This window comes from Triturus cristatus, chromosome 10 (assembly GCF_964204655.1).
Source record: "Triturus cristatus chromosome 10, aTriCri1.1, whole genome shotgun sequence".
Classification (NCBI taxonomy): Eukaryota; Metazoa; Chordata; class Amphibia; order Caudata; family Salamandridae; genus Triturus; species Triturus cristatus.
In genome coordinates, this window is record NC_140593.1 from 1,248,317,259 (window position 1) to 1,248,461,437 (window position 144,179).

At 46.9% G+C, this 144,179-nt stretch overlaps 1 protein-coding gene across 3 annotated transcripts; it reads right to left on the reverse strand.

Moving 5' to 3' along the window:
- Positions 1–4,047: 4,047 nt before the first annotated feature.
- On the reverse strand, positions 4,048–89,036 carry LOC146797209 (uncharacterized). 3 transcript variants are annotated; one of them, XM_085629924.1, is made up of 4 exons: positions 88,849–89,036; positions 82,147–82,838; positions 47,062–47,751; positions 4,048–6,240 (listed from the first exon to the last, which is right to left on the reverse strand). In XM_085629924.1, the coding sequence occupies exons 2-4, from the start codon at positions 82,622–82,624 to the stop codon at positions 5,264–5,266; spliced, it is 2,145 nt and encodes a 714-aa protein (XP_085486050.1). In that variant the 5' UTR covers positions 82,625–82,838; positions 88,849–89,036; the 3' UTR covers positions 4,048–5,263. The 3 variants fall into 3 exon arrangements, with proteins under 3 accessions (XP_085486050.1, XP_085486049.1, XP_085486052.1); XM_085629923.1 differs by having other exon boundaries at positions 87,867–89,034; XM_085629926.1 differs by having other exon boundaries at positions 88,881–89,023.
- Between the last annotated feature and the right edge of the window lie 55,143 nt (positions 89,037–144,179).

Sequence of the window (144,179 nt, forward strand, 5' to 3'; positions counted from 1 at the left end):
AACCTATGCTTGACTCGGGCACGCACCTTGGCGCTATGGTGCTAAGGTGTGTGCCTGGCACACAGCAGCTAAAATCAGTGCCAGCGCTAGGTAGAGTGGAGGAGAGAGCCATATCCCTGTAGATATGGCACTCTCCTGCTCCCTCCCTGTCGCCCAACGCAGCGCTGCATTTTTGGCTGCTGCGCTGCGTGACTTCTTTGAAAATCTTCCCCAAAATGTTGTCATAGGTTGCCTACTTTCTGAGACTAAATCGTGGGTACAAGCGAAGCGTCACCTGGTTTCCATATTTTTGAAATCTTTTGGTTGGCACTCACAGCAGAACACTGTCTTTTTGGAGAAAAAGATCAGTACTTCTACTAACTAAACAGGAAGAATATCTTATCTTCTTTTTCAGTTGTCCATCCACACTCACTACAGTTTCCTAAACCAATGTTGAACTACATCCCTCAGACCTTGATTTATAAATCATCTTATGTATATCTTTTCTAGTTGGATAGTTTTGTTTTTACTGTTGTTCTAATCAGACACCACATGGAAATATCTCTTGCGTTACGAAAGCATTGTCGTGCCTTATAGTTCCATTGAACGTCTATGAACCTTTTCGGATATATTTATTAACCATATGAAAATAAATTTTTGCATTAACATTTAATATATTTGGATAAAAACAATGTTTAGTTGTAGGATGTATAACTAGTTGTGCATGGCGAAAGCGATTGGAGAGTGCTGTTGTAGTTTGTTATTGTTCTGGGGTTCCATCCAGCCCACATCGCGTGCTCCCAAGATCACAGCGGCTCTTGGGTTGAAAGAGGGGAGTTAAGTCGCCATGCTGTTCCGAGCACCAGCGTGGGTGGAGAGAAATAAATAGTGTCGAGCTCTATTGTGCTGATCGGGGGGCAGCATTGATCCCTCCTCAGCTCTGGAAAGGCTGATGGAGATGTTGCCCGTTAGGAAGATCCATGTGAGCTCAAATGGCCTTCCTTCATAGAAGGGGCCCTGGTGCCTGAGCATGTGCAGCCCTGTCTGGGCCCTGGTGCCTGAGCATGTGCAGCCCTGTCTGGGCCCTGGTGCCTGAGCATGTTCTATCTGGGTAGCTTTCCTAAGTTAGATCCGGGTCTGAGATCAGTGAAAGTTGAGCTGGCCCTAACCTATTAGTGGAAATGGGAATGGATGTACGTGATAAACCCCAGTTGGATTACAGTCTAAGGTGTTCCATCGTACAGTATGAAGACTCTGTGCGGGGCAGGGCACCTCTTGGGATGAACTCTGTATCCTCTGCTTTGAGCCGGTTTCAGGATCTGGAGTTGGGGTGATAATCCTGGCAGTCGTCTGGTGATAACATGGTTTACAATAAAATAAGACCAAGGGCTCAGGTGAGTTTGGCTGGATCAATCAGAGGGGAAGTCTGCGTTCCTACTCACTCCTGTTATTACCTTGGGGTGCCCTTTACTCCTGTCAAGAAGCTTGAGGTTCATCTGGAAGGACAGTACCTTGGTGGTTTTATACTATTGATACAGCAACCATAACAGGGTTTTTTTCCAACCTTGGACCGTACACTGATGGGTCTATAATTTGTGGGTAGAAGAGGGCAACCCTTTTTAAGTATGGGTACTATCTCCGCACCCTTCCAAGTATCTGGGGGATTCATACCCTTCAAAATTGCATTAAATAAGGCACACAGATATGGGACCCAAACAATGGGCTCTTCCCGGAAGAGATCCCCCGGCAGTTTGTCAAGACCCGGGGCTTTATTGGGGAGTAAGCTAGTTAAAGCATTTCGAACCTCCATCAGCGAAATGTCCCCACCTCCCTCCTGACAATACTCCAAGATGTTACTCAAGATTTCTGGGCTTGGGGGACCTTCCGCCTCGCAATCATACAGGGACCCAAAGTATGACTCTCATACTTCGGGCACTATATTAGGCTCTATGGCTGCACATCCCCCCTCCTCACCAGAGCTAACTAACCTCCAAAACAGTTTAAAATCGTTAACCTTCAGGGTAGTCCCCAAGGCCTCCCACCTTTCTGTTTCCCAATCTTTCTTTTCCTGGTGCAAGATTTTCCTATGCTTTATTCTGGCTAACTTAATATTTGGCCTATATTTGGCTTTCACCACATTTACAAGCTCTTGTTTTGCGGCATTTGCTATTATACCAGGAGCATTTAGGTCGATCTATATCCCTCTTAGATGTTTCCGGGTAGAATACTTCTGCCAGCTTTACTACTAGCTCCTCATGGATTGTGTTTAGCTTTGTCTCTGTCCTCTACAGATGTCTCCACCTGTCCCAACTCTCTCATTCTGTCTATTATAGCTATTGCAAGCTGGTACACCTTTGCTAGTTTGGGGGGAGATTGCTGGACACGATTCCATCAACTTTCCTTTGGTTATTAGTGGTTACTAAATCACCGGTGTTAGTCGCCGGGTTGGAACGGATGGCAGATACGCCCGGATTCCCCAGCTTCAATGTTACAATCAGGGCGTTGTGATCACTGTCCTGCCTCTGTTGTACATAGAAATCTTGAACTTTCTCCCAGGTTCTTGTTTCCACCATAATGTAATCAATTAGCGAGGGCTGGCCATCGCGATTGAATGTAAATTTACCAGGGAGGTCAGACTTGGTCCTCCCATTGCATGCCCTCAATGAGTGGGACAGCGTAAATGAGTAGATTTGTAGGGCTAAAGGGGACCAGGCTTTAATTGGGGTGATCTGCAGTTCAGGAATTGACCAATACGGCTCGTCTTCTGATGGATCTTCCTGGAAATTGTTAGTTAAAGGTTCAAATTGACAATTAAAGTCACCTCCTATAATCAACAGAATTGCTGGATCCACGATAGAAATATAGTGGTCAGGCTGGTCTATGGTGGCAGATTCTAGTCGATTGATTACAGGTCTAGAATAGACATTAATTAAGGCAATTTTCATCTTATCGGGGAATGACAACAAGACGCATTGAATGTTATTGTTAGGAGTTATCAACTGCTCTGCCTTGCACCCAAGATGCGTGCCCACCCAGATCGTGAGTCCACCAGAAGGGCGCCCTCTCCCGCCCTTTGTGGCCAAGATATTACATGGGGCAGTCCTACCCTATGGTATTCTTCTCAAGCCCAGGTTTCTTGGAATAGGCAAATGTCTTGATTGTCCACAAAAGACCCCCAGTTAGGACATGGTAGTTTATTTTTCAGCCCTGCTAAATTCCACGAAAGAATTCGTAGCTCACTGCTACTCAATCCTGCCCCTTTAAAATAATGCTAACAGCTCTCCTTATTCTTATTTAATACGTGCTGATCATATTTGATGTTTTTATCATGTTTTATTGTGAGTGTAACCTCTATTTATGAATTTACTTTTTTTTCCTTTTGCCTAATGTATTGTGGGACTCATTTTCAAGGAAGTGACGCAGCGAGGCGCCCAAGCCATTTTGCTGCACCGAGCTGCATCATTTTAAAAGCAGTGATGTGTGCTGTATGTACAGCAATACGGTGCATCCCTGTGCCGGCGCTAAAACAGCCATGCCCAAATGCAGGCACCCTTGCTTACAAGGATGATTGTTGTTGTGCAGGAAGGGACACCTTCCTGCACAAAAACAATCTGATGGCATTTTACTCTTTCTATCTGTGCTGCAGAATGCAGCACAGATAGAAAGAGGAAAAAATTAGGAGAAATAAAAATATTTCCCCTCGTTTCGCCACTCTTAGGCCTCCCCTGAAGAGGCGTAGGATTCTGAGGCATTCCCAGGACGCGTTGTGAAACTGGGAATGCAGCAGAATGCATGGGTGTTGTATGCGAACACCCACAGCAGCACCCATGGCACGCTCCTTTCACGTAAAGTAATGCGTGAAAGGGGCCATATATACAAGACCATAAAAAGCCACGCTGGGTGGCTTTGTGTGGCCTTGGAAATATGGGCCAGCACACTGCGCCGCTGGTGCGTTAAAAATAACGCACCAGTGGTGCAAGAATCTTGTAAATAACCCTCTGTGTTTTTTAATAATGTACCTTTTATGATGTGGCTTCAAAACATCGAATAAAGGATATTTTGATTTGATTTGAAGAGTTTTACTTTTAAAGGTTTGTTTGGTAAGTTAGAGGCTAGAAACACACTAATGAGAAAGTTGATGTGGAAGACTGAATGCAACACTGCATATGGACGGTCTGGTTCAATACTGGATATGTGGCACTGTATGGAATAACAACAATCCATCCCATATTCGGAGACCTCTCTTTTTGGTAGAATGCATACAGGTTTGAAAACGTCCTTCCGTGCATGCTGTAACAAACAATGGCCCTTGTTCTCTGACCATCTGTGCTTACACATGTCATGAAATGTGACAGCCTGGCACACGTGTGTGTGGTGCTGCGGTAGATAGAGGTTCAGTATGGTCGAACAGCTCAGGAGTGTTTTTGTGTTTTGTTTCAGCTCCTCTGAACTGAGACCACCTACCACTGGTATTGGTGATGGTGGAGGAGGAGGGGCTTGTTTTCCTGAATGTTCTGCATTAGATGAAGTTTACTAGTGGTTACCTTTGATCCTAAATCATAGGACCGCCTGCTCAAGAGAGAGGGAATATGTTTTCTTGCCTCTTCATGTTCACTTTCTTCCATGAGGTCATTCTATGCCAGTTGGATTAGGTTTTGTGTACAAGTGATCAACGTCAAGATGACATGTTATTCTAACATTATGCATAGCTGAGTGCTTGTCCACCTTCACTTCACTCCCACTTTCCATCCCTTTACTTTTTCTTCGCCGTGTTGCAGCATCAGTATGGGTCGCCATGGAGAAACCTGACCGGATGTGCTCAATAAAGTACCATTACCAATGCACGGAGCTGCTCATGCCCGGGGGTGAGAATGAGGTGCAGCTAGTGTGTGATTATAGATCCCATCAGAGTATCATTTGGAACACCTTATACATAGTTTTTGTTCCAGGGTAGCATGGCCAAATTCTCGTCACTTGTATTTATTTGCAGTACAAGAGTGTGATCCAGTTGCAATGTATTTGTAATTCTCAAAATGCTGGCACGTTCTCTTCTTTGTGACTGCTGTGTGTGGAAGGTAGTTTGAGAGCAGGCATTTGCAGTAACCTTTATTGCCTTAATGCAATGTCTGCTTTTGACTCCCTTGAAAACCTTAATTCTATGAACATAGTAATAGATAAGTGTTTCATTGAGCGCTATGTTTGGTTACTAGACAATTATCTTTCAATGAATTAATATTCAAATGTTCTGTAATCAGGAATCCTTTTTTTAGTAGTTTAATTTACATTATTGCCCTAGTTGCTTTCTTACATGTATTCTTTGATGTTGGGTAAGACTTGAGCTGCAGCCAAAGCATTTTCCACACTCGCTGCATGCATAAGGTTTCTCTCCTGTGTGTATCCTTTTGTGTGTGATTAAATTGGAGATACGGCTAAAGAATTTTCCACATTCGGTGCATCTGTACGGCTTCTCTCCAGTGTGTATTCTTTTATGTTTGGTAAGACTTGAATTATGACTAAAACTTGTGCCACATTCATTACATGCATACGGCTTCTCCCCAGTGTGCACTCTGTGATGGGTGATATAGCTTGAGCGGTGGGTGAAACCTTTCCCACATTCAGTACAGGTGTACGGTTTCACTTCCATATGAATTCTCTGATGGTGGCGAAGGTTTGAGATTTGACTGAATGTTTTCCTACAGTCTTTGCATACAAATGGTTTCTCTCCAGTATGTGATCGAAGGTGGTTGATAAGTTTATACTGATAATTAAAACTTTTATCGCATTCTGTGCATGTGAAAGGTTTCTTTTTCTTGAGGTTTGTGCCTGCACACTGTAGTACTTTGTCCCCAGTGCGTATCCACTGTTGTCTATATTGGGCACAGGCCTGCGTGAAATGTCTGCTACTTTCAGGACGAGCACCTCTTGATCGCTTTCCACGTTGAACCAAATAGTTGCTTTCAAGCGCAGGGTTATTTCTGAATTGTTTGCCATGTTCACCACTCGTGGTAGCTCTTTTCTCTATGTATTTCTGGATGTGTTTATTGCTGTCTTTGATGCGTCTTTCATATTTAGTGATTTCGTTGAGTTTCTTTGGTTCAGGGATTTTCTTCTTCCTTTTAGATTCATTTTGTTTCTTGAAGGTTTTAATCTCCTTCAGACTTGGAGGAGCCTCATTTTTCACTTTTTCTGAAACCACCCGTGGATCCAGATTTTCAGAATATTCTTTGTGATTCTTCTCATATAGGTTCACAAAATCATCATCTGGTAAAAAAAAAGAAAAACACAGTTAATCAAGGATATTTTCAGACAAGCATCGAAAACTTGGAGTTTTTGCAGCACACCCTGTGATTTCTTACATTTTCCAGGAATGTTGTGTTTGCGTGGTAAAGGCTCAACCTGCTGGAGATGTTCTGCAATCTACACCCACGTCATGAACGGTGGTGGCCTCTACCAATGAGCAGAGCTCAAAGAGCTATCAAGGATGACACATCGGATTTGTATAGGAAACCTGGCAGCATCCGAAGTCCTTTTTAGGCATGCTGTATGGAAGCTGCCAATTGAGTTCTGGAGCCTTGCTTTTATCTGAAATTTACAGAAACAAGAACTGGCAACGCCAGTAGGGCTCGTGTTTAGTATTTATCAGCTTTGCCAACTGTTTATATCCAAGCTGCAGAGCATTTCCGATGCTGTGTAGCATGGCTAAAGAATCCAAAAAAAGCCTTTGACACAACTAGCTGCGTTATTTTAGAAGTACGTGCACCACGTGTCACTTTTTTCTTCTTTTTAGTTACTGATGCAAGTTTGATCAGTAGCTACAAATGGAAACAAACACAGGAAAGCAGGTGTAGGGGAAGCAACAGCAGGGATTGGAAGCAATGGGGGAGGAAAAAACTGAGGGTTGAGGGTGAAGGGCAAAAGCAACACAAGAGGGTATGGATAAGGGAAGCCACACAGAAGGCCGGGGCCGAAGCAACACCGGGGTTTAGCATGGGGGTGAAAGTAACATGGAGGGAGCAGGGGGGAAGAAACACAGAAGGCAGGGCGGAAGCAACACTGGTGTGCAGGGTGGGGGTGGAAGCAACATGGAGGGTGCAGGTCAGTGCGGAAGCAACATGGAGAGAGCAGGGGGGAACCAACATTGGGGTGCAGCATGCGGTAGAAGCCACATGGAGGAAGCAGGTCAGAGCGGAAGCAACAAGGAGGGTGCATGTCAGAGCGGAAGCAACACAGAAGGCGGGGGTGGAAGCAACATGGTGGGTGGTTGTGGGAGAAAAGCAAAAAGATGAGAGCGCAGTGTGGAGCTGGCAGTGAAAAGCACCTAGGCAAGAGAGGAAAGTGGTGGAGGGGAGAGAAGTACACAAGGAAGATGCTGGAGCAGACATGCACACTTGGAAGGTGCTTCAACAAAAACTAAATAATAAGACTTGGAAAGCAAGCAGTGGAAGGACACAAGTAATGAGTTCATGCTCCAAGGCAGAAACAAATTCAAGAAGAGGAACAAAATCTCACACAAGCTGACAAAAAAGAAGCAAGCAAATTAGGGGCATATTCTAATGGATTTATCGCCACTTTAGCGCAGCAAAAGGGGCGAAAGAATTATCGCCCCATTCTCAAGCTGGTGCAAACTGCCGATATCGTCAGTTTTCCAGCGATAGCTTCCGCAAAAAACATCGCCACGGATGAGAGCGACAACTAACGCTAATGATATGCACAGTAGGCGTTCCCATGCAAAAACACACGAAAACACCACTTCGCGATATTCTCAACGACCAGCCAGACCTGCGATGCGATCCAAAAACAGGCGATAAGGCGCATTAGCAGCCGGGATTCAACACCTGCCTTTTACTGGTGTAAAGCAGGACGACTACCTGCAGTATGAAAGGAAGCCCAGCCCAGAGCCACATCTGAGGACTAACCCATGTCATGGAGCTACTGATCATGCAGCTCGGAGACCCAAGAGGTCCACAACACACACTGCCACCACCCCCATGCCCCCTCCCCCCAGACTACCACCAAGGCAGTGCAGAACAGGGCAGCGGACGTTCCGAAAATGGCATGGCCCCTCAGCCACACAATAGCAGAATGTGGGGAGAGGTGGGAACCAAGTATGTGTGAAGGAGGCAAGTCACCCATGAATAAGAATGCACATAATGCCAAGTGTGGCGGTGATGTGCTGGACAGACCTCAGTATGCAGAGCACAGACCTGTCCATGTGGACATATACTGCTGGTGTTTGTAGTGTTGTGGACAGTGGACGCAACCATGTTAACTCAGGCAGTGGGGAAGACCTCGATCATGTAGCTGTGTTGTCCGCCCCCTTTAAGCGGAGTGGGCTGGTTTGGCGTATGCCAGTCCAGCGTAGTAGTGTGAATAAATATGCGAGGGCTCTGGGCGTGGTTCACTTCCAGGATGGCCAACGCATCTGCCAGGGTGGCGCCCCTCACCCTGCCATGAGGCCGCCGCCGTGACCGCTGGCCTCCTCAGCCGATCGCTGGCATCTGCGACACAGGCCCCCAGCGCACCCAGTGGCACAGCACCACGGAGTTATGTCTGTGCTGACTACTGCCTTCGACCTACACTGCGGTCAGCAGGGCTCACAATTCAGATCGAGTCGCGATTGCAGATGACGCAGTCCAGTAGGCAACAGACATTGCTACCAGTGAGGCCCGCCTGGACCATGCATCATCGCAGGCTGCGCACACACTAAGCGCCACTGGTGCCACTAACTCTGTGCACCACAAGTCAACACCACGTGGCCTTATTGAGGCAGAATTAAGTAGGCAAAAGACATTGCTCCCAGTGCGGCCCGCCCGGATGACGCATCATTGCTAGCTGCGCACCCCCTGAGTGCTTCAGGTGACACTGCCACGTGGCTGTGGGCCCCTGCTGACCTCTGCCTCCGGCCTACACTGCGGTCAGCAGGGCTCACACACATCAAATACATTCCTGACCTTCACGGATGACGCATCATCGCAGGCTTCGCACCCGCTGAGCACCACAGGTGCCACTAACTCTGTGAACCACAACTCATGAACCCTTTATGATTGAGTTACGTGCTGTGGACTGCGGACGCAACAATGTCACCTCAGGCAGTGTGGAAGACCTGGGACGATGATGATAAAGATGAGGCAGGTGTCACACACCCCACTGCAGCAGGAATATCCCGAAGGGTCACAATCATTGACAATTTCTTCACATGAGCACGCTCAGATCTGGTGCCCCTACCTCAGTGCACTACAAGTTATGTCCCCTTCTGATTGAATATTGGGTGACCGCTGTACTTGCTCCGGCTACCTCCATGATGCTTCGCAGTTGTTTATGTTATGTTGATGTTTTCTGTTTCTGCTTTAATAGTGATCACTGTTCAAGTTGTTGCCAGCACCAACCACTCCCTAAGGGCTGGCTCACACTTACACCACACCCATCCAGCACAGGCGTCACTGGATATGTGATCCTGGTAATAAAGAGGGTCTGGGCGCACGTGCCTGTAGCCAGTTCCACTATCTATCCAAGTGTGTTCGTGTGGATATTATGTTTGAATGATGGCCGGGCCCTGCCACATTACATTGTGCGGTGGACAGCGGACGCAACCATGTCACCTCAGGCAGTAGGTAAGAACTTGGACATGTAGCTAAGTCGTCCCCCCTGTAAGCGACAATGTTGCAATGTAGCATGCACCCGGAGGGCGGGCTCGCACGAACTGAGTAATGAAGGAGCGCAAGACCGCTCGGGGTCCAGGATCATACATGCCAAGTGTTGCGTGTATCTATTGCCGCAGCATGAGCCAAATGCCTAGCCACATTAGCAGTGCCAGTTCAGCCAGGCATGTACTCTACATCTGTGTCCGCCCTATCCTTACCATAGGCCTACACTCACGTGGCCCACCACCTTCAATGGCCAACATCACAGTGTCGTTGTCAGGCTTCTGGACATGCGCAGACAGGCTTGACAATACTGTGCCGTAGGAGTGCAAGTGATGCAATTGCGCAGCGCACACAAGTAAATGGGTTCAGGGGGAGGGAGGAGGAGCTGTGAGGCAACGTAACACACAGTGATGCCGCTCATTTGCCACATGCAAGACATGTCAAAAATGAATCCCAAAGTTGCACTCATCCCACTCCCAACAAGCCACTTCACATTTCATGAATGCAAGCAGATTACAAACTTACATTCGGGGTAAATGCTCCTTTGTCTGAACTATCAGGCGGAAGCACATCTGCACATCTGACCTCGAAATTGCATGTGCCCGGCACCCCCTGACAGATACGATAGCAGCTGAGGATGACTCCCACAGTACACACAGCCCGACGACAGATCAACGTATACACACCCCACACACAAAGGTTCTTGCTAGGAGTCATCTTGCATGGAATGGCCTTCACACTTACACCCACACCATCCCAGACGTACAACCGTTGCACACTTAAACAACTCATTGATCCGAGCTGAGGCATTTCATCCACTGAACTGGCGTAGGTCAGAACAGTGCTGCTTCAACTAGAGCCACGAATGCAAGTGCAGAACATCCCGGCCAAATGCACAGCCCCGGTCGCGTGGAACTGTACCGTGCACGTATGCTGCATTTACTGGGGGCACTGCCATTGGCAGTGCTGCGGATCAGTTACCGGCTAAGCTTCTGCCTTGCCAACTTCACCTGGGTTCAGCCTGTGTTGCATTGTCGATCATGCATATTCGAGTGGTCCATGGATGTCTGCCTATCCAACAGGACGGGAGCTGAACTGGATTTTGACGTGTGTGCGCCCCCTGTTGGCCCACGACCAGGAGTGTCACCGTGATACCCGTTTACGGGATGCCTTGATACTTGGCATACATGCTGACAGCTGGACCTGGAAGATTGCACAAATCCTCGGATGCAGTGACCACATTGAACCGCTCCCCTATTGGGCTGTAGTGCTAATTGGTGTTAGGAGGGTGGACGCAGCACATCTGTCTGGACCTGCTAATGGATCGCCTCGCCATCCTGTTTGATGAAGTCGACAACGATCTCATGTTGGAAATGTTAGCCTACAAAGCTGCAATCGCTTTCATGGACGAGTAACTACGTACCAGCAGCCACAACAGATTGGAACACATTGCACATGTCCTGAGACCTTGTTGCATCTTGGAGATCCGGTCACATATCCCACGACAACAGTGGACATGGCTGCATTCGCCTGGACTCCGAATACATAAGCGGACAACAACGCAGCTTAACACACACCTTTGAAAGGTGAGGCACTCCCCCGGAGTGGACAGCGGCACTTGGCAACGTTCCTCATTCTGACGTACTGCTGCATTTGTTTGCAGGTTGTGGCACTTATCCTGCCCGTACTGACACACATATGCCTATCTGGATCTCGGCTATACATGCCCATTGATAGCATTACCCAGGGAGTACCTTTTTGTGGGATCACTGTCCCTACATTCATCCATACTTTCATTATTGATTGATCATGGCCATGACACATCTGTGTGAATTGCAATGTTTTATTCACATTCAGTGGAGTGTTGAAGCTGGACCAGTACAGGGCCATGCAAAGCTCACTTTACATTGTTGGCCCATGGAGGGCCAGCTAGAGTCCTTTCGGGATTGACAAGTTCATAGGGAGTGGAAGACTACAGTCCGCAGTGTGATTGCTGTGTCATTGGTAACCAAAACAAATTTGGCAGTCCATTTCGAGGTCCAAGGTGAGTGTCGCTCAGTGTATAGGGGGACAGTGGGAGGTGTTATTCCAGGGCATGATGCAGAGGGCAGAACCAAGCTGAACCCGGCCATATGGCAGAGATGAATGCTACCACTTCATTTTAGGCACAAAGCCGGATTCATCATCATCTTCGTCCTCTGATGAGTCAGGTGCCTCACATGAGGGTGGTGGTGTTTTGTCTGCATCACTGTGTTGCAGTGACACAGCAGGGGATGGAGGTGGAAAATCTGCCGCACTATGTGGCACTGACACTTCAGGGGGAGGAGATGTGGATGTAGTAGTAGCACCAGCATTCATCCGCGCCAGGCCTTGTGGTGGGAATGCCATGAAGAGGATCTGCAGAGCATGGAAGATCACAGCTACATCTCGCTGGTGTGCAGCCGTGGCAAGCATTCTTTCCGCCTGCATCGGCTCCAAGCTCTCCATCATTCTCCTTATGTGTCCCAACTCACGGATGACATCACTGGGGCCACTCTGACTAGATAGTTGTTCTTGGCTCAGAGTCATGACTCCAGCGATGTCAACCATGGCTTGTTGTAGAGCAAGGAGCGGACAGTGGGTGTCCGTTAGGGACTGTGAGTGATCCCTGATGGGACTTAGACACCCATGTATGGCATCTAGTTTGGCTGCCATGAGGTGAAACCCCACCCGCAGCTGGTCAGACATCTCCTCCTGGCACCCTAAAACACGGCGTTGGAAGGCCATGTGTTGGTCGTGGGGGGTCCTAGGAGACAGCCAGGGTGGTGGGTGCTTCCTGCTGTGTGGTCTGTGCAGGGGGTGGGTTCTCATGGACTCTCATGGATGCAGCTGGGCTGCCCTGCTCCTGGAGGTGGGGTGCCGGAGCTGTCCCTAAGCTGTTGCAGTGCGTTGGTGTAGATGTTGGGGAGGTCCTCTTCATTATCAGTGCTGTGTTGTTGGGTCTGCTCTGCAGGAGGTGTTGATTCTCCCTCTGCAATGTGAAGGGGAAATGCAGATTGACATTGTGTTCACATGTATGTTCACGCATTGTACAAGTTTACTGTCAGACTGCCTGGCAATGTACATTGTGACTCTTTATGAGGAGATGCCTATTTGAAGCGGGACACTTGGCATTTCTACACCGTCAGGGATGTGAGGTTGTTCTTGTACATTGTCATCTCACAGTTTCCTGCTATGCCAAATGCGAATGGCCATTTTCTACACACAAGTGGCAGCAGTTGTGTCCTCTGTTCTGTTGTGACAGTGTTGCAGTTTGTACCACAATGTTGGGGTGCTCTGCATCTTATGTGTGTGTGCTGCATTGTGGGTGAGTTGCCCCTTCGGCTCTGATTTGGCTGGCCCTTATCCCTTTCAGGAGGTGTGCCTTTCACTTCTGTGCATATACAGTGCTGAGATGTTGCAGACTTGTGTAAATTGGGCTCTTGGTCGGAGTTGTGACTCTTGGGCATGGTTTGTCCGCAGATGTGCTATACTTACTTGTGCATGTGTGCCATTGCGCCCATCTCCCCCCACCTCCCCCAGTCCCTGGTCGTTACTCACCCTGTTGCTCAGGTCATGTTGTGCAGTGTCCGGTTCCCCAACTTCTGCCACCGTCTCCCCAATGATGGTCCCAGGTTGGTCCTCCATGGGGCTTGTGGGGTTCGGGTTGTCCTCTGTACTTGCTCCGGCTACCTCCATGGTGCGTCGCAGTTTGGGTCTTGTTTGTGTTTTTGGTTACCGCTTTTATAGTGATTTTGGCTGCCTGACTTGTGGGACTTGCAGGCTAGCGCTACTTCTTGCTGGATTTTTTTATTACAGTTGTGCCCATCGCACATTTTTTCACGTTGGGGTTTAAATTTTTATCGCCGTCCAGGGACTTTTATCGGGGACATTTGACGTGGTGTCGGGAAACTATCGCATGGTACCGCCGTGTTGAGAATACGACGTTGACACAGAGTTATTTTCCCACGATAGACGGGCAATATGAAAGATTGCGTTAACCGATTTTGGCGATGATTATCGAACGTTCTTGAGAATATCCCCCATAGAGTGACAAAGCAAAACATTGGTAAGCAATAGGTGGGATCTAAGCCCTCTGTAAGCACATGCGCTGTCCAGGAGGAGGTGTGACCTAAAAAGTGTTTATACTGGTTTCTAGCACACTTGTGGAAATGTTTTTCCTTTTCTGCTCTTTACTCAAGAGATGTGTGAAGAGGTGTGTGCAGGCCATAGAGTAAAATCTAAATAACAAAAATCAGCTGGTTATGTGAGTGTGACATATTGGTTACCATCATAAAGTAATAGAGCAGTAGGTTAATGGACTTACTTCGGAGATAGGTGCGTTGCTGGAGTGAGGTTTTCCCTAAGAATCGTAAACCTCTTCCATTTTATCATTTTGAATTAAAACGAATAACTGATTAATATTAATAGTATTAACCCCTTGTGTGCCCATGACGAGCTGGACTCGTCATGGGCCGCGGTTGCACTGTGCCCATGACGAGTCCAGCTCGTCATGAACCCCGCCCGCTAATGCAACGGCCGGCACAGGGCGGGGAAAGGGCGTGGCACACAAGGGGTTAATGGTTTGCTGTGTTTGAATAATCAACATTACTAATTAGAAAATACACGTGGGAATCGCATTTGCATGGCCTGATTGATACGTAAACTAATTTTCGTACGCATACTAATGTGAGATATTTAGAATTAGCATGTTATATGTTGCTTTTGTGATGTGATTTGTGAATTGTGCTTTTAAATGTGAGTATAAACCGCAATGCGTGTTGCTTTTGCTAGATAAATACACACACATAAAGGGTTTAGGGAGGGAATAACATTTTAATAGTCATTTCCATGTATTAATTGCGTTTTGTGTTTCTTTGCTTAAGTTGACCTTTCTGGAGTGGCCACAAAATGGCTGCCATCCCTATTATGACGGACAGACGAGATACAGAAGTCACTGAGTGAAGTGCGCCTGCGCTAAAAGATGAGCAACAATAACCTCGTCCTGACCCCAGGCAGACTGTACTCGTGAAGGTCGCACCGGGAGGAGTGCCAATCCTCAGACAATGGACTTCCTTAAACTGAGAACTGTTATAATTGATGACACCATGGACACAAACCCGTATGGGAATCAACATGCCCTGAATGGACTAGTAACTGTTGCAAATTATTAATACATTGAGAATTACATCTAATGAAACATTGAACGCATGAGAATCAGGAAGAATGATCCTGGTTCCACCAATCAGAATTTGTTTAAAACATGTATTGTAACATTTTGTTGTTGATTTTACTATAAAAGAAGTAGACTAGAGAGGGTATTTACGGCTATTCGCTTAAGATTGTTTTCCTGACGTTATGCTGACGGAGAGGACGGTGACACCGCTGGACAGCTGCTTGCCAGAGACTCTGACGGACTGATCAGATGCCCAATTAATTTACGAACTGATTGATCGATTTATGGGCATAGAGACGAAAGAGCTGAATTTAACATAGAGGACGCCATTTAACCAGATTAGGTAAATATGCGAATCAAAATATTGAATGCTTTATGATTTCTTATGCTTTATTTAGATAAACATTTCAATTAATTTAAGAACTGTGTTGAGTTATTATTTGAAGTGTATTGATGTATATTGTTTAGAAGAATTAAGGGTCGCTTTTCCCAGCAACTCAGCTGATCCATGGCCTATCCATGGGAGGAATTGCTAGGTTAGAAAGTATTGAGACTCTGGTGAGGTAGGGAAGAATAGGTGAACTTGTTACTCATCAGAGGGAATTTGTGCCATTTCCTCCCATATTTCCAGCGCATGGAATAAGAGAAAGGTTTTCCCCCTCTCTCGAGGACCATTGATCTAAAGTAGAATGAATGATTGGTGTTATGGGCCCCACCAGTGAATGAGTGAATTAATGTGGTTGTTGAAGAAGATCTGTGGTCTGTGACGTAGTGAGGGGATTTTGGTATTCAGCGCCGGAGCAGTTTTTCTGGTAGCAGAATGATGGTTAGCTATTGTTTTGGGTTTAGTGACGATTGCTTGTAAATAGCTTATTGATTATTGATTAGTATTGGTTTATGTACTAACACTCTATGTTGAGTTGCGTCGAGTTATATGTTGTTTGCATGGCTTCTGGGATGTAGGAAGTCGGAAGTTTGTAACAGTTCCGTAGTAGAGCAGAGGTAGGTGCTGCTCTCGGGAAAGACGGAATTGTTTTAGCCCTGTAGGTACACGTGTGACAAGTGAAGTTGTACGGCGCATTGTCTGGGTTCGATTCGGCGGCATCGTCGTGTGTTGCCATTAGAAATATTCTCGGTATGAGAGAAGTATGTATGATAGCGAAGGTTACCTGTGAAATTTTGGTCTTCATAGTACCAGGAAACCAATTGGCATACCGATAACGCTTATCACTGAAAAGGTTGCAGGTGTTCTCTGAGCTTGTTAGAAGGACAAAGTAGAGGGAAGCGCTACTTTGTTAACGAATGGTATATTCTGTAGTAGGGCAGAGGTAAGCGCTGCTCTCGAGAAAGACAGAAGTCTGCGTGAATGATCTACATTTTCCCTGTATGACAGTGTGTGTATGAAAAAGGCATTCTAATTAATGGCAAGACTCTAGTGTTATTTACTTCTAGAGAAGCGGTTAGTTGATGCTTGCTAGAAGGGTGAAGTAGAGGGATGTGCTACTTTATCAACGGAAGTAACGATTCCGTAGTAGGGCAGAGGTAAGCGCTGCTCTGGGGAAAGACGGAATTCTCGTGAGAAAGGTCTTTTGCTATTCTTTGGTTAGCGGAGCAGACAATGGAAATGTTTTAGTGTTGTTACTAACAGAATCGTAAAAGTTGCAGTCAAAGTTCACGGAGCGGTCTTGTAAAGGAGGGGTAGACGAGAGCAGAGCAGAGCTGCTGCAGCGGCTGCTGACGTCAGAACGACCGCGCTGGGATTGGACAGTAGAATGGAGGCGTAAAACGCTCCGGATTGGTGCGTTAGTGTAAAGCCGCGCTAAGAGTGGAGGAATACAGAGTGACGTAAACGCTCCCTGATTGGAGTGTTAGTGTGAGTCGCGCTGAGATTGGAGGATTGTGATAGTGACGTAGACGCTCCTGATTGGTGCGTTAGTAAGAGTCGTGCTGTGAGTGGACAGAATAGCGGTACCATTGTAAGAAGACTAAACGGTACACGGAAATCGAGAAAATGTATTACCAACCACCAGAAAAGAAGAAATCGTGGTTTGGAAAAATTAAAAGGTGGTTCAAGAAAGATAAAATAGTTGAGACTAGGGAAGGACAGTTACTTCCTCCACCGAAAACACCTGCATCTACAATGATTGCAAAATATGGGTATCATACTTGTATTTGTTTAGATAATTGGGTAAAATACACCAAGGACGATGGAGTCCTGGTGTTTCCAGAACATGGTTCCTTTAATTTGGCTGTTTTGAGAAATCTCCGAGACAAAATGATGGACTTAGAACCAAGACCTAGACCAACGCAGTTTGAGGCATTGACGGAATGGGAAGACGAAATGCATGAATGAGAAAAGCAGAGAAGTGGTAGGGGTTACTGATACATGTTCGGTAGATCATACAGACATGAGACACATGACGACCGGATGAAAAGGTGGCGGAATGCAAGTATGACTGAGGGTATGTATCCTGTGAGAATGGTAGGAGAGAATGAAGGGAGAATATGCACAGAGAAAAGGCGTAATGTGGATTTAAGTGGGTATGAAGTGAATGAATCAGAAGATGATGTTCTTGATGAGGTGTTTTACAAAAACCCACCACCGTATCGACCCGAACCAGAAGCATTGTCACCAAGTGCCCCAATGAGAGAAACATTACGAATAATTAAAACAGAGACTATGTCACCAGAATTAGGGAAAAGTAACTCTGCAAGAGAGATAGAAAAACAGACAGAAAGTAGGGTAAATGGTGAGAACTCAGTAGAACTGGCAAAAACTACCCTAGAATTGACTGAGAAAATAAGAGAATTGACCAAAAATCTAGAAGCTGTAACAGTTCCAGTAACGATAGGTCCAGTAATGCCCATATTTGAGAAACAAAAAGATACTGAACATTGTTTGACAGTGCTGTACAGAAGCCAAAATCTGATTGAAAATCCTGAACGGAGTCAAATTGAGAATCCGTGGGGACCGACAATAAATATGTTTGAACCAAACGTTTCAAATAATCCATTTGTAAATCAAATTTATGCTGAGAAGAGTAGAATGACAGGGGAAACATTATTAGAACCACAAAAGGCCCCAGAACAAAATAATGTAGACAACCCAGTAGGGCCTTCCGTAGATGAATTAAGCGAATGGCTCAGAGAGCTACAGAAAAAGGATCAAGAATCCCAGTCAATAGATGTAGCTAAATTACGAATGGTATTAGAAGAATTAATAGTAGGATCTATCCCTACTGAAAAATTGAAAAACTATCAGAATGAGGAATTGTTATTTCTCTGCAAGAGTGCAACGTGGAGAGCGAAAAACTTGCATGAAAGATTAGAGGAAATTGCAAACGAAATGGGAATAGATTTTGACAAAGTAAAAGCACTGCAAAAATCGTATCGAGTTGATTTCACAGAGAAGGATATAGAGAACATGAATACTACAGGAAGGATAGGTCAAATTAAGGACATAATTGGTTTGTTGAGAAAATGGGGAGATGTGGACAGATGGAGAAGTAAGTGGTGTAGAAGACGCGTTAATTTTACAGAAAAGACAGTTTCAGCATTTCCCGTTAGAGAGAAAGAAAATGTAACAACAGAATACCCCATGAGAGAGATTCCAGGGGGAGGGTATGTACATGTTCCATGGACAAGACAGGACATTTTGTCTTTCACAAATGATTTCCCTCGACTACGCGAAAAGCCCGTCGAGTGGTACCGGCAGGTAGACAGATTTGTAAAATTGTCAAAGGTATTATGGATAGATTTGAATAGTCTATTCGATATATTAGTACCAGCAGATTTGTGTACAGAATGCAAGCTGATGATTAATTGGCCTACTCAGGAGTATCCTAGGGACCCTAAGACGGGAGCTGCCGACCCAGCAGTAATGAAGAAATATGAGCAGGTTATGGCATTTCTGAAAAATAAGGTACCCCCTAAAGAGACCGATTGGGTAAAAATTGACAGAACCCAACAGGAAAGCAAGGAGTCAGTACATGCATATTATGATAGGCTAATTCAGGCTTTTAAACAGTTCAGTGGAGATGAGAACCTGAGTGATAAAGATTTGAGTCATTTCGTATACAGATTTGTATATGGTTTACGCCCAAAAATTGGTGATATGATCAAGCAGCATACAGTTGATTGGCAAAATAAGAAAATAGATGAAGTTTTGAGACATGCAAAATATTTCAGCGATGAGATTGAGGCAAAACAGCGAAAACTGAAAGAAAAGGCAATGTGGGCACAGGTAAAAGTAGCCGAACGACAGGAAGCTCAGTTGGTAGAACAAGCAAACAATCCAGGAGTAAGACCATGATTTGGTTCAGGGAAAGGGAAAGGTAATATAGAAGAAGCTAAAAAGAAATTCCCATGTCACAATTGTGGTGAGTTAGGGCATTGGAAATCCGAGTGTAAAAACCCTCCAAATACTAATAATGAAAATCGATCGTTGAATCCACAGGTGCAGAAAGAGGTGGGTGGTCAACTGCAGCAACAGCAGCAGGTGGTTACCTCCCAGAATCGGGTGCCAAAACCACCTTTTCCACAGAACAGAAACTCACAGAAGTATAGTAAGGAATCGGGATTCTACAATGAAGAACAGGTAAATAAACCATCACGCGCTCGCACTGTTTCGCAGTATTGGCTGCAACATGATGAGAGTGATTCAGAAATGGATTATTTATGGTGCCGAAGGGAGGAAGAAGAGTGCGTACTTGGCGCAACTCTAGAAGTAGACCAGACAGGACCATTTGTAGATGGGAAGATTAATGATGATAACATTACTTTCCTAGTGGACACTGACGCTACTCGATCTACTGTTAGATCAGCAGATGTTAAGAATCTTCCTCTTTCGGATGAAACGATCCAAGTAGTTGGTGTATCTAACCAACAGTTAAAAACATACCTTAGAGAACCCGTAAAGGTTAGTTTAGGGAAATTTTCTGAAATGCACCGTTTTGTAGTATGTGACACTAGTCCTTTGAACTTGCTAGGAAGGGACCTGTTGTGCAAGATGGATTGCACTATATTTTGTACTCCAGATGGAATAGCTTTTGAAACACCAGATGAGGATGTATTGTATAAAATGACCATAGCTAACAGAGAATGTGAGACTATTGGAACATATGCAGTATTTAATCCAGATGAACTGCCCAAAGAATTGAAACTGTCTGTAAAAGCAGAGGTTTGGGATTTCACCGGAGAAGATGTAGGGCTAATGAGAAACGTAGACCCAGTAAAAATTACTGTAAAAGAAGGAGTAAGTTATATGAACATTCCTCAGTATAGATTGACACCTGAAATAATTGAAGGAGTAACTCCAATAATTGAGAACATGATCAAGCAAGGAATTCTGAGAGAAATAATGAGCAGTCCATGTAACTCACCCATAATGGGCCTGAAAAAGCCAAATGGGAAATTCAGAATAGTGCAAGACCTGAGAAAGGTGAACAAAATCGTTGTGCCATGTTGTCCCATTGTACCAAATCCATCAGTGATTTTGTATCAGATTCCCCATGATGCAGAATGGTATAAAGTGATTGATTTGTGCCATGCGTTCTTTTCCATCCCAGTGCATCACGACAGTCAGCAAATATTTGCATTTCGGTTTGGAGACCGTATTTTGGCATGGTGCCAAATCCCACCGGGGTATACAGAAAGCCCCTCAATATTTAATGAATTGTTGAAAAAGTCATTGGAAAGTCTGCGAATGCCCGAGAGTTCAGTATTAGTACAGTATATCGACGACCTCCTTGTGGCGTCGCAAACTCGTGAAGCTTGCGAAGTAGACACTATAGCCTTACTAAATCACCTGGCAGATTTAGGACTAAAAGTGTCCCCAGCCAAACTGCAGTATTGTAAGAAGGAAGTACAGTATTTGGGACATAACATTGAAAAAGGATTGAGGAAAATAACAATAGACAGAATCAGAATCATAAAAGGAATGACAGCCCCCATGACTCAAAGAGAAGTGAGAATGTTTCTGGGAATGGTAGGGTACTGCCGCCAGTGGATCAGCAACTTTTCGCTGATTGCAAAACCTCTGGTACGGCTAACAAGGAGTGATGTAAAAGATCCCCTTGAATTGAATAAGGAAGAATTAGCAGCATTCAAACGATTGAAAGATGGATTGTGTGAAGTCCCAGCATTGGGTATGCCTGATTATGAAAAAGAATTTGAGTTATATTGCAGTGAAAGCAATGGATGTGCACTTTCTGTGTTAATCCAGAAGCATGGAAGATTGAGGAGACCTATTGCATATTATTCATCGATGCTTGATCCAGTAGCCGTAGGCTTACCTGGTTGTCTGAAAGCAGTAGCTGCAACATGTCGAAGTTTGGAGCAGAGTGAAGGAATCGTGATGGGATATCCTTTGAAAGTGTTTGTACCTCATGATGTGGCGATTCTTTTAACAAGGAGTCGTACTCAGTATATGACACATAGTCGGCTGACTAAGTATGAAAAAGTCATATTAGGTGCAACGAATGTGAGCATTGCAAGATGTGTGAATGTGAATCCAGCAACGTTGTTACCAGATGCTGAGAATGTGGAAGTGAGAGATGAAGCAGATCATGATTGTTTGGATGTGCTTGAGTATTGTACGAAACCGCGACCAGACATAAAAGATGTACCTTTGGCAGAAAATGATTATGTAATGTTTGTTGATGGGTCATGTTTGAGAACAGAAGAAGGGTTGTTGAGTGCAGCATATGCAGTGTGCACGGTTGCAGCAGTGATGGAAGCATCCTATCTAAAAGGAGTAAAATCTGCTCAAGTAGCAGAATTAGTGGCTCTGACTCGAGCATGCAAAATTGGGAAAGGTGTGAGAGTGACTGTGATAACTGACAGCCAGTATGGCTTCGGAGTTGTCCAAGATTTTGGCCAGTTGTGGCTACAAAGATGTTTCCTAACCTCAAGTGGAACTCCTATAAAGAATGCTGAAGTGGTTGGAAAGTTGATTGAGGCGATACAGCTGCCTAAACAATTGGCTGTGGTGAAATGTGCTGCCCATAACCAAGGGGAGGATTACGTTACTGTCGGCAACAGATATGCCAATGACATGGCACAGTACTGTGCCAGAAATCAGTATTCAGTCAATCGGGCAAAGGAGAAAGAAATGACTTCCTATTCCTTAATGTTTACTAACGTTGTAGGGACATGGGAAGAAGTGAGACAATTGCAGGAAAAAGCAGGAGATGAGGAAACAAGGCAGTGGGTAAAAGCAGGATGTGCACCAAGGGAAAAGGATCAGGTGTGGGTTTATCGAGATGGAAGACCAGTCATGCCTGATAGCATGTTGTCTACCATGGCACGGATGTATCATGGCCAGGGACACATAGGGAGAGATGCTATGATCAGGTCGTTTAAACAGACCTGGTATAACCCAAAATTCAGAATTATATCAGAGAGTCTATGTCAGAGATGTCTAATTTGTCAGCAATACAATCCTGGAAGAAAGACAGTGGAGAGGCTAGGAACTATAGGCCGAGAAGGAGGGCCTTTTACCAGAATGCAGATAGATTTCATTGAGATGCCAACATGTAACAGATTGAGGTACGTTCTGGTCATAGTCTGCCTATTCTCCAGGTGGGTAGAAGCATACCCGACAAGGAGAAATGATGGATTGACAGTAACAAAGCTGCTTTTGAGAGAATTCATCCCTAGGTTCGGGTTCCCAGTGACCCTTGAATCAGACAGAGGAGGGCATTTCTATAATGAGATTGTAAAATTGGTCAGTGAAGCATTGAATGTACAACAGAAACTGCACTGTGCCTACCGACCAGAAGCTTCTGGTGTGGTTGAGCAAATGAATGGTACAATCAAAAACAGAATTGGAAAAATGTGTTTAGTCACAGGAATGAAATGGCCTGATGTCTTGCCTCTAGTTTTGATGACCATACGTGCAACCCCAGATAGAACTACAGGGTTAAGTCCTCATGAAATAATCATGGGACGTGCAATGAGGCATGCTTACATACCAGTCAACAAACTGATGACGATTTCTGATGACATGGTGTTGGAGTACTGTAAAGGCCTGGCTGACGCAGTTCATTCTGTGTTTCATCAGGTTGGAGCGGATGCCACCACCCTTGAAAAGAAGCCAGCCCATGATCTAAGCCCAGGAGATTGGGTGAGGATAAAGGTCCACAGAAGAAGAAACTGTTTGGTTCCCAGGTGGGGAAAACCAAGACAAGTCATTCTGACCACGACAACAGCTGTGAAGTGTGCTGGACTGAAAAACTGGATCCATGCCAGCCATACCCTGAGAATACCAAATCCAGTGGATTGCAAAGAGAAAGAGTACTATGACGAATCAGAGTCAAGTACTGAATCAGACAACGAAGAACAAAAAACACGAGAAAATCCTGAAAGAGGGGAAAACGAACCAAAACAGATTCTAGTCCCCAGAAGTGTCTCTCTGAGAAGAAGATTGCATATTTCTGACAGTTCAGATTCTGAAGACGAGCAAAGAAAGAAAGGTCCTAGAAGAGAACCTAAAAAGAAGGAAGGAAAAGACAAAGAAGAAGCAGAAAAAGAAAGTCAAAGAAAACAAATCCCAGATGAAAAATTGAGAGAAATTCCACCTGAAATAATAGATTTGAATGAAGAAGGGACAGTTACAGAGAGAGAAGGACAGATCGCGGAAGACCCCCGAGGAGGTGTAGGGAACTGCAACATCCAGCTAGTTGAAGGGACAAGTAGTCAGCAGGAAGATTGCGTGTCGGAGATCCGAGGAGGGAAAGAAGTAGGGAAACCAGAACAAGTGGTGGATAAAGAGACTGGTGAAAAGGAAAAGCAAGTTGGGACAGAATCAGAAGAGAGTGAGAACGAAATACCTGAAGGTCGAGTTCTGAGAAAGAGAGCTTGGAGAGAAGAAAAGAATGAAAAGAATGTCAAAGAAAGTAAATTGAAAAGAACTGTAAAACCAGACGTTTGGCCAAACAAAATAAAGAGACTAAGATATCGATTGTCTCGAGTCAAATCACCAAGAGCTGAACAAGTGAATGAAGTCACGAGTCAGGAAAAACCAAAGGAGGAAGAAACAGTTGTGACCAAAGAGTCCAGAAGAACAAGAAAACCTAACCAGAAGTATAAGTCGCCGGAATGGACGTATGTGGCCCTGCCTGAAGAACCACAAGAGGCAGACAGTCAAGGAAATCCAGAGGAGGCTTTACTGCAAGTGGTTAAAGAAGAAGAAGAATCAGAAATCCTGAGAATTATCTTGTCCGACATTGGAGAAGAAGAAGCGGAGATTCAGGAAATTCTGTATCCTGATTGGGAGAAGGAGGCAAAAGACGATGAGATGCCAAACTGAATAAACAAAGAAGCTGTTGATGTGGAAAACGATAATAGAAGAGAAGAAGCAGAAAATTAGTGGAACCAAGTAGAAGCTTAGAAGCTTTGGGTTAGACACTGGTCACAAAGTAGAAGAGGCTAAGTCAAAAGACACGGTCTATTTGAGTAAAATGGCTAACACAGATGGTAGTAAAAGTAGATGTACATTCATGAAAAGATGGTGTAAAACATGTTGCTGTTGTACAGGATTATTAATGCTTTTATGAAGCATCCTAGCTCTTGTAATATCATTTAAAGTCACAATAGATACAATAGAAGGAAATGGTCAAAACAAAACTAACATAGGTAAAATTCCGAAGGTAGTACCGACTGTAGAAACAAACATTCATTTGCATAAAGATAGGTCTATTAACGATTTCTCTAATAATGTATTTTCAAAATTATTGTATGAATATGTAAAGACTATGGATGTAAGGGACTGCTACGTCTGCATGCAGTTACCTGCTTCTGTGGCAGAGAGAGTGACTTATCATCACCTTCCAGCTACTTATGGAATAACATGTAGTGTAATAGCTAGCTTATTTTATGAGTTAGGGAAATTAGAGTATTATTTTTCAGATGTAGATAACATTTTTGCATTAGTGCCTGTTAATAATAAGCTAAATAAGGTAAGACCTGCTAAAGATTTAGGTGAATTTTTTCTAGAGACTAGTGAACTAACATTAGAAGTTGTGTTTAAATATAATTTGACATGCAGTTTGCAGAAAGAAGAAAATACATTTTTGAATATGGTTGAGAAAAGAAGGCATAAGATGCACAAAAAGGCATCAGAAGGGAAGGTTGAGAAAACAGCTTGGGACATAGAAATGGAGAAACACCTGACAAAAGGATAGTCAACACCAACAATAGCTTTAGATAGGCCTCAGAAAGGAACATTTTGTATAAGAAGGAATCAAACTGAATATGATTATCTTTTTGTAGGTAATAGTGAGTGCCATGATACATACCGAATCATGGGTGGATGGGGATTCAAAGGTGGAAGAGATCCAGTATTTCCTGGAATATATTTTATCTGTGGGAACAGGGCATATTATCGTTTGCCAGACCATTGGTATGGCACATGTTATGTAGGCCTGGTATTTCCAAAAATCTTTCACATGGACAGAGAAGAGGGTTTAAATAGTTTAAATAGTCATTTAGTGCGTAGAAAGAGAGAATCTTGGGCAGAAATTGTGGGTGACATCTTTTGTGCATTGATACCGGCAGTGGGAATAACTCTGAATGCAAATAAAATTAGAAGATTATCTATAGTAGTGGATCGCTTGTCAACAAGAATTGCTCATGGATTCTTATTGGTTAATACTGAAATGGTTGCCATGCGTGCTATGGTAATGCAAAATCGACTTGCCCTTGACATTCTTTTGGCAAAAGAGGGTGGAGCCTGTGGAATGCTGAAAATTCAACATTGTTGCACTTACATTCCAGACGAGAGTAAAGATCTAAAGGTTTACATTAAAAATATTACGGAATTGCATGATGAACTTGCACCACTGGAGGTTGAAGATGTATGGACAAGAATGGGAATGAAAATAGCTATTAAAAATTTCTTAGCTAAAATAGGTAGTACTGTTATAGGTAAAATTTTGTTTCCATTAACATGCGTGATAGTTGCATTATTAGTGATAAGATTAGGGTGTATGTGTTGCAGGAAAAAGAAAACAAATAATAAAATAAAAAGAGATAAACTTAAGAGAAAAGGAAAAGATCCAGAAAAGGATTTAGAAGAAATAGCCTTAGATGAGTGGAAAGAAAGTATGTATAAGAAAGCAAAAAGAGATGAATATGAAGAAACTGAATTTTGAGCTATGAGTAAGAAGTCATTTCAAACTTCCGTAAAAAGGGTACTAAATTTGGGTGTTTTGTGGTGATAAAATCACCAAAGGGGGGATTGCTGGAGTGAGGTTTTCCCTAAGAATCGTATACCTCCTCCATTTTATCATTTTGAATTAAAACGAATAACTGATTAATATTAATAGTATTAATGGTTTGCTGTGTTTGAATAATCAACATTACTAATTAGAAAATACACGTGGGAATCGCATTTGCATGGCCTGATTGATACGTAAACTAATTTTCGTACGCATACTAATGTGAGATATTTAGAATTAGCATGTTATATGTTGCTTTTGTGATGTGATTTTGAATTGTGCTTTTAAATGTGAGTATAAACCGCAATGCGTGTTGCTTTTGCTAGATAAATACACACACATAAAGGGTTTAGCGAGGGAATAACATTTTAATAGTCATTTCCATGTATTAATTACGTTTTGTGTTTCTTTGCTTAAGTTGACTTTTCTGGAGTGGCCACAAAATGGCTGCCATCCCTATTATGACGGACGGACGAGATACAGAAGTCACTGAGTGAAGTGCGCCTGCGCTAAAAGATGAGCAACAATAACCTTGTCCTGACCCCAGGCAGACTGTACTCGTGAAGGTCGCACCGGGAGGAGTGCCAATCCTTAGACAATGGACTTCCTTAAACTGAGAACTGTTATAATTGATGACACCATGGACACAAACCCGTATGGGAATCAACATGCCCTGAATGGACTAGTAACTGTTGCAAATTATTAATAAATTGAGAATTACATCTAATGAAACATTGAACGCATGAGAATCAGGAAGAATGATCCTGGTTCCACCAATCAGAATTTGTTTAAAACATGTATTGTAACATTTTGTTGTTGATTTTACTATAAAAGAAGTAGACTAGAGAGGGTATTTACGGCTATTCGCTTAAGATTGTTTTCCTCACGTTATGCTGATGAAGAGGACGGTGACACTGCTGGACAGCTGCTTGCTAGAGACTCTGACGGACTGATCAGATGCCCAATTAATTTACGAACTGATTGATCGATTTATGGGCATAGAGACGAAAGATCTGAATTTGACATAGAGGACGCCATTTAGCCAGATTAGGTAAATATGCAAATCAAAATATTGAATGCTTTATGATTTCCTATGCTTTATTTAGATAAACATTTCAATTCATTTAAGAACTGTGTTGAGTTATTATTTGAAGTGTATTGATGTATATTGTTTAGAAGAATTAAGGGTCGCTTTTCCCAGCAACTCAGCTGATCCATGGCCTATCCATGGGAGGAATTGCTAGGTTAGAAAGTATTGAGACTCTGGTGAGGTAGGGAAGAATAGTTGAACTTGTTACTCATCAGAGGAAATTTGTGCCATTTCCTCCCATATTTCCAGCGCATGGAATAAGAGAAAGGTTTTGCCCCTCTCTCGAGGACCATTGATCTAAAGTAGAATGACTGATTGGTGTTATGGGCCCCACCAGTGAATGAGTGAATGAATGTGCTTGTTGAAGAAGATCTGTGGTCTGTGACGTAGTGAGGGGATTTTGGACAGAATAGCGGTACCATTGTAAGAAGGCTACAACAATTCCGTCTTTCCCGAGAGCAGCACCTACCTCTGCTCTACTACGGAACTGTTACAAACTTCCGACTTCCTAAACCCCAGAAGCCGTGCAAACAACATATAACTCGACGCAACTCAACATAGAGTGTTAGTACATAAACCAATACTAATCAATAATCAATAAGCTATTTACAAGCAATCGTCACTAAACCCAAAACAATAGCTAACCATCATTCTGCTACCAGAAAAACTAAATTGGAAGTGTATTGATGTATATTGTTTAGAAGAATTAAGGGTGGCTTTTCCCAGCAACTCAGCTGATACATGCATCGTCGTGTGTTGCCATTAGAAATATTCTCGGTATGAGAGAAGTATGTATGATAGCGAAGGTTACCTGTGAAATTTTGGTCTTTAAGTACCAGGAAACCAATTGGCATACCGATAACGCTTATCACTGAAAAGGTAGCAGGTGTTCTCCATATATGCATATATGTAACCTATTTGTCATAGGTGCCTACTTTACTAACATAGCTCCTTCCTAGCAATGCACGGACAGCGAGGCACCTTCTCTTGCTTTATTAAAACGGCAAGATTATCACATTTTGCGAAATTATTTAAATGCAAAATCTATCCTTAGGAAATCCATTCAAATATGTTTAATATAAGGTAATTTTGAAGCTGGATCAAATTACGTATATGTTTGTTACCTGTAGGTGAAAGGTCTACAAAGTAGTTGTACAATACTTTGTCCTTTAGCCACCACACCTTTGACCCCGACTCCACCCTTTGCACTCAGAATTCTTATTTGTGCTATTTAAAGATTTCTAAGTCAAACAGCGGGGGTAGCTTATAATGTGATAGAGATGTGTCCAGTGTAAAGTATTTTGAGGTAAATTAATTTATTGATTAAAATCCCTGTGTATCCAGGAAGCTGAACATTGGCTCTCATTTTCGGTTGAGTCTGGCTCTTCATCTGTTTCTTGCCCTCCAGGAGCCTTTGGTTACTCCCCAGTAGAGTCCTCAACTATGCTAGATTGGAGGTTATACCCGAAATGTAACTCACCCCCCATTCAAGGGTTGTACTTCATCTTTGCCAGGATATGAGAGACAGATGATTGGTAGCAGTCGTTCAGTAGAAAAGCGAGAGCGCAAGCGTTCTCCAGGAAATATCCTGAGCGTAATAATTCATCATTTTGAGACTATTCATGTATGATTCATTTTGGAGGGAATAACCTAAGTCTTCATTACTTTCAATAATTTTTTTTAAATAGCTAAAGTGTTGGAAGGCGTTCCCCGGGGAGGCTGCGGAGTGTGCTCCCGACCACCCTGAGGCCCACCTTTCCCAGAATTAGGCCGAGCAAAAGCCGAGAAGCCCTTCCTGGAAGGGTCTCGCACCTAGGATCGCACGCGCTGCGCTTACTCTCTCTTCGGATAGAGGGACACCACACAGTAGGTCGTTTATAAGGCAATAAGTCTTTATCGGTAGTTGTCAGGGATCTTTATGATCCGGTAAGCAGGTGCAAAAGTAATGCCACAAGCGGCAGCGATCTTGTGATGAGGGAAAAGGGGTAGCGGGACAGTCTTTGAATCAGTGTCTCTGCGAGTTATCCGGCGCACAGCTCTCAATCCTCGAGCTGAGGGGATGTTGCTTCTCTCGGCGATCTCTGCCGATTCTCTTGGAGGAACGGGCCGCGAGTCACTCAGCAGGCACCGGAGGGTCTTAGTTCAGGGAGCCGCGACGGCGTCAGCAGGGCTCAGATGGATCAGAGTTCGGGGAGCCGCGACGGCGTCAGCAGGGCTCAGATGGTTTCAGAGGTTCGGGGAGCCGCGACAGCGTCCGCAGGGCTCAGGTGGTTTCAGGGTTCGGATAGCGATCTTCTGTTCGGTGAGCGATCGAGCCGCGACCAGGTCAGCAGGCTCTCGTCAGTCCAGGTCTTCTCTGCCTCTCGTCCCTTCAGCACCCCTTGTTATACCCCCCTTCCTCTTTGAAGTCCGGAGTCCTCGCGGAGAGGGGTCTGGTGCCTGGGGGGCGGTGTGTCGGGGTTTCCTGTCGCTCAGCCCCTTGATCTGTTCAGATGTGTCCGGGAGGGACTCCAGACGCCCAGCAGGAGAGGCGCCCGCTCACCGGGGGCCTGGTGGCCGATCGAAACCTCCCTCGGGGAAGAGACCAGAGGTGTGACAGAGTCGGCGCCTCTCGGTCTGGTTTGGGGGGGTGTCGTTCTCCCTCGGCCGGGCATGCGTGTTGGGGATCTGGTCGGCCCTCGGGATGCTGGTCCACGGAAGCCGAAAGGCCGTGCCCACGAGGTTCGGCGTGTTTGTAGTGTGACTTGCTGGTCGGGAGGGCCCACGCCACGAGGCCGGTCTCACACGTGCCCCCCCCAGCTGAAAGGCGGGGAGAACTACCCATCCACTTGGGAGTTCTCCTCGCTGAAGCGGAAGAATCGGGACAGGCCGTCCGCGTTGGCGTGGTCAGTCCCGGGGCGATGTTCCACAGTGAAATCCTTCCCCTGGAGAGAGATGGACCAGCGTAGCAGCTTTGGGTTTTCCCCTCGCATCTGCATCAACCACCGCAGGGGTCGATGATCCGTTTGCACTCGGAAGTGTGTTCCGAACAGGTAGGGCCGTAGCTTTTTGAGGGCCCAGACTACGGCGAACGTCTCTCGTTCAATTGTGCTCCACCGCTGTTCCCGGGGCAGCAACCTTCGGCTGATGAAGGCGATGGGCTGATCTATGCCCTTGTCGTCATATTGCGAGAGGACTGCCCCGATGCCGTGTTCCGAGGCGTCCGTCTGGACCACAAACTCCTGGGCGTAGTCGGGTGCTTTGAGTACCGGAGCCGCGCACATTGCGGCCTTTAGGGTGTCGAACGCCTTCTGGCAGGCGGGAGTCCAGTGTATTTTCTTGGGGTGTTTTTTGGAGGTTAGTTCTGTGAGAGGGCCGGCGATGCTGCCATAGTTTTTAATGAACCTACGGTAGTAGCCGGTGAGGCCCAGGAAGGCTCGGACTTCCGTTTGGGTTGCAGGGGGTTCCCAAGACAAGATGGCGTCGATCTTCGGCTGGAGGGGGGCGACCTGCCCACTCCCCACCTGGTGCCCCAGAAAAGTTACGGAGCCGTGCCCAATCTGACATTTGCTAGCTTTGATGGTGAGGCCGGCCCGGCGTAGAGCCAGCAGGACTTGACGGAGGTGCTGGAGGTGCTCGGTCCATTGGGAACTGAAGACTGCTATGTCGTCAAGGTATGCCGCGCTGAACCCCTCTAGTCTGGCCAGGGCCCTGTTCACCAGCCGCTGGAAGGTGGCCGGGGCATTTTTCATTCCGATTGGCATCACTCTAAAGCGGTAGTGCCCATCTGGAGTGGAGAAGGCGGAGCGCTCCTTGGCTCCCTCGGTGAGGGCAATCTGCCAGTACCCACTGGTCAGGTCGAAGGTGCTGAGGTAGCAGGCGGCCCCAAGGCGGTCAATGAGTTCGTCGGCACGGGGGATAGGATGAGCGTCTGCTCGGGTGACCGCATTGAGGCCTCGGTAGTCCACGCAGAATCTCAGCTCGGGGGCAACACCCGGGGTAGTCGCTTTCGGAACCAGGACTACCGGGCTGGCCCAGGGGCTGTCGGAGGGTTCAATCACCCCGAGGTCTAACATCTTTGCCACCTCGGTCTGGATGCAGGTCCGGACCCGATCAGGGACCCGGTAGGCCCGATGTCTCACGGGCGGGCTGTCTCCGGTGTCCACGTCGTGGACACACCAGCTGGTGACCCCAGGGGTCAGGGAGAAGAGATCCGCGAACTGCCCTAGTAGCTGGCGGCAGTCGTCGGTCTGTTGGGCTGTGAGGGCGGTCGACAGTCTCACTCCTTCCACGGATCCATCGGTTTCCTTCGCCCCCAGGGGGTCTGGGAGGGGCTCGATGTCTTCTTCGGCCCCATCGTCGGTGGCTAGGAGTAGACTTAATTCGGTCCGTACAAAGTGGGGCTTGAGGCGGTTCATGTGGAGAACCCGGAGGGGGTTCCGCGGGGACTGCACATCGATGAGGTAGGTGACTTGGCTCTTCCGCTCGATCACCTTGTAGGGCCCAGTCCATTTATCTTGGAGAGCGCAGGGTCTCACCGGGGCCATGACCCAGACTTGTTGGCCCAACTGAAACTCGACCAGCGTAGCATTCTGGTCATACCAGCGCTTCATCTCTTCCTGGCTAGCCTCAAGGTTTGCTTCTGCGAGTTCCCTGAATTTCCGGGTCTGGTTGCGGAGCGCCAAGATGTAACGGAACACGTCCGGAGGGGTCCCCCGGGGGGTCGCTTCCCACCCTTCTTTGACCAGGCTCAGGGGTCCTCGGACGGGGTGTCCGTATAACAGTTCGAATGGGCTGAATCCCAGGGATTTTTGGGGAACCTCCCGGTAGGCGAACAGGAGACATGGGAGGAGGACGTCCCACCTCCGGCGTAGGGGTTCCTCGAGGCCCAGGATCATCCCTTTCAATGTCTTGTTAATGCGCTCGACTAGGCCGTTTCCTTGGGGGTGGTACGGGGTGGTGAATTTGTACGATACTCCGCACTGCTGCCAGAGGGACTTCATATAGCGTGAGATAAAGTTTGTGCCCCGGTCACTCACGACTTCGCGGGGGAACCCCATGCGGGAGAAGATCCCCATCAAGGCCCGGCCCACCACGGGGGCCGTCACGGTGCGGAGAGGGATGGCTTCGGGGTAACGGGTGGCATGGTCCACCAGGACCAGGATGAATCGGTGGCCCTGGGCGGTCTTGGGGTCCAGGGGTCCGACAATGTCGATTCCTACCCGCTCAAAAGGGGTACTGACAACGGGGAAGGGTTGGAGCGGAGCCTTGCGCTTGCCCCCACTCTTTCCGCTGGCCTGGCACGTGGGGCAGGACTTGCAGTGGGCCTCCACATTTGCTCGCATCTTGGGCCAATAGAAGTGGGTGACGAGTCGCTGGTAGGTCTTATCCTGGCCTAAGTGTCCGGCCAGGGGTACATCATGGGCCAGGCCCAGGAGAAGATTTCGGAAGCGTAGGGGTACGACTAGTACTCGGGCCGATCCCAACTCGTCCGACTTCTGTTCGCTGTAAAGCAGTCCGTTCTCCCAGTATACCCAGTGGGTGCCAGTCCGGTCGCCAGCTGCTTGGGCCTCGGCCTGTTGTCGGGGCCCAATGAGGGACGGGCAGGTGGATTGTTCTTGGCAGAACTCTTCACGGGAGGGGCCCCCTTCGCAGGGCCACGGGGCCAGTTCTGTCAAGTCCCCGAGTTTGGTCAGGGCTTCGGGGTTGGAAGGCCCGGATTCTTCGCCGGGAGCGGTTGGTTCGTCCAGAAGGGGGTCGTTGGCCTCTGGTGGTGTAGTCTGGCTCTCGGGGATAGTGGCGGTGCTCAGGGGCCTGGCCTCTCCTCCCTCGGAGGGAGGCGCCCGGAGAGTCATCGAGCGCGTGGTGGCGCATACCCACTCGGGTAGGCCCATCATCTCGAGGTGGGCCCTTCGTTCCACTTGTCCCCACGGGGAGTTCTCCAGGTCGTTGCCCAGGAGGCAGTCCACGGGCTGGGAGGTTCGGACCGCTACTTTTAACTTGCCGGTGACTCCCCCCCATTCGAAGGGGACTAGGGCCATCCGGCAGAGGCTCTCGGAATTGTCTGATGATATGACGGGGCAAAAGGCGTCAGGTAGGATCTGATCCTCGGAAATCAGGTGGCAATGGACCGCCGTGACACTCGCCCCCGTGTCCCGGAGCCCCTCGATTCGGTGACCGTTGACCGTTACCTGCTGTCGGTACTTCTTCGTGTTGGCGGGCAGGGGCGTTCCGGGGACCATCTCCCGGTCCCCTAGGGAGACCAAGGCCATGGCGGCTGGTTCCCATTCTTCGGAGTCGTCCACCTCTTCTCCCAGGGCTACAGAGGCCATCTGTCGAGCCGGCGGGGTTGTGGTGGCGGTCCGCTGGTACAGGGGACACTGAGGGTCACTGGCATAGTGTCCGGTCTGCTGGCAGCGGAAACAGGTGATCCTCACTCGGGGCCCCGGCCTCCCGGGTGGCCCGGTGCTGGCCGGAGGTGGAGCTGGAAAGGGTGGAGATTGCCCTCTGGGAGGGCTGAGCGGGGATCCCCCCGGGAGCTCCCTTGGCCGGCCTTGGTTCCCTCCGCCCCTCTGGCGGGGGGGTCCCTGACTGTGGCGACCGTAGTCTCCCACGGGCCCCCGGGAGGTCCGGGTGTTCACCCACCGGTCAGCCTCGACGGCCAGTTTCCGAGGGTCTGTGAGTTTGCTGTCCAGGAGGTGCTGGCGCAGCTCTACGAAGCAATTAGCGGCCAAGTGTTCCCATGCGATTAGGTCGAACAGCTCCTCAAAGGTGGAGACCTTGCTGCCCTTGATCCATCCGTCCAAGGCCCGGCTGTAAAAGTTCACGTACTCCACCCAGGTGGTACCGGGTATCTTTTTGCAGTCTCTAAACCGTTGCCGGTACATTTCAGGGGTGAGCCCATATCTGGCTACCAGGGCCTCTTTCATGTGACTGTAGGAGTTCATTACCGTGGAGGGCAGGTCCAGCAGGGTATCTCTCCCCTCACTCAGGAACCGGCCCCACAGCCCAGCCCCTCAGTCTTTCTGCGGGACTCGGTGGGAGGTCATGGCGACTTCGTAGGCCTTGAACCACTGCTGAATGTCGTCGTTCTTATAATATTCTCTCACCACATCCTTGGGGATGTGGACCTTCTGTTCCACGGTGGAGGAGATGGGTTGGGTTTCCAAGGGTCGGGCCTCCGCCCTCTTGGCCTGGAGCTCGATTTCTTTTAGGCTACGTTCGTGCTCTAGTTGGAGTTTCTTTTCTTCGTGTTCTCTCTGTCGTTTCTTTTCCTCTAGTTCTCCTTGTAGGCGTAACTGTTCCACCGCCAGTTTTTTCTCAGCCAGTTTTATCTCTCCTTCGATTTTTAGTTTTGCTAGTTCCAGTTCGTGGTTGCGACCTCTTTCTCGGTCCGCTAGTTCCTCTGGGGATAGGCCCCCCTCGGGGGCGCCGTTCCTCCCCGGGCTGCTTCGTGGTTCGTTGGGGGTTTCTCCTTCTGTTTGTGTCCGGGGAGCTTCCGCCTCGACCCAGGTTTTTAATGCCCCCTGGAAGTCCTCTTTCGTGCTCAGTCCGGTGGTAGCGATTCCAAAGTCTTTGCAAAATTGTTTCAGTTCTCGGTGCGTATAAGATTCTAACTGGTCTTTTTGAAATGCCGTGCTTGGGTTGGTGCCTGCGGCACCTAGGGAAGTTTCTCCTTCCATTCTTCTCGGTAGTGCGTCAGCCGTCTACTGCACGATCTCTAGGTGTTGGCTCGGATCCCGTCGTCTGCCACCAAATGTTGGAAGGCGTTCCCCGGGGAGGCTGCGGAGTGTGCTCCCGACCACCCTGAGGCCCACCTTTCCCAGAATTAGGCCGAGCAAGAGCCGAGAAGCCCTTCCTGGAAGGGTCTCGCACCTAGGATCGCACGCGCTGCGCTTACTCTCTCTTCGGATAGAGGGACACCACACAGTAGGTCGTTTATAAGTCAATAAGTCTTTATCGGTAGTTGTCAGGGATCTTTATGATCCGGTAAGCAGGTGCAAAAGTAATGCCACAAGCGGCAGCAATCTTGTGATGAGGGAAAAGGGGTAGCGGGACAGTCTTTGAATCAGTGTCTCTGCGAGTTATCCGGCGCACAGCTCTCAATCCTCGAGCTGAGGGGATGTTGCTTCTCTCGGCGATCTCTGCCGATTCTCTTGGAGGAACGGGCCACGAGTCACTCAGCAGGCACCGGAGGGTCTTAGTTCAGGGAGCCGCGACGGCGTCAGCAGGGCTCAGATGGATCAGAGTTCGGGGAGCCGCGACGGCGTCAGCAGGGCTCAGATGGTTTCAGAGGTTCGGGGAGCCGCGACAGCGTCCGCAGGGCTCAGGTGGTTTCAGGGTTCGGATAGCGATCTTCTGTTCGGTGAGCGATCGAGCTGCGACCAGGTCAGCAGGCTCTCGTCAGTCCAGGTCTTCTCTGCCTCTCGTCCCTTCAGCACCCCTTGTTATACCCTGTTAGAATGGGGAACCCCTAGTTGGCACAGGTAGGTACTTGTGACAAGCAGTGGTCCCTTCTTCTATTCAGGGCGAGAGAGTTACCCCCTCAGAACAACCCCTGCTCACCCTATAGGTAGTGTGGCGCGAGCAGTCAGGGCTAAACTTCAGGGCGCTAGTCAGTTAAGCATTTATGATCACACACAGTAAACCACAATGATCCCCCACAAACGGACACCAGGCGTAAGTTGTATCAAAAATACGGATGCTTTATATAAAAGATTCTTTGTTACGCAGGCATGTACAAGACCATCAATAACGGTTGCGAAATGGAAGCCACAAGATGATAATTAGGCACTGTTCTTGTCTTTGGTAACTTATTCGATCACGAGCGCTTCACAGGGCTCGGTTGAGTCGGTCCAGTCACGATGATGCGCAGTGCACCCAGGGTACAGTGATACGGGGAAATCAGAACGTTGCGGACCCCGAGTCCGATAGAGAGTTCACTGTACCTGGGAACGTGCGGTGTGCTTGGACGAGTCTTCAGGAGAGATGCAGGTTCTGCACCTCGTGGGTCTTCCGGGTCAAGAATTCAGCGGGCGGCTTTCGGTAGACAGGTGCGGCCCAGGGCCTCCGACACGGACTGTGCGGGAGGTCACTGCGGAGGGCGGCACGGTCAGACTCAGGCTGGGAGGTGAAGCGGGGCGGCCGGATACGTTACGACGTACGGGCGGCCGTCCGAGGCTGGATTTCACTTCCCCACTAGAAATCCGGCGGGAGGGCGAAAGGGCACCAAGCGCGCTCCAGTAGCAGGCAGGTGACAGGGAAGCGGGACGGCCAGACTCGTGGGTCCAGAGCGACTCAGGTAGAGCGGGGCTCTCGGCGAGTGGAGGCGGCCAGGCTTCTGGGTGTCACGGCCCTAGGAGGGATGCGAAGGTGCGCAGGGCACTCCGGCGGGAGAAAGCACACGGCTCGAATTCTCAGACGAGCGGAGACACGGTGAACCCACTGGTCCTGGGGTTCAGTTCAGGGGGCAAGCTCTTCTTCCAAGCCCTTGGAGATAGTTGAAGAACAAAGTGCAAAAGTCTCTTTCAGTCTTTTTCCTCTCCTTCCTTAGCAAGGCACCTACTGCAGGCCAGTCCCTTAGGTCAGGGAAAGTTACTCCTCCTTCAGCTTCTTCCAGGTCCTTCTAGTCAGGCAGAGTTCCTTCGTGGTTCAATCTGGATCTGATTTCTTAGGAGCCAGGCTCCTACTTTTATACAGGGATTCTTTTGTTCTTTAGCGCCAGGGGGCCTGGGCCTGGCTCAGTCCAGTTTTGGAGCACTCTGTGGTGGTGACTCGGCTTGTTCCTTTCAGCAGCAGGGCAGAGACATCAGCCGCTCCACAGGGGGCGGCGCCGGCTTTGTGGTGGCAGAGCACAGGTCTATTCAAGAGTCAGGGTGCACTCCTCCCACCCATCCTGGTGTAATCTCTCTACCCACCACCTGGCAGCCAACCTGTCTCCTGGAATCCCCCAGCCCTGCTCCTGTACTGTTGCTAGGCAGAACACACACACACAGCAGAGGCGGACTGAGATGGTTAGGCACGCAAAGGCTAACTTTCTAAAAGTAGCATTTGCAAACCCAGGATATTAAAATAACCTTTACTGAAAGATGTACTTTATTATCCCGAGTTCAGGCATACTAAACATGACCTTCTACCATGCTCTCTGAGTCCACTGGGGTCACAGCGTGTAGCGATCCCAGCAGCCCATTCTGGCCTTTGGAGAGCAGGTAGCCTTCAATAGTGAAAAACGAAAATGGCTGTAATTCACTATTAAGACATGCCACACACATCAGGGCATGTCCTACCTTATACCTACAATGCACCCTGCGCTCAGGCCTACCAGAGGGGTGACTAACATGTAGTTAAGGGAAGGTTTAGGGACTGGTAAGTGGGGACACTTGCTCAGTCAGCGCGACGGTACCAGACCGCGCGCAGGTTCTGCAGTGGCAGACCCTAGACACATTTTACCCCGCTGCTTCGGTGGGTGGCACAACCCGTGCTGCAAGCCCACTCGCAGCATTTGGATATACAAGCCCTTGGCACCCCTGGTGCACTCTACTAGGGGCTGATAGTAAACCAAATAAACCAAACGTGGAAGTCAATTCACATAATACATTTTACCATAGGGAGCACTTGCACTGTGGCACTGGATGGCAGTGGCACAGTGCCCTGAGCAGCTAACACCAACACAAAAACACATTGAGGCACAGACAAAAATGGAAGGGTGACCCACGCCAATGGTGCCAGGTCTAACACGTGTCCCCTCCAGCTGAAAAGTGGGGAGAACTACCCTACCCCAGGGAGTTCTGCATCACTAAGGCGGAAAAACCTGGACAGACCGTCAGCATTGGCGTGATCTGTGCCAGGGCGATGCTCCACCGTAAAGTCCATACCCTGTAGGGAGATGGACCACCTCAACAGTTTTGGGTTCTCACCCCTCATTTGCATCAACCATCTGAGGGGCCTGTGGTCGGTCTGAACCCGGAAGTGAGACCCAAACAAGTAGGGTCTTAGCTGCTTCAGCGCCCAGACCACAGCAAATGCTTCTCGTTCTATCGCACTCCACCTTTGTTCCCGGGGAAGTAGCCTCCTGCTAATAAAGGCTACGGGTTGGTCAAAGCCCTCCTCAGTGATCTGTGAGAGAACAGCCCCTACACCATGCTCTGATGCATCCGTCTGCACCAGGAACTCTTTGGAGAAGTCAGGAGCCAAGAGCACGGGCGCCGTGCACATGGCAGTTTTCAGGGTGTCGAAGGCTTTCTGACAGGTGTCAGTCCATATCACTTTCCTGGGCTGCTTCTTCGAAGTCAGCTCTGTCAAGGGGGCAACGATGCTGCCATACCCCTTGACAAACCTCCTGTAGTACCCGGTGAGTCCTAAGAAGGCCCTCACCTCCGTCTGGGTCTTTGGGGGCTCCCAAGCCAGGATGGTTTCAACTTTGGGTTGGAGGGGCGCCACCTGGCCGCTCCCCACTTGGTGTCCCAAGTACACCACTGAACCCTGCCCGATCTGACACTTGCTTGCCTTGATCGTGAGGCCTGCCTTGCGCAGCGCCATCAACACTTCCCAGAGATGTTGCAGGTGTCCTTCCCATGTGCCGCTGAACACTGCGATGTCATCCAGGTAGGCGGCGCTGAACTCGGCCAGCCCAGCCAACACCTGGTTGACCAACCTCTGGAAGGTGGCAGGGGCATTCTTCATCCCAAAGGGCATCACCCGGAACTGGTAATGCCCATCTGGCGTAGAGAATGCGGACCTCTCTTTGGCCCCATCAGTCAAGGCGATCTGCCAGTACCCAGACGTTAAGTCAAACGTGCTGAGGTACCGTGCAGCCCCTAACCGATCGATGAGCTCATCAGCTCTGGGGATGGGGTGCGCGTCAGACTTCGTGACTGAGTTGAGTCCTCGGTAGTCCACACAGAACCGGAGTTCGGGCGTGGCACCCGGCGCTGCAGCCTTTGGGACCAAGACCACTGGGCTGGCCCAAGGACTGCTGGAGGACTCAACCACCCCTAGAGCAAGCATCTTCGAGACCTCCTCTTTGATGCAGGCCCTGACCCTGTCAGTTACCCGGTAGGCCTTGTGCTTCACAGGTAAGCTGTCTCCCGTATCCACATCATGGACGCACCAATTTGTGATACCGGGAACCAGGGAGAACAGGTCGGGAAACTGCCCCAGCAGCTGGCGGCAGTCCCCCTGTTGCTCAGGGGTCAGGGTGGGTGAGAGGTTAACTCCATCCACTGACCCGTCTCGCTCCGAGGCTACCAAGAGGTCAGGAAGAGGCTCGGACTCCTCTTCCATCCCATCATCGGTGGCCAAGAGCATGCCCACTTCGGACCTCTCCAAGTGGGGCTTCAGTCGATTGACATGTAGGACCCTTAAGGGGTTCCTAGGAGACCGCAAGTCCACCAAGTAGGTGACAGAACTCTTGCGCTCCACAATCTCAAAGGGTCCTGTCCACTTGTCCTGGAGTGCACAAGGCTCCACAGGGGCCAGGACCCACACTTTTTGGCCAGGTTGAAGCTCAACCAGAGTGGCATTCTGGTCGTACCACCGCTTCATTTCCTCCTGGCTGGCTTCCAGGTTTGCCTCAGCAAGTTGCCTGAAACGCCTAGTCTGGTTCCGGAAGGCCAGCATGTAACTGTATACATTCTGGGGAGGTTTCCTGGGAGATTGCTCCCAGCCTTCCTTGACCAGACTAAGAGGTCCTCGTACTGGGTGGCCGTACAAAAGCTCAAAGGGACTGAACCCTAGAGACTTCTGTGGCACCTCGCGGTACGCAAAGAGAAGGCATGGTAAGAGGACGTCCCACTTACGCCTCATGGGTTCCTCGAGACCCATAATCATGCCCTTCAGGGTTCGGTTGAAGCGCTCAACCAACCCGTTTCCTTGGGGATGGTAAGGTGTGGTGAACTTGTAGGTTACACCACACTCTTGCCAAAGGGACTTCATATATTTCGATATGAAGTTGGTCCCCCTGTCAGACACCACCTCTAGAGGGAATCCTACTCGTGAGAAAATTCCCATCAGTGCCCGTCCCACCACGGGGGCCGTCACTGTCCTCAGAGGGATGGCTTCAGGGTACCGGGTGGCATGGTCCACCAAGACCAGGATAAACCTGTTGCCCATGGCTGTCTTGGGGTCCAGTGGCCCCACAATGTCAATCCCCACCCGCTGGAATGGGGTACTGACCACAGGGAAAGGTTGGAGTGGAGCTCTCAGCTTCCTTCCACTCTTGCCACTTGCCTGGCAAGTCTGGCATGTCCTGCAGTGAGTGTCAGAACTCCTGCGCATTTGGGGCCAATAAAAGTGGGTGACAAGCCTTTCAAAGGTCTTGTCCTGCCCCAAATGTCCTGCTAACGGTACGTCGTGAGCCAGCCCCAGTAGGAAGGCTCTGAACTTCTGGGGTACCACCAGCGCACGGGCTGACCCAGGTTCAGCAACCTTAGGCTCGGAGTATAGGAGGTCGTTCTCCCAGTAGATCAAGTGAGTTCCGGACTGATCACCATTGGCCTGGGCTGCAGCCTGCTGCCGCATACCCTCTAGAGAGGGGCACTCTTTCTGCTCCCTGCAGAATTCCTCCCTGGTGGGGCCTCCTTCTTGCTGCCAATGGGTCAGCTCAGGCAGGTCCCCCAGTTCGGCTATCTGTTCCCCGGTAGGCTCCAGGGCGTCCCCCTCAAGGTCTGCTTCCTCCTGGGCCGTGGGAACGTCAGGAGCCGGATTCCCGTGCCTCCCTTGCCCTCTCTCTAAGGCCGGTTCCTGGGCCTCTCCCTCAGGCTCCAGGGTTCCTTCAACACCCCTACCGGCTGCCATCGACCGGGTGGTCACACACGCCCAATCAGGCAAGCCCACCATCCGCAGGTGAGTCGTCTTCTCCACCTTTTCCCAAGGGGAGCTCTCCAAATCGTTACCTAGGAGACAATCAACAGGCATGGCCTCTCTCACAGCCACTTGCAGAGTACCAGAGACCCCCCCCCACTCAAAGGGAACCTGAGCCATCGGACACTGACTCTCTGTGTTGTCAGCGTTGACAACACGGCAGAATGCGTGCGGGACAACCTGCTCTTGAGATACCAGGTGCTGCTTGACAGCAGTCACACTGGCTCCTGTATCTCTAAGAGCCCCCACCCTCTTGCCATTTATGGTCACCCACTGCCCATACTTTTGAGTATTGGGGGGCAGCTGGGCCTCAGCGACCATCTCACTGTCTCCTAATGAGACTAGGGTCATCTGTACGGGATCCCCCGCCCCTTGGACATCTATCTCCCTCCCCAAGGCTACACTATTCACCTGCTTGGGGGGTGGAGCACCAGAGGGTGCTGGTTTGCCATACAGGGGGCACTTGGGATCCACGGAAATGTGCCCCAGGTTGTTACACTTGTAACATCGGAGGGGCCCTCTTTGAACAGGGTTACCTGTCGGGGCCCCGGTCTGCTTCGGGGGTGGGGGTGGCTGAGAACCTTTCCCTTGGTTCCCTTGGGAATTACTTTGGGGCCCTCTGTAGAACTCCCTCTGTTTACCCTTGTCCCCCCCACTCTTCTGCTGGGGACCCTGAACACCCTTGGCGGGGCCTCCTACGGGACCCTTGTGGACCCTGGTGCTGATCCAGCGGTCCGCCTCCTCAGCAAGCTTCCTCGGGTTGGACAGCTTGCTATCGATCAGGTGTTGGCGTAGCTCAGGAAAACAATTATCCGACAAGTGCTCCCATGCAATTAAATCAAACAGCCCTTGGTAATCATTCACTTTGCTACCCTTCACCCAACCATCCAGCGCTCTGCAAAAAAAGGTCACATATTCTACATAAGTGGTACCAGGTTTCTTGGTGCAATCCCTAAATCTCTGTCTGTACAGTTCAGGAGTTAACCCATACCTTGTCATAAGAGCCTCCTTCATGTGTGGATAGGATGTGTGGACATCAGAGGGGAGGTCTAGCAGAGTGTCCCGCCCCTCACTTAGGAACCTTCCCCACAACCCCGCTCCCCAATCCTTCTCAGGGACCCGGTGGGAGGACATGGCTACTTCATAGGCCCTAAACCACTGCCCAATATCATCCTGCTTATAATATTCTTTGACTACATCTTTAGGAATGTGCACCCTTGACTCTGTTGAATTGCTGCCACCAGAGGGTGAGTTGTCTAAACTCCTGGCCTTGAGATCCAACTCCCTCATTTTTACCTCATGCTCCATGGCCAGTTTCTGCCTTTCTCTCTCCATTTGCAGTTTTGCCATCTCCACCTCGTGTGCTCGGGCGGCACTCCTGTCGGCCAACTCCTCTGGCGACAGGCCTCTGCTAGGCTCAAACACACCTTCGGGGGGTATCACCTCCCGGGCATTCTCTGGGAACTTTGATTCGTGCCAGGCTCTCAGTGCTGTCACGTACTGATCCTTGTTGCTTAGTCCACTTTGCTTGATTCTGTACTTGGAGAGATATCCCTTCAGGACATCATTTGTGCACTTCCTCAGTGCCTCGGGCTCCCAATCGATGTCATCCACTCCAGAGAATACAGAGGGCGCTCCGCCTCCGTTGACTGAGCTAGGCATGGTTTCTTAAGGTGGAGATTTTTCTTTAGCAACAACTGTCAATCAATCTGTGGCTGCGTTATAGGTCTGCTCTACGTGGTGATCAATAATTCACTGTATGTAAATCATAAATGCAAATTCGACATCCCACCGCTGCCACCAATGTTAGAATGGGGAACCCCTAGTTGGCACAGGTAGGTACTTGTGACAAGCAGTGGTCCCTTCTTCTATTCAGGGCGAGAGAGTTACCCCCTCAGAACAACCCCTGCTCACCCTATAGGTAGTGTGGCGCGAGCAGTCAGGGCTAAACTTCAGGGCGCTAGTCAGTTAAGCATTTATGATCACACACAGTAAACCACAATGATCCCCCACAAACGGACACCAGGCGTAAGTTGTATCAAAAATACGGATGCTTTATATAAAAGATTCTTTGTTACGCAGGCATGTACAAGACCATCAATAACGGTTGCGAAATGGAAGCCACAAGATGATAATTAGGCACTGTTCTTGTCTTTGGTAACTTATTCGATCACGAGCGCTTCACAGGGCTCGGTTGAGTCGGTCCAGTCACGATGATGCGCAGTGCACCCAGGGTACAGTGATACGGGGAAATCAGAACGTTGCGGACCCCGAGTCCGATAGAGAGTTCACTGTACCTGGGAACGTGCGGTGTGCTTGGACGAGTCTTCAGGAGAGATGCAGGTTCTGCACCTCGTGGGTCTTCCGGGTCAAGAATTCAGCGGGCGGCTTTCGGTAGACAGGTGCGGCCCAGGGCCTCCGACACGGACTGTGCGGGAGGTCACTGCGGAGGGCGGCACGGTCAGACTCAGGCTGGGAGGTGAAGCGGGGCGGCCGGATACGTTACGACGTACGGGCGGCCGTCCGAGGCTGGATTTCACTTCCCCACTAGAAATCCGGCGGGAGGGCGAAAGGGCACCAAGCGCGCTCCAGTAGCAGGCAGGTGACAGGGAAGCGGGACGGCCAGACTCGTGGGTCCAGAGCGACTCAGGTAGAGCGGGGCTCTCGGCGAGTGGAGGCGGCCAGGCTTCTGGGTGTCACGGCCCTAGGAGGGATGCGAAGGTGCGCAGGGCACTCCGGCGGGAGAAAGCACACGGCTCGAATTCTCAGACGAGCGGAGACACGGTGAACCCACTGGTCCTGGGGTTCAGTTCAGGGGGCAAGCTCTTCTTCCAAGCCCTTGGAGATAGTTGAAGAACAAAGTGCAAAAGTCTCTTTCAGTCTTTTTCCTCTCCTTCCTTAGCAAGGCACCTACTGCAGGCCAGTCCCTTAGGTCAGGGAAAGTTACTCCTCCTTCAGCTTCTTCCAGGTCCTTCTAGTCAGGCAGAGTTCCTTCGTGGTTCAATATGGATCTGATTTCTTAGGAGCCAGGCTCCTACTTTTATACAGGGATTCTTTTGTTCTTTAGCGCCAGGGGGCCTGGGCCTGGCTCAGTCCAGTTTTGGAGCACTCTGTGGTGGTGACTCGGCTTGTTCCTTTCAGCAGCAGGGCAGAGACATCAGCCGCTCCACAGGGGGCGGCGCCGGCTTTGTGGTGGCAGAGCACAGGTCTATTCAAGAGTCAGGGTGCACTCCTCCCACCCATCCTGGTGTAATCTCTCTACCCACCACCTGGCAGCCAACCTGTCTCCTGGAATCCCCCAGCCCTGCTCCTGTACTGTTGCTAGGCAGAACACACACACACAGCAGAGGCGGACTGAGATGGTTAGGCACGCAAAGGCTAACTTTCTAAAAGTAGCATTTGCAAACCCAGGATATTAAAATAACCTTTACTGAAAGATGTACTTTATTATCCCGAGTTCAGGCATACTAAACATGACCTTCTACCATGCTCTCTGAGTCCACTGGGGTCACAGCGTGTAGCGATCCCAGCAGCCCATTCTGGCCTTTGGAGAGCAGGTAGCCTTCAATAGTGAAAAACGAAAATGGCTGTAATTCACTATTAAGACATGCCACACACATCAGGGCATGTCCTACCTTATACCTACAATGCACCCTGCGCTCAGGCCTACCAGAGGGGTGACTAACATGTAGTTAAGGGAAGGTTTAGGGACTGGTAAGTGGGGACACTTGCTCAGTCAGCGCGACGGTACCAGACCGCGCGCAGGTTCTGCAGTGGCAGACCCTAGACACATTTTACCCCGCTGCTTCGGTGGGTGGCACAACCCGTGCTGCAAGCCCACTCGCAGCATTTGGATATACAAGCCCTTGGCACCCCTGGTGCACTCTACTAGGGGCTGATAGTAAACCAAATAAACCAAACGTGGAAGTCAATTCACATAATACATTTTACCATAGGGAGCACTTGCACTGTGGCACTGGATGGCAGTGGCACAGTGCCCTGAGCAGCTAACACCAACACAAAAACACATTGAGGCACAGACAAAAATGGAAGGGTGACCCACGCCAATGGTGCCAGGTCTAACATACCCCCCTTCCTCTTTGAAGTCCGGAGTCCTCGCGGAGAGGGGTCTGGTGCCTGGGGGGCGGTGTGTCGGGGTTTCCTGTCGCTCAGCCCCTTGATCTGTTCAGATGTGTCCGGGAGGGACTCCAGACGCCCAGCAGGAGAGGCGCCCGCTCACCGGGGGCCTGGTGGCCGATCGAAACCTCCCTCGGGGAAGAGACCAGAAGTGTGACAGAGTCGGCGCCTCTCGGTCTGGTTTGGGGGGGTGTCGTTCTCCCTCGGCCGGGCATGCGTGTTGGGGATCTGGTCGGCCCTCGGGATGCTGGTCCACGGAAGCCGAAAGGCCGTGCCCACGAGGTTCGGCGTGTTTGTAGTGTGACTTGCTGGTCGGGAGGGCCCACGCCACGAGGCCGGTCTCACATAAAGGCTTTTAATTCAGAAATTCTAAAGATAGCCTTGAAAGTACCAATTTATAAATTCATTACAGGGGGAGACTGACCTTCCTTACCATAAACTTACTCTGTACATGTTTTTCTTTTTGCCCCCCCCCTCCAAGTATTTACGTTTTTATGATTATTTACGGGTGGTGTACACCCATAACACCACTTTACTTAACCTAACTCTTAATTTTCTTTCACCCTCGAAAGCTTCCATACTCTTAGGTTTGTATACTTAGGGCCCGATTCCGATCTCGCTCGCCAGGGCTCCTGACTGCATTAGTCAGGATTGAGTCCGGGTCGCAAGTGCGATTTCCAACTGACTCATCCGGCCGTATGAGCGAGCGAGTATGTTGTAAATATTGCCACGTGCTCCGAGTGGGTCGTCAGCGAAGCCCTCCAGACGACTCGTGCAGCGCAATGGGTCCGATTTCCGAGCGACCAAGTATGATGCACTTGTCGAGCAGCCGGATCGACTTGGAGCCTCCGACTTGAAAAAGCTTCAGGAAGCAGACCCCCACTTCACCCGTAGCTCTACGACTCGGTAACAGGGGAAACCAAGGGTCCCCCCTACACATGCATGTACGGTGCAGGGGGTACCAATGCATCCCCATGACAGGGGGGTGCCCTTTGCCACAACGTACTTTATTTCTCAATGGGAGCCTATGTACGCAATGTACAACAGGCTCCCATTGACTTCAATGGGGCTCCGAGCAACCCGAGTCCGTCAGTGCGTATTGCATCGTACTCTGGCGTTCGGAGCCCAGGAGCAGGAGTCGTTCAGAAAGCTCTACAGGACCGAGTTGGCCGTGGGGCTTTCCGGGCGAGATCGGAATCGGGCCCTTAGTACTTACCGGTATCCTACCAGAATGCTTTCATCCAATGTTTTTTAGGTTGAAATTAAATACCCTGAGAATTCTGCACCATGTGGCCTTAAAATAGAGTTAATGAATCTTCACTCTCTTTATATGCACCACCCAAGATGAGTTATAGAGCCTCTTATAATATTTAATGGGTGCCCTATAGCCAAAGCTTTTGGCTTTATGGCATGTGTTTTGTATGCTGTGGGATTTATGTTACCTGTGTGGCATGTGTGTTGTTGAAAAGTGTCCCTCATAAGGACCAAGTGACAGCAGTAGAAGTGGTGGTGCCCCACATGGGCTTGTTGGTGTAGAGGTGAGAGTCAGAATGTGGCTGACATTCAGGTCTCCCACTCGATGCTACCAGTGTATTGTCCACCGTGATGAAGATGGGCTGACAGACATATCTGCAGTTTCAAGCAAACAATGTAAACTATATGGATCACATTCAAATGTGCTCCAAATATTTCTAAAGAGTATTCTAATCAATTAGTCAGACATGTAGTAGAAAAATGCATAACAAATCATGCGGAATACTGTGGTGTGGCTAATTACACTGCGCCCTGACTCTGCACCAAGCTGTACCTCTGTGCTGTGCACAACAATCACAGCTCACAACAGGTTGGATGTTCCAACCAACATGTTTGCTAAGTACATGCAACACCATCTGCAAAAGGTCAAAGCAGCATACACAATTCAAAACTATTTCAATATCTCATGAGGAGAAGTTTGAGTACCTGAACCTACTGACGCACTGCCATATCGCGCACAAGGAGACAGGGTTTGACGCTGCCCTTCGTTTTCAAGCTTCTGACAATTCCCAGCGTTGGTCTCCTCCTGAGAGATCGGTATGATTTCATTCTTCACAACCACAAAATACTGTTTTTCCATTTGTGGTCTCTGTGGTCGTGTGGAGGCTGCAGCAGGGAATGAATGTTCGATAAGGATGTTGGTCGATGGATTTCTGATTGGTACAACCGCACTCGTTTTATCAACATGGCCCACTGTGTGGGAGAGAGAAACCCGGGCTTTTCTTTGGTACTTTAAAATTCCAACTCCTGGTGACCAGTGTTCTCTCCTCTCTCTGCCATCAGCGGGCGGATAATTCACAGTCTGGTTTCTCCGGTGGTCTCCAAACTGTGGTATAATCTCAGGTTTTGAATCCAGGTAGCCTGCTTTGGGGGTTGCAGGGATCTCTCTTATTGAGGCACAATCAACCAGAACACCAAAAGGTGCATGTTCTGTTACCTCAGGGTTTCCAGCTGCCACCCATTGTTCAACTTTGGGTAAAACCTCAGAGTTCACCTCAACAACTTGTGATGCACAATTGTCCACTCTCTGGCTCACTTCCACGTTTAAGAGGATTTGAGCAGAAGGCTCCTCCCATTTCTCAAATCCTGTAATTCCCGGTGTCGGAATCTCAAATCCTGAAAAACAGAAGTGAAAAGCTTAAAGGCAACATTCAGTAGCTTCTGTGATCGTAAACAGCATGAATGACACCCGCTGACCCCATATGTGGTGTGCAACAATGGTACGTGTTCTATTCGGTGCACGCCTTTTAGCGGCCTAATACGTCAACAGGGACAATTCCTTCTCAATGTATACCTGATTTATTTCCTCAGGATCTTAAAAGTGCTTCACTCACTGTTGGACCCGGCCTCGTAGAATGGCCCTCCGTGCCCCCGCACCACCGAAACCTGGTGCCTGCAGCCCAAGCACGCGGCCCAGCCGACCTTTCCCACCAGGACACCTGCACCAACCCCGGGCATCCCCGTCCATGGCCTCTCTGTCCATGGCCTCTCTCCTTTCGGCCACCCCGGGCCCGCGTGCCCACTCCCTGCAACAAGATGGCCGCCCGGCCCCAGCGCGACCCGGGCCTCGAGGCGCCACTCCGGCTGGAGGACATCACGCTTCCAGGGGATGAGAGAGGGAGGAGCAGTTTCTATCGCACCTCTGAACTCCCCTGGGACGATGGGTTTCGATCGGCCCTCCGGCCTCCCTGCGGGCTGGCTCCGTGCCTGCTGGGTGTCTGGGACTCCTCCCGACCCGGCCCTGAAAGGATCAAAAGACAATAGCAGGAAACCCCGACAAGCGGCCCCCAGGTGACAAGACCCCTGCCTGCGCAGACTCCGGACATCAAAGTGGGGTCGACCTATAACAAGGGGTGCTCTGAGACTGTCCGGCAGATTCGACGCTGGAACAACGAGAGCCTGCTGACGTGGTCGCGGCTCCTGGAACTGGAACCCACCTGAGCCCTGCTGAGTGACTCGCGGCTCCCTGAAGATCGTAAGACCTCCGAACTCGTACCTGAGCCCTGCTGAGTGACTCGCGGCTCCCTGAAGATCGTAAGACCTCCGAACTTGTACCTGAGCCCTGCTGAGTGACTCGCGGCTCCCTGAAGATCGTAAGACCTCTGAACTTGTACCTGAGCCCTGCTGAGTGACTCGCGGCTCCCCCAGACTCTCACGGTCCCGCCGGACCCTGACTCCGACCACGTATCCCCCAGCTCGAGGATTGTGAGCTGTGCGCCGGATACGTCCCTGCTTGAACCGTTACCAGAGACTGTCCCGCTACCCCCTACCTTTCCGAGACTCTTGAGCCCGTGCTCATCTTGTACATATTTGCAGTGATGCCTATTTGATAAAGCTTGTTTCTGAGAATACCCAGTGTGGTCTCTCTGTGTCGTGTGGTGCCAGAAGTACGATCCTAGTTGCGAGATTCCTCCCCCTGGGGAATCTCTCGCCAGTGCCCGGCTACAATACAACACGGGTGGGACTCAGGGAAGTCAGGACCCCTTTCCGGGCTCCTCTGAGGTCGCCGTCTAACATTGGTGGCAAGCGACGGGATTCGGGCCCATCACCTAGAGATCGTACAGTGAACAACGGACGCACGACCAACAGAGATGGCAGAAGGAAGCGCCATGAGCTCCGCAGAAACCAACGCCAACAGAGTGTTCCAGGTGGAGCATCTGGAAGAATACACACACAAAGAGCTAAAACAATTTTGCAAAGAACTTAAAATAGCTACCACTGGCCTCAACACTAAGGAAGACTTGCAGAAAGCACTGAAAACTTGGGTGGAGACCGGGGCATCCCGCCCGGAAGGCACGGGGGAGCGCCCCGACGAGGCCGAACCCCCTCCAAGTGAAAGCAGCGACAATGAGGTGCAAGGCATTGTACCAGACGGGGGCCTATCCCCGGGAGAACTCGCGGACAGAGAGAGAAGCCGCAGTCATGAACTCGAGTTAGCCAAACTCAAAATCGAGGGCGAATTGAAGTTAGCGGAGAAAAAGCTAGCGGTAGAGCAAATGCGCGTACAAGGCGAACTGGAAGAAAAGAAGCTCCAACGGGAGCACGAAGGAAGAAAGCTCCAACTAGAGCACGAACGCAGCTTAAAAGAACTCGAGCTCAAGGCCCGAAATGAGGACGGGAGGCCCTCGGGGAACCGAGAGACGGCCCCCCCAGCGGAACAGAAGGTCCACATCCCCAAGGATGTGGTCAAAGAATATTATAAGAACGATGACATTCAGCAATGGTTTCGGGCCTACGAGGTCGCCATGACCTCCCATCGGATTCCACAGAAGGACTGGGGGGCGGGGTTGTGGGGGCGGTTTCTGAGCGAAGGAAGGGACACCCTGCTCGACCTACCCCTCTCCCTGCAGACCTCCTACAGCCACATGAAAGAGGCTCTCCTCACAAGATACGGCCTCACCCCAGAAATGTACCGCCAACGGTTCCGGGACTGCAGGAAGATCCCGGGCACCACCTGGGTGGAGTATGTAAACTTTTTTAGTCGGGCCTTCGATGGGTGGGTCAAGGGCAGCAAGGTCACCACCCTTGCCGAACTCACTGACCTCATGTTATGGGAACATCTGGCTGCGAACTGCTTCGTGGAGCTTCGTCAACATCTGCTGGATAGCAAGCTCACAGATCCCCGGAAGCTGGCTGTGGAGGCCGACCGCTGGACCAACACCCGGGTCTCCCGGGGCATGGTAGGAGAGTACCCCCGAACCAGTCAGGGACCACCCCGCCAGAGAGGGGGAGGGAACCAGGGAGGGCCGAGAGAGTCCCAGCCTAGCCCCCCGAAGACACCACCTCCACCTTTCCCGGCGCCCGCCCCACCAGTAACGGGGCCCCCTGGGAGACGAGGACACCGGGTGACCGTGACATGTTTTCGTTGCCAGAAACCCGGGCACTACGCCAATGACCCAGAGTGCCCCATGGCCACCCAAGTCACCCCTGCGAGACAGATAGCCAACGTAGCCCTGGGGGAGGAGGTTGAGGAAGCCGAGGAGTGGGAACCCGCCGCTATGGCCCTAGTATCCCTGGGAGATAGGGAAATGATCCCTGGTAGCCTCCTACCGTCCAACACACAGAAATATGGGCAGCTCGTCAAGATCAATGGCCACCAGGTAGAGGCCCTGCGGGACACCGGGGCCAGTATCACCGGTGTCCTCAGGCACCTAGTTCCCGAGGAGCAGATCCTCCCCAATGTCTTTTGCCCCGTAATCTCTGCAGACAATAGGGAAAGTATGTGTCAGGTAGCCCTGGTGCCATTTGAGTGGGGAGGGGTGATAGGTAAACTCAAGGTGGCCGTAAGAACCTCCCAGCCGGTCGACTGCCTCTTAGGGAACGACCTGGAGAGTTCTCCCTGGAAGCACGTAGAGCGCAAGGCCCACCTAGGAATGATGGGACTCCCCGAGTGGGTGTGTGCCACCACCCGATCTATGACAGCCCGACTCACTCCCCGGAGAGGAGTCGAGAGCCCCCCGGTCGAAGAAGCCCGTACCGTCCCCGCCGAGGGTCCTCCCGTTCCCCCATCGGAAGGGTCCGTCGCCAGCGACGAACCCGCACCATCCGACCCCGCCCCGGTCCCCGAGTTGGGGGATCTACCCGAGTTGGCCCATTGGCGCCACGAGGGCGGGCCCACCCGGGAAGAATTTTGCCGGGAGCAAGCCACCTGTCCTTCCCTGGTCGGGCTGCGGCGCCAGGCCGAGGGCCAAGCCGCAGGTGACCAGACCGGAACGCACCGAATCTATTGGGAAAATAACATCCTGTATAGTGAGCAGAAATCAGTGGAGCTGGGATCCGGACGGGTACTGGTGGTACCCCTCCGCTTCCGGGATTTCCTCCTGGGCTTAGCCCACGATGTCCCCCTCGCCGGTCACCTGGGTCAGGACAAGACCTACAGCCGTCTCGTGACCCATTTTTATTGGCCTAAGATGAAAGCAGCGGTAGAGGCACACTGCAAATCCTGCCCCACGTGCCAAGCCAGTGGGAAGAGTGGGGGGAAGCGCAAGGCTCCCCTCCAACCCTTCCCGGTCGTCAGTACCCCCTTCGAACGAGTCGGAATCGACATCGTGGGGCCACTGGACCCCCCCACCTCCCAAGGTCACCGTTTCATCTTGGTCCTAGTAGACCACGCCACCCGCTACCCAGAGGCTATTCCCCTGCGCACCATTACGGCCCCCGTGGTGGGCCGGGCCCTGATGGGGATCTTTTCCAGGGTGGGTTTCCCCCGCGAGGTCGTGAGCGATCGCGGAACTAATTTTATATCGAGGTATATGACGTCCCTGTGGCAACAATGTGGGGTGTCCTATAAGTTCACCACCCCGTACCATCCCCAAGGGAACGGCCTAGTAGAGAGGTTTAATAGGACTTTGAAAGGGATGATCGCTGGCCTAGAAGAGCCCCTCCGGCGTAAGTGGGACGTCCTGCTCCCCTGCCTCCTGTTCGCTTACCGGGAGGTCCCCCAGAAGTCCTTAGGGTTCAGCCCGTTTGAATTACTCTATGGTCACCCCGTCCGAGGTCCCCTCAGTTTGGTTAAGGAAGGGTGGGAGGCAGCACCCCAGACCACCCCCCGAGATGTGTTCCAATATGTCCTGGCCCTCCGGAACCAGACCAGGAGGTTCCGAGAACTGGCCGAAGCCAACCTGGAGGCGAGTCAAGAAGAAATGAAGCGCTGGTACGACCAGAATGCTACTCTGGTCGAGTTCCAGCCGGGCCAGCAGGTGTGGGTCATGGCCCCCGTGAAGCCTGGCGCTCTCCAGGACCGCTGGACTGGGCCCTACAAAGTGGTTGAGAGGAAGAGCCAAGTCACCTACTTGGTGGACGTCCAGTCGCCTCGGGATTCCCTCCGGGTCCTGCACGTGAACCGCCTCAAGCCTCACTTCGTGCGGACAGAACTGAGCCTCCTGCTGGCCACCGATGACGGGGCCGAAGATGAGTCGGATCCCCTCCCGGACCTCCTGTGTGTCAAGGAGCAGGATGGCTCCGTGGAGGGAGTGAACCTCTCCCCAGCCCTCACTGCCCAGCAACAAGCGGACTGCCGCCAACTCCTCAGACAATTTTCTGACCTCTTCTCCCTGACCCCCCGGGTCACCAACTGGTGTGTTCACGATGTGGACACCGGGGACAGCCCGCCGGTGAGACACCGAGCCTACCGGGTTCCTGACCGGGTCCGGTCCTGTATTCAAGCCGAAGTCTCGAAGATGTTGACCCTGGGGGTGATCGAGCCCTCTGACAGTCCCTGGGCCAGCCCCGTGGTCCTGGTTCCGAAGGCAGCAGCCCCCGGTGTCGCCCCCGAGCTCCGGTTCTGCGTGGATTACCGGGGGCTCAATGATGTTACCCGAGCCGATGCCCACCCCATTCCACGAGCCGACGAGCTCATTGACCGACTAGGGGCCGCCCGGTTCCTCAGCACTTTCGACCTCACCTGCGGCTACTGGCAGATTGCGCTCACCGAAGGGGCCAAGGAGAGGTCTGCTTTCTCCACCCCCGATGGGCACTACCGCTTCCGCGTGATGCCCTTCGGGATGAAAAATGCCCCGGCCACTTTCCAGAGACTGGTAAATAGGGTCCTGGCCGGGCTAGAACAGTTCAGCGCGGCCTATCTGGACGACATCGCTGTCTTCAGTTCAGAGTGGAGTGAGCACCTCCAGCACCTCCGGAGAGTGCTAACCGCCCTACGCCAGGCAGGCCTCACCATAAAAGCCAGCAAGTGCCAGATCGGGCAAGGATCCGTAGTCTACCTGGGGCACCAAGTCGGGAGTGGCCAGGTCGCTCCTCTACAGCCCAAGATCGACGCCATCCTGGCCTGGAACCCACCCATCACCCAAACGGAAGTCCGAGCCTTTCTGGGACTCACGGGCTACTACCGCCGATTCATTCAGGGGTATGGCAGCCTGGTCGGCCCTCTCACGGAACTCACGTCTAAAAAACAGCCAAAGAAGGTGCAATGGACGGCTGCCTGCCAGGAAGCTTTCGATGCTCTAAAAAAGGCCATGTGCACGGCCCCCGTCCTCCAGGCTCCCGACTACACCAAGGAGTTCATAGTCCAGACCGATGCCTCCGAGCATGGCATTGGGGCCGTCCTGTCCCAAGTGAATGATCAAGGCCTAGACCAGCCCGTCGCCTTCCTCAGTCGGCGGCTGCTACCCCGAGAACAGAAGTGGAGCACCATAGAGCGCGAAGCCTTTGCCGTGGTCTGGGCACTCAAAAAACTACGACCCTACCTGTTCGGCACTCATTTCAGGGTCCAAACTGACCATCGGCCCTTGCGATGGCTCATGCAGATGCGAGGAGAAAACCCCAAGCTACTGCGGTGGTCAATCTCCCTCCAGGGAATGGACTTCACCGTAGAACACCGCCCTGGTACGGACCACGCCAACGCTGACGGCCTCTCCCGGTTCTTCCGCCTCAGCGAAGAGAACCCCCCAAGGTGATGGGCAGTTCTCTCCGGCTTTCAGCTGGGGGGGACGCGTGTTGGACCCGGCCTCGTAGAATGGCCCTCCGTGCCCCCGCACCACCGAAACCTGGTGCCTGCAGCCCAAGCACGCGGCCCAGCCGACCTTTCCCACCAGGACACCTGCACCAACCCCGGGCATCCCCGTCCATGGCCTCTCTCCTTTCGGCCACCCCGGGCCCGCGTGCCCACTCCCTGCAACAAGATGGCCGCCCGGCCCCAGCGCGACCCGGGCCTCGAGGCGCCACTCCGGCTGGAGGACATCACGCTTCCAGGGGATGAGAGAGGGAGGAGCAGTTTCTATCGCACCTCTGAACTCCCCTGGGACGATGGGTTTCGATCGGCCCTCCGGCCTCCCTGCGGGCTGGCTCCGTGCCTGCTGGGTGTCTGGGACTCCTCCCGACCCGGCCCTGAAAGGATCAAAAGACAATAGCAGGAAACCCCGACAAGCGGCCCCCAGGTGACAAGACCCCTGCCTGCGCAGACTCCGGACATCAAAGTGGGGTCGACCTATAACAAGGGGTGCTCTGAGACTGTCCGGCAGATTCGACGCTGGAACAACGAGAGCCTGCTGACGTGGTCGCGGCTCCTGGAACTGGAACCCACCTGAGCCCTGCTGAGTGACTCGCGGCTCCCTGAAGATCGTAAGACCTCCAAACTCGTACCTGAGCCCTGCTGAGTGACTCGCGGCTCCCTGAAGATCGTAAGACCTCCGAACTTGTACCTGAGCCCTGCTGAGTGACTCGCGGCTCCCTGAAGATCGTAAGACCTCCGAACTTGTACCTGAGCCCTGCTGAGTGACTCGCGGCTCCCCCAGACTCTCACGGTCCCGCCGGACCCTGACTCCGACCACGTATCCCCCAGCTCGAGGATTGTGAGCTGTGCGCCGGATACGTCCCTGCTTGAACCGTTACCAGAGACTGTCCCGCTACCCCCTACCTTTCCGAGACTCTTGAGCCCGTGCTCATCTTGTACATATTTGCAGTGATGCCTATTTGATAAAGCTTGTTTCTGAGAATACCCAGTGTGGTCTCTCTGTGTCGTGTGGTGCCAGAAGTACGATCCTAGTTGCGAGATTCCTCCCCCTGGGGAATCTCTCGCCAGTGCCCGGCTACAATACAACACGGGTGGGACTCAGGGAAGTCAGGACCCCTTTCCGGGCTCCTCTGAGGTCGCCGTCTAACACTCACTTCCTAGCGAGAACACTGGGGCAGATTTACTAGTTTCTCACGCAGCGTAGTAGCAGCAAATACTGCGCTACGTGAGAAGGAGAAAACAGGAGAGCTCCATATTTACAGAAATATGGCACTCTCCTACCCTCTCCCTAGCGCCGGTGCTGAAATCAGCTGCCTTGCGCCACAAAGACACCTATGCGCCATACTACTAGGGTGTCTACGTGAGTATAGCATACGTTTTGTACTGAAAGGGAACCCTTCCAGTGCCAAGCTTAGACCAACTTGAAAACTGTTAGTACTTTGTGTGTGTACTATACTATACAGTGCAGCACACATACAAAGTCGGAAAACAAACTCAAAATGAAAGCATTTCTCCTTCATAGCGCCTATTTAAAACGCAAAACCCAGTCTGCTTTTTTAAGTAAATATGGTCTGGCATCAGAAACCTTGGGTAGTTGCATGAGAATGCCCATGCCCCACCCATGGTAGCCCCCCCCACCCATGGTAGCCCCCACCCCGGTGCTTTCAAGTGTTTTCCAGTGTTAAACAACTTTAGGGGCAAATTTACAAGAAAATGGCGCAGTGCCGCAAGCAATTTTGGTGCCCCGAGCTACGTCATTTTTAAAACGCAGGGATGTGCCGCATTCACAAGAATATGGCGCAGCCCTGTACTCACTCTTGAGCCGGCGCTAAAATAGCTACCTAGTGCCAACTCAGGCACCCTTGCACCATGGTGCATTGGTGGCTGCGTTGCAGGGGTGTCTGTGTTTGTGCAGGAAGGGGCCACTTATTGCACCAAAGCAATCACTAACGGCGTTTTGATTGTTCTATGTGTGCTGCAGAAGGCAGCACACATCGGGGCATATGTACAAGGGAAGTGGCGGACCATGTCGTCAGCCTCCTTGGCTTGACGACACTCTCCACCACTTCTAAAACACAGGGCTTCACCATATTTACAGGAATATGGTTCAGCCCAGCGTTTCCCCCTGAGCTGGTACAAAGTTTAGCAGCAGGGCACCAATGCAATACACCATAGTGCAAGGGTTCCTGCAAGAGTTTCTGCACGCAGGGGAAGATTGTTTATGTACAGGAAGGCCCCCCTTCCTGCACATAAACAATCTTAAAATGCCATTTTGTAACTTCTATGTGTGCTGCTTAATGCATTTTTTAAAAATGATTGTTTACGTGCAGGAAGGGGGACCTTCCTGTACATAAACAATCATTGGCCTTTTGCTGTTTTCATGTGTGCTGCACATCGAATCACACATGAAAACAGCAAAAAAGAGGAGAAATGAAACATTTCTCCTCGCTTCGCCAGGTTAAGACCAGGTTTTTCTTGGTCTTAATTCTGGTGCTGCCTCCAGTTTACGCCTCCCTTGTAAATAGGAGGCAGTGTTAGAAACAATGGGTGTTGCGGTGGAACTTCCACCACAACACCCATTGCCCTCCCCTTTCACGCTGAGCATAACGTGAAAGAGGGCCTTATTTACAAGGCAGCGTTAAGCCATGTTAAGTGGCTTAACGCTGCCTTGTAAATAAGGCGAAGCCCCTATTGACACATGAACGTCGAAAAAAGTGACATTCCCGTGGCGATAGGGGCTTGTACATATGCCCCCTTGAAAGAGCAAACAACAAGGAGAAATAAAAGTATTTCTCCTTGATCTGCCACTTTAATGTCTCCCCTTGAAAGGCGTTTTTGGCGCTGCCTCAGATTTACTGATCCTTTTAAATCTGGAGCAGTATCAAAAAGCCATGGGTAATGCTGGGAACGCCCACAATAACGCCTATTGCACGCCCCTTTGCAGCAGAAAACTGAGTTGAAGAGGACCATATTTACAAGGCTGTGTTAGGCCACACAAAGAGGCTAAGCGCAGGTTTATAAATATGGGCTACCACAGAGCGCCGGAGCGACAAAAAAAGCAATGCTCTGGTGATGCTAGGGACCTGTAAATATGCCTCTAAATTGTGCTTATTCCTTAAAAAAAAATACATCCTCTGGTGCAAATTTCAATTCCAAATTGATTCTGCTGTGTTCAATTGTTGGACTAATGAGTTTTTCTTACTACTGAAGTTCCAAAAAGAAAATTACAATGACCTCAATGTCTTCTTGGAAAATATTTTCAAAATGTTATATCTGCGGCTGGTTTATTTAGAATTTTTAGTTGATCGGTTGCCAAGCTGATCACTTTGAAACCATTTTAACTGATCAATTTTAATTTCCACCAGGGGTCCCAAATTTAGAAACATTTTTCTATGCTTTAACCTTTCTGAATTAAGTTCAAACAAAACACCAAGCTTGAGCGTTTTATTCTTTTTTACAGAACTTGAAATTTGGGGTATATTTACAAGGAGATAGCACCCCCAGATCGTCACTTTTAGCCACGTTCTGGTGGCGCTATGTCCATCCCCATCTTTACAAAGTGGTGTTAAGCCACTTTGAGTGGCTTAACTGCATCTTGTAAATATGGCAGCATTAAACGCATCACTTTACTTGAACAGGGCGTGCAATGGGTGTTGCTGTGGGCGTTTCACCGCAACACCCATTGCATTTAGACGCTGCCCCAGATTTACAAGGACTTGTAAATCTGAGGCAGTGCCAAAAAACGAATGCCATGCAATAGCAGGCATTAGAATGGCGAAACGAGGAGAGATACTTTTATTTCACCTCGTTTTTTATTTTTCTTTGTGTGCTGCATTCTGTAGCACACAAAGAAATAGCAACACTCTTATTGAAATACAAAATGAAGATCTGGAGGCACAGAATTTAAAATGGAACACCAGATTGTTCCCAGGGAGGGGATATTTTTTTGCTTTGGTTGATAAACTTTAGATTTCCTCCATTCTTAAAACAGAACAATATAAACCTATGTTTAACTTATATTACACTCCCGCAAAAATTGCACGATGCGGTGGGTTAAACGAGGGCAAATGCACCCGCTATGGGATGGATCAGGCTGACAGTGTTCATATGTTCTGCGCATGCCCAGCTGATAAACAGGATGGGGGTCTTCTTGACGGAGGTTAAAGGAGCACAGATTGTGATTACACCTACAGTTATACTCTTGGGATTTTTGGAAGATGTAATGGCCGCTCAGGAGATGTATGCATTTAGGTATTTAGTATTAATAGCCGTGGCAAGATTGTGCATAGCATCACTTTGGAGGCAGAAAGAACCCCCCACCTTCGAAATGTGGAGAGGAAGACTATATGCAAGCTGGAATTGACCTTATATGCCATTAAAGGGCAACAGAAATGGAGACTGGGCATTGACATCTGGGGGGGGGGGCTCTAGTTTTTCACTAAGCACCTACAACAGCTTAAAGATGATTTCCAGGCTGTTTGTTATGTTGTACCATCTACGTACCCATTCCTTTATGTCTTTGGTATCTATGAAGTAAGATGACCGTTATATTAGTATGATGTTATATAAGCTACTTATGTATGTATTGTTTAATATGTCCTATCCTCTTCTGTATGTGTTTATGTAATTGCTTGTGTTCTGTTATTGGCTTACCAAAAATTAATAAAAAAAGAAAAAGGAAAAAAAAAGAAAGAGCAACATGCCATTGATGATTGTTTATGTGCAGGAAGGTGTCCCTTCCTGCATATAAACAATAATTAAATAATGACGATTTGCTACTTCTATGTGTGCTGTAGACATAGAAGTAACAAATCGCCATTATTGATTGTTTATGTGCAGGAAGGACACCTTCCTGCAAATAAACAATAATTTCCCTGTAATGCAGGCACGCTTGCAGTATGGTGCAAGGATGCCTGCATTAATGTTAGGCATCTATTTTTAGCCGCAGCGCAGGGGAAACGCATCCCTGCGTTTTGGAAATGGCGGAGCTGCCAAATTTGGTGCTCTGTCATTTTCTTGTAAGTATGCCCCTGTGTTTTCTTTGTTTATAAATATGTCTGACCACTTCGTTTCATCAACAAACTATAATATCATATTCTTCTACATGTAGAGGGATATTCTCAAGAACGTGTTATAACTACCGCAAAAGTAGCTTAACGCAACACTTCACATCGCAGTCCATCGCGGGAAAATAACTCTGTGTCAACGTGGTATTCCCAAGCCGGCGGCACCATGCGATAGTCCCACGACAACGCGTCAAACCAACGTGTTAAAATTGACGCGACGCCACAAACATGCAAAAACCAAGGCGAAAAAAGCGGCGATTACGCCACTCGCGATACTAAAATCAGCGAAAACCAGCCACAGGCCTGCAATCCCCACGCGACATGCGGGTATATGCACTACAAAAGGTGAAAAAAAAAACATACAAAAGCCAAACAACAGCGAAGCACAATGGATGCAGCTGGAGCAAGTGCAAAGGCCAATCAGAACCCCACAAGCACCCCAGAGGACCAGCCTGGGACTTTGGGGTCAGGGAAGGGCAAGGAGAAGAGTAGGAAAAAAAGGTTCAGTCCACAGGACAACAGGATCCTGATAACAGAGGTGATAGAACACCATCAACTACTGTTTGTCACCTCCACTGTGTCACTGGGAACCAAAAATGGAATATGGCAGACCATCGTGGACAAGGTGAATGCAGTCGAAGTGCTGAAGAGGACAATGGACGAGTTGAAGAGTCGCTGGAATGATGTCCAGTGCAAAACCAAGCAGGAACTCGCAAACAACAGGAAGGCAGCAATGCAGACTGGAGGTGGCAGTCCAGCACCACAGGAGGGGCTGGACGAGATGGAGGAAATGGTGTCCACAGTCATCAGTGGGGAGACGGTGGCAGGAGTTTGGGGACCGGACACTGCTCAACAGGACCGGACACAACAACAACAGGGTGAGTAATGACCAGGGGCTGGGGAAAAGGGGGGGGATGGGCACATTAGAACCCGCAGAAATTGGCAAAGACTTAACCTGGAGCACCTCAATAATTCCCTTGAAAAGACCATGCCTCCTCTTTTTAATATTTCTACGGACGATGTGGGGACGATTAGCACCTGGCTTACCTCTGCAATTGATCTTTGCCTCCCGGCACGTAAATGTAAGCAAAATTTTCTGCACCCCCCTGCCCCTTGGTTCAATGAACAATTAAAAATGGAGAAGTCCCGCTGCAAAAGACTGGAGCGTATTTGGAGGTCTAACTACTCTCCTGCAGATAAAGAAAACTACAAACTCGCATTACATAAATATCACGCTCTATGTAATACTGCCAGGGCCAATCACGTTAACAGCACGATACTGAAAGCTCAGAATCGCCCCAAAGCTCTTTTTAAGGCAGTTCAGGAATTATCTGGTATGTCATGTGCTCCTAAAGCCCCCTGCCTGGATAGCACTCAATGCAATTCCTTGGCGGACTTCTTTACGGAGAAAATTGACAGCATCTACGCGGGTTTCGGAGTTTTACCATCTGCTTCATCCAGTTCATCCATACAGAACCAACCATCCTTTCAGGACGACCCTGTACGGTCCTCATTTCCCCTATTAGATAAGTGGGAACTCATTTCTATGCCCACATTCCAGAAACTGCTGGCAGAGATCAAATCCGGCTCTCCCTTGGATCCCATGCCCCCTCAGATTCTCTGTACCCTAGCCTCCGTTTCACTTGACTGTATCTTGGCTCTCTTGAATGCTTCTCTCATTGAGGCAATTGTCCCTAACATCTGGAAGCATGCAATGGTGGTCCCGCTCTTGAAGAAAGCCAATGCTGATCCCAGCAACCCAGCCAATTTCCGACCCATTTCCTTGCTTCCCTGCCTCTCGAAGGTGCTGGAGAAGCATGTCAACCGTCACCTAACCACTCACATTGAATCAGCGAACGTTCTTCATCCCTCCCAATCAGGTTTTCGGGTGGGCTTTTCTACGGAGTCCACCCTTTTGGGAGTCACGGAGAAAGTCAGACGTCAGGTAGATAGAGGGGAGACGGTGGCTCTCATCCTTTTGGATTTGAGTGCCGCTTTTGACACCGTCTCCCATACCATCCTTCTTTCTGCCTTGAGGTCTGTTGGGATCTGTGGCTCTGCACTTGCTTGGATTTCCAATTTTCTTTCTGATCGCACTTTCCAGGTTTTCTCCCCCTCTTCGGTGTCTACTGTTCATAACGCCCCGTATGGTGTCCCCCAAGGCTCTATTCTCAGTCCTTTGTTCTTTAACCTTTATGTTAGACCCCTTGCTTTTCTTCCTGAACAGTCTGGACTATCTATTTTTTCGTACGCAGATGACACTCAAATCATTTTCTCTCTCTCTTCTAATCAGCACTTCCCCTCCTCATCTCTTCGTTCTGGGCTTACTGATATCGCCAATTGGATGCTGACTAACAAACTGAAGCTGAATGGCGATAAAACAGAGTTGCTCTTGTTCGGGCCGGACTCCGCTCTCTGGGGCCCGCAACATTGGCCTCAGCAAATGGGACCATTGCCGGTCCCAGCAACAACAGCACGCAATCTCGGGGTCCTCTTTGACAATCAGTTATCCATGAGGCAACATGTGGTTAAAGTCTCAGCCACCTGTACTACCATCATCAGGTGGCTGAGGAAGATCACATGGATGCTTCCCCCCGACACCCAGAAGTCAGTAGTCCAGGCCTTAGTGACATCGCGGCTGGACTACGGTAATGTTCTACTTCTGGGTGCTTGCAAGGAGGTCTCCCGTAAGCTTCAAGTGGTCCAGAACATGGCTGCCCGTCTACTCTGCAATCTGCCTAGAACCACTTCTGTTTCCTCTTCCCTGCGCAGCCTGCATTGGCTACGCATAGAATCTAGGTCTAAATTCAAAGCTTTATGCTTATTGCACTGTATCAAAGCTGGAAAATCCCCTCACTATCTATCCACCTTAGTTCATCAATACTGTCCCACCCGCACTCTCAGATCCTCCACTCAATGCAGATTCTCTGTTCCCCGTTTCAAGCGTGCTAGAGTTGGTGGGCGCTCTTTTTCCTACTTGGCGCCCTCGCTCTGGAACTCGCTTCCCATCCCTTTGCGGTCTGAAACACGCTAGCTTAAGTTCCGCAAAGGAGTGAAAACCTGGCTGTTCTCTTTGTAACTTGTTCCTTGCATTCCTGTTTGCTCTCTTTACTTCTGTGCCTCTAGCGCCGGGAAACCCACGGGTAGCTGCGCGCTTAACAAATTCATATATAATAATAATAATAAGCATAGCACATCTTCAGAGAAACCATGCCCCAGACCACAAACTCCCACTAAGATAACAATGTACCCAAGAATGCAACATCCCAGCACTGTAGAAGCACAGACGTCAAAGGCACACCGCATGTAAGGGATCAGGGGCAGCCAAATCAGAGCTGCAGGGGCGACTCCCCCAAAAAGCGGCACACACATCACATGCAGAGCACACCAACATTGACAACGATGTGGCACAATCCGCAACACGTCCACAACAGAGCAGGGAACGCAACTGGTCCCGCTTGTGTGCATAACTGGCCAATCACATATGGCCTCGCAGGGAAATGTGAGTTGACAATGTACAAGTACAAACACACATCCGTGAAGTTGTCGAAATGTCCACTGTCCCACATCACATAGGCAGCTCACCACAAACAGTAACAATGTACACTGTCATTCAGTCTGCATGTAAACATGTACAATGCGTCAACATACATGTGAACACAATGTTAAAGTGCATCTCCCCTTCACATTGCAGAGGGTAATTCAACTCCTCCTGCAGAGCAGTCGCAACCTCTCTTCTCCGATGACGAAGAGGACAACCAGACCATCAACTCCGATGCCCCCAACAGCTCGTGGAGCCGACGCAGCCCACTTCCAGGAGCAGGGCAGCCCAGCTGCTACGAGGAGAACCCACCCCTCCACAGTTCACACAGCAGGCAGCACCCACCACCGGCATTTGGCATGAGCAGTCGGACGGCAATCATCACGGTCGCCGTCCTCGACAAAAATGGAAGCTTACGTCTGAATATAAGGCCATCGCTTCACCTATCACAGTGAAATCATACCCGTTTACATACGGTCGCTTCCATTTTTACCACAACATCTTATGGATAGGCACTATACCTACTATTTCAGCCAATTTTAACACCACTTAGAAGTTGTTGTGTTACTATTACCTGATACTTTGAAAATACTGCCCTGATGAAGCCCTATTCAGGGTGAAACGCGTTGGCTGCACGAGTTGGTGTTTTACTTCAATAATTTTAAAAGGAAAAAGAAACAACAGAGATACTGAAGACCCCTGATCTCCTTCTGTGGAATCACAATTGTTGTTTATTTACCTGTCATTTGGGTTTGCCTCTCCAAACTTTGTTTATTAGCACCCACCACCACGGCTGCCTCCCAGGACCCCCACGACGAACACATGGCCTTCCAATTCCGTGTGTTGGGGTGCCAAGAGAAGCTGGACGAACAGGTGCAGGTGGGGTTCGATCGCATAGCGGCCAAATTAGACGCCATATGTGGGTGTATAAGTCCCATCAGGGACCACTCACAGTCCCTAACGGACACCGACAGTCCGCTTCACGCTCTCCAACGAACCATGGCTGACATCGCCAGGGTCCTGACTCATAGGCAAGAACGACTGGCTAGTCAGAGTGGCTCCAGCGAGCACGCCGGGGAGTTGGGACTCATGCAGAGGCTCATGGAGGACAGGGAGCATCAGCGTGCGGAAACAGCGTCTGACACGGCTGAACACCAGCGAGAGTTAGCTGGGTCCCTCAATGCCATAAAGATCATCCTCATGGCATTGCTGCCACAAGGCCTGGCGCTGATGCATGCTGATGCTACCACTCCATCCACATCTCCGGCCCCTGATGTGTCAGTGCCACACAGTACGGCGGACATCCCACCTCCGGCCCCTGCGGTGTCACTGCCACGCAGTGCTGGAGACAGAACACCACCACCCACATGTGAGGCACATGCAACAGCTGAGGACAAAGATGCGGATGAATCTGCCCCCGTGGTCAGAAGTAAGCGGTAGCATTCATGTCCGCCATATTGCCTGTTTCTGCCCTCAGCATCATCCCCTTCCACTGTCCCCGATGCGCTCTGCGACACTCACCTTGGACCTCGACGTGGACTGCCATACTCTGTTTTGGCACAAAGGACACAGATGTCAGACTGCGGACTGAACTCCTCCACTGCTGATGTACATGTCATTCCCTGAAGGACTCTGGCTGGCCCTCCACGGGCCAGCGCTGTAAGGTGGGGTTTGCATAGCCCTGTACTGCTCCAGGTGCAGCACTCCACCGAATGTGCATTAAACATTCATTTACACAACGGAGTGTCATGTCTATGATCTTGCAAGTGTGGTGGTATGGATGCATGTAGGGTCAATGATTTCCCCTTACGTTCTTGTTGCTTATGTTGTGGGACTTGGGTCACAGGGTGACACATTGCCGATTGCGTGCCGGATGGTGCTGACACTAGAACGGGGAAACACGCATTCGTTAATTCCTTGTCCAAGCCAGAACGGAAGCACGCCCACAGCCCCGGGGTCATTGTTCACACCCTTACGCTGGACTGGCATACGCCAGGCCAGCCCACTCCGCTCACGGCGGGGGGAGACAACGCTATGTATGACAGGTATATCAGAATAGGAGGAGTTCAGTCTGCAGACTGATAGCTGTGTCATTTGTAACCAAACAGAATATGGCAGTCCATGTCGAGGTCCAAGGTGAGTGTCGCAGAGCGCATCAGGGGACAGTGGAAGGGGATGATGCAGAGAGCAGAACCAAGCAGAAACAGGCCATACGGCGGCGATGAATGCTACCGCTTCCTTCTCACCACCAAGGCAGATTCATCCGCAACTTCGTCCTCTGCTGCTTCATGTGCCTCACATGTGGGTGGTGGTGTTTTGTCTCCAGCACTGTGTGACAGTGACACCTCAGGGGCCGGAGGTGGAATGTGTGCTGCACTGTGTGGCACTGACACATCAGGGCCCGAGGGTGGAATGTGTGCCACCGACACATCAGGGGCCGGAGATGTGGATGGAGTGGTAGCAGCAGCATGCATCAGCGCCAGGCTTTGTGGCAACAATGCCATGAGGAGGGTCTTTATGGCAATGAGGGAACCAGCTACCTCTCGCTGGTTGGCAGCCGTGGCAGCCGCTCTTTCCGCCCGTCTCCGCTCAGTGTTCTCCATGAGCCTCCGCATGAGTCCCAACTCCCGGACAAGATCGCTGGAGGCACTCTGACTAGACAGTCGTTCTTGTCTCAGAGTCAGGACTTTGGCGATGTCAGCCATGGTTCGTTGGAGAGCATGGAGCGGACTGTGGGTGTCCGTTAGGGACTGAGTGGTCCCTGATGGGACTTAGACACCCACGTATGGCGTCTAGTTTGGCTGTCATTTTTTTGTTTGAATATCTTTATTAGTAAATTTTTTCTTGGTACGATACATCTATTGTCAAGCATCAATAAGCATTACTTTCATTATAACATATCTTATTCTATGGCACTGTGCAGAGAAATCAGCGTATTTCCTTTACATAATCTTGGTGTCATTGGTATCTACAGTGTATGGATGCTCATGCAGTTGTTAATCGTCTTGGGCACTTACGGCCCGCACATTCTGTCATCTCAAATCGAGCGCCAGGATAAAAGTGTTCGGTATGCCTATTCCCGACAGTAATCCACAGTGCGACAGAGGCAAGAAAATTAAAGAAAAATAAATAAAAAGTAAGCAGCACTTATATGAGAATGCTATTCATTTTAGATCTCAACTCTTGAATTATACCTTAGAACATATCTAGAATAAACAGATCCATATATATATATATGAATGTCGCATCTCTTCACTAGATATCTCTCCTTTTTTTTTTTTAAACATTTCAACAAAATTCTTTAACAGCCGATAATAAATCTAAGCAAACAAGAGAGATCAATATGCTGAGGGAATATGTATCCAATACCTGGTATGTCTTTTTAGGTGTTGCCATGTCTAGATTAGTGTGTCGTTATTGAGCGTGGGCTGCCACTTCTATTGCCTATGCGGGCGTGTGGTTGCTAGGGTTACTTCTTCTTCCGTTTAACATCTTTAAGGAATGCGAGGCTTTGTCTGATCCAACCACTGTGGTTGGGATAGCATACAGATGCAGCACATCCTCTACTTTCGGGTGATACATCAGGTGCTAGGCCCCACCTGCTGTGCGGGCGGTGGCTGCAGTGGGGCACCGGAGCGCACGAGCGTTCTGAGCATATCATCCCAGGTCTGCGCAATGGGATGTTTCCTCAACCCTGCCGTTTCTTCCCTGTTTAGGGTGGTGCTCTCTGCCTGTGCCCACACCTCTAGGGACCTCTTCCATTGTGTACCTCGGGCGGATCCTTGTGCTTCCATCTTTTAGTTATGAGTCGTTTCGCTGTTATGAGACCCAAGTCTCGAAATCGGAAACTTGCTTTATTTGCCTTATTTCTTTTATAGAACCCCCGGATACAGACTTCCCAATTGGCATGTACCTCCATGTTGGTGCAGGTAGTGAGCGTTTCCGATATCGCACGCCAGTAAGTGTGAAGCTTAAGGTAGGACCACAGCATATATAGCAGGTTAGCACCCAGGAGGTGGCACCTTGGGCATTCGGAGATGTTGATATTAAAATTGTTAATCTTATCTGGTGAAAGATACGCCCTATGTAATATATATGTTTGTATTAGTTTGAATCTTGAATTACGCGGTACATGTGTGGCACTGGCTAAAACTCGTTCCCAGTCCTTATCTGTCCAGGGACAACTCTGTCCTCCATCCAATATGCGCGAAGCCTCTGTAGCGGCTTCAATGTATGACTGAGAAGGCCTTGCACCAGCAAGTGTATTACATGCGACCCCTCCCCCATTACATGCAGGTATTGCAATAATTGATGCGCCTGTGGTTCATTTGTTATGTCCCCCCATGCTAGAGTAAACGTTCGTGTAATAGTTGCATATGTGAGAAATGGGCCCATTGGTAAACCAGTATCTGCTGTTAGTGTCGCAAAAGACAACAAGGTACCATCTACGTACAGATCTCCAAGTGTCTCCACTCCCGCCTCTGTCCAAGGCATCAATGTCGTGTCGGTTATAGAATCTCTGCCCCTAGGCGTCCCTATAAGTGGTAGTGTCGGTGCATATGGGAGTGTGTCTTTTGTGAGGTGGAGGCTTCTCCTGTAGCATCTGTGTGCCAGTTCGATATGTATATTCATCGGTCGGGGAATTTTTGCCAGTGGTTGAAACAATCCGCATATCTGAGTCTGCGTCCAGATTGTTGCCTCCGTCGCCGTGACCGTTCGATTTTTCCCGCTTAGACACTTCGCGACCCACTGTAGTTGTGCGGCTATGTAGTAGAGCTCCAGATTTGGCACCGCCAGCCCTCCACTTTCCGAGGGTGCATACAGTTTCTGTAATGCAATTCGGGGGCGCCCTGTATTCCAGATCAAGCCTCGGATTAACCCCTCAAAGTCTCTAAACAATCTCACTGGGACATATACCGGGAGGTTCGCAAAATAATACAGGAGTCTGGGCAGTACTATCATTTTAGTTAAGGTGATGCGGCTCATCACATTGAGCGGCAGCGTCTTCCTGAATTGCATCTGTGCTCTTATTGAGGAAATGGCTCGAACCCGATTACCCTCCAGTATATCTCCTGGGGACCTGTATATATATATATATATATATATATATCTACCAAGGTATCTGAACGTAGTCGGATACCAGTTTAGCACAGTCTCGTTAATTACTATATCTGCCTCGCCACATTCTCACAGAAAGAGTAGGAGCCTGACTTGGCCCAGTTTACCCTGAGGCCCGACACCGCTTCAAACCTGCGGAACAATGCTGAAATTGCCGGCGGCACAGCAAACTAGTCTCTTATATATAATAACAAATCATCTGCATATAGGGACACTGCATGCAATCCGTCGCTTAAAGGGATGCCCCAATCCGCGCCACCCTCTCGGAGGAGAGCTGCCAAAGGCTCCATAGCCAAGAAAAGAGCAGCGGGGACAAGGGGCATCCCTGCCTAGTACCTCGTCTCACCCTTATTTCGTCCGACAGGAGCATGCCCATGCGGACTCTCACTGTTGGGCATTGGTACAGCATTTGCACCAATTTTAGATATTCATCTCCTAGCTCATACTTGCGCAGAACTGCCGCTAGATAAGGCCATTCCAGCGAGTCAAAGGCCTTCTTCAGGTCTAATATCAGGCAGCCAGATCTGGGCCAGGTCTCCGCTGCATATCTCTGAATTCTGAACAGCCTGCGAATATTTAGAGAAGTGCTTCTGTTAGGGACAAATCCATTCTGATCTGCATGCACCAGAGTCGGCACAAACGGGGCGATACGCTTGGCGAGGGTGGAGGCAAGTATTTTGTAGTCTGTGTTTAACAGAGCTAGCGGGCGATAAGAGCCCACATTCTCAGGTTTTCTGCCAGGCTTCAATAGTGAGACCAACGTGGCCTCATTTTGTGTGGGTGTGAGAGTTGCACGTTCCAGAGCCACCTCATATACCCGCAGCAATTTTGGTATCAGCACATCCGAGTATGCCTTATAAAATTCAGCCGGCAGTCCGTCAGGGCCTGGTGTCTTGCCATTTGAAAGCAAATAAATGCTATCTCTTATTTCCTCCATTAGTAGAGGGGCACCCAAATCCTCCCGCTGATGGTCTGTTAGCTGCGGCAGCATTGTGGTGGATAAAAAGTCTTGTATGTCGGTGTCCGTGGCTACCGAGCAAGATCTGTATACTGTGGTGTAGTGTTCCACGAAAGCGCGATGTATGTCACTCTGGGTATGTACCTCAACCCCCTGTTGCCGTTTGTAGTGTTGTCACGGGCACGGCGGCAACGTCTTGTCGTATCAGCCATACCAGCAACCTGCCAGGTTTGTCCCCCATATGATGTGTGCGCGCAGAGTGCGCTGCATAGTTTAAATTGCGGAGGCAATCTAGCAATCCTGAGTGTTCTTCTCAAGGTTCCCTTCGGATCCAAACAACTTCCGGCCCATTTCCCGTCTGCCTCTTCCAGCTAAACTAGTTGAAAAGGCAATGAATCAACAACTTACTGCCTTTATGAAGAATACCCTTCTGCTTGACGCTTCCCAATACGGATTCCGGGAAGGACATAGTACCGAATCCGCTCTGATCAATGCCACGGAAAAAATTAGGTCGGCAGTGGATCAGGGAGGCAGAGCGGCCTTGATCCTTTTGGACCTATCGGCCGCGTTCGATACGGTCCATCACGGCTTGTTGATGGATCGTCTAAGGAAAGGAGGGATTTGGCGAAAAGCATGGTATTTGCTAAACTCTTTTCTCTCGGACCGCAGCCAAACAGTGTCCTTGGGAAATTTTTCCTCTCAACCCTTCTCCTTACCATGCGGGGTTCCGCACGGGTCTTCATTAAGCCCCACCTTGTTCAACATTTATGTTACCTCCCTTGCTCCCATTATCAGACGCTACGGGTTTAGTGTCACTTCGTATGCGGATGACACGCAAATCATAGTGTCTTTACTTCCTGATCGAGAAAAGGGGCTGGATCTTAATTTTCAGTCCTTTATGTCGGAAGTGGGGCACTGGATGGCTAGTAATTGTCTAAGGTTGAACTCAAATAAGACCGAGGTCATGTTGTTTGGGAATAACCGCAATTTCTGGACACCCTTATGGTGGCCGCAGGAACTAGGGGCCCTTCCCATCCCGGTTGATAAGGTAAAAAATCTCGGGATGGTGGTGGATGCCAAACTTTCTATGGCCATACAGGTTAAAGCGGTAGCCTCTAAAATAGGATACATCCTGAGAATTTTGAAAAAAATCCTGATCCTGCTCCCCCATGAATGCCGAAAAACTGTGGTAACGGCCCTCGTAACATCTAGATTGGATTACTGCAACAGTTTGTACCTTAACATTCAGGAAAATCTGTTGCACAGATTGCAGTTATTACAGAATGCTGCTGCTAGACTTTTAACCGGCATCCCCAAATTTGCTCCCATTTCAAAGGCCATCCGAGATCTGCACTGGCTTCCAGTTAAAAGCAGAGTCCAGTTTAAAGCATTGTGCCTGGTTTTTAAGGCCTTACATGAGGAAGGCTCTGACTTTTTAATAAAATAATTTAAATGGTATGCCCCTCCACGGCGGCTTAGATCATCTGATGCTAATCTGACTACTGTTCCCGTTATAAAAAAGGCCCGCTGGGGTGGACGTAGCTTTTCCTTTGGTGCAGCCAAGTTATGGAATGGGCTGCCTCTCCATCTGAGACGTATGGATAGCCTACTGTGTTTTAGAAAAGCGCTGAAGACCTGGCTGTTGGGTAATTAGTTTTGCCTGTCTGGATTAGGGAGTAGTGGACAGCGCCAGGCACGCGCTTTACAAGTCGCTATAACATAACATAACATAAGGTTCTCTAAAGGTACAGCATTGCCTTTCAGCGCTGTACCCTCCTCTCGGAGCAGTTCAGTTTCTAGGCGTGTCAGATCTGCCTCCAGTTTTCTCCGCATACACGCCTGTGCCCCAAGGCAGTCCCCCCTGATGACAACTTTGAATGCATCCCACTCGCTTATCTGGGGGGTTGTAGCCGTGCCGGTGTTGTCCTCAAAGTATCGTGTGATGTTGGCCGCTAGTAGGTTTCGAAAAGGTGCGTCCAATAGCAAGTCTGGTTGTAATCGCCAGGTCGGAACTGGTCGATGAGGATGTTACCATAACATCTCTATTATATGTGGGTTATGGTCAGAGTGCATCCTGCCCAAATAGTAAACTGTTGATATGTGGGGGAGCAGTGCGTCCAAGAGCATGTAGCGATCCAATCGCACATGCAAGTCGTGAGCCCCTGAGTAATAGGAATATATCCTGTCCTGGGGGTGGCAGTGCCTCCAAACATCCGTCAGACGCCACTGTGTTGCCCAATTGTTCAGCGCCTTCATAGCATGATGTGTGCTTTTGCCCGGGAGGGGCGGAAATGAGCGATCTAGTGAAATGTCAAGTACACTATTGTAATCTCCCCCTAGTAACATTGGAGTGTCATGCCATGGCGCTAGGAGATGTGATATCCTATCGAAGAATACAGCCTGTTCTGTATTTTGGGCGTATAGTGATGCAAGTACTATATCTCGACCATCCAATGTACCCTTAATTATCACATATCTCCCCTCCGGTTCTACCAGCGACTGTGCAACCTGAAGCGGAACCCCTGACCTCACCCATATTAGTGCACCTCGCGCAAAAGCAGAGTATCCCGTGGCAAACAGTTGTCCGCGCCAGCGGCGATGTAATCGCTGTGTCTCCACTTTGGCCATGTGGGTCTCCTGCAATAAGGCTATTTGTATATAATGCCGTTTAAGGTATGAATAAATCTGATATCTGCGTGATGGCGAATGCATACCCCTCACATTCCATGTACCTATCTTAAATGAAGACATGGGCCCAGCGACACCTCCAGTTATCATTTACCTGTAGCAGCCCCACTAATACATGCATAAAATATGACTTAGTTTGGCACGTCCTATCTAGCCCGCTGACTTGCAGCATGAGACATTGCATGATTCCACTCATAACATCTGACATCGCATGAAAAAAACAATAATACGAAAATATGAACATAGCTAATACCATAAGGGCGAAAGTGCAACTAGCAATCGTCCAAATTTCCAATTGGAGATAAGTCAAAATGATCCAGGGGGGTGCACTGCGTGCTGCTCTTCTTGTTACCCACGGTTCGTGCGTCTGGCCCCCCCGAGACTCCCCAACAGCAGGCAAATTTACTACACAAACGAGGCAGATGGTCTACAGTAATTCAGGGACTCTCTCCAATGGGAGTGCGTGTGTTTATGCCCACAACTTCAACTGTATGCAATCAAAACCCCTTGCTCCCTTGTATAGCATTCTGTCAGTTACTTCTGTAAGTGGACCAAGTAAAGTTCTAGTGCCATGCCTCGCAAACATTGACATTGCTGCCATTAGCATGCCCCCACACAGCTACCCCAATACCTCAGTTCGTGTTTCATTCAAATGCAGGATCCTACAGTGGTCATATTAGGAGGTCCGCCGTCTGCGGGGTGACATCTGGGTGTTCATTTGAGTCTTGCGATTCCTGCAGGCCATATATCTGTTCATCATCGCTAGACTGGAGCCAGATGCGCTGCCCGTTGCCAGTGAGCCGCTGATCTCCGCTGCCACCTGCAGGGCGTCTCGCTGTCCGCTCAGTATCAGCTCTGGGCGGGGGCCCACCGGTGGTGAAGGCGGCGCACTCATTCCTGTAGACCTACGCTCTCTCCGGCGGCGACAAAAGGGATCTCTCCGCTTTGGCAGTGCCGCTGTCACAGTGTTATCTTGAGGCCTCGCACCTGTGAATGTGTCCAGCCAGTCCTCCACTCCCTCTGGCGTATCAAAAAAGTGTGTTTTGTCGTTAGCGACCACCCGCAGGCGGGCCGGGAATAACAGAGAGTATTTCAAGTCATTTTGCCGAAGGCGTTTCTTCATTGCCATGAATGAGACTCTCTGTCGCTGTACCTGAATGGTATAATCCGGAAAAAACATTATTTTGTGATTGTCAATTTGGATATCTTGGAGCTTCCTGGTTTCCTGCAGTATAGAGTCGCGGTCTCGATAGTTGAGGATCCGGAGTAGCAGGGGTCGTGGGTTTGATCCCGCAGGGGGGGCCTCGTCGGAACCCTATGAGCGCGTTCTATGACAAAGTGTGGTGAAAGGGATCCCTCCGGCAGTAGATTACTGAGCCAAGTTTCCACGTGTAAAGCAGGCTCTCTCCCTTCCCAGCGTTCCGGAACACCTACCACACGTACCTTGTTGCGTCATGCCCGACCCTCGGAATCCTCAGCTCTGCCTTCCAGAAACTCCACGCGTTTCAGCAAGTCTTGTATATGTTTCTTTGTTTGCACCACCTGCGGTTTGATGTCTGTGAGTGCAGATTCCAAAGCAGTGGTACGGTCCACTAGTTTCCGATGGTCTGCATGTAAGAGAGTGAGGTCGATAGCTACCATGTCGATTTTAGATTCCAAGGAGGTGCGGGTCTGATGCATAGTTTCTTCCAGCCGCTCCACTGCTGCGAGCACTGCATCCAGCTTATTTGCCGTTTGATCCGTATGCCCCTGCTTCGTCATCTTGGGCTCAGTTGGCGGCGGTAGGGTCTGCGCGCCCCCTGCTTCGGTCCGTGTCCGAATGCCCCCGACATCAGATGTAATGACAATGCACCTATGCAGCTATACACCCCGGGTGGTCCCACCGCAATGCCTCCAGGACTCAAGTGGTACTGCAGTCTTTGGTTCATTAACATCAATTTGTGTCCCTCAAACAGCCAACGGGTCCCGTCCGTCTCTCGCCAGGGACCTCGCTTCAGCTCTTACTAAGGGTTCCCGGGCAGTCGTACACAGTCCCGAAAGCTCAGGCAGGGCTCATCATCCTATTCGGCCACAGATACTGCCCATCATATCAACTCAGTCCCCATTGCCACTCACATGGGCCGCCTTGTGACATCCAGGGATAGACGTTTTTACCAGTAGTGTGCAGCAGGTAGTCTCCTGAAAACAGGGGGGACAATGTTGATCAGTCCAGTTAACTTATCTCCGCCTTTGTCGTCTTGAGTAGCAGATGGACCATGGGACCCCCGGGTGCTCACAGCCTGCTAACAATTCAGCTGAGTCCCAGTCACATACCTCATTCCATCAGCGAGAACACGCATGGGCAACAAGGCACAATCAGCCGTCGCCTTCTTGTTTCCTGTGGGAGGGCTCACTATCTTCCAGCGCTTCGTGTGAGCGCAGTTCGCTCAAGCTGTGTCCCGTTACATCCCATCAGCAGGGGAGCCCTCCACCTAAAGCACATCGGGCCCCAGCAGCGCACTCAACACAGGCAGCGCCCGCCCGCTCCGTGCCCCCTCGTTTCCCGCATCAGTAATTGGCACACCAGGGGGGGAATCGGAGCCGCGGTCCACACAAGCAGCACTGCCTAGCCCCGGTCTCACCTCGTCACTTATCCGCAGGCAGTCTCGCGGCAGGGGAGCCGGCACTCACAATGTCGCAGGAGGCAGTATGGACGTCACTGCCATACTCGGCCCACCATGCTCGATATATCTGGTAGCGGGCAGTCCAGGGCCACAGCAACGGAGGCAGGCGGGGCTCAGAATTGGGGTCTCATGCAAGGCACTCAATGGCTAGCGGCGAGGCAGCAGCCGCATCCGAAATCCGTCGCTGTCCGTCTACCTCAGCCGCACCATCTTCTGCGACCCTGTAGGCGGGGCCAGTCCCCGGGCTCGCGTAGCTGCAGTCCGCCCCATCATCATCGCAGAGCGCGTGGCCTCCCCAGTCGTGAACCGCACAGCGGGGCCCAGGCAGGCGAAAACTCACAGCGCCGCTCTGGGACAGCTTCCGGAGGTTAGTCTCCCACGTGGTATCAGCAGGGGGGACCTCCAGCACATGTCACACAGGGAGTCTTCTTGGGTGATTACAGGGGCCCCTCCCCGTGGCTCGTGTGATAAAGTATGAAGCGGAGCCCCGGTGCGCTCAGGCGGCCCCACCCCCGCCACCGCCAGCAGCAAGAAGTCTCACTCACTGGGGGTGTCCAGTGCCCTCGGCGGGGATCCAGACAAGACCAATATTCCGGTTAGTGCAGCAGGGGAGTTAGGAGAGTCGAGGTTGCAATGGACCAGCGGCGCCTCGACACACCAGACGATGTGAAGGCAGTTTTGGTCCGGGTGAGTCACTTTCGCCCGACGATGCCAGGTTCCCCGCCCGGTTGGATAAAGATAGCGGGGAGAAGCGGGCGGCCCCACACCAACCACGTGAAGGTCTCGCAGCTTTCCCGAGTCCACACCAAAGCATCTTTTCTCTTCCTGCGTGGGTTGCTGTTGCCAAGGCTTGTTGGGTCCAATCCCGGCATTGACACCTTAGCACTCGACATCCTTCCTGGGACAGCTCGAATCCAGCTCCTGATCATCGTCAACGCCTCCTGGTCCACATGGCCGCAGAGTCAAGCTTCACCTCTTCACACCTGAAACACCCGACATTGGTGGGCGTTCGTCTATCGTGCCCCTGGTCACTGGCAAGTGACCCAGACTCTGTCCCCTCTGCGTTCAGGTTCTTCTGATCTTTGATCCAGGATTGGATCAAACCGGACACTTTTCTCTTTCCCAGCAGCAGCACTTTGCAGCACATCGCTATTGAAATCAACGACGATTCCCGACACCATTTGACCCGGCTTCCCTGGGCAAGGTAACTCGAGTACTCCGGTGCTCCCATGGTGCTGTCTCTAGAACCTCCTAAGTCTAAAGGGGTTTGCTCAAAGTCCTCTCCTAAGTGTCCTTAACTTCTAAATTTCCAACCGCGACTTTCCCATAGAATAGTACAGGGCTCGCAGCTGTGTTCTCACACTGCACATGTCCCCCGTGGGTCTCCTATGTCACTACCTTGGGTGGTTCCTTGGGGTCCCAGCGATTCTGCGTGCTCTAGACACTGTGTCTAATCAAGTCGTTGTTCTTATACCACTTTCTTAATATATGGTTTGGTCCGCCCCTAGGGCCCATTGTATATTGTGCTATTTACTGTTGTTTTAGAACTGTATTATTGTGTATCTTGGACTCTAATCTCATAAAGAGATTAGTAGTGAGTGTTTAGAAATAAATATTTTATATATACCTTGTGTGGATCTCCTTTCATTTAGTAATTCAAGAGGTTATAATCTGGTAAACCAAGCTGCTTTACACTCCTTCAAGACTTAGCCTGAAGGCCGCTCTCCATAGCTACCACTAGGATAGCTTTCAATAAAGGTTGTCCTAAAACCTATTATCAATAAGGGTTGTTTGGACTGGTGCAAGGTGCCCACTATAACTAGTGGACAGCATATGCCAGGCCAACTTCTCACAATAGCGTGCAGTGGTGCAGCGCTAAGTAGAGTGCCAGAGAGTGTATTGGCATAGAGTGGTGCAGAGGGTAGTTGCATAGAGTTCAGAGGCATAGAGTGGAGTACTGCAGAGTGCAGTGGCGTAGAGTACAGTGATACAGAATAGAGTGGCGTAGAGTGCTGTGTTGTAGAGATCATTAGTATAGAATGCTGTTGTGTAGAATGTGGTGTTGCAGAGTAGAGTGTTATAGAGTGGCATAGAGTGCAGTGGCGTAGAGTGGAATAGAGAGCAGTGGTATAAAGTAGAGTGCAGTGGCATACAGAGCAGTGATGATTGCAGTGGTGTAGGGTGCAGAGGTTTAGAGTAGAGTGGTGTAGAGTGCAGTGGCATAGAGCGGCGTGGCACAGAGTGGCATGGCACAGAGTGGAGTAGAGTGACAGAGTGCAGTGGCGATGAGTGCAGTGGCATAGAGGAGATTGGTACAGAGTAGAGTGCAGGGGTGCAGAGTGACATAGAGTAAAGTGGTGTACAGTGCAGTAGTATAGAGTGCAGTGGTGCAGAGTAGATTAGAGTGGAGTACAGTGGGTTGGCGTAGAGTGCAGGGGGTAGAGTTGAGTGGTACAGAGTAAAGTGCATGGGTGTATAGTGTACTAGTATAGATTGCAGTGGCATAGAATGGAGTGGTGTTGAGTGGAGTTGAGAGCAATGGCGTGTGGGGTGTAAAGTGGAGTGGTGCAGAGTACAGGGCAGTGCAGTGGCATGGAGTGATGCAGAGTAGTGTGGAGTGGCGTAGAGTAGAGTATGCATGGCGTGGTAGCACACTGACTTTACACACAACACATTTCAATTGAAATGATCATTACATTCGCACAGACATAGTTTCCCTAATAAAACGATACGGTTTACAAATATTTGCACAATTCGCTTAAATGTTGCGTGCTAGAAAAACAAGCATTTGCAATGCAATAGGTCTCGCATTTGTTGCGGGGAACAACATTTACAACGCAACTTTTACAACGCACTACACTTACAACGCATTTTTTACAACGCAACATCCATTACAACGCATTCCATTACATAGCATGACACTACAACGCATTTTTAAAAACTACCTTTACAACGCATTCCATTACATCGCATACTACCTTTACAACGCATACCATTACAACGCATAATATTACACTACACTATCCAACACTTACCCTACTGTTGCACCCCCTGGAGTTAGAATAGTAATTTTTACCCCTATACTATCCAACACTTTCCCTACTGTTGCACCCCCTGGAGTTAGAATAGTAATTTTTACCCCTATACTATCCAACACTTACCCTACTGTTGCACCCCCTGGAGTTAGAATAGTAATTTTTACCCCTATACTATCCAACACTTACCCTACTGTTGCACCCCCTGGAGTTAGAATAGTAATTTTTACCCCTATACTATCCAACACTTTCCCTACTGTTGAACCCCCTGGAGTTAGAATAGTAATTTTTACCCCTATACTATCCAACACTTTCCCTACTGTTGCACCCCCTGGAGTTAGAATAGTAATTTTTACCCCTATACTATCCAACACTTACCCTACTGTTGCACCCCCTGGAGTTAGAATAGCAATTTTTACCCCTATACTATCCAACACTTGCCCTACTGTTGCACCCCCTGGAGTTAGAATAGTAATTTTTACCCCTATACTATCCAACACTTACCCTACTGTTGCACCCCCTGGAGTAAGAATAGTAATTTTTACCCCTATACTATCCAACAATTACCCTACTGTTGCACCCCCTGGAGTTAGAATAGTAATTTTTACCCCTATACTATCCAACACTTTCCCTACTGTTGCACCCCCTGGAGTTAGAATTGTAATTTTTACCCCTATACTATCCAACACTTACCCTACTGTTGCACTCCCTGGAGTTAGAAAAGTAATTTTTACCCCTATACTATCTAATACTTACCTTAAATGCAATTTAATATTATGCGTTGTAATGGTATGCGTTGTAAAGGTAGTATGCGATGTAATGGAATGCGTTGTAAAGGTAGTTTTTAAAAATGCGTTGTAGTGTCATGCTATGTAATGGAATGCGTTGTAATGGATGTTGCGTTGTAAAAAATGCGTTGTAAGTGCATGCGTTGTAAAAGTGTGCGTTGTAACGACATACATCCATTTGTTGCAGTTGGAGCTACTGGCATTGTAAATGGCAGTGTTTTTGATCAATTATTTTGTTTGCAGTGGAGTGATTATTTAAAAATTACACACTATACCATATTATAAGCTATTCTAGCAACTGTACAGTAAAGCTATGGCTATTTTAACGTAAAGGAGTGTGTATGGATGAATAAAAATACAAAAAACAGGATCTAAAAATTTACGATGGAATGTATAGCAGGGGACAGGGACTACCGATCACAACAAATGTACTTGAAGTGATTGGGGCATCATCTGCAATAAAAAAATCGGTAGTACGGGGTGTCAGCGACGCTTGTGCAAATGTTGTTCAGCTGGTGAAGTGGTCAGCTCTGTTTGCAGATGCAAAGTGGTTAAAGGTGAAGTGTTCAGCTCTGTTTGCAGGCACAAAGGGATGAATGGTGAAGTGGTCACTCTCTTCAGCGGTGAACATGCTCTTTACTGTTGCTCATGGGCTTCAAGAGACTCTGCCAGGTCTAAGGCATTCCAGAGACCTTATATGATGGCTGGGGTTTGTAAATGAACCTACATTAAACACCACTAAGAGATTAAGCGATTTCTGCAACATCACATGATTTTTCTCCAAAATGTGTTTTTTCAGTTTTACTTTTTGGATTCCTGGGATGCTCTGGCATAAGATTCCCGGTTCCACCATGATTCATTTGGTACAGTAAATAAACACAATAACCAAAAATACTCTCAAACTGCAGTTTAACGGAGACGTGGTTTTCTGTGTAACAGACAAACGCCTGACCATGGTCCCAGCAGGGGCACGTGCCACCTAATCTAGAGACACTTCTCTCACAGGAGTTGTGCCAACTAACCTGCAGCCAAAGCTATGGGAAAATGGGATGGAAAGTAAGGGGGGTACAGGGAGAGAGAGAAAGGGGGCACAGGGAGAGAGAAATGGGGGCATGGAGAGAAATGGCAGACCGAGAGAGAACGGGGGAAGAGAGGCTGGAAGGGTGAAAATGAAAGGGACAGAGGGCACTAGTGAGGGGGGTACCGGAAGGGGAAGGAGGTGGACAGGTGATATACATTTTAAAAAGCAAGTCTTTGGCAGTAGGTGATGACTGCTGGCAAGGACCAACACCCGGAAAGGAGGTTTGACATCCGAGCCCCCACTATTATAATGTGAAACTATCATGCAACTACAATATCACAAAAAGGTGCTAGTTTTCCAAAGACACATGACCCGCCTGATGTACACACTACAAGATTCTTATGTCCCAAGAACATAAAGACAAATTCATCTGGCATATTGGAAAAAAATTATACTTTTCAAATAGCAATCCGTATTAAATTTGCTCCATTTCTACGCTCGGTTAACAGATATAACTACTACCCAATCAATGGTATTCAATTGATCCACCTCGGAAGAATGAAGGCTGAGGCAGACTTGCCGGGAGTGTAACCCCTTACAAGTGTACGTCTCACTGAGCCCTTCTGCCGGTATTGTGTTGGACAGCTGGTTATAATTCGATCAGCTGAGCCCCTTATGTGTAGCCTTTAAACAGAAACACAGCAAGGCCCGCTTTTGTATTCGCAAGATAACTAGGAAAACCAGCTATACACGAGGTGCGAGCAGCAACCGGAGTCACAGAGGTAGAGAGACCAGCCTTGGCTCCGCCGGTTATGAATAACTTAACATCCACGTACCTACCAAACATGAATGTGTCCTTCTATAATGGATGTGGTATACATGTAAAGTGCTCCAATACCTACGGATTGAGTTTGCGCTAAATAAAAAAAACTAAAAAATAAATACAAACACCTAACAGATCTGTTCCAGGTCAGGCAGTCATAGTTCGCCCGACCCTTGTGAAGACAGAGCAGCCGTCCCTGAAAATCAGCAGGGCAAGGGCGAGGATGTGGTCCGTCGGCTAAACTGCCGACTTTGGTGCTGTAAACCAGAGTTTGAGCCCCGAGGTCGCATCAACATCCTGTGATTCTGGGCAAATCACTTAATCTCCCCGTGCCTGAATGTGTAATGTAAATACGGTGCTCGTGTAAAGCGCTCCAATAAACTTCGGGTCGAGTTCGTGCTATATATATATGCAAAAAAAAAACAAGTGCAAAGGCAAGTAACAGTACAAGGACATGTCGCCAGCTAGTCACATGCACTCATAACCACACCTACTGGCGACGCAACAGCACAGTGAACCCATCCGCCCAACACCGGACATTTTGCCACTTGCTTTTATATGGTGTACGCATAATTATACATTTGCCACACTTGCCTCATACCATCATCTCCTGCAAATTTTTCCTCTTCTCGCATAATTTAGCCAACCCTGCCAGTTATACTATAATAAAGTCAACAAACTAAACAGTTCACAGAACTTACCCCAGTAAAACAAGCGTCTTCAAATAGGTCGTGTCTCCAATGAATGTCGCTGATTCGCCTTCTTTGAAAATGTTCAGTGCTGCACGTTTAAATAGAGCATTGGATGCACGAAAGATATCACTAATAGCACTAAGTAAACAAAGTAATTGCTAAAAATGTCCTAAAACATGCTGCCCTAATTATCGCTTGCCATGCAGCTTTTATGACTAATGAAGGCGTGGCGGTGGCGCCAGTAATACGCCTGCTCCCGATCACAACACAGAAAGTGACAATTATCACAGCATGAGACCCAACAGTAATCATTAGCACAGCATGTCGACAGGCGCCCCAGGCTGCTGGAGCACTCAACTATAATTAATGCGCAGCACGTCTTCCGGAGACGAGCACTCAACTGGAATTAACGCGCACAAGCTGTTCCACTGTGAAGCGCGTTCACAGACCAGAATCGGCTCATGCCCAGACCAGAATCGGCGCAGCACATCTTCCGGATACGAGCACTCAACTGGAATTAACGCGCACAAGCTGTTCCACTGTGAAGCGCGTTCACAGACCAGAATCGGCTCGTGCCCAGACCAGAATCGGCTCGTGCCCAGGTCTGTCTCCCTTGGGAGTAAACACGGCAACAATAGTCTCATTGGCGGCAGCGCTTCGCGCTGCAACGCCAGCGAGACCTAAAAACACCCATTCCTAACCTCAATATCCAGCAAGATTGTCAGATAAATCCTCTCACTTTGAAGTCAGAGAAGGAAAAGTAAACACCAAACTCCCTCGGAAGACAGAGCATGACATTTGACCTCTGTCTGTGAATTCACCGCAAATGTGACAAGATAAGAACAAGATTTACGGGCCTGTTTACAGAAAGGAGCACTCGTGGAAGAATACAAAGCGAGGTAGTGTGAGCAGGCTTTGCTCCTTGGGAGGGATGAACTGAAGCTGAACAGCCTAAAATAAATAAAGCCAGGAAACAGAAAGCCAGAATATTTTAGTTACAAACCACAAAGCCAACGGTAAGCAAAGGGCGGAATACATTCCCAGGGAAGCTTTCTAGATGCCCCCACGATGTCTTTATCAAACCAGACAGCTGCACTGTCTGGTAGGCTTCGGCCTAAAAAAATCACTGGGTTGTGCAGAAAAGGCACATGACAAGCATCAGAGACAGACAGATTGTGAAAGATACAGAATAGAAATTGAACTATCAAAATAGAGTAGAAAGTTGACAAAATGCAGATTAGAAGAGCTTTTCACAACCGCTTCTTCTTGCCCATGTACTGCTTTTTACACTCCATATAACTTTGTACTACCTCTGATGAAGTCGAAAGGCTATTGGACGGAAACGTCTGGATGATGCATAAAGACTCGACAACCCTCACCGCCTTCCTATTGCCAATAAAATGATGGCTGTCATTATTATCCTGACATGTTCAATAGTTCACACATACTGCATAGTTTCTGGGCATCTGATTATTAGCTCTTAAAAAGGTATGCATATTACAGGACTTGGATAAATGAAAGGCTGTGTTAGTCCTACCAACATATACATCTGTGACTTTTGGGTCTTGGGTTGGGTGGTCCGCGTACAGACATTTTACTGACTATAAACAAGTTATCCCTTCCATTCATCCTCCTAAAGCCACCACCTACCTTTGGACGTGGTCGCTGGCTCCTGGGCAGTCATCTCAAAACTAGAATTCACATCCTCTGTTCTGAAGCCTCCTTCTGTGAAGTATTCTTCAAGCAGCCTCACGACCATGTCAAGTGTCGACACAGGGTAATGGCTTAACCACTCCCCAGCCTTCTCCGGCAGGGTCTGGATGAACTGTTCAATGATGATGAGCTCCACAATCTGGTCAGGATTCCGGATCTCTGGTTTCAGCCACTTCCTGCCCAAGCCTTCCAACTGAGTGGCCACTGTCCGTGGTCGTGCTCCAGAAGTCAAAGTCAGACTGCGGAACCTCTTGCGGCAACTTTCCTCAGTACACAGGAAGGCATCTGGGTCTTCCTCTGGGTCCATCTTGACAAGCCCAATGTCTCGTCTCGGAGCCAGTAACCTCTCTGCAGATGGTGCACGGCCTGTCTGCATGGTTAGCTGTGCATGTCCTGAACTCCACGCCATGTGCATGTACAGCACTCTTGACCCTTTGCTGTCCACATGCACCGCATGCAGCGGATCCTCTTCCCAGTGGAGTCACACATCAGCTACTCACGCCTCTGTGGCCAGGTGATAACATGCTTTACCAGTTCCACACAATGTGCATTCCCTCTCACGCCCGTGACATAAACACAGCATTATGATTTTACAAAGCTTCGGCTCGACAGCTCATGACTTGGAGCACCTAAAAGAACCAAAGACGAGCGTTAAAAGTCACACAAGTGATTCATATATAACACATTCTCACAGCTTGCTTAAGCTCACAGGCCACACACGTGCAACAAGCTGTTGGAGCCAGGTGTGCTCTAATGCGATAAACTCCCTCACTGGTATAGGAGGAGATAAAAAAAAAAAAATCACACTCTGCAAAGAAAAAGTCATTCAGAATAAAGACAGTGGGAAAATATATTATACTGCAAATGGTAAAGAAAAAAAGCATTGGCATTGCCAACAGGCCTCACCTGTGTGAGAGCTATTGGCTGTTCCAATGGCTGCTGATCAGCATGGCTAAAAGTTATTGGTGTCGCCTAGAAGAGAGAACAGTAGAGTGGCACAGAGTAGAGTGCTGTAGAATGGAGTGCCGTAGAGTTATGTGGAGTAGAGAAGAGTGGCGTGGCGTGGAGGAGGGTGGCGTACCGTGGAGAGGAGGGGTGCTTTTCTGAAACAATAGTTTAATCCTTTCCACAACCAAAAATGTATAAACAATGTGTGGTCTGTGCTGAATGTCTGCTGCCAGTGTCACATTTTGAATTCCTCAGTAGGGTAACTTTCTTCAAGGGACATTATCTTGGCAAATAACACTTTGGTTAGAATACATTGTTGTAGAATGTGATATTAGCACCGATGTGCTACAATGCAAAATTATGTCACATTTTCTCTCCTGCATATATTAAGGTTTCAAAATATAAGGTACAGTGCTACTGGTAAACAACTCACAAACCACCACCATGCATGCAGAATAATGGGTGCAGATACATGTGGCTTAATGGCCAGAGCTGCCAACTTTGGAAGTGAGGAACCAGGTCTGAGTCTCAGCATCGGCTCAACACTCTGTAATTCTGGGCAAAAAAAATTCAAACTCCCCGTGCCTATAAAAAGGACATGAGGCATGAGGATGGGGAACAAGGGATGGCAGGGGAGGTGGCTGAAACGTGGGTGGGTGATAAAAAGGAGAGCGGAAGGAGGAGGAGGTGGTTAAATCTGCAGGGTGCGGTGGTTGGTTAAAAACAACAGAGGCGTTTGGGTTTAAAACAAGGAAAGGGCGGGTTAAAAACAGCTAATGCATTTTGATTATTTTTTTTGAAAGGAGTACCTGCAGGAGCCTGCGGCAAGTGGAACGACACTGCCCACAGGAAGGAGTAATTGGTTGAAGCTCCATCGCAGGACGAGGACTTGAAAAGGAAGCCGGAGGCAAGGAGGAGGCACTGACCAATAGGAAGCACAGATACGAAAGTGACGTGAGAGTCAACCAATTGTAATTATAGGTAAGTAATGGGTGGGCTCTAAGCCCCTTTTAAGATGTTTATTTTTTATTTACAAGAGATTTTGCAGGAAAACCTAAAAAGTGCAGGCCAAACTTAAAAAGTGAAAGCAGGAAGACGTGCTGACCAATCAGAAGCATGGAATTTAGAGCGAGATTGATTTAAGCAAATGGTAAGGACTGGACAGGCTTAAAGCCTCTTTTGAGATTTTGTTTTAAGTACAATAGTTGTCGCGAGGCAGCATGCTGCCTGCAGGCTCGACCTAAAAAGATATGGAGCGGCTCTCTAGAGAAAAACTGAAACTAGAAGTCTCTGGAAGATCAGAAAGAATTTGTTTGCTGTTCATAAGATTTCAAGAAGTTAACAACACGTGATTTATCAGTATCAGGAAAAAAACAGGTACAAGATGAAGGACAACATTGCTTTTGGGTAGGATTCATATTAGGACTCAAGGTGAATGGTTATGAATGCAGAGATGTGGCCTGCAAGCTACACTAGACCTCCTTCCTTGTGTTTGCGCTGCAGAATGCCTCCTTTATAGGTCGAAGCCGACGGCAGCCCAGCTGTCTGGTTTGCTATCAACATCTTGGGGGCATTCTGAAAGCTTCCTTCTGAATGTATTCCGCCCCTTGCTTACCATTGGTTTTGTGTTTTGTAACAAACATTTGATTGCTTTCTGTTTGCTGGCTTTATTTGTTTTAGGCTGTCCAGCTTCATTTTGTCCCTTCCCAGGCCCCTCTATGGTATCTTTCCATCCTGCTCCTTTCTGTAAACAGACCTTAAAATCCTGTTCTTATCTTGTCACATTTGCTGTGCATTCAGGACAGAGGTCAAATGTCAGGCTCTGTCTTCCGAGGGAGCTTGGTGTTTACCTTTCCTTCTCTGTCTTCAGCCGGACGACCTTTCTATCGTCTCTACTGTGCCTCTGACCTACACCTCGTTGTCAATCTTATTATCTCTGGTTCCCTCTCTCGTTTTGTTTCACTCTCACTTTCCTGTCCTTATCTGCCTTCCTGTCCTTTTCTTTCTGTCCCCCCTCCTCCTTCCCCTTAGATAGTTTTTGTATCCTATTTTCTGCCGCTTTTACTGTTATCCCACTGCTTTTCGTTGCCTCACCTAGCGTCTTCGTTTGCCATCCTCGATTATTCTCATGTCCTTAACCCCTGTTTTTACTGTGTAACTTTGTGTAATTTATTGTACCTCTGTGGATACTCTTGTAAAGTGCTCTGATACCTTTGGGTCTAGCCAGCGCTGTATCTAAAACTCATTAAATAAATGAATAATCTTGCTGGCTACTGGGTATGTGCTGGATGGGAAGCTACACCATGTTATTTTTTCTAGCACACAACAAAATGTAAATGTCTGTAAATTAACTGTGCCGATATTTTATAATTTATTTGAATTAGAGAAGCACAAATAGAGCACATTTTTTGGTAATTCTTAAGTGTGGTGAAACAAATATTTTAATATGATAAAAAAAAAACAAGATGTTACATAATGACATTTCCACTATTGTTTGTGAGCTGTATCCTTTTATCAGTACACGGTATGTGTGTGCAAATCTAATAATGGTATTTTCTATTGAAGATCTGTTGTTTGTAATGGCAGTGCGCTACCACACCATAGACACTCCACTTTACGCCACTCCACCCTACTCTACACCACTCCACTCTGCATCACTCCACACTACGCCACTTCACTCTATGCCTCTTTACTCTACTGACCATCATTCTAGTTTATGCAAATTGCTATGCACCTCTGCACTCTACCCCACTCTGCTATGCACCTCTGCACTCTACCCCACTCTGCTATGCACCTCTGCACTCTACCCCACTCTGCTATGCACTCTACCCACACTGCTATGCACCTCTGCACTCTACAACACTCTGCTATGCACCTCTGCACTCTACCCCACTCTGCTATGCACCTCTGCACTCTACCCCACTCTGCTATGCACCACTGCACTCTACACCACTCTGCTATGCACCTCTGCACTCTACACCACTCTGCTATGCACCTCTGCACTCTACACCACTCTGCTATGCACCTCTGCACTCTACACCACTCTGCTATGCACCTCTGCAATCTACACCACTCTGCTATGCACCTCTGCACTCTACCCCACTCTGCTATGCACCTCTGCACTCTACCCCACTCTGCTATGCACCACTGCACTCTACACCACTCTGCTATGCACCTCTGCACTCTACACCACTCTGCTATGCACCTCTGCACTCTACACCACTCTGCTATGCACCTCTGCAATCTACACCACTCTGCTATGCACCTCTGCACTCTACCCCACTCTGCTATGCACCTCTGCAATCTACACCACTCTGCTATGCACCTCTGCACTCTTCCCCACTCTGGTCTAGGCCGCTCCACTCAACTCTGCACCACTGCAGTCAATGCCACTTCACTCTACGCCACTGCACTCTACACTGCACCACTCCACTCTATTGGGCCCTGCACCACTCCACTCTATTGGGTTCAATAATTTGTTACTTATTAAAAATATGACTTATTGGTGTGCTACACTCTGCTTTCAGCATGAAGTTCTCTTTACCAGGGGTTTGTTTGTGGCTAAAGTACTGCAGAGGAATAATCTTTTTTGCATTACATTCCATCATTGCCTTTAGCCTGGAATAAAGAATTATAGGTCTAATGTACACAGCCATTTTGCAGTTGCAAACCCTGGAGTTTGCAAAGTGAGGGTTTATAATCACAAAATGTTTTTGGTATGGATGAATTCCATTTTGCAAATCAGGAATCATTTCCAATTCACAAAATGGATTTACCAATCCCTACTGAATCTCAATTTATAGACGGAGTCAAAGGGGCGGCGTTCCATTCACTATTGTATGTAAGAATAGTTTGGGACTTCAATTGTCGTACAGCCTTCGATGGGTTGCCACTACCTCAAAAGAGGTGGCAACTGATCCGCAAAAGGGAAGGCCCTTCTGCTGCTGGTTGAACCCTTGTCTCGCTGCCGACCAGACATATGCTGACACTAGTAGAAAAATAGAGACCGCGTCTGACCGCTGGCACAGAGCCAAAGCGTCTTAACAACTTGCAACCCTGTGTTGCTTGAGCAGTGGTATCTCACACTAGGGGGCCTTATAGGAGTAATCCTTACCATCAACGGTACCACTCCATATAATCGATCTCACATAAGTACACAGATGGTATACTGAGATGAAGACAACAAAAGGGGGAAAGGGAGAAGAACTACTGTGTTAAGACGAGAACCCTCCCTCCCCCTTGGGTGACATGCTTCATCATTGGGTCCCCTCTTCGCACTGGGACCGCAAGGGACCCCGTGCGGGCTACAACTCCCCCGTAGGAGAGGAGCGGGAGGTGTTTTATGTCATCCAAACCAGGGTTTTGCGAGGGGCAGAGTGCAAAACAAAATTAATATATGTGTGAGGTAAAACTATTTCTTGGTGGGTGAGAATAATCTTTATTAATACCCCCAATGGATAGATTAAAACCAAGCTAAGTGAACTAGGCATATGGATGTTCCCCTATATTAAGATCTGGTCAACATGTTTCTGCCTCTAAAGTCCAAAAGGTTCTTGGCATTCATCAGGACCACGCTATATGTCACTCTGCTTGACATGTGTTGATAATAATCATAAATACCATACTTTCACTGGTGTGGGGTTTGCAGGTGGTACCGACTTCTAATCAGGGCCACATGATGCATTTCGAGACCACTACTCATGCATCACCTTCGTCAGTCCCTTCACGGCAGGTAACAGGACTCGCTATAGTCCCCGCCTCCGCAACACCGAAGAGGAGAGTCACATATAGCATGCTGAGATGCAGGGATGTGCTCTCCCTCTTCTTCCTTGTGTTGAAATGTGGAGCTGTGCTCTCCCTCTTCTTCCTTGTGTTAAAATGCTGAGATGTGCTCCCTCTTCCTTGTGTTGAAATGCAGAGATGTGCTCTCCCTCTTCTTCCTTGTGTTGAAATGCGGAGATGTGCTCTCCCTCTTCTTCCTTGTGTTAAAATGCTGAGATGTGCTCCCTCTTCCTTGTGTTGAAATGCGGAGATGTGCTCTCCCTCTTCTTCCTTGTGTTGAAATGCAGAGATGTGCTCTCCCTCTTCTTCCTTGTGTTGAAATGCAGAGATGTGCTCTCCCTCTTCTTTGTGTTCAAATGCGGAGATGTGCTCACCCTCTTCCTTGTGTTGAAATGCGGAGATCTGCTCACCCTCTTCCTTGTATTGAGATGCAGTTATGTGCTCACCCTCTTCCTTGTGTTGAAATGCAGAGATGTGCTCACCCTCTTTCTTGTGCTGAAATGCGGAGATGTGTTCTCCCTCTTCTTCTTTGTGTTGAAATGCAGAGATATGCTCACCCTCTCCCTTGTGCTGAAATGTGGAGATATGCTCTCCCTCTTCCTTGTGTTGAAATGCAGAGATGTGCTCACCCTCTTCCTTGTGTTGAAATGTGGAGATATGCTCACCCTCTTCCTTATGCTGAAATGCATAGATGTGCTCACCCTCTTGTGCTGCGATGCAGAGATGTGCTCACCCTTTTCCTTGTGTTGAAACGCAGAGATGTGCTCACCCTCTTGTGCTGCGATGCAGAGATGTGCTCACCCTTTTCCTTATGTTGAAATGCAGAGATGTGCTCACCCTCTTCCTTGTGTTGAAATGTGGAGATATGCTCACCCTCTTCCTTATGCTGAAATGCAGAGATGTGCTCACCCTCTTGTGCTGCGATGCAGAGATGTGCTCACCCTCTTCCTTGTGTTGAAATTTGGAGATGTGCTCTCCCTCTTCTTCCTTGTGTTGAAATGCAGAGATGTGCTCACCCTCTTCCTTGTGTTGAAATGCGGAGATGTCTCTCCCAGTCCTTTCCACCCATGCACCATAAACAGCTGAGCCTGTGGCACTTTTGCAAGGTAAGTAGCAACCAATGATCGCGTGGTGCAGCCCACAGCAACCAATCACTGCTCGGAGTGGTGGACATAAACAGCGGAAGACGAGTTCCGTTCCGGGTTAAAGGTGATGTAAAGACGAGCGGTGGGAGGGGTGCACATCACCCTGGAGGAAGGATCTGTGTGCAGAGAAAGGACCGAGGCTGTGTGTGCAGAGAAGGGACAGAGGCTGTGTGTGCAGAGAAGGGACCGAGACTGTGTGCAGAGAAGGGACCGAGACTGTGTGCAGAGAAGGGACCGAGGCGGTGTGTGCAGAGTAGGGACAGAGGCTGTGTGCAGGGATGGGACCGAGGCTGTGTGTGCAGAGTAGGGACAGAGGCTGTGTGCAGGGATGGGACCGAGGCTGTGTGTGCAGAGTAGGGACAGAGGCTGTGTGCAGAGTAGGGACAGAGGCTGTGTGCAGGGATGGGACCGAGGCTGTGTGTGTCGAGAGAAGGGACCGAGGCTGTGTGCATAGAGGGGACCGAGGCTGTGTGCAGAGAAGGGACAGAGGCTGTGTGCATAGAAGGGACCGAGGCTGTGTGCAGAGAAGGGACCGAGGCTGTGTGCAGAGAAGGGTCCGAGGCTGTGTGCAGAAAAGGGACCGAGGCTGTGTGCGGAGAAGGGACGGAGACTGTGTGTGCAGAAAAGGGACGGAGGCTGTGTGTGGAGAGAAGGGACCGAGGCTGTGTGCATAGAAGGGCCGAGGCTGTGTGTGCAGAGAAGGGACCGAGGCTGTGTGCAGAGAAGGGACCGAGGCTGTGTGCAGAGAAGGGACCGAGGCTGTGTGCAGAGAAGGGACCGAGGCTGTGTGCAGAGAAGGGACAAATGCTGTGTGTGCAGAGAAGGGACCGAGGCTCTGTGTACAGAGAAGGGACCGAGGCTGTGTGCATAGAAGGGACCGAGGCTGTGTGCAGAGAAGGGTCCGAGGCTGTGTGCAGAGAAGGGACCGAGGCTGTGTGCAGAAAAGGGACCGAGGCTGTGTGCGGAGAAGGGACGGAGACTGTGTGTGCAGAAAAGGGACGGAGGCTGTGTGTGGAGAGAAGGGACCGAGGCTGTGTGCATAGAAGGGACCGAGGCTGTGTGCAGAGAAGGGACCGAGGCTGTGTGCAGAGAAGGGACCGAGGCTGTGTGCATAGAGGGGACCGAGTCTGTGTGTGTGGAGAGAAGGGACCGAGGCTGTGTGCATAGAAGGGACCGAGGCTGTGTGCAGAGAAGGGACCGAGGCTGTGTGCAGAGAAGGGACCGAGGCTGTGTGCAGAGAAGGGACAAATGCTGTGTGTGCAGAGAAGGGACCGAGGCTCTGTGTACAGAGAAGGGACCGAGGCTGTGTGCGCAGAGAAGGGACCGAGGCTGTGTGTGCGGAGAAGGGACAGAGGCTGTGTGCGCAGAGAAGGGACCGAGGCTGTGTGTGCGGAGAAGGGACCGGGGCTGTGTGTGCATAGAAGGGACCGAGACTGTGTGCAGAGAAGGGACCGAGACTGTGTGCAGAGAAGGGACCGAGGCTGTGTGTGCAGAGTAGGGACCGAGGCGGTGTGTGCAGAGTAGGGACAGAGGCTGTGTGCAGGGATGGGACCGAGGCTGTGTGTGTCGAGAGAAGGGACCGAGGCTGTGTGCATAGAGGGGACCGAGGCTGTGTGTGTGGAGAGAAGGGACCGAGGCTGTGTGCATAGAAGGGACCGAGGCTGTGTGCAGAGAAGGGTCCGAGGCTGTGTGCAGAGAAGGGACCGAGGCTGTGTGCAGAAAAGGGACCGAGGCTGTGTGCGGAGAAGGGACGGAGACTGTGTGTGCAGAAAAGGGACGGAGGCTGTGTGTGGAGAGAAGGGACCGAGGCTGTGTGCATAGAAGGGCCGAGGCTGTGTGTGCAGAGAAGGGACCGAGGCTGTGTGCAGAGAAGGGACCGAGGCTGTGTGCAGAGAAGGGACCGAGGCTGTGTGCAGAGAAGGGACAAATGCTGTGTGTGCAGAGAAGGGACCGAGGCTGTGTGTACAGAGAAGGGACCGAGGCTGTGTGCGCAGAGAAGGGACCGAGGCTGTGTGTGCGGAGAAGGGACAGAGGCTGTGTGCGCAGAGAAGGGACCGAGGCTGTGTGTGCGGAGAAGGGACCGGGGCTGTGTGTGCAGAGAAGGGACCGAGGCTGTGTGCAGAGAAGGGACCGACGCTGTGTGTGTGGTGAAGGGACAGAGACTGTGTGTCGGGAGAAGGGACCGGGGCTGTGTGTGCAGAGAAGGGACAGATGCTGTGTGTACAGAGAAGGGACCGAGGCTGTGTGCAGAGAAGGGACCGAGGCTGTGTGCAGAGAAGGGACAAATGCTGTGTGTGCAGAGAAGGGACCGAGGCTGTGTGCAGAGAAGGGACCGAGGCTGTGTGCAGAGAAGGGACAAATGCTGTGTGTGCAGAGAAGGGACCAAGGCTGTGTGTACAGAGAAGGGACCGAGGCTGTGTGCGCAGAGAAGGGACCGAGGCTGTGTGTGCAGAGAAGGGACCGAGGCTGTGTGTGCAGAGAAGGGACTGAGGCTGTGTGCGGAGAAGGGACAGAGGCTGTGTGTGCAGAGAAGGGACCGAGGCTGTGTGTGCAGAGAAGGGACCGAGGCTGTGTGTGCAGAGAAGGGACTGAGGCTGTGTGCGGAGAAGGGACAGAGGCTGTGTGCAGAAAAGGGACCGAGGCTGTGTGCAGAGAAGGGACAGATGCTGTGTGTGCAGAGAAGTGACAGAGGCTGTGTGCAGAGAAGGGACCGAGGCTGTGTGCAGAGAAGGGACCGAGGCTGTGTGCAGAGAAGGGACCGAGGCTGTGTGCAGAGAAGGGACAGATGCTGTGTGCGCAGAGAAGGGACCGAGGCTGTGTGCGGAGAAGAACCGAGGCTGTGTGTGCAGAGAAGGGACCGAGGCTGTGTGTGCAGAGAAGGGACTGAGGCTGTGTGCAGATATGTGACAGAGGCTGTGTGCGGAGAAGGGACAGAGGCTGTGTGCAGAGAAGGGACCGATGCTGTGTGCAGAGAAGGGACCGAGGCTGTGTGCAGAGAAGGGACCGAGGCTGTGGGTGCAGAGAAGGGACTGAGGCTGTGTGCAGATAAGTGACAGAGGCTGTGTGCGGAGAAGGGACAGAGGCTGTGTGTGCAGAGAAGGGACAGAGGCTGTGTGTGCAGAGAAGGGACCGAGGCTGTGTGCAGAGAAGGGAGCGAGGCTGTGTGTGCGGAGCCAGGCGAGAACAGCTTCTCGGTGCACAGCACCTGGGGGCATATCAACAAGGGCTTTATCTCTGCTTTTTTGGCTTTAAAAGCCAAAAAAGGAGAGATAAAACTAGCGCCCTATCAACAACAGGGTGCTAACATGCAAATTTGCATGTTAGCACCCTTTTACTCTACGCTTCCCCTTGCATCTCTATTGAGATGCAAAGGGGGCGTTCCAGAGTAAAATAATAGGAGAAATGTCGCTAAGCGACATTTCTCCTATTATCAAGAATGTCGCTAACCCTGTTAGAGACAAAAAAAGCAGCGCTAACCGCGGTTAACGCTGCTTTTTTACGTCTGGTATTTTTCAGACTTAGCCATGATATCCTATGGAAGGAGGATATCATGGCTAAATTTGCCTGTCCCTATCAACAAGGTAACGTGAGATTATCGCTGGGTTTCCAGCGATAATCTCACGTTAGCCTGTTAGCGTGAGGATTTTTATCGCTATTGAGATAAGCGTTGCTAATAGCACGCTATCTCAGCGATAATTATCCTAGCGCTAAGTGCGCTTAGAGATAGTTATCGCCGGCTGTTGTTGATATGCCCCTAAGTGCGGAGGTGGCCCCATGGCCAGATCTGCCACTTTGGAGCTGGAGCACACAGGTTGAGTCTCGGCACAGGCTCACCCTCCTGTGATTCTAGGCAAATCATATAATCTGTGCCTGGTGCTCATGGAAAGTGCTCCAGTACACTCGGCTCGAGTTATATACAAAAAACATCTCTATAGAGCCAACAACTAAGATGTGAACGCAGCGCTAGGAGAAAGCAGCTGTGTGCAGAGCGAGGCGCTACGGGACACATAGAAGGAGGAGAAGAGACGCGCAATCATCGGGAAGAAAGCGAGGACTCCTGTCATGCCCTTACAGTACACTTTTAGGGGTAGATTTACAAGGACTGGCGCATCCCTGCATATTAGCAGGGATGCGCCAATAAAGATGCGACACGCAGGAATACCCTGCGCCACCACGGATGCATTGCATTTACAATGCGACGCACCGTGGTGTAAGGATAGTCAGAGGCGTGTCACATCTTGTGTCGCAAGTGCGACGCAACTCCAGCAATGCTCAGGGGCGCCCAATGCCTAACATGCTGCGTCACTCCTTTCACCTGCTTCAAGCAGGCGTAAGGTTTTGACTCCGCTGGGACATAAGGATGACTCCGTGAAATCTTGTAGATTTCACTGCGTTACTTTTACGGGGCTTCCTTGCGACGAAACGCGCACCCTCCATACATTACACCTGACGCAGGTATAATGTAGCGCAGGGCTTTACAACATGACACATCTCACTAGATGCGTCACATTGTAAATCTGTTGCATAGTGGTGCATTGTTTATGACACCGCTGTGTCACAGAAGTGACGCAACTGTGTCGTAAAAATTGTAGGAGAGTAGGATCTGCTTCACATGGGTACCCCCACTTTTTGCTGGTGTTTCACTGTTTTTCTACCTTAGTCTGGCTGTGGCCCTGCTAATCAGGACCCCAGCCTAGCTGCTTCCTCTCTAAAATGGTTTCCATGTACATTAGGTACATTTCTAATTGGATTCTGGAGTGCCTTATAAGCCCCTAGTATATGGTATACTATGTACCTAGGGCATAGGTACCTCAGAGGCCTACCAGGGGCTGAAGCATGTATTATTCCACCCCTGGGAAGCACTCCAAAATGACACCACAGGTCTGCTACTGCAGCCTGGGTAAGGGTGTGCTTGCACCCCTTACAGTGGTATAGGCTACCTATAGCACTACCCTTGCACACACATAAAACCTATAAGTCACTCCTATGGCAGGCCTTAAACCTGAAGGCAGAGTGCTTGGTTTTTATGTGAGCGGGTGCCCCTGCATGAGCAGAGCCTCTCTGCAGCGTTCGGAGTACCTCTTCTGAGGCGGTTTGTGGTGCAGCCTGACCATATACTCTTAAGTGCATTATAACCTTGCGGTAAATGCTAACTTTGGGATGGCTGCACGGAAACATGTCGTGTTTGGTGTCAAACGTTTTAGAATACTACCCCCCCGCCAGTTCTGACGGCGGGGGTAGCATTCCACCCTTCTAGAGGGAGAGACATGTTCACACTGGCATCACAAAATGGATGCCTCTGCCACAGACACAGGTCTGGTCTCCTGCTGCTGACCAAAACTCCGGCAGGGGAGGCCTGGACAATAGGTTTCCTGACCCAGGGAGGTGTAACAACCTCCCCAGACAGGCAGATGTGTATTGGGGCTGGGCGGGAGCACTCTCTGGTGCTCTGAAGTCCTGCACTGGGGGCACACTTGGTGTCCCTGTGCATAGTCCAGTTCAAACAGGTTGCCCCTGCTCTGGTGCGAAACTGGACAAAGGAAATGGGTGTAACCACCCCTCTTTCTAAACCCTCCCATAGGTGGGTCCCTAGAGTATGCCCAACCCCCAAACTTTGTATAAGTATGGGAACCCAGTCCATGCGACTTTAGATTACCCTGGGCGAAACTCTGCAATATATATCCTGGACCTTCGACGTTCTACTTTGCTTAGAAGACTGAAGAAATCTCCCTTGGGGTCAAAGAGTGACTCCCCTGCTTGGCAGGCACCAAAGAAGCAACTGACCTATCTGCATCGCTGAAGCTCCCGCCGGACGCCGAAGTCTTTGTATCACCAGAGGTGGATTTCCAGACTTCCACAAGGCAACCCTGAGTCCACAGCAGAGCTGAGGCCCGTGGCTATCGTGGGTGACGTGGAACCTTGACCCCTGGACACGGTGAACTTTTGCAGCAACATCATCTTCCTGGTCTTCCTCGAAGTTGTGCTTTGGGCTCTGAGTAGCCCCAGCCTTGAGCATCTCCTGCACCAAAGATTTCTGGCCTCCACTCCATGAGTGACCCGTGGGCCAGTTTCCAGTGCGACCGCTCGAGGCTCCTTCACGATCGCTAGCCCGTTGGTTAATAGGTCCCCACGAAGGCAACTCCTCTTCTGATTGGGCTTTCCTGGTTGCTCCAGAAGTGCCCCAACTTACCCTCGCTGGGTGAGTCCCACAGATCTTGCTGGTCTGCACCGCCGTCCTTTCTCTGATTCCAAGTGACTTGCCGTTGCCAAGGCTTGTTAGGTCCAATCTGGTCGCCGACACCGCAGCATTCGACAGACTTCGTGGGACCGCTCGAATCCAGCTCCTGGTTGTCGTCAGCGCCTCCTGGACCTCGTGGCTGAAGAGTCAGGACACCTGTCAACTCACCTGAAGCACCCGACATCTGTGGGCATTGGTCAATTGTGCCCTTGGTCACTGGGAAGTGACCCAGACTCTGTCCCCTCTGCTTTCAGGTTCCTAGATCCAGGCTTGCATTGCTTCGGACACTTCTCCTCTTCATGGCAGCAGCACTTCTTCGCCAGCTTCCATTGAAATCGACGACGCGACCCGACACCTAAGCACCCGGCTTTCCTGGGTGAGGAAACATGAGTACTCTGGTGCTCCCGTGGGTGCTAGCCCTAGAACGGCCTAAGTCCACAAGGGTTTGGTCCTGACTCCTTTCTAAGTGTCCCCAATCTTTAAATTTCCAACCGCGACATTGCCCATAGAAGCTAACAGGAACCCGCGGCTGTGTTCACACACTGCACACGGCCCCCGTGGGTCCCCTGCGTCACTACCTTGGGTGGTTCCTTGGGGTCCTATCGATTCTACAGGCTCTAGGCCTTGTGTCTAGTTCAGTCGTGGTTCTTATACCACTTTATTGGTATATGGTTTGGTACGCCCCCAGGGCCCTAACGTGTATTTGTGCTATTACTGATGATTGCTAACTTGTAACTTAAGTACTTCGAACTCCTGTCTCATAAAGAGACTAGAGGGGTGTGTTTTATCTTAAATACATATATTTTGAATATATACCTGGTGTGGTTGTCCTTTCATTTGGTCATTCAAGAGATTATAGACCGGTAAAAAAGCTGCTTTACATTCCTTCAAGACTTAGCCTGAAGGCTGCTCTCCATAGCTACCACTAGGATAGCTTTCAATAAAGGTTGTCTTTAAACTATCACCATAAGGGGTTGTTTGGACTGATACAGGGTGCCCACTATAACTAGTGGACAGCATATATCAGGCCAACGTCTCACAAAAATATCGCAAGGGGCTTGTAAATCTGCCCCTTGATTTTAATGCAGTCCACATCAGCAGAGCAGCGGTCTGTAGAGAGGTCCTGGCAGGCTCTGCTCAGCTCCCTGAGCACTGGAGGTGGGCGAGCCTGATGCCAGGCTCTAGCTCAGCCCGAGGTCCTGTACAACCTCAAGCTTGTGACGTGCAGAGCTTCCATGTGGCATTGCCTGCCCCTCTCCCCTTACCCTGGATGTGGTGTTATGGCCAGACCTGCTGAAAACTGTGGAACCAGCTTCGAGTCTCGGAGTCGCTCAACATCCTGTGATTATGGACAAATCACCTAATCTTCCTGTGCCAATAAAAAGTGATTGTGACCTTGTGTAATGTAAATGGCGCTCATGTAAAGCACTACAGTACCTACATAAAAGCAGCATAACAATTCACAAAGTAGTAAAAAAAAAAACCTTAACATAAGTAAATACATTTCGGTGCCATTTAGTGGCTGATGTGTACGAAGTGAAACTAGATAACCAGGTGTGGTAAGGAAGTTCAGGTAGCCGAAGTGTAGTTTAAGATTATTTATTTAGTCTTAGTTGAAGGTTGGTAAATCCATGTACACCAGGATAAATCGCGGCTTCCATGCTTAAATTGTGTGATCTTGGGAATAAATATTATTTCACCAAAACTTTTTTTTCATTATTATTGTGTATGAGAGCACCTTCAAATATGTGAGTTCAGAATACCAGTTGTACAAACACCTAATGTGTTTTATTTAGTAGACTTTAATGTTGCTCTAGAACATTCTGGGCCAGGTATAGGGTTAAACATTTTTTTGTAAACAGATTGTATTGGCATTTCTTTTGTTTTTAAATCTTAATTCTACATTAAAGTTGAACATAATTTTCGGATACAAACATGAACCAGTGATACAGATAAGATAGATCAGGTAGGTACAAGACATCATATGAGTCAAAACACCTGAAAAGACAGTGACATCTTAAGAAATAACTCACAATCTATAACACAACCAAGTCACCTAAACAGAGGCGAAGCAAACGAGGTGGCTGAGACTTGAGATATCAATACTGGTATGATTACATCTCTGAAGAAATATGCAAAGGGCCCTACAAAGGGTAACGACCACGCATGGCGTGGGTGCCAAGATAAGTTGCTAGATATCGCAGGTCCCCCGGCCAAACGTTTGGAGCTAACATTAAAAGCTAAAGAGTCTGGGGCGAGCATCGACCCCCATGTGCTAGATGGGTGGTCACAGCGAGCAGTCTGTCACCTCGGAAAGCAAATCCAAAAATGGTACACTTGGCCTCGGTGGATGCTGGTCCAATTGCAGAAGGGCTCCTGATCGGGGAAAAGTTTGTCAAGGATGTGGGAAAGTTTTATAAACACCTTTTCTGCACAGGACAAAGTGAAGATGTCCTTGAACAAAGTTTTTCACTGTGGCCGGGCAAAGTATGGCTTGTTTGCCAGGCCGTCATTACTACCAAGGCCCCCAAAGAGGCTGCAGCCTGCACGGCATAGGATCACGGCAGGGGGGATGTAGAGGTGGAACCTCCACCCCCACTAGATCACGCTTCAATAGAGGCCTCTACTCCAGAGGTGGCTACTAAGGAGCTTGCCAAGCAACCTCAAACACAGGATGAGCATTGCTCCTGCTGTTCAAGTGATAGTGGGTGGAAGAGTGAGCTTTTTCTACACAACTGGGGGGTTCTGACAAAGGACACTTGAGGCTTAGGCGCTGTGCAGGGGTTTCATTAACATTTTTATCAAAGCCCGTTTCCACGTGGTGTTCCAAATCAGCTGAGTTTTTCCCAGCACGAAGCTGATTTTATAGATAAAGAAATTCAGGAGCTCTTATTCAAGTAGGTGATTTCACTGGCATTTCCACTCCTCAGCTGCTTCAGCAGCACAATTTTCTTAGTGCCATAGAGGTGTGGAGGTCACTGACTGGTGTTGAATCTAGAAGAATTGAACCTTTGGCTGCAATCTATACGTTTCAAGATGGCGAGCATCCATCTTTTGTGGGACCGTTTGCAGAAAAAGGTGCATAGTTTGTTTGGACCTTAAGGAATCCTCTCTGACAATCTCCATTCTTACTCTTTACAGGTGTTTTCTACAAGTTTAATGCAGAGGATCCTGTTACGAATTCTTACTGATGCCCTTCGGACTCTCCTCTGCTCCTTGGGTGTTTACCAAGATCATGAGTCTGGTGGTGGAGCGGTTGAGAGTGAAAGGTGTGCAATTGATAGTGTATTTGGATGACCAATTCATTATGGCACAATCTCTGACGCAGCTGATTCAGAATCTAACCTGGACGATTCTGCTGTTGCAGGAGCAGGGATTTGTCATTGACAAGAAGAAGCCAATTCTAACTCCTGCGCAGTCGATGGAGTTTTTGGGCTTTTACGTGGACTTGATCAATGCACAGCAGATGTTGCACAATCGAACGGTAAAAGACATCAAGTTGCTGAGTTCAACCCTGAGCAAGCAGACGGTCTCCTTGAGAGTCATGGCAAGGATAGTAGGCCTCCTGCCGTCCTCCATCCAACCTGCGTTCCCGGGTCAGTTGCACTACAGGGCATTGCAGCTTCTCAAGATCCAACACCTGAGGAAGGGCCTGGCTTACTCAGATCAAACACCGATCTTGCAGGAAGAAAGAGAGGGGTTGCTCTGGTGGATCGAGCACAGGGGAGCATGGAATAGCAGGGCTATTTTCAGCTCCCATCGTATGTGATAATAGAATCCGATGCCAGCAGATGGGGCTGGGACGCGAGATGCCTAGATATCTCCACAGGTGGTAGGTAGTCTCAGGAAGAGCAAGACCTCCACATCAATTGTTTGGCGTTACTAGAGGGATCCTTCGCTACAAAGACTGTCTCCCAAGAGGAACAAACGCTATATTCCGCTGAGGATGGATAATATCTCAGCAGTGAGATACATCAACAAGCTGGGAGTAACCAGATCGAGATTGTTAGTGGGGATTGCCAAAGACTTTTGGTATTTCAGCTTGAAGTACAATATTTCAGTAGTAATGGAGGACATTCCGAGGCAGTCCAATGTAGCAGCAAAGTAGCATTGCCAGCATTGTACTGTAGGAAGCTGGCTCTGTATATATGATACCAAAGTAAGGTATAGTGCGCACTGAGTCCAGGGGGGTCCCCAGGGGCTTTACATCCCACCGCTGATCCACCAATGTAGGAAGCTGGCTCTGTATATACTGTACCAAAGTAAGGTATAGTGCGCACTGAGTCCAGGGGGGTCCCCAGAGGCTTTACATCCCACCGCTGATCCACCAATGTAAGAAGCTGGCTCTGTATATACTATACCAAAGTAAGGTATAGTGTGCACTGAGTTCAGGGGGGTCCCCAGAGGCTTTACATCCCACCGCTGATCCACCAATGTAGGAAGCTGGCTCTGTATATACTGTACCAAAGTAAGGTATAGTGCGCACTGAGTCCAGGGGGGTCCCCAGAGGCTTTACATCCCACCGCTGATCCACCAATGTAGGAAGCTGGCTCTGTATATACTGTACCAAAGTAAGGTATAGTGCGCACTGAGTCCAGGGGGGTCCACAGAGGCTTTACATCCCACCGCTGATCCACCAATGTAGGAAGCTGGCTCTTTATATACTGTACCAAAGTAAGGTATAGTGCGCACTGAGTCCAGGGGGGTCCCCAGAGGCTTTACATCCCACCGCTGATCCACCAATGTAGGAAGCTGGCTCTTTATATACTGTACCAAAGTAAGGTATAGTGCGCACTGAGTCCAGGGGGGTCCCCAGAGGCTTTACATCCCACCGCTGATCCACCAATGTAGGAAGCTGGCTCTTTATATACTGTACCAAAGTAAGGTATAGTGCGCACTGAGTCCAGGGGGGTCCCCAGAGGCTTTACATCCCACCGCTGATCCACCAATGTAGGAAGCTGGCTCTTTATATACTGTACCAAAGTAAGGTATAGTGCGCACTGAGTCCAGGGGGGTCCCCAGAGGCTTTACATCCCACCGCTGATCCACCAATGTAGGAAGCTGGCTCTTTATATACTGTACCAAAGTAAGGTATAGTGTGCACAGAGTTCAGGGAGTCCCCAGAGGTATAGCAGAGGCTACATTAGATAATCACTAACAGCTCTCTTTGTGGTAGTGTGGGCGCCCAGTTAGGCTTATCAGGAGGGTGTGTTAAGCATTTATTGTATTCACTCAATCAAGCCACACACTCAGAGACTGAATCCAGGCAAATTGGGTAAGTATAAAAAGGTATTCTTACGTTTATTTCTAGAAGCAAGCAGGACTTGGCACAGGCAAGTATAATATACTTTCAAATGCAAAACTTTAGAAGGAAATGCAATTGTGAATGGAATTGGAATCATTACACGATCGTAGTTGCTTTTCAAACTGTTTATAATACATAGAAATTACTTTTGATTACTTTTAGATTACTTTTCAGTTACTTTGACTACTTGGAGCTATATGCCGAGATATCACACACTGGGCCTTACAAAATACAGGTAAGTACGACAGTTTTGGGTTTAAAGCAAAGTTACTTTGATTTTCATACAAAAGTCAGTTCAACAGAGAACATTTTTGGAACAAAAATCATAACATTGGTTCCTATGGAAGAAAAGAAGGTTATCGGTTTGTAGGTACGTAAATGACCTGCAGGAATAACTTTTGGGCGTTAAAACTAAGGTTCAGTTAGGCACTCAAATCACACTACCAGCAGCACCAGGGCGGCCGGGTGCAGAGGCCCAATGTTAGCCAATGGGGCCTTTGGTCAGGGGCTGCTTGCGAGCAGGACACTCTGTTGTAGGGTAAAGATCAGCACTGCAGGGGTCAACAATCAGCACAAGAGCCGCACCACCAGCAGCACGGAGGCGTTGGGAGCCCTGTGGTTTTCAATCTCCAGTTTGGAAGAAAAGCTGCAAGCTCGGGCAAGGATGTTTCCTGAAGGCGACCACTGGCAGGAGAAGTAAGTTTGGTTCTTGGGGGATGCCTGGACACCGTCCATTGGGCCACCCTAGGCCGTGGAGCATTGGGTGTAGGGGTGTCTTTAGGTGTCGGATCTTCTTACCAGCTCCAGTTGCGGTTGGGGGGACCCCTCAGATGGAGCCTGCAGGCGTCAGCTTGAAGCTCGAGGTAAGCCAGGGAACACCAGATCCCAGGTCAGAATATCTGGGGAGACCTCGTGGTGTTGGGCCACTCTAACTCGGGCCGCCTGGATCCAGGTTCTGTGTTTGAGTCTTTGGCTGAGCAAATCCATTGCTCACAGGAGACAGAGGGGCATATTTACAAGGCGGCGATATAAAATTATCGCAGCTTTTGCGGCCGTTTTCAGCCGAAAAGTGGCGATAATTTTATCGCCTAATTAGCAAGGTCATGCTAACGCGTGAAACCTTGCATTAGCGCCCAGATTCTAAACGCCCAGCTTTGCATCTCTAATGAGATGCAAAGTGGGCGTTCCTGACCTGACATGACAGGAGAAATGTCGCTAAGCGACATTTCTCCTATCACCAAGCCCCACCCTATGAAGCATAGCGGCAGGAAAAGTAGCGATAACCCCTGTTATCGCTACTTTCACTACGCCTGCTTCAGGACTGACTTAGCCACGATATCCTATGGAAGGTGGATATCATGGCTAAGTTTGTGGGGCCCTATCAACACGCGAACGCCACATTTTGTGAGATTATCGCTGGGTTTCCAGCGACAATCTCACGTTAGGCAGTTAGCGCTTGGATTCTTATCGCTTTTGAGATAAGCGTTGCTAATAGCACGCTATCTCAGCGATAAAAATCCACGCTAGCCGGCGATAATTATCCTAGCGCTAAGTGCGCTTAGCGATAATGATCGCCGGTTGTTGCTGATATGCCCCAGAGTCTTTTATATGAAGGCAGGGCAGGTCCTCTGGGATCTGGAAGGCTGCTAGACACGCCGGGGCAGGCTTAGCTCACAAAGGTGGCAGGCCTTTGAAGCTTTCCCTTCATGGATCCAGCCCATCCTGGGGGAGGAGGCATGACCCTCTGCCCAGGATGGGCTTTGTTTTGAACCCAGAGAGTGGAGGCCCTCTAGCCAGGGGTCCAGAAACCTTTCTGGTGGTGGCAAATGGCGGGCAGCCATTCAGGAACCACACCAGGGCTGGTCGTTTTTCAGGAAGCATCTCTAAGATGCCCTCTGAGTGCATTTTACATTTAACCCCACACTGGCATCAGTGTGGGTTTAATGTGCTGAGATGTCTACTACCAAACTTCCCAGCTTTCAGTAAAGCCATTATGGAGCTGTGGAGTTCGTAGTGACCAACTCCCAGACCATATACTCTTTATGACTTTGCTGCACTTACAATGTCTAAGAATGGACTTAGACACTGTAGGGGTACAGTGCTCATGCGAATGTACCCTCACCTGTGGTCTAGTGCACCCTGCAAGAGGGGTGACTTACCTAGGCCACAGGCAGGGGATTGCAGGCATGGCACACAGGGATGTGTGTCATGTCGCCACTTCACTTTTCTCTGCACCAAAACACGCAGCCTGCAATGGCAGTGTGTGGTGGTTACGGTGCAGGGCCCCTAAGGGTGGCACAATAGGTGCTGCAGCACTTAGAGGCCTTCCCTGGTCACAAGGCCCTTGTTACCTATGGTACCTTTTACAAGGTGCTTACCTTTGGCCAGAGAGGTGCCAATTGTGTCTATAAAGGTACAGTTTTAGGAATTAACACAGGCCCTGGGAACCTGATTGGCAGGGACCCAGAACACATCAAGTCAAAGTGCATCAAGTGTCAGGCAAAAAGTGGGGGGTTACTGATACAGACAACCACTTTCCTACAGGCCCCAATTCTTTCTGAAAGAGAGGTTATTGTACAGAAAGGGAGGGAAAAACCAATCACAAAAGCCATTAATTCACGCTCTCTTTAGTGAGAAAGTGTTATTCCTCGCCCATAGCCATTTATTAAGGGGACACTTAAGCAGAGAAACAACAGTCCGCCCGAGTATCCTTACTTTTCTCTTCTGGTGATTAAGGAGCCATTCACCAGAGTAGGAATGGATATCATCAGTCCCCTTCACCCTTTAAGTAGTGGCTGCAGATATGTCCTGGTATTAGTGCACTACACCACATGATACCCCTAAGAAGTGGCCCTGCGTCAGCCCAGCACCTCCCACGTATCTAAAACCATGATAATGAATATGCTACTTACCAGTATGCATCTGTTCTTGGCATGTAGAGCTGCAGAGCCACACACTTAGGATAGTAGATCGCCATCTGGTGTTGGGCTCGGATGCTTGCAGGTTGTTGTTGTCTTTGGAAGAAGTCTTTGGTCACGAGATAGGTGACTCCTCCCTTGGACCACAGTGCGCATGGGCATCCACTCCATCCTCAGATTGTTTTTCGCCATGATGGGAAATGATGGAGTTTGTAAAAAGAAAGAGATGTCCATGAGTGATGTCTAAGTAAGACGATGCTGGAACAGATACAGGTCCCGGGAGGTGGGTGGGTGTGTGTGTCCTTAACCAATCAGGACTAGGCCACTGCCCCCCTCCCACAGGAGAGTGGCAGAATAGGGGGTGTACCCAACCCCAGGACAGGGACCCATTGTTCCCTGCCCTTTACCTACCTGTAACGCCCCTAAATCTAGTATTTAGGGGCCCCCTGAACCTTCATTCCCCAGATTCCAGATTCCAAAATCCGAATTAGAGCAAGAAGAAAGAAGATCTGCTCTGCAGCTGCTTAGAAGAGGAAGACACCAACTGCTTTGGCCCCAGCCCTACCGACCTGTCGACCCTCAAACCTGCTCCTGCTACAACCCGGCATCTCTTGTGGCCAGCAACCTCACAAACCCCGGAGGACCTGGCTACCTTTTGGCTCTAAGCACCTGGGACTCCCATGAGTCTACTCAAAATCTGCTTCTAATCCCTGGCATCAGACCGGAACCGCGAACCCTTCACACTCTGCACCCGCCAAGCCTGGCCTGTGCCGGAGTGAACAAAGACTACGAGGACGACCCCACGGCGACTGTGACCCCGAGTCCGGCAGCCAAGGACTTCCCTCGACGCTCCTGACGACGCCTGCAGCCTCAGAACCAGGTACCCCCCCAACCGCGATCAACAGAGGGGAAGATTTCCCGACATCAAAAGGCACCCCTGCACCCGGCGCCCTGCGGCTTCATGTGCCCAACTCCTGGGTACCTTCCTATCCTCCAACTACCCAACTTACCTCTCGAAGTGGTGGTGGCACCTGAAGAATCTTCGTCCCCGAGCTTGCAGTCTTTTTCTAAACCGGAGCTTTCCCATTGAAATCAATAGAGCGCCCGAAGCCTCAAAGCACCCTGCACCCAGCCGCCCGAGTGGTCGTGGCAGTGTAACCTCTACACCTACCTACTTCCCCATTTTCCCTGAGCAAGTGACCAGGAGTCCAGCTCCCACAGCCGCGTGGCCTGCTAGTCAGCAGCCACCAACCAAGGCCCCCCTGCCTCTCATAGGATAACATTGGGCCTAACTCTCTCTGCACCCGGCTGCCCCTGTGCCGCTGAGGGTGAAACAACTGTACCTACCTGACCCTGGGAGACCCCTGAGTCTATGCCCAGAACCTCAACTCTGCCAGTCGAGTACTTACCTTTAAACCGATAACTCAATTTTCTCCATAGGGTAACATTGACTGGTTTCTTCTGAAATTTCTTCTAAGTGTGGAGTTTTCAAAACTTAAAAATATTCACAAAAAATCAGCCGAGTAACGAAAACGAAAATACTCACCTGCTATTAGGTGAGCTCCCAGTGCTGGATCTTGGTGCCCAGCACTGACTCGGAAAAATATTCACAACTGTACTTACCAGTAACACAATTTTCTCCCATAGGAAATCATTGACTGTTTTTCTGTGAAATTTCTTCTAAGTGTCGAATTCTGCAATCTTTAAATATTCTTCAAAAATCGTATAATATCTGAAAACGTAATTACTTACCTGTTTTGGATAAAGGTCCCAGTACTGAGTCTAGGCACCCAGTACTGGATTACAAAAGTAACGAGAACATACTATACCTGCAACTTGAATTTTCTTCCATAGGGAATCATTGACTGTTTTCTATGAAATTTCTTCTAACTTTTAAAATAGCAAAATATTACTTAAAAATCCTAGTAGTAACTAAGTCGACTTTTATCACTTGTTTCTAAGTACTGTCCCAGGACTGAATCTAGGATCCAGTCCTGGAATACCAAAAGTAATCCTGAAAGTTATCTATTGCAAATAACTTGAAACTTCCATTGAATTCAACTGTGTTGGCTATTGCAACAACTTGTAACTTTCTACAAAAGCCAATTTCATATTGCAAAAGTATTTATATAAAGCATCTCATTCTGAGAAAGTATATTCTAATTCCTATTGTTGGTTCTAAAATAAAACAGACATATATTTTTTATATAAACCATTGGCCTAGAGTTCAGTTATTGAGTGTGTGAAATCATTTTGCTGACTGAGTGTGTACAACAAATGCTTTACACTGTCCTCTGATACTGCCTTACTGCTCGACCAAGCTACCACTTTAGAGAGTAAGGTCATATCTAACTTTAGCCTCTGCCAAACCTCTGGGGACTGTGGACTCTGTACACCCTGTACCTATTTGGGAACAGTATATACAGAGCCACTTTCTCACAAGAACCAGAGCCGAGGGAGATGACGTCACCAGCCTTGACGAGCCCTTGGAGATGTGGACCGAAGAGTGGTGGATGCCACTGGAGGATGCTGGATGGCACGCTGCAACTCAGGAGAGTGATTCGAAGGAGGGAGCAGGAGATATTTCACATGATCCTTATTCCCTACCTGACCGTCTGCACCGTCTGTTGTTGGGACATACGACTGAAAATGCTTTTAAATCACACTTTGTTGTTTCACAGGTGAATTTTGAAACATGAGCAGTGGGCGTTCATTTGCATAAAACGCTATTATGAGTGCAACAAGGGAAAGTTGTTAACGAAACAGAGGGGAAGCATTTGGTGACCTCTCTGGGGGGCTGGTGGTCTACCTTGGAGAGAAAAAGGGATTATACTTTCATGAGAACGCTAGGAAAACACACCCTATGTGAGAGATAAAGGAAGGTGAGGCTGTTTAGACCCAAAGGAGGGTCATGTGCAGTTTTCCCTGCATTATTTCACTGAACATGGGTGAGGTTATGGTGTACGATACACCAATAGGAAAATACAAACCTGTTACTTACCGTTCTTTTCCTTTCCAAGGATCCTGGTGATGCCATCCTGTCCGGAGAGATTCCTAGAGGAAAGAAGGAAAATCAACATCAGCCATAGTGGGAGGAAGAAAGAGACGTACAACTCAAGAATCATTACTAAAGCCTGGAGTATTAAGTATATGGCTCCGCGAACACATTAAAATCTCACCATACAGGAACCTATCCAGCCGCCTCATCTGTTTTCTTGCCCTAACCTCTTACACCCCCCCCCCAGTTCCCACATCCTGAATGGGACACCCCTCCTCCCACATCCTGCCAGTAACCGCCTGCTCCCACATCCTGCCACTGACACTGCTCCCACGTTGACGCCCTGCTCACACACCGAACTAGACACCTTACCCCCACTTCTTATCAGTGATCTATCCTGCTACTACTCCTTGATTGTGACGGTTCTGCTCCCACACGTCAGTGACCACCTGCACCCACAACCTGCCAATGAGCTGTCTGATCCCTTACCCTGTCAGTGACCAAACTACTCCCATATCCTACCAGTGACCCCCCTGTTTCCACAACCTGTTAGTGACCCGCCTGCTACCACACCCTGTCAGTGACCTACCTGTTCCTTCACGCTGTCAGTGTGGGAGCTGAACCTCAATAATCACCTGGACCCCAATATTTTGAACACCTCTATTTTTATTACATTCATTTGGTTTCAAAATCTCCAATGGATCTAGCCGTTAAAGGCAACACTCCTAACCGGAAAAATATACACTTTAATAAAATACAACAGAATAAATATGGAAACATTGTTAACTTATTTCTAGAGTTCTAGATCAAAAATAAGAAACAGATTTATTACAAAAATAATATTATATATGGTACAGAACAAAATGCATGGATTGCAATGAAGGCCCAAATACAGAATTGCAGTCATAATACTTAGCCCCAATTAGACAAGTCTAGGCAAAACTCTGAAAGTCACACTCACACAGTACTGACAGCAACAACCCCATTAGAAAATCTAAGACAAAATAAACAGATTTGCAGGAGGCAAATGGAACTCACCTCAGCAGCAGCTGACGGGACAGCAGCTCTAAAAACAAGTATAAAAAATTGTAGGAGAGTAGGATCTGCACTTATGTTGCCCCCACTTTTTTCTGATGTATACACTGGTTTCTGGATGCAGTCTGGCTGGTTCCCTGCTAATCAGGACCCCAGTCTCTCTAAAGAACTTGGTGTGCATATAAGATGCAGTAGTGATTGGATACTGTGGTACCTTATGAGCCCCTAGTATATGGTACCTCAGGTACTTAGGGCATTGGTACTTCACAGGCCTACCAGGGGCTGCAGAATGTATTATGTCACCCCTGGGAAGCATTCTCAATCTGACACCACGGGGCTGCTACTGCAGCCTGTGTGAGGTAGTGTTAGCACTCCTCACGGAGGTCTAGGTTCCTATATCTCACCATACACACACATATAAACCACCCCTATAGCAGGCCCTATCAATCCTGAGGGCAGAGTGCTTGGTTTACTATGGGAGGGGGTGCTTCTGCATGAGCAGGACCCCTCTTCGGCTGGCAGAGTCTATTCTCTGTGGATGCGGTTAAACCATATACTCTTAAGTGCATTATAACCTAGGGGTAAATGCTAACTTTGCAATGACTGCATCAAACCATGTCGTGTTTGGTGTCAAACAACTTGGAATCATACCCCCACACCAGTAACTGGTGTGGGAGTATGATCCCACCCTTCTAGAGGGGACGACATGTACCCACTGTACTTAAACGACAGAAATCTGAAAGAGCTCTGGCATCACAAAATGGATGCCACCAGCACAAACACTGGGCTGCCCTCCTGCTGCTGACTGAAACTCGCAGTGGAGGAGGCCCAACAAAAGGCATCCTGTACAGGGAGGTGTCACCACCTTACAGACAGGATTTAGTGTATTGGAGCTGGGTGGGTGCACTCTTAGAGTGCTTTGAAGTCCTGCACTGGGTGAGCAGTAGGCTCCTCTGTGCATATGCCAGCTCAAACCGGTTCAGGTGCTACCTGTCCCTGCTCTGGCGCGAAACTGGACAAAGGGAAGTGGGTGTAACCACCCCCTACCCTGACCCTCCTAGAGGAGTGGTCATAGAGCTGGTCCCTCCCCTATCTTCACTATAGGATAGCAAGCATTGCCATTGCAAATCAGATAACCCTGGACGACGCTCTACAAAGAATAATCCTGGCCCTTCGACGTTCCACTACCTTTGGAAGGCAGAAGAATCTCCTTTGGAGTCAAGGAGTGACTCCCCTGCTTGGCAGGCACCAAAAACCTTAATCAACAGTTGCAATCTTTCCCGCTCCCGCCGGATTTCGAAGTCCCTGCTGGCCGGAAGTGGATTTCCTGACTTCTCGACGGCCATTGTGAGTCCCCAGCAAAGCTGTGGTGAGTGGACCCCACGAGTGACAAGGAACAGCAATACCCAAGGATTGTGCACTATTGTCGAGTGCAATCTCTAAACAACGTTCTACGAACTTGTGCATTGGACCATTTGTGGCCCAATCCTCCATCAGGTTTTGCAGCAAAAATCAGCGGCCTACCCCGTCCCGAGTGACCGTGGGCTTCTGTGAAGCATTTCCTGAGGAGGCGTCTTCGTGATCACTTGCCCGTTGGCTAGTGGGTCCCCCGAAGACTTTCTCATCAACTAAAAGGGCTCCCCTGGTTGCTCCAGACCTGCCCTCACTCATCCTCGCTGGGTGAGTCCCTCAGACCTTGCTGGTCTCCACCATCGACTTTCATCAGTCTACACTAGACTTGCAGTTGCCAAGGCTTGTTGGCTCCAATCCGGTTGCCGACACCGCCATCAGCTGCAGACGTCGTGGGACACTCCGAATCCAGCTGCTGGTCATCGTCGATCCTTCCTGGACCTCGTGAGCGAAAAGTCAAAACACCATCGACGACCTGAAATCACATGACATCTGTGGTCATCCATCTTCCTGGCCACCGGTCACTGGCAAGTGACTCTGAACACTGTCCCTTAAATTTTCAGGTCTTCTGCATCTTGAATCCACCTTCGGATTCCACCGGACACTTCTTTAGTCGACGCAAGCAGCAAGACTTCTCTGGTCTCCATAGAAAACAGCGGCGCGACCCGACACCAAAAGACACCTATGCACCCGGCTTCCCTGGGTGAGGTAACTCGTGCACTCCGGTGCCCTAGTGTGTGTTGGCCCTCGATATACTTATCTTGTAAGTGGCTTGCTTGTAGTCTTCCTCGAAGTACCCTAGTTCTCCAGTATTGGGGTGTCTTTCATAGATTCACATCCTTGAATATTCCCCGTCGTCGGAGTGGGAGTCCCACGGTAAATAATATAGCAATATATATACAGTCATAATATTACCTACTGGCGGTCGCCAGTAGGTAGTTATAGTTAGGACCCTGTTTCCATAGGAAATCCGCAACATTCTTTTTTGAATAACTTTGGCGCCGGTCGACGAATCCTCGCGAATATTTCAAAATAGGTAGGGCGCTACGCTCCGCTCCTACCCTGAAAGTCTCGGGGGGATTCGTCAAGCGGGGGCTGAGATAAAAGGGGGGTCCAAAACGCATTTTTCCCATGCATTTTTCCATAGGACCTTTAGACACAGCTACAGCCCGAACGGCTGAAAAGAATTACTAGAAATTTGGCAGAGAGGTAGTCCTCAGGTCAAGGAAGTGCCTTTTGTAGGTTTGGTGTAAATCTGTTCAGTAGATTCTGAGAAAATAGCCTTTAAATCAATATATATATCTGAGCCAGCTTACGGTGCGCTTACGGTGCGCTTACCGTACGCGTAGGGTGTCGTGCGCGAGCGCGATTCTGATTGGCTCTTAGATCTTAGTAAACATTCGAATCGGTCGAAACCAGGAAGCGGTGGCCGCCATTTCGTGTGTTTCACTCAGAAAAAAAAGAGTGATATCTTGAAAAGGGGGCAAGGAGGAGAGTTACAGACCCCCTAACATTTGTAAGGGGGTCAAAGAAGGACAGAAAAGTACAAAGAAAACATTTATTGATTTTAAAAAAAATCGCGGGGTACGCGTACGGTAAGCTCAACGTACGCGTACGGTAGAAAAAAAATAAAATAAAAGAAATGAAATGCAGATTTAAAAGTTTAGATATTAGGGGGCTCTAAAAAGAGCCGTTGTGTTTATGAAGTGATTTTTTAGTGGTACCTACAAGTAAGTACCGATGCAGAGTCTAAGATTCAAGAGGAAGACTCTGTTCCCTTCATCATTGAAGTGCACACCATCTCCTCTATAAATGTCTTGCATGTCGTAACGCAAGTTGTTGTGGTAAATGGAACCCATACCATAGTCACGGAGGAAAGCAGAAACAGATTTGTTGACGTGCTTTCTTGCTTTGTCAATCTGCGGACAGAAATGATTGGACCAGTTCCATTTTTGCCTTTGGCATATGTTAGAAAACACAAAGGCAGTTTTAGGGAAAAGTGAAAACAGTTGTGCAAAGGTGTCCTTCATAAGCATTTCCAGACCTACCCCAGTCAAAGTGCCTAGGTCATTGCCACCACAGTGCACTATTATGAGGTCAGGGTGTTGGATTTGCATGAAGGATTTCACCAATGGCATCAATTGGTGCCACTTTAACCCTCTCTGACCAATCCATTTAATGTCTACATTTGGCAAAGCAAGGTCTCTCACCATATCTGTTTTCTCAGCATACTTTTCACTCCAGAAGACATAGCTGTGCCCTACAATCCACACTGTGAACATCTTCAAAGGAGAACTGGATTCACTCAGGAGGTGTAATTCAGTAGAATGGTAAAAAGAAATGAAAGACAGTTTGGAAATGGAGGCATACATATTTTTTTCATAAAAAAAAGAACTGATTGGCTGTTTCATACCATTCTAGAATAAAAACTAGGCTGTATGTGTAAATTAATAGAAGCATGTTTTGTATTGGTACAGAAAAATGTGTTACCAAAGAACAGTACTATGGATTTGCTGTTAGGTTTGAAAAGTCAAGCACTCTTGCTCTTTGGAAATGAAACATTGTTTGGTGAACTTCTGACCTAACTCCACACAGCAGTGTTCCATGAGCTGTTGCTATGGTAGCAGGCAGAAGTCAAGTTGGGGGAAGGGTACTAGGCAGAAGTCAAGTTGGGGGAAGGGTACTTTTGGAAAAGGGTTGGTTTTCAACCAATAGAAATGTGTGATTACATTTGAAAAAAAGGGGGAAGCACTGAGATTTGAAATTAACATGTATATGTGTGGAAAAAGAGAGGGAAAGTTTGCCATTATCTGGTTCTGCTGAGAGGAGAGAGGTGTAAAGAACAGAGATCCTGGCTCTGATAATCTGCTGTTTGAGTGCCACATTTCTTTCACAGCTAACTAATTTTAAAGGTGAGTTTAGAGTTTGAGAGGGGATGTATATGGTAAATTAGGAAATGAATAATAGAAATGGAATTCCTTTTGTTGAAGTTGTGTTTATTATTTTCTGTTTTGGGAGAAATTTAAATGTGAGGAACATGTAAAATAATATGGACTATGTTTTCACGATAAATTAAGGTGTACTGGTAAAAATAAAGAATACTTTAAGGGTTTGAGGTTGGACTCAGTAATGCAAATACATACAGCATCAGTAAGGCTGGTTGCTCTTGCTGGAGTGTAGTCAGTCACCCAGGTTACACATGGTGCTGGTCTGAAAAAGCAGTTTGGACATGTGCTTTTTTAAGAATCTGAAAAGTGGATTCATAATGTGTCAGTCTGTAAAAGTGTTTATCACTTGCCAAAAAAAAGAGTAGTAAGTGTGCTTTCAAATTGGCAAAGAAATTTCGTTTTGTGACTAATGTGAAAACATGACTCTGTGTGCAAATAGGAATTACAGGCAGAGATTTATTGCGTATTGCTCTGGTGATTTCACAGTTGCATTAGATGGAAAGGGGGAGCCATTTTTTGGTGCAGAAGCAGACTCTTAGCACACACCCAGCTGCTTACCCTGTGGAATCATGCACAGTATTCACAAGCGAGTGGGGTTTGAGGTTTCAGTCAGTAATGCAAATACATTCAGCATCACTAAGGCTGGTTGCCCTTGCTGGAGTGTAGTCAGTCACCCAGGTTACACATGGTGCTGGTCTGAAAAAGCAGTTTGGACATGTGCTTTTCTAAGAATCTGAAAAGTGGATTCAAAATGTGACAGACTGTAAAAGTGTTTATCACTTGCCAAAAAAAAGAGTAGTAAGTGTGCTTTCAAAATGGCAAAGAAATTTCGTTTTGTGACTAATGTGAAAACATGACTCTGTGTGCATATAGGAATTACAGGCAGAGATTTATTGCGTATTGCTCTGGTGATTTCACAGTTGCATTAGATGGAAAGGGGGAGCCATTTTTTGGTGCAGAAGCAGACTCTTAGCACACACCCATCTGCTTACCCTGTGGAATCATGCACAGTATTCACAAGTGAGTGGGGTTTAAGGTTTCAGTCAGTAATGCAAATACATTCAGCATCACTAAGGCTGGTTGCCCTTGCTGGAGTGTAGTCAGTCACCCAGGTTACACATGGTGCTGGTCGGAAAAAGCAGTTTGGACATGTGCTTTTATCAGAATCTGAAAAGTGGATTCATAATGTGTCAGTCTGTAAAAGTGTTTATCACTTGCCAAAAAAAAGAGTAGTAAGTGTGCTTTCAAAATGGCAAAGAAATTTCGTTTTGTGACTAATGTGAAAACATGACTCTGTGTGCAAATAGGAATTACAGGCAGAGATTTATTGCGTATTGCTCTGGTGATTTCACAGTTGCATTAGATGGAAAGGGGGAGCCATTTTTTGGTGCAGAAGCAGATTCTTAGCACACACCCAGCTGCTTACCCTGTGGAATCATGCACAGTATTCACAACCGAGTGGGGTTTGAGGTTTCAGTCAGTAATGCAAATACATTCAGCATCACTAAGGCTGGTTGCCCTTGCTGGAGTGTAGTCAGTCACCCAGGTTACACATGGTGCTGGTCTGAAAAAGCAGTTTGGACATGTGCTTTTATCAGAATCTGAAAAGTGGATTCATAATGTGTCAGTCTGTAAAAGTGTTTATCACTTGCCAAAAAAAAGAGTAGTAAGTGTGCTTTCAAATTGGCAAAGAAATTTCGTTTTGTGACTAATGTGAAAACATGACTCTGTGTGCAAATAGGAATTACAGGCAGAGATTTATTGCGTATTGCTCTGGTGATTTTACATTTGCATTAGATGGAAAGGGGGAGCCATTTTTTGGTGCAGAAGCAGACTCTTAGCACACACCCAGCTGCTTACCCTGTGGAATCATGCACAGTATTCACAAGCGAGTGGGGTTTGAGGTTTCAGTCAGTAATGGAAATACATTCAGCATCACTAAGGCTGGTTGCCCTTGCTGGAGTGTAGTCAGTCACCCAGGTTACACATGGTGCTGGTCTGAAAAAGCAGTTTGGACATGTGCTTTTTTAAGAATCTGAAAAGTGGATTCAAAATGTGACAGACTGTAAAAGTGTTTATCACTTGCCAAAAAAAAGAGTAGTAAGTGTGCTTTCAAAATGGCAAAGAAATTTCGTTTTGTGACTAATGTGAAAACATGACTCTGTGTGCATATAGGAATTACAGGCAGAGATTTATTGCGTATTGCTCTGGTGATTTCACAGTTGCATTAGATGGAAAGGGGGAGCCATTTTTTGGTGCAGAAGCAGACTCTTAGCACACACCCAGCTGCTTACCCTGTGGAATCATGCACAGTATTCACAAGCGAGTGGGGTTTGAGGTTTCAGTCAGTAATGCAAATACATTCAGCATCACTAAGGCTGGTTGCCCTTGCTGGAGTGTAGTCAGTCCCCCAGGTTACACATGGTGCTGGTCTGAAAAAGCAGTTTGGACATGTGCTTTTTTAAGAATCTGAAAAGTGGATTCAAAATGTGACAGACTGTAAAAGTGTTTATCACTTGCCAAAAAAAAGAGTAGTAAGTGTGCTTTAAAAATGGCAAAGAAATTTCGTTTTGTGACTAATGTGAAAACATGACTCTGTGTGCAAATAGGAATTACAGGCAGAGATTTATTGCGTATTGCTCTGGTGATTTCACAGTTGCATTAGATGGAAAGGGGGAGCCATTTTTTGGTGCAGAAGCAGATTCTTAGCACACACCCAGCTGCTTACCCTGTGGAATCATGCACAGTATTCACAACCGAGTGGGGTTTGAGGTTTCAGTCAGTAATGCAAATACATTCAGCATCACTAAGGCTGGTTGCCCTTGCTGGAGTGTAGTCAGTCACCCAGGTTACACATGGTGCTGGTCTGAAAAAGCAGTTTGGACATGTGCTTTTATCAGAATCTGAAAAGTGGATTCATAATGTGTCAGTCTGTAAAAGTGTTTATCACTTGCCAAAAAAAAGAGTAGTAAGTGTGCTTTCAAAATGGCAAAGAAATTTCGTTTTGTGACTAATGTGAAAACATGACTCTGTGTGCAAATAGGAATTACAGGCAGAGATTTATTGCGTATTGCTCTGGTGATTTTACATTTGCATTAGATGGAAAGGGGGAGCCATTTTTTGGTGCAGAAGCAGACTCTTAGCACACACCCAGCTGCTTACCCTGTGGAATCATGCACAGTATTCACAAGCGAGTGGGGTTTGAGGTTTCAGTCAGTAATGGAAATACATTCAGCATCACTAAGGCTGGTTGCCCTTGCTGGAGTGTAGTCAGTCACCCAGGTTACACATGGTGCTGGTCTGAAAAAGCAGTTTGGACATGTGCTTTTTTAAGAATCTGAAAAGTGGATTCAAAATGTGACAGACTGTAAAAGTGTTTATCACTTGCCAAAAAAAAGAGTAGTAAGTGTGCTTTCAAAATGGCAAAGAAATTTCGTTTTGTGACTAATGTGAAAACATGACTCTGTGTGCATATAGGAATTACAGGCAGAGATTTATTGCGTATTGCTCTGGTGATTTCACAGTTGCATTAGATGGAAAGGGGGAGCCATTTTTTGGTGCAGAAGCAGACTCTTAGCACACACCCAGCTGCTTACCCTGTGGAATCATGCACAGTATTCACAAGCGAGTGGGGTTTGAGGTTTCAGTCAGTAATGCAAATACATTCAGCATCACTAAGGCTGGTTGCCCTTGCTGGAGTGTAGTCAGTCCCCCAGGTTACACATGGTGCTGGTCTGAAAAAGCAGTTTGGACATGTGCTTTTTTAAGAATCTGAAAAGTGGATTCAAAATGTGACAGACTGTAAAAGTGTTTATCACTTGCCAAAAAAAAGAGTAGTAAGTGTGCTTTCAAAATGGCAAAGAAATTTCGTTTTGTGACTAATGTGAAAACATGACTCTGTGTGCAAATAGGAATTACAGGCAGAGATTTATTGCGTATTGCTCTGGTGATTTCACAGTTGCATTAGATGGAAAGGGGGAGCCATTTTTTGGTGCAGAAGCAGATTCTTAGCACACACCCAGCTGCTTACCCTGTGGAATCATGCACAGTATTCACAAGCGAGTGGGGTTTGAGGTTTCAGTCAGTAATGCAAATACATTCAGCATCACTAAGGCTGGTTGCCCTTGCTGGAGTGTAGTCAGTCACCCAGGTTACACATGGTGCTGGTCTGAAAAAGCAGTTTGGACATGTGCTTTTATCAGAATCTGAAAAGTGGATTCATAATGTGTCAGTCTGTAAAAGTGTTTATCACTTGCCAAAAAAAAGAGTAGTAAGTGTGCTTTCAAAATGGCAAAGAAATTTCGTTTTGTGACTAATGTGAAAACATGACTCTGTGTGCAAATAGGAATTACAGGCAGAGATTTATTGCGTATTGCTCTGGTGATTTTACATTTGCATTAGATGGAAAGGGGGAGCCATTTTTTGGTGCAGAAGCAGACTCTTAGCACACACCCAGCTGCTTACCCTGTGGAATCATGCACAGTATTCACAAGCGAGTGGGGTTTGAGGTTTCAGTCAGTAATGGAAATACATTCAGCATCACTAAGGCTGGTTGCCCTTGCTGGAGTGTAGTCAGTTACCCAGGTTACACATGGTGCTGGTCTGAAAAAGCAGTTTGGACATGTGCTTTTTTAAGAATCTGAAAAGTGGATTCAAAATGTGACAGACTGTAAAAGTGTTTATCACTTGCCAAAATAAAGAGTAGTAAGTGTGCTTTCAAAATGGCAAAGAAATTTCGTTTTGTGACTAATGTGAAAACATGACTCTGTGTGCAAATAGGAATTACAGGCAGAGATTTATTGCGTATTGCTCTGGTGATTTCACAGTTGCATTAGATGGAAAGGGGGAGCCATTTTTTGGTGCAGAAGCAGACTCTTAGCACACACCCAGCTGCTTACCCTGTGGAATCATGCACAGTATTCACAAGTGAGTGGGGTTTGAGGTTTCAGTCAGTAATGCAAATATATTCAGCATCACTAAGGCTGGTTGCCCTTGCTGGAGTGTAGTCAGTCCCCCAGGTTACACATGGTGCTGGTCTGAAAAAGCAGTTTGGACATGTGCTTTTTTAAGAATCTGAAAAGTGGATTCAAAATGTGACAGACTGTAAAAGTGTTTATCACTTGCCAAAAAAAAGAGTAGTAAGTGTGCTTTCAAAATGGCAAAGAAATTTCGTTTTGTGACTAATGTGAAAACATGACTCTGTGTGCAAATAGGAATTACAGGCAGAGATTTATTGCGTATTGCTCTGGTGATTTCACAGTTGCATTAGATGGAAAGGGGGAGCCATTTTTTGGTGCAGAAGCAGATTCTTAGCACACACCCAGCTGCTTACCCTGTGGAATCATGCACAGTATTCACAACCGAGTGGGGTTTGAGGTTTCAGTCAGTAATGCAAATACATTCAGCATCACTAAGGCTGGTTGCCCTTGCTGGAGTGTAGTCAGTCACCCAGGTTACACATGGTGCTGGTCTGAAAAAGCAGTTTGGACATGTGCTTTTATCAGAATCTGAAAAGTGGATTCATAATGTGTCAGTCTGTAAAAGTGTTTATCACTTGCCAAAAAAAAGAGTAGTAAGTGTGCTTTCAAATTGGCAAAGAAATTTCGTTTTGTGACTAATGTGAAAACATGACTCTGTGTGCAAATAGGAATTACAGGCAGAGATTTATTGCGTATTGCTCTGGTGATTTTACATTTGCATTAGATGGAAAGGGGGAGCCATTTTTTGGTGCAGAAGCAGACTCTTAGCACACACCCAGCTGCTTACCCTGTGGAATCATGCACAGTATTCACAAGCGAGTGGGGTTTGAGGTTTCAGTCAGTAATGGAAATACATTCAGCATCACTAAGGCTGGTTGCCCTTGCTGGAGTGTAGTCAGTCACCCAGGTTACACATGGTGCTGGTCTGAAAAAGCTGTTTGGACATGTGCTTTTATCAGAATCTGAAAAGTGGATTCATAATGTGTCAGTCTGTAAAAGTACTTTTCACTTGCCTAAAAAGTAGTAGAAAGTATGCTTTGCAATTGGCAAAGAAATTTCGTTTTCTGCCTAATTTCAAAGCATGACTTTGTGTGCACACAGGAATTATTTTTAGAAATTTAATTTGTGAAGGTGTTATTGTGATTTTCATTTATAGGAAAGGGGTTTATAGTATTTTAAGATTTCTAAAAAACATACAAAATGTAGTAATATATTTAAATAAAATAAAGGATTTGTTTTTTAGTTTTTTTCAGGTATTGCTGAAGAGCAGTGAACAAAATTTAAGATGCCTACAAAATCCATAGTAAAGAAAGACCACAAAAAAACCTATATTTGAAGACAACTGGAGGACCTAAGTTAGTTGGAGATGCTCATGTTGGGAAAAAGAAAAAATCTTCTGGTAAGCAAACAAAAGATTTTTTAAAGAACATATTCCAAAAAAGGAAAAATGTACAAAATGTCTGTACTGGAAAGAATGTTTTCAATAGAAAAGGAGAGGAAAACATTGAGCATTTAGTTAATGCAAATATACCTTCTGCAACTAAAAAGATTAACTTAAACAGAAAAACAGCGTTTAAAGAGATACGTAGAAAAATGTTTCAGAGAAGAGTTATGTCCAATTTGATAAAGGATGTGAAGAAATATAAGCAAAAGGCTAAGTTTTATAAGAGAAAAAACAGAAATTGAAGCCATTGCAGCAAAGGCATTAGAATTAAAAAGGAAACTATTCATTTTAATTTTGAATAGGATGCGTACATTAGATAAAATGGTTAATGTACTGAAATCACAAAGCAAAAGGAAAAGAGTAGTGAACAGAACAAACTTTTGTAAAGTGTTTTTAGGAAAATGGATGCATAGTTCAAGTAGTGAACCTTTTTTTAATGAAGAGAGCTATTTTCAAAGTAATAGTTTGCTGCATGCAGTTGACACCAGAGGTCGTGCTTACGAAGTGAAAAATGGTTGCATAATGGAGAAGGAGATAACGGTTCCAAGAGATGAGGTACAAGTGATGGCGGATGAGGCTATGGGGAGACGTCCTAAAGCCCCAGTGTACACTTGGAATTGTAGTAGTATTTGCACTGTGCGTCAGGAATCTATTGATAAATTTTGTGAGTTTCTAAGAGAATATAGTAAAAAAAGTGTAAAACAGAAGATTAAGGTGCTTCAAAGTCTAGATCCATGCAGAGTGAGAGAGAATACTGGTTTGCAGGGTCATTCTCTGGCTTGTCTATCTAGAAAAGTGTGTATTAGTGTTTTCCATCATTTTAGAATGCTGGCTGTTCATCATACTGAAATGAGAAAGTTTGTGAGACGGTTGTATTTTGCTAAAAGTCCAGCAATAAAGTTAGATGAATTGAATAGGGCTCTGTTCCGTGGGTCAGTATCAGATGTAGAGAAGGTTGTTGATGAAATTCAGTTTTGTTACTTTGGTCCTGAACAAAACAGTGCAGAAAAGGACACAGTAAATGAGGAAGAAGTGGAAGAGAATGTACAACCATTTGTAAGTAAGACATTTAATGATCACATAACAAAATTTGAAAAAATCTCTAATGAAAGACCAAATATTACTTGTATTTGTTGCCGCAGAACTCATTATAGAAAACAAACCAGGTATGTTGATCTCTATAGAAAAAGTGAAAATGAAGATAATTATATGTGGAAGGATTTTGCCACATATATATTTCTTGAAAATTGTTTTGAATTGGGTGAAGTTCAGCGTATTTGTAAATACTGTTATAATAAGTTAGAAGAAAATAGAATGCCGACCAGAGCTGTACATAATAATTTAGAATTGGATGCTATTCCTGCTGAACTTTCTGAATTAAATACATATGAGTCTATACTCATTCAATGTGTTCATCCGTTCCAGACCATAGTACGTATGGAGCCCAAAACTGGTAAATTACCTCCTTCAGATTTACTGAGAGGTTTAAAAGGTAGAGTGGTGTATTTGCCCTTGGATTTGAAAAAAAATATGGAAACTATTGATGCGGATACTTTGGAAACTGAACCATTAATTATTCTGGTTAATGGTGTACCTACAAAGAATAAGAAGATTTGGCAGGAGCTGGTAGATGTACGGAAAGTACAAAGAGCAAATTTGTATTTGAAAAGGAATAACAAATGGTATGAATCAATTTATATAGAAGAAGAAGAAGAAGAAGATTTACAAGAAGACACAGAAACACCAACTGGACAAATTGAAAAAGTGGACAAGTCAAAGGAAGAAGAAATTTATGAACATTTTAGCATACATCCTCTTCATTCAAAAGAAGTTATGGGAGACAATATTGATCTGTTTCAGATGAAGAAAGCAAAAGGAACTCCCATGAGTGTATGGGAGGAGAGCTTGGAAGCTCGATGTTTTCCCCAGCTGTTTCCTAAAGGAAAAGGAGGACGATACGATGGAACGTCCGGAACAGATTCCAGCTTCTGAGTATCGGACTACAAGACTATATGCTGAAGATCCCAGATTTCGACAAAGTATTCCTTATTTGTTCCATCTTTTATTTGAAAGCGACTTGTCTGCACTGTCTTATGCAGTAAATCACATTTTAAAAAGTGGAGTACATTTACAAAATGTGTCTGCTAAGGATTTTATGGAGAAAGTGCAGCACCTAGATGATCATTTGGAAACACAACTGATCAATCTGATGGCTTGTCAGCGTGGGACAAATGAATATTGGTACAGACGCCATGGTGAATTAAAATGCATGTTACGGAATTTAGGAACACCAACATGGTTCGTTACCCTAAGCTGTGCTGAGTACGCTTGGGATGATTTACTGGATTTTCTACGAGAGGCAAATTCAAACATTAAAAACATCGAATACAAGACAGCAGGAGAACTGTGCTCATTGGATCCGGTTAATGTTTGCAGATATTTCAATCATAGATTTGAGGCTATGATGTCGTTCATCTGCAATAAAAAAAATCCACCTCTAGGAGAAGTAGTGGATTTCTTTTGGAGAAAAGAGTACCAGGCAAGAGGTGCTCCTCATATTCATATGCTGTTGTGGATCAAGGATGCCCCAAAGTTTGGAACAGATGCTGATGAAGCAGTGTTATCTTACATTGAAGAATATGCAACATGTGCTATACCAAAAAACACAGAAGAGAAAAAGTTAAAGGAGCAAGTTTTACGTTTCCAAAGTCATCGGTGTGGAAAATACTGTCGATGGAAATACAAGAGCAAAGATAAATACTACACTAAATGTTGATTTGGATTTCCTAGACCTGTTCTTTCAAATGGAAGAGTAAACAGTTTTATGTCATCTGTGAGACATACTATCACAAGAAAATCACCTAAGAATACCTACAACCTTAAAAGAAAAGAAGAATCAAAAAATATAAATGACTACAACCCAGTCATTTTATCCATGTGGAATGCTAACATGGATATACAGTATGTAGCTGACAATTCCATTGCTGTTGCTCGATATGTAACGTCTTACATTACGAAATCAGAAAAAACAGAATTGAAGGAAATGTGGGAAGAGATTTCTCACGAGAAGACTGTCAGTAAGAAGCTGTACAGTTTCAGTTTGAAGATGTTATCGCATCGAGAAATTGGATCCTACGAATGTTCAGATAGGTTATCTTCTGCAAGTCTCTACTCGAAATCAAGAAGAATAATTTGGGCAAGTTTAGGCCTTGCAGCAATGAGAAATCGGGTACTGAAATCTGTTGGAGAAATTGAATATTTGGCCGAGAATGACCCAGAAAGTACAGATATTTTGAGATCAAACATGTTGGACACATATTATCCCAAGAGAAGTCATCATCTGGAGAACATGTGTCTCTATGAAGTGCTGCAGAACTACATTTATTCACGGAAAGCCACAGAAGACATCAACAATGGAAAATATAAAGTCATTGGTGAGGAAGGATGTTTGGTGAAGCAAACAAAAGGAAGTTTGATAAATCACAGGAAGCGGAGTTGCGACACTACTGACAAAAAGGAATTTTACTACTTGGCTCTTTTACAGCTGTTTAAACCATGGCGTACAGAGGATGAACTACTGGGAGAATTTCAAAGCTATGAAGATTCTTTTAATGCTTGCAAAGACAGCATACAATGCAGTACATTCTCAACTTATCTGCAAATGTTAAATGAAGAAATTGAACAGGAAACTACAATTGCAGCAGAAATAGCTAGAGACAGTTCTCAGGACAGCCAAAGTTCAGGAACACTCAGTCAAGATCCCCTAGGACAACCAATCGTTGAAAATGAAGCATCAATAGCCATGAATGAAGTGGAAACGGCTATGAATCAAGCTCAAGAAGAATTTATAGACTTACAAAATTTGGAAAGACAACTGAACGAAGAGCAGCAACAAATTTATGAAGAGATCAGAAACAAAATTGATCACGGATTTCTACATGAAAAAAAGAGTGCTCATGCACATCATTTCATCCAATCAGGATGTATGTAAGCGGACAAGCTGGAACTGGAAAAAGTTTCCTTATAAAAGTCATCAGAAGCTACCTACAGCAAAAAACGGATTCTACTTTGTCTTGTGTGGTTACTGCTCCAACTGGGTTAGCAGCATATAACATAAAAGGAATCACTTTACATCGTTTGCTAATGTTACCAGTGGAGCATGAGAACAAAATACAATACAACAAGCTAACTGGAGAAGCATGCTTGGAAGTTTCAAGAGTATTGAAGAAGATGCAAGTTCTCATTATTGATGAGGTGAGCATGGTATCAAACTTAATGCTTGCCTTTGTGCATTTAAGAATGCAGCAAATTCTGAAGACAGACTATGACGTGTTATTTGGAGGAAAACACGTCATAGTTTTTGGGGATCTTTTGCAACTTACTCCAGTTAAAGGACAACCAGTGTTTAATACTGTGACACATGAAGACACAAAGAAGTCATTGGGAAGCATCGGTAATGCAAATATTTGGTCCTTCTTTGAGTACAAGGAACTTACTACTAATATGAGGCAAGCAAACGATGAAGAATATGGAAGTATTCTGAAAGATATCAGAATTGGACTACTCACTGAAGCTGGCACGAAAGCATTACAGAGTCGGCTGCTACATAATTTCTTTCCAAAGGAAGAAATAGTTGCAGAGAACATATACAAGAACATTGCAGAAAAGAAAAGTGTCATCTGCTTAATGCCAACTCTACGTGAATGCTCAATATTCAATGAGGAGCTTTTGAAATTGGAAAAGGAAGATATCAGGAAATTGGAAGCAGTGGACAAAATTGAGGATGGAAGAATTACTGTCACATTAACAGGCACACTGAAAAATAAATTGGATTCACTAGAGAAGAACATTTCCAAAACAGCTGGATTAGAAAAAATCTATATGTTTGCATGAACTGTAGAGTATTTTTAAGGAGAAATTTGGATGTTGAAAAAGGTTTAGTTAATGGAGCTATGGGAAGAGTTGTGGGTTTTATTAATTATCAGAAAAAAGATGGAATTGAATGTTTAAAAATAAAATTTGATCAGATAGAAGAAGTTAAAGACATTTGTCGTTGTTCAGTTCGTTTCATGCTTGTGAAAGACTTATATGTACGTAGGAAGCAGTTTCCGTTTTCTCTAGCATATGCTGTAACTATTCACAAGTCTCAAGGATTGACTGTAGATTGTGCATTTGTGAACATTGGTTCAACTGTGTTCAAAGAAGGTATGGCATATGTTGCTTTGTCACGAGTGAAAACATTATCAGGTTTATTCATGATAGACTTTGATGACTCAAAAGTTAGTGCTGATGCAAATTGTGTAAAGGAGTATAATAGATTAAGAAGAAGCTATGCTCCTCATTTAGGTCAGTATCCTGTGTTGGAGAAACGTGTAGTTTCTCGTAAAAGGAGAAATGAGAATATCTGTAATGAAGATGTAGAGAGGAGGAAAAAAAAGAGGAGTGATGTAATTGCAAGCAAAAAGAAAAAGGAAAATGAAGAACAGGTTGTAGGATGTCATTTTGAAAATAGCTCTGGTGTCAACTGCTACGCTAATGTAGTGCTGAATGTTGCATTTTATCTGGAAAGTGTGCAAGAGCAGATAATAGTAAATCAGGGAAAAAGATTCTGTTCTGAGTTGAGTCTCCTTTTTCAAAAGCTGAGTAATGATAAAACTCAAATAGAAAGTGCTACTGAAATTAGAAAACTTTTAGATGTATGTTCAGGACGAGCACAGTTTTCTCAAAATGTACAGCAAGACGCACAGGAATTCTTGATGTTTTTTCTTCAGGTACTGGAAGAAGAAGGGGTTCCCATTGAAAATTTATTTGGTCTCTCTTATAAATGGGAACATAGTTGTGAAAACTGTTATAATATATGTGGCTCTAATGTTGATTCTGAAAGGTTTATTTATTTAACATTGCCAGAAAGTAAAACAGTCACTTTTGCTAAATTAGTTAAAGATGCTAATCATAGCATGGAATGCAGTGAGTGTCAATCTGACATGTTTTCAACGTTAATTTTAAAGGAATACGGACAGTATGTAATTTTAATGATGCAACGCTGTAAAGCTGATGGTTCAAAATTAGATACTTTAATAAAGAAGTTTACAGGACAGCAATTATCAATTTCAGGAAAAACTTTTGTAACAGTTGCAATAATTTTCCATGATGGACCTACTGTAACTTCTGGTCATTACACAGTTTATCTTAAATGTGAAAAAGGCTGGACACTGTGTAATGATTCCCAATTGATTTTTAAGCGACGTTTGCCTTTTGATTTAGCAAATTCCTATCTAATCTTCCTGAAACCTAAATTTTAGAGAGATTTGGCAACATCTGGACAAAACAATTTTACCATTTTTTTGGATTACCATTGGAATTTAAAAAAAAGAATGATTTTACAAATTACCATTTGGCCTAATGGAAAGGTAACCAATTGTAATGTGGACTTTTTCAATTTTTAATGAAACTTTGGAAAACCAAAAATTTAGAAAAAATCGGTAACATCTGCATAATTAAAATTTTGGAATGTTATTGGATTGCCATTGGAAATTTATTCAAAAAAGATTTTTAAAATTACTATTTGGCCATGCGGAAAGGTAAACAATTCTATTGTGGACTTATTTAATTATTAATAAATCTTTCGGAAACCAAAATGTTACAGAGAATCGGTGAGATCTGTACAATTTAAACTTTAGATTTTTATTGGATTACCATTGGAAATTTAATCAAAAAAGAATTTTAAAATTACTATTTGGCCTAAAGGAAATGGAACCAGATGTATTGTGGAGTTATTTGAGATATATTTTTGTGATTATACTTCTGAAACAAAAATATCAGACGGTATTTTAAAGAAATAAGTATTGATATTAGATGATATTTTTAAAGAATATTATGCATTTCTATAAAGTTATGTTTATGCAAAAAGAGATTGTGGGCTTTTTTAAAACAATCTTTGAGATTGTTAATTTTTTTTTTGCCCGCTGTTAAATGATGAATGCAATTGCTTTCACAATTTATAGTGAAATGCAATATATTCTGAAAACAGCAAAAAAAAGGCAAATTTTTTTTTTTGAAAAATATGTAAATATGTGTACTGTATTATAAAATGTTTTATTAAATATTAATACTTTTTTCTTTTTTTTCAGATTGAGATAGAAAATTTTCGAAAACTAGAACCATTTTTAAAGCAATTAAATTTTTTTTTAAATGAATAAATATTTTTTTGAGTGGGTATGGTAAGTCAAAAATATCATGGTCCCTTTTTTCCACTTCTCCACAATCACATTTTCAGTTTTTCATTGTAGTCTCTCAAGGACCTTGTAATGTGATAATTGATTTTTAGTGTTTTTTAAAAAAAAAAAAAATAATTACGCGTACCGTACGCGTACGGTAAAAAAAAAATCAAAAAAAAGTTTTAAAAACATATATAAAAAATAGATGAAAGGTAAGGTTGGCTCTTAAAAGAGCCGTTGTGTTCATGCAGGGACAGAGGAAAGAAAGAATGGGAATATTAGACGGTACGACAAATGTGCTGATCTATTTTATTGTTCACTAGGGAAATACTGGTCTCCCTATAACAAATTAGATCATGACAAGTGGCGCACCGTATTTCAACCCTCAGAAACCGAGGGTTAATTTCCTGAGGAGAAGAAAAAGGAGATGCTCCCACCACAGATGAAGGGCTCACCTGACCTGCAGAAGAAGGACTCGGCCCTGCAGATGATGGTCCAGGCTGAGCTGCTGTGGATGTGCTTGGTTGACTTACTGAAGGGTTACCTTCAGTATGTCGAGCGTGTCCTTCTGTGTACATCCTTAAGGTGTCTCAACATGGTGTGATTCCCGAAGGAATACTTCTTGTTGGGATTCCCTCTTGAAAGTACACGCTTACACAGCTTACAAGTCACTAAGGGTGCATTTACCTTTTGCTGGCCCTCTGGAAAAGAAAAATACTCCCATATGAAAGAGGTCTTTTGTTTCCTCGTTCTCTGCCTCAAGGTAGTGCTGCTAGCCTCACTCTCAGAAGGGCTCTGCTGTTCTGCCATCGTATCACAAAGACAACCCAGCTCCTTCTCCTAAGGGATCACAAGCAGAAATGAGGGGAATGGGTGTGGTGTAGGAGAGTTCTAGAACTGAAAGTAGTTTCAACCAATCAAAAGTTGTGTTTCATGATCACATGACCCACCGTACGCTTACGGTGCGCTTACGGTACGCTTACGGCAAAAGTACGCATGCGCGTAAAAAAGACACGTGCTCGCGCGCATGCGCATAACAGTCACTCCCCAACACTTCCGCGTAACGTGCGCGTGTAGTGTACACGCGTACGCGCCCCACGCGCAGTACGCGCGGCTACGCAAATTGCGTAACTATACGCAAACAGCGTAGATAAATTACGGACATTGCGTAAACCGTACGCTTACCGTAAGCTTACCGTACGCGCACTAAAAAAAAAAAAAAAAAAATATATATATTTTCAAAGTTATACTAATATATATCACCTGTTTGGTAAAAAAAAAAAAAGAAAACTTGAAATATTGCAGATTTTTAAGAAAAAAAACATAGTGTTTTAAGAGAATAAAAAGTTAATAAAAAACTTGTTTTTTTTAAAAAAAAAACACATTTAATATAAGAATTTATAAAAAAAAAATCATAAAAAATCAATAAAAAAAATATGGGAATCACATATGTTATAGCTAAGAATTAGCATTTAAAAAACCATACAAATTCACTGAAAAAACCATGGGTTTCACACACGTTATAGTTAGAAATTAGCATTTAAAAAACCTTGCAAATTCACTGAAAAAACCATAGGTTTCACACATGTTATAGTTAGGAATTAGCATTTAAAAAACCTTGCAAATTCAGTGAAAAAACCATAGGTTTCACACACGTTATAGTTAGCTGGACATTTCACTCGTAAAAAACCAATGAAATTTCCCCGTTATAGTTAGTTCAGCTAACTATAACTCGCGCGCCCGCAATGCACTACTGATGACGTCACATATTACATCACTCATGACATGGTCACTGACATCACTCATGACATCACTGATGACATCTCAAATGACATCACTGATGACATCACTGATGACATCATCCTTGTGACAGAGTGGCAGACCTCCTCTCACCCTAATATAACCTTTGATACACACATTCAAAAATAGAGACTAAAATTTTCAAAACAATGGACATACCAATACCAGTTACAACAACCTCTTCAGTAATTCTAAGATCCACATACACATCCACTCATTCACCAACAGTCCTATACAGTCACTCATACATGTACTCACTCATCATATGTACTCATACACCTATACATCCTGTTACACAATGCCACTCATCCATAGAGTTACTCACACACATAGTCACTCATGCTAATAAAGAATCAAACATACATTTACTTTCATATACAGTTATACACACACCACCACACTTACTTCTACAGAAACTTACACATACTTAGTCTTTAAAACAATCACTTATAGAAACACATACTTATTCATACAGGAACTCTTTCAATCTCTCACTCTCACATATACTCACTTATATACACCAATAGTCACATATACTAGTTTAAAACATATGTAGTTACTCATAAAGACACTATAGAGACAGTCATTCACTCACTAACACACCCATGCACACACTCATCCACCCATACAGTCCTGCACACATGCTGTATTCAACACATACAAACAGTGAGTCACTCATTCATGCACCTATGCACTAAGTAATACCCCCCACCGAACCATACAGAAACTCAGACACTCATACTGATAAAAAACCAACTAATAACCTATATAGACACTCATGAAGCTACTCACCAACCCATGCAGCCACTTATACACAAAGTAAGAAACTGATACAGATATTTTCATATTTAAAGATTACTCAGTAAGCCATGTATTCACTATGATACACTTAATCAGTCAGTTACACAAAAACAAATTAAAAAACAAAAGGCATCCATTTAGACACTTATATACCCATTTATTCTTCCATTGACCTTGAGATATACATAAATATAAAACATATTTAATTTTCAGAAAAACACACAATCACTGGATGATGTCATCAGTGATGTCATTTGAGATGTCATCAGTGATGTCATGAGTGATGTCAGTGACCATGTCATGAGTGATGTAATATGTGACGTCATCAGTAGTGCATTGCGGGCGCGCGAGTTATAGTTAGCTGAACTAACTATAACGGGGAAATTTCATTGGTTTTTTACGAGTGAAATGTCCAGCTAACTATAACGTGTGTGAAACCTATGGTTTTTTCACTGAATATATATATCTATATATATATATATATATATATATATATATATATATATATATATATATATATATATATATATATATACATAAGTAATCATATAAAAACAGAGATATAAGTAGGTGATAAACATCAAGAATGTCCCTATTTGAAACCTCCAAAGAGATACATGGAAAGAGAAAAAAGACATTCGCAGTCTATCTCTGTCATTATGTTAGTCCAAACTACGGCCAATCAGGCGCCAGCTCCTCTCTAGAACCTTCTCCTCAGAGCTCCTCACCTCAGATCTTCTACCGCACGTCGTGTGACAGGGAGTCTCCCTGAGCTCTGCTCAGTTTTTTCTCTTCAGCATGTTTTCAAGTAAGAAGTCTTTGTTTAGACCTTGTTCCTCTTGTGGAAAGCTACGTTTGTTCTCAGAAGATCCACACAGTAAGTGTATTTACTGTCTTTACCCTGACCACGAAGTGGGTAAATGTAAATTCTGTAGAACTTTTTCTACAAAAACTCTGAAAGACTTGCTGTGGCTCTAGAGACTGAAGGATAAGGATGAAGTAGTTTCTGAGGTAGAAAGCTTTACTTCTGGCCGTTCCCACACAGCCTCTAAACGCAGTAGTGTACAAGACCTACCTTCTCCTTTCCTTAAGAAGAAGAAAATGTCTCTGTCTGTGACATCTGCTACGTCTTCTTCCATGTCTACTGCGTTGTCGCCCACGAGACATAGTTCTCAGGCTGCTGAGGCTTCAACTTCCCAGTTTTCTGGCAAAAAACTGGCTTCTTCGTCGACGAGCATTCCGACGGCGAAATCCGCAGTTTCCTGCTCGTCGACGGTGACTCTGACTACGACGTCAGCATCAAGATCGTCGACGGCGGTCCCGTCGACGTTATCGCCGTCGACGATGATCATCAGTACTATAAAGACTGTGTCATCTGTATTGCCTATTGCATCGTCGTCGACAAAGAAGGAAAAGATCTCGCCGACGTTACCATCGTCGTCGTCTAAGATTGAAAAATCTGCCTCGTCGGCGATTACGTCGTCGATTGATTCGTCAACGAGTGCTCCGTCGACGAAGAAGAAGAAAAAGAACTCGTCGTCGTTCCCGTCGACGTCCATCCTGTCGACGGTGACTCCGTAGACGACGATCCAGTCGACGACGATCCCGTCGACGGTGGTTCCGTCGACGGTGTTTCCGTCGACGGTTCCGTCTACGAAGATGTCGTCAGTGGCCTCTGTACCTCAGATCCCGTCAACGGCAGTCTCATCGGTGAAAATAAAGATTAAAAGAACGCAGAGGTCAACAAATACACAAATTTCTTCTGCGTCTTCAGCGACTACTTCGTCTTTTGCTGCTGCTCCCTTGTTGCCATTGCCACCAAGTAGTCGACATGAGGTCATATCTTTGGATGATTCCCACCTTCCTTCACCTTTGTTTGCAACTGATTCGGATCAAGATTCAGAAGAAGGTTTACCTGAATCGTTTGGAACGGCACACAGTCCGTCGGATTTAATAATAAAATGCCAGGATGAAAGTAGTGAGGATGAAGAAAGGTTTTACCAGGAGGAAATTCCTACGGAAGGACAAACTGCGACGTTACCATTGTCGCTTATTACAAATCTTCAACTCATGTTGGACGATTATAATCAGCGTTTTCCTCTAACACCGCAAGAGTCTGTAGTTCCGGGTACTCCAGTGGTACCAACATCTGTATCGAAACCAGTGCCAGTTGAAATACTTTCAGTACCGCTGAGACAATCATCAGCTCTGACATTACCTCATCGAGAAACTGAAGAGGAAGTTCCTCAGGACAGGGAAGATGGTGAGATCCTGGAGGATGGGGGCGATGGTGATGAGGATGATGACGATATGGCGGAGTGGGATGACTACCATGCCCAGACACCATCTCCCTCTCCGGTGATACCTGGTGACTCACCACCTGTTGACATTGCACGTTTTCACCAGTTGATGGATAGGGCAGCCCAACGGTTCAAATTAACAACGGAACATTAAGAGGAGGATTGTTTCCTGTACGATTTTAAAAATCAGCCTTTCAAGCAGACACATACAATCCCTATTATCGAATTCATTTGGGAGGAAGGCAAAAAGATACTGAAGACACCAAATAGCCTTCCGGCACAAGTGCCTAGACTGGAGAAAAAGTATAAGTCACCATTAGGAGCTCCAGCGTGCGTCAGTGGTCAATCAAAACCAGATTCTGTAATCACACAGGCAGCGCAACGTCGGGCTAGAAACCCTGCATCTACGATCACTGCACCACCTGATCGTGATGGACGTCGCTTGGATGCCATAGAGCGAAAATTTTCATCGATGGCTTCCACCATTGTAAGAGCGGCTAATGCCTTAGCCATCTTAGGTCGTTACGACCTTCAAGTATGGGCGGATATATCAGCTCTAGTTAAAAAACTGCCTGAGACGTCTAGGAGTGAAGCTGTGAAGCTACTCCAAGAGGGAGAGAGTACTTCTGCAGAGATAATTGACTGTGCAGTGGACATCGCATGTACGGGTTTCCGTCAACTCGCTGGAGCGGCGGTATTGCGCAGACAAGGTTGGTTGCGCTCAACATCCTTTCGCCAGGAGGTGCAGGCAATGATATTAGATATGGGATATGACAGAGAAGCTTTATTTGGAGATCATGTGGATGAAGCGCTCGAATCGATAAAAAAGGATACAGAGACTGCTCGATCTCTGGGTACATTACAATTTAAAAAACAGCCCTTTCGGGGTGCACGCGGACGCGGCACCTCCTCTAATTTTCGGAGAGGAAGAAATCAGTATCGACCATACAACCAGGGTTCCAACCGTTATTCCTATAATCAACAGCAATCCTCTCGACAGCACTCTTCCAAGACTTACAGAGGTAAATCCTCGTACAGAGGTTCCACTCCTAAAAGACAATGACTTGTGTCAGTCCCAGAAAATTGGAGGTCGAATCTCAGTGTGCTGTTCTCAATGGTCCTCCATAACAAAGGACCGTTGGGTTCTGGACATTGTAGAAAGAGGTCACACCTTAGAGTTCATCGAATTCCCTCCACCCACGCCACCTATCGGACCACCACCGGCTCATATCAAGGAACTTTTTCATCAAGTTCAACTTCTACTGCGCAAGGGAGCCATAGAGGTAGTACCAACATCTCAAAGGGGAAAAGGATTTTATTCCTGATTCTTCCTTATCACCAAAAAGAACGGGGAATGGAGGCCCATACTAGATCTGAGGGCTCTCAACAAGTATCTAAAGAAACAATCCTTTCGTATGCTAACGCTTGTCAAAATCTGGCGAGTACTCTCACAGGGAGATTTCATGGCAGCAATCGATCTCCAAGATGCATATTTTCATATCCCCATATTACATCGGCATCGGCAATTTCTACGTTTTCGAGTGGGTCGAAAGGACTTCCAGTTCAAGGTATTACCATTCGGCCTACGTTCAGCCCCTCGAGTGTTTACAAAGGTGCTCGCTCCTGTGGTAGCGTTCCTACGTCTCCAGGGTGTTCAGATCTTCCCATATCTGGATGACTGTCTCCTAAAATCACAATCGGAAGATCAACTTCTACAGGACACACGTCTTTGCCAAGAGGTGTTTCGCTCCTTAGGGCTCTCTATAAACTCCTCAAAGTCCCATCTGCAACCTTCTCATCGCAAGGATTTTCTGGGAGCAACATTGGATACAGTGTCAGCAAGAGCATTTCTCTCCCAAGACCGTCTACAAAGGATTCTTCGACTGGTAACCCTTATCAGATCAAAAAGATCCGTTTCTGTAAGACTATTGAAGTCATTTCTGGGGATGACATCATCGTGCATTGCCTTGATCCCTCATTGCAGATTAAGGACACGCCCCATCCAAGAAGAACTAGACATTCAATGGCGTCAGATTACGGGTTCATTCAACGCCGTTATAAACGTCACAGATCGGATGAAGTCGGCACTCAAATCGTGGACGAAACCATTGAATCTAACAGAAGGGATTTCATTTCTGTCGGCAGTCCCAGACATGACCATAACAACAGACGCCTCTCTAGAAGGATGGGGTGCTCATCTGGAGGATTTATCAGTAAAGGGGAAGTGGACGGTGTGTCAAAAAACCTGGCACATCAACAGGTTGGAACTCATGGCTATATTTCTAGCTCTCAAATCGTTTCTACCTTTAATCCAAGGAGAAACAGTTCTAATACAGACAGACAACACAACCTGAATGCACTATATAAACAAACAGGGCGGAACAAAATCTCCGAAACTGTCTCGACTAGCTCAGTCGATCTGGGATTGGTCTCTCGACCATCGCATCACGATTGCAGCAGTTCATCTACCAGGGGTATCCAATATCCTGGCGGATTCCCTGAGCAGGTCCTCCTCATCGACCCAAGAATGGGAGTTACATCAACCAACTCTAGAAATGATATTACAACGATGGGGTCACCCACAGCTGGATCTCTTTGCCACACCAGAGAACCGGAAATGCCGAGATTATGCAAGCTGGCATCCCCACCAAGGATCACGGGGCAATGCCCTTTTGATGAACTGATACAATCTGTTTGCCTACGCTTTTCCCCCAATCCCTCTCGTACCTCGGGTCCTGTGGAAGATGCGGAGGCAGCCCTGCCATCTACTTCTCATAGCCCCCCGTTGGCCTCGGCAGGCATGGTTCTAGGAACTACTCCTACTGTCCCAATGCGAACCAATCCTTCTACATCCCCGTGCAGATCTACTCACAATGAGCAAGGGGAAAATTTGTCATCCGAATCCCTCATCACTGAGCTTATCAGCTTGGAACCTGAGCACTGTGAATTTGCCCATCTAGACATTCCACAGGACTGTAGAGACATCTTGGCTCAGGCGAGGGCTCCTTCTACGATAAAAACGTACAAGTTAAAATGGAGGAGATTCTGCTATTGGTGTGCATCTAATGGGGTGCATCCATTTCACTCTACACCAGAACAATTGCTACCGTTCTTCTTGCAATTAGCTAACTCCGGACTTTCTCATGCAACCTTGAGAGTTTTTCTGGCGGCAATTTCCCGTTTCCGTCAGGATGGTTTAACTTCCCTTTGTTCTTCAAGGATAATCCATCAATTCTTCAAAGTGTTGTTTCGCAAATTTCCACCTGTTAGACGCCCTCCTCCATTGTGGCATCTTAACATCGTGTTGGCACAATTAATGAGACCACCGTTCGAACCTATACACAAGGTCGATTTAAAGTTTCTGACATGGAAGGTGGCTCTCCTTCTAGCGCTAACGTCTTCACGTCGCGTCAGTGACATTCATGCATTTACAATAAATCCTCCTTTCCTACAGTTCAAACCAGATTTTGTAGTATTGCGCACTAATCCAACATTCTTGCCTAAGGTGCATTCAGACTTTCATATTAACGAGCCAGTGATCTTAAAGACTTTCTTTGCTAATCCTCAAACACCTGCGGAGCAAAGATTACATTCCTTGGATGTGAAACGATGTTTAAAGTTCTACATCAACAGAACAGCTTCTTTTCGAAAGTCTGATCAACTCTTCATAGCTTATGGGCGCTGTCACAAGGGACGTCCAGTTACAAAACCGACTATTGCACGTTGGGTTTCAGCAGCCATCGTCTTCTGCCGTCAAAAGGCAAACAAGCCTTTGCAGTCACCAGTGAGAGCTCACTCCACTAGAGCAATGTCATCCTCAACCGCCTTATTTGCTGGAGTGCCTTTACATCAGATCTACAGAGCAGCTACGTGGTCGAGCAGACATACGTTTACAAGACACTACTGCTTGGCAACTTTAAACGAGGAGGATGCTACAGTTGGGCAGGCAGTGCTTCCCAATCTTTTTCAATAAGGTGAGCCTCTTCCTTCCCTCCTCCATATTGTTTCCATTTACCGTTGAATAATAGTTTCATTTGCACTTATATAGATATTGAATAATATCATATATATAAGGATATTTATTGTCATTACAATTTTAAGTGCTGTTATAATTATGGAAACAATGATAATTGTTACTGCTAGCTATTCTATATTCAAGCATGTGAATCTATGAAAGACACCCCAATACTGGAGAAGAACAATTGTTACTTACCTGTAAACAGGTGGTTCTGCAGTATTGGTGTCTTTCATAGATTCACATGCGACCCTCCCTCCTCCCTTCAGAGGCTCTCTTCTCCTCATACACTCTAAAGTCACTTTGGTGCTACGAAAATCTGAGGTCAGGAGCTCTGAGGAGAAGGTTCTAGAGAGGAGCTGGCGCCTGATTGGCCGTAGTTTGGACTAACATAATGACAGAGATAGACTGCGAATGTCTTTTTTCTCTTTCCATGTATCTCTATGGAGGTTTCATATAGGGGCATTCTTGATGTTTATCACCTACTTATATCTCTGTTTTTATATGATTACTTATGTATATATATATATATATTCACTGAAAAAACCATGGGTTTCACACACGTTATAGTTAGGACTTAGCATTTAAAAAACCTTAGAAATTCAGTGAAAAAAACCATAGGTTTCACACATGTTATAGTTAACTGGACATTTTACTCGTAAAAAACCATTGAAATTGCCCCGTTATAGTTAGTTCAGCTAACTATAACTCGCGCGCCCGCAATGCACTGTTGATGACGTCACATATTACATCACTCATGACATGGTCAGTGACATCACTCATGACATCACTGATGACATCTCAAATGACATCACTGATGACATCACTGATGACATCATCCAGTGAATGTGTGTTTTTCTGAAAATTAAATATGTTTTATATATGTATATCTCAAGGTCGATGGAAGAATAAATGGGTATATAAGTGTCTAAATGGATGAATTGTTTTTGAAAAATTGATTGTATTACTGACTGATTAAGTGTATCTTAGTGAATACATGGCTTAGTGAGTAATGTTTAAATATGTAAATATCTGTATCAGTCTCTCACTTTGTGTATAAGTGGCTGCATGGGTTGGTGTGTAGCTACATGAGTGTCTAAATAGGTTATTAGTTGGTTTTTTGAGTATCAGTATGAGTGTGAGTGTCTGGTTCGGTGAGGGGTATTATGTAGTGCATGGGTGCATGAATGAGTGACTCATTGTTTGTATGTGTTGAAGACAGCATGTGTGCAGGACTGTATGGGTGGATGAGTGTATGTATGGGTGTGTTAGTGAGTGAATGACTGTCTCAATAGTGTCTTTATGTGTAACTACATATGTTTTAAACTAGTATATGTGACTATTGGTGTATATATGTGAGTATATGTGAGAGTGAGAGATTGAAAGAGTTCCTGTATGAATAAGTATGTGTTTCTATAAGTGATTGTTTAAAAGACTAAGTATGTGTAAGTTTCCGTAGAAGTAAGTGTGGTGGTGTGTGTATAACTGTATATGCAAGTAAATGTATGTTTGATTCTTTATTAGCATGACTAACTATGTGTGTGAGTACCTCTATGGATGAGTGGCATTGTGTAACAGGATGTATACGTGTATGAGTATATATTATGAGTGAGTACATGTATAAGTGACTGTATAGGACTGTTGGTGAATGAGTGGATGTGTATTTGGATCTTAGAATTACTGTATAGGTTGTTGTAACTGGTATTGGTATGTCCATTGTTTTTAAAATTTTAATTTCTATTTTTGATTGTGTGTATCAAAGGTTATATTAGGGGAAGAGGAGGTCTGCCACTCTATCACAAGGATGATGTCATCAGTGATGTCATCAGTGATGTCATTTGAGATGTCATCAGTGATGTCATGAGTGATGTCACTGACCATGTCATGAGTGATGTAATATGTGACGTCATCAGCAGTGCATTGCGGGCGCGCGAGTTATAGTTAGCTGAACTAACTATAACGGGGCAATTTCAATGGTTTTTTACGAGTAAAATGTCCAGTTAACTATAACATGTGTGAAACCTATGGTTTTTTTCACTGAATTTCTAAGGTTTTTTAAATGCTAATTCCTAACTATAACGTGTGTGAAACCTATGGTTTTTTCACTGAATTTCTAAGGTTTTTTAAATGCTAAGTCCTAACTATAACGTGTGTGAAACCCATGGTTTTTTCAGTGAATTTGCAAGGTTTTTTAAATGCTAATTTTGTTTTTTTTCTTCTATTTTTTTAAACATATTTTTATTTTAATTTTCTATCCTTTTTTAAAGACTATGGTTAAATTTTTAAAATTCTATAATATGTTTTTTTTAATATATTTTATAAAATAAACATGTAAAATTTATTAGCAATACATTTTTTCCTTTTTTTTAATTTTTTTTTTAGTACGCGTACCGTAAGCTTACGGTAAGCGTACGGTTTACGCAACGTCCGTAATTTATCTACGCTGTTTGCGTATAGTTACGCAATTTGCGTAGCCGCGCGTCCTCCGCGTGGGACGCGTACGCGTGTACCCTACACGCGCACGTTACGCGGAAGTGTCGGGGAGTGACTGTTAAGCGCATGCGCGCAAGCGCGTGTCTTTTTTACGCGCATGCGCACTTTTGCCGTAAGCGTACCGTAAGCGTACCGTAAGCGTGCGGTAGGTCATGTGATCATGAAACACAACTTTTGATTGGTTGAAACTACTTTCAGTTCTAGAACTCTCCTACACCACACCCATTCCCCTCATTTCTGCTTGTGATCCCTTGGGAGAAGGAGCTGGTTTGTCTTTGGGATACGATGGCAGAACAGCAGAGCTCTTCTGAGAGTGAGGCTAGCACTAGCAGCACTGTCTTGAGGCAGAGATCGAGGAAACAAAAGCCCTCTTATGTATGGGATTATTTTACTTTTCCTGAAGGCCAGCAAAAGGTGAATGCACCCTTAGTTACTTGCAGGCTGTGTCAGCGTGTACTTTCTAGAGGTAATCCTGACAGGAAGTATTCCTTTGGGAATCACACCATGAAGAGACACCTCCAGGATGTACACAGAAGGACACATGGTCATCTTTTTGGAGGTAACTCTTCAGAAAGACAAGCAAGTACATCCACAGCAGCTCAGCCTGGACCATCATCTGCAGGGCTGACTCCTTCTTCTGCAGGTCAGGTGAGCCCTTCATCTGTGGGGGGAGCATCTCCTTCTGCTGGCCCTCTGGAAATTAACCCTCGATTTCTGAGGGTTGATATTCGATGTGCCTCTTGTCATGATCTAATTTGTCATAGGGAGACCAGTGTTTCCCTAGTGAACAACAAAATAGATCAGCACACTTGTCACAGAGACTAATTTCCATGCTTTCTTTCCTCTGTCCCTGCATGAACACAACGGTTCTTTTAAGAGCCAACCTTATCTTTCATCTTTTTTTTACATATGTTTTTAAAAACTTTTTTTTTTTTTTTTACCGTACGCATACGGTGCGCGTACTTTTTTTTTTTTTTTTTTAAAAAACACTAAAAATCAATTATCACATTACAAGGTCCTTGAGAGACTACAATTATTATTATTGACTTACCATACCCACTCAAAAAATATTTATTCATTTGTTTTTTAAAAAAATAGCTTTAAAAATGGTTCTAGTTTTCGAAATTTTTCTATATCAATCTGAAAAAAAAGAAAAAAAAAGTATTAATATTTTTAAAACATTTTATTATACAGTACACATATTTACATATTTTTCAAAAAATATTTTTGCCTTATTTTTGCTGTTTTCAGAATATATTGCCTTAGTGATGCTGAATGTATTTGCATTACAGACTGAAACCTGAAAACCCCACTCGCTTGTAAATACTGTGCATGATTATACATGGCAAGCAGATGGGTGTGTGCTAAGAGTCTGCTTCTTCCCCCAAAAAATCGCTCCCCCTTTTTCCTACTAATGCAACTGTGAAATCACCCAAAAAAAACGCAATAAATCTCTGCCTGTAATTCCTATTTCCACACAGAGTCATGTTTTCACATTAGTCCCAAAACGAAATTTCTTTGCCAATTTGAAAGCACACTTACTGCTCTTTTTTTTTTGGGCAAGTGAAAATCACTTTTACAGACTGTCACATTATGAAACCACTTTTTTCGATTTTCTTAAATGCACATGTCCAAACTTCTTTTTCAGACCACCTCCATGTGTAACCTGGGTGGCTGCCTACACTCCAGCAAGGGCAACCAGCCTTAGTGATGCTGAATGTATTTGCATTACAGACTGAAACCTGAAAACCCCACTCGCTTGTAAATACTGTGCATGATTATACATGGCAAGCACATGGGTGTGTGCTAAGAGTCTGCTTCTTCCCCCAAAAAATCGCTCCCCCTTTCCATCTAATGCAACTGTGAAATCACCAGAGCAATACGCAATAAATCTCTGCCTATAATTCCTCTCTGCACACAGAGTCATGTTTTCACATTAGTCCCAAAACGAAATTTCTTTGCCAATTTGAAAGCACACTTACTGCTCTTTTTTTTTTGGCCAAGTGAAAATCACTTTTACAGACTGACACATTATGAACTTTTTTCGATTTTCTTAAATGCACATGTCCAAACTTCTTTTTCAGACCACCTCCATGTGTAACCTGGGTGGCTGCCTACACTCCAGCAAGGGCAACCAGCCTTAGTGATGCTGAATGTATTTGCATTACAGACTGAAACCTGAAAACCCCACTCGCTTGTAAATACTGTGCATGATTATACATGGCAAGCACATGGGTGTGTGCTAAGAGTCTGCTTCTTCCCCCAAAAAATCGCTCCCCCTTTCCATCTAATGCAACTGTGAAATCACCAGAGCAATACGCAATAAATCTCTGCCTATAATTCCTCTCTGCACACAGAGTCATGTTTTCACATTAGTCCCAAAACGAAATTTCTTTGCCAATTTGAAAGCACACTTACTGCTCTTTTTTTTTTGGGCAAGTGAAAATCACTTTTACAGACTGACACATTATGAAACCACTTTTTTCGATTTTCTTAAATGCACATGTCCAAACTTCTTTTTCAGACCACCTCCATGTGTAACCTGGGTGGCTGCCTACACTCCAGCAAGGGCAACCAGCCTTAGTGATGCTGAATGTATTTGCATTACAGACTGAAACCTGAAAACCCCACTCGCTTGTAAATACTGTGCATGATTATACATGGCAAGCACATGGGTGTGTGCTAAGAGTCTGCTTCTTCCCCCAAAAAATCGCTCCCCCTTTCCATCTAATGCAACTGTGAAATCACCAGAGCAATACGCAATAAATCTCTGCCTATAATTCCTCTCTGCACACAGAGTCATGTTTTCACATTAGTCCCAAAACGAAATTTCTTTGCCAATTTGAAAGCACACTTACTGCTCTTTTTTTTTTGGGCAAGTGAAAATCACTTTTACAGACTGACACATTATGAAACCACTTTTTTCGATTTTCTTAAATGCACATGTCCAAACTTCTTTTTCAGACCACCTCCATGTGTAACCTGGGTGGCTGCCTACACTCCAGCAAGGGCAACCAGCCTTAGTAATGCTGAATGTATTTGCATTACTGAGTCCAACCTCAAACCCTTAAACTATTCTTTTTTTTCCCAGTACACCTTAATTTATTGTGAAAACATACTCCATATTATTTTACATGTTCCTCACATTTAAATTTCTCCCAAAACAGAAAATGATAAACGCAACTACAACAAAAAGAATTTCCATTTCTATTATTCATTTCTTAAGTTACCACATACATCCCCTCTCAAACTCTAAACTCACCTTTAAAATTAGTTAGTTGTGAAAGAAATGTGACACTCAAACAGCAGATTATCAGAGCCAGGATCTCTGTTGTGTTCACCTCTCTCCTCTCAGCAGAACCAGATAATGGCAAACTTTCCCTCTATTTTTCCACACATATACATGTAAGTTTCAAATCTCAGTGCTTCCCCCTTTTTTTCAAATGTAATCACACATTTCTATTGGTTGAAAACCAACCCTTTTCCAAAAGTACCCTGCCCCCAACTTGACTTCTGCCTAGTACCCTTCCCCCAACTTGACTTCTGCCTGCTACCATAGCAACAGCTCATGGAACACTGCTGTGTGGAGTTAGGTCAGAAGTTTGCCACACAATGTTTCAATTCCACAGAGCAAGAGTGCTTGACTTTTCAAACCTAACAGCAAATCCATAGTACTGTTCTTTGGTAAAACATTTTTTTGTACCAATACAAAACATGCTTCTATTAGTTTACACATACAGCCTAGTTTTTATTCTAGAATGGTATGAAACAGCCAATCAGTTCTTTTTGTTTTGAAAAAAATATGTATGCCTCCATTTCCAAACTGTCTTTCTTTTCATATTGCCATTCTACTGAAAGACACCTCCTGAGTGCATCCAGTTCTCCTTTGAAGATGTTCACAGTGTGGATTGTAGGGCACAGCTATGTCTTCTGGAGTGAAAAGTTTGCAGAGAAAACAGATATGGTGAGAGACCTTGCTTTGCCAAATGTAGACATTAAATGGATTGGTCAGAGAGGGTTAAAGTGGCACCAATTGATGCCATTGGTGAAATCCTTCATGCAAATCCAACACCCTGACCTCATAATAGTGCACTGTGGTGGCAATGACCTAGGCACTTTGACTGGGGTAGGTCTGGAAATGCTTATGAAGGACACCTTTGCACAACTGTTTTCACTTTTCCCTAAAACTGCCTTTGTGTTTTCCAACATATGCCAAAGGCAAAAATGGAACTGGTCCAATCATTTCTGTCCGCAGATTGACAAAGCAAGAAAGCACGTCAACAAATCTGTTTCTGCTTTTCTCCGTGACTATGGTATGGGTGCCATTTACCACAACAACTTGCGTTTTGACATGCAAGACATTTATAGAGGAGACGGTGTGCACTTCAATGATAAAGGGAACAGAGTCTTCCTCTTGAACCTTAGACTCTGCATCGGTACTTACTTGTAGGTACCACTAAAAAATCATTTCATAAACACAACGGCTCTTTTTAGAGCCCCCTAATATCTAAACACTTAAATCTGAATTTCATTTATTTTTTTAATTTTTTTTTCTACCGTACGCTTACCGTAAGCTTACCGTACGCGTACCCCGTGATTTTTTTAAAAATCAATAAATGTTTTCTTTGTACTTTACAGTCCTTCTTTGACCCCCTCACAAATGTAAGGGGGTCTGTAACTCTCCTCATTGCCCCCTTTTCTTGTTTTCACTCTTTTTTTTCTGAGTGAAACACACAAAATGGCGGCCGCCGCTTCCTGGTTTCGGCCGATTCGAATGTTTACTAAGATCTAACAGCCAATCAGAATCGCGCTCGCGCACGCCACCGTACGCGTACCGTAAGCTTACCGTAAGCGTACGGTAAGCGTACCGTAAGCGGGCTCAGATATATATATTGATTTAAAGGCTATTTTCTCAGAATCTACTGAACAGATTTACACCAAACCTACAAAAGGCACTTCCTTGACATAGGGACTACCTCTCTGCCAAATTTCTAGTAATTCTGTTCAGCCGTTCGGGCTGTAGCTCGTTCTAAAGGTCCTATGGAAAAATGCATGGGAAAAACGCGTTTTGGGACCCCCCTTTTATCTCAGCCCCCGCTTGACGAATCCCCCCGAGACTTTCAGGGTAGGAGCAGAGCGTAGCGCCCCACCTATTTTGAGAAATTCGCGAGGATTCATCGACCGGCGCCAAAGTTATTCAAAATAGAATGTTGCGGATTTCCTATGGAAAAGGGGTCCTAACTATAACTACCTACTGGCGACCGCCAGTAGGTAATATATATATATATATATATTCACTGAAAAAACCATGGGTTTCACACACGTTATAGTTAGGAATTAGCATTTAAAAAACCTTAGAAATTCAGTGAAAAAACCATAGGTTTCACACACGTTATAGTTAGGAATTAGCATTTAAAAAACCTTAGAAATTCAGTGAAAAAACCATAGGTTTCACACATGTTATAGTTAGCTGGACATTTTACTCGTAAAAAACCAATGAAATTCCCCCGTTATAGTTAGTTCAGCTAACTATAACTCGCGCGCCCGCAATGAACTGCTGATGACGTCACATATTACATCGCTCATGACATGGTCAGTGACATCACTCATGACATCACTGATGACATCTCAAATGACATCACTGATGACCTCACTGATGACATCATCCAGTGAATGTGTGTTTTTCTGAAAATTAAATATGTTTTATATATGTATATCTCAAGGTTGATGGAAGAATAAATGGGTATATTACTGTCTAAATGGATGATTTCTTTTTGAAAAATTGATTATGTAACTGACTGATTAAGTGTATCATAGTGAATACATGGCTTAGTGAGTAATGTTTAAATATATAAATATCTGTATCATTTTTTCACTTTGTGTATAAGTGGCTGCATGGGTTGGTGAGTAGCTACATGGGTGTCTATATAGGTTATTAGTTGGTTTTTTGAGTATCAGTCTGAGTGTCTGCATGGTTCGGTGGGGGGTATGACGTAGTGCATAGGTGCATGAATGAGTGACTCACTGTTTGTATGTGTTGAACAGAGCATGTGTGCAGGACTGCATGGGTGGATGAGTGTGTGTATGGGTGTGTTAGTGAGTGAATGACTGTCTCAATAGTGTCTTTATGAGTAACTACATATGTTTAAAACTAGTATATGTGACTATTGGTTTATATATGTGAGTATATGTGAGAGTGAGAGATTGAAAGAGTTCCTGTATGAATAAGTATGTATTTCCATAAGTGATTGTTTAAAAGACTAAGTATGTGTAAGTTTCCGTAGAAGTAAGTGTGGTGGTGTGTGTATAACTGTATATGCAAGTAAATGTATGTTTGATTCTTTATTAGCATGAGTGACTATGTGTGTGAGTAGCTCTATGGATGAGTGGCATTGTGTAACAGGATGTATAGGTGTATGAGTACATATGATAAGTGAGTACATGTATGAGTGACTGTATTGGACTGTTGGTGAATGAGTGGATGTGTATGTGGATCTTAGAATTACTGAAGAGGTTGTTGTAACTGTTATTGGTATGTCCATTGTTTTGTAAATTTTAGTCTCTATTTTTGAATGTGTGTATCAAAGGTTTTATTAGGGGAAGAGGAGGTCTGCCACTCTATCACAAGGATGATGTCATCAGTGAGGTCATCAGTGATGTCATTTGAGATGTCATCAGTGATGTCATGAGTGATGTCACTGACCATGTCATGAGTGATGTAATATGTGACGTCATCAGCAGTTCATTGCGGGCGCGCGAGTTATAGTTAGCTGAACTAACTATAACGGGGGAATTTCATTGGTTTTTTACGAGTAAAATGTCCAGCTAACTATAACATGTGTGAAACCTATGGTTTTTTCACTGAATTTCTAAGGTTTTTTAAATGCTAATTCCTAACTATAACGTGTGTGAAACCTATGGTTTTTTTCACTGAATTTCTAAGGTTTTTTAAATGCTAATTCCTAACTATAACGTGTGTGAAACCCATGGTTTTTTCAGTGAATTTGCAAGGTTTTTTAAATGCTAATTCCTAACTATAACGTGTGTGAAACCCATGGTTTTTTCAGTGAATTTGCAAGGTTTTTTAAATGCTAATTTTTTTTTTTCTTCTATTTTTTCTAACATATTTTTATTTTAATTTTCTTACCTTTTATAAAGACTATGATTAAATTTTTAAAATTCTTTAATATGTTT

Bases quoted from the DNA above. Each gene is read 5' to 3' on its own strand.
- LOC146797209 (XM_085629924.1), bottom strand. From the start codon at position 82,624: ATGCACATGGCGTGGAGTTCAGGACATGCACAGCTAACCATGCAGACA. The intron at 47,752-82,146 runs GTAGGTGGTGGC...TCTGTTTTTCAG, and splicing joins GCCAGCGACCACGTCCAAAG to GATTTGAGATTCCGACACCG. The intron at 6,241-47,061 runs GTACTCAAACTT...TTTTTTTACCAG, and splicing joins CAGTGCGTCAGTAGGTTCAG to ATGATGATTTTGTGAACCTA.